The sequence below is a fragment of the Myiozetetes cayanensis genome, unplaced genomic scaffold (assembly GCF_022539395.1).
Source record: "Myiozetetes cayanensis isolate MyiCay16 unplaced genomic scaffold, myiCay2020 scf7, whole genome shotgun sequence".
Classification (NCBI taxonomy): Eukaryota; Metazoa; Chordata; class Aves; order Passeriformes; family Tyrannidae; genus Myiozetetes; species Myiozetetes cayanensis.
This window is the reverse complement of record NW_026087964.1, coordinates 39,041,432-39,185,610: the sequence shown is the minus strand read 5'-3', so window position 1 is coordinate 39,185,610 and position 144,179 is coordinate 39,041,432. Positions and strand designations below refer to the sequence as shown.

Genomic DNA, 144,179 nt, shown 5'->3' with positions numbered 1-144,179 from the left:
CTTTGTTCTCTCTGATGGCATTAAGTTCTACAGAACTTCTGTGAGACAAATGGGCTCTTCCAAGCTACCTTTGGCCTATGCAAAAAGGTCAAATGAAAGCTATTGCATGTGTCATTGCCTCTCACTTAGCAGCAAGGATGATGGGTTTATGTATGTGCTTAGTTTTTCAAATTAAAGTCCTTGCTATTTAAAAATACAAATGGTTGATCTGAGAGGCTCAGGTTTAGTTAAATCTAAAGTTAAAGAACAAACAAAGCATTACTCTTTGCAAGTTATTACTTGATTTTCTAAAACAAAACCTCTGTGAAAACTTACTGCCTCCAAAACAAAATGCTGGGGCAGACAGGGCTGGATATTACACTACCTACTTTGAACATTGTGCAATAAAGTATACTGCTATGGTGCTGTGGCAGAATTCTGTCCACATTTTATATTTTTTTTTTTTTACTGGCATAGACAAACTAGTATAAACTATATGAAATAACTCTCATGCTGTAGGCTTGGCAGACAATTTTCAGGCAATTTCTATTGATTGGTTTCACCTGTGGTATTACCACGTTTTTTAAATCTGCACCTTCTGAATACATAAAATACTGTGTGATAAACTGTTTTTATAAAGCCATTATCCTCAGTGAGAGCAGGGTTTTGCTTGATGTGTTTTCTTCATCCTGACAGGTATAACTTGCCTAATGTACTTGTTTACCTAAGGAGTAGTTTTCACTACTTTTCACTGTATGTTTTTGCGCTTTTTTAGCAAATTTCTAATATATAAATATAGATTTTTTTTTAGCATTATAGATCCACAGTTATATTGGGACATGTTCATCAGTTCTGCTTAGTCCACCTTACAAGCTGCTTTCTATAGGACATCTTTGGCAGTTTTTCTTGTAATTTACTTTTTGATCTTTTATCATTGGGAGAGATTTTAGCACATTGAGGTAAAAAAGTAACATTGCGTACCCCGCTTGCTGCTGTGAGATGTTGCCCAAATCATTCAAAGTGATTCAGCTGCTAAGTACGTCCCGTGACTCATACTTCTTAAAGAATCTTTCTCGAACAGCAGGGACAAAGACTGCTCTGAGGGGAATAAAATAATTAATATGTTTCAGTCAGATCCTGCCTTGCTGGAGTCCAGGGAAGCTGGAATGTCAGGACCACGTCTGAACCTCCCACTTGTCTATGTGCAGTCACGCAGTGATGTCCCCAGGGATCACCACACTTGGCACTCATGCTAGCAAAACTGAATTGTTAGCATGGTCAAGATGCAAAAATTGTTTCTCTGCTCTTAACATGATACCGAGGTGGGAAAGAGAGAGCTGTCCCCTCTTTCCCCTATCCATAGTTCATGAAAAGCTTTTTTCCTTCCCTGAACTACAACCATCCATATTCAAGAAATTCAGGATGTAACTTTAGAAAAATTGCTTTCATATAAAATAATAATGAATTTTTTAACATAGAGGAAACTTGGCTTCTTTTATCCTCACTCGAGAAAAATAAGCACAGCCATCTTGGCTGGCTGAAAAATTTCATGGAGATTTTTCTCAGAGAGAAAAGAAGTCACTACATTATTAATTATGGCATCATATGTTGTCATACAACATGTGAGCTTCCCAATAGACAGAATCATGAGACTGTAGGTATTATTTGTAAGATGCTAGCTAAGATTACATTATGTGGACAGCCTTTCTTATGCATGGTCTAATATACTATGTAAATCAAAGGATTATGGGTTTGACAAGTGGTTTTTCTGTGTCAGGATGTCTGTATGTTATATATATATATACACACAAGTAGAACAATTAATGGGGTTTTATCTTTTTTAAAGGGTATCCCTTGATCACTTACACAGACCTAAGTTAGGGGCAGTACAAATAATTGAAGTCTGAAGCAAAATTTCTCAGTGTGACAGTGCCACTTGATCTATGCTATTTTCTTTTTTTCTTTCCTTCTTGAATATCTGTAGAAAAAAACCCCAACACTGTCTTGCTAGAAGGAATAGGCAACAAAAGTGTTGGTAAGAGAAGGCAGACCAAGCTTCCATGAGACTGTACGATGGGATTTTGAAGCCATGACTTGAAACTACAATACTGCTTAGTATATAAACTAGAAATTTAGTTCTAATTTCAGTTAGAAAGTTAGAAGAGGTTCAGTAGCTTTCTGTGGTGCAGCTGAATCAGGTACATGTCATAATAAGTGTAGACACTGGATATAACCTCTGGCATTTAAAACTTAGACCTACCCACCTTCCAGATATTCACTGTTTTAGGCTACTTTGTGAAATTTTTGTGGGCAGACTTACTGCTTAGCTAAATCTGGGTCTCATTCGAGCTGCCTGCATCAATTCAGTTTCTGGGGATAAACATCAAATCTGAGGGTGAACTGTTTTCATTCCAAATGAGGAGTCTGTGTTTCTTTTGAGCTGGCTTGCTGTATATTTTCAAGGCAATATTTCAACACCTAACTAATTGTTTTTCTTTACTTTTCTTGCTGGCAATATTGTCAGGGTTTGGGGTTTCTTAAGCTCTTAAAACTGGTAAAAAGTGATTACTGAGGGGAAGTGTGAGTTATCAGTCAAGCCAGTGTTTTTTTAAGACACTGTTGTATACTGAAAATACAGAAGACTTCATGCTACAGCAGAGAATAAAAATAAAAGGAGTTGTTGCAAAAGGATTTAGGTGAGATTTTTCTTGGTTTGATTAATTTTTTAAAAAATTATCTTTTTGCTTGTTTTCCTTTCACTACAGCTTTGTAAAAAACCAAGAAAATTAGTTTTCTGTATGAATTCCCTCTGCTATTACATGCCCTGATGGCTGATTGGCATCAGTGAAGCCACCTGGATACTTGGAAAATGTTCCCCTGCTCTTGTAGATAGGTGGTAGAACTACCCGATGTAGTAATAGATGTCTTCTGTCTGACTTCATTTCCATGTGGATGTGATTGTTCACTTGTTTTGTATAGTTTTGGTTTTAGTGCAGATACTGATACAGAGGTCAGTGGGGAAAAAAGTAAATGCATTATTTCTTAAAAGAGTAGTGCAAAATATGGCAGAGCACTCCTGAAGTCTTTGCAGAAGGATGTTGGAAAAAAAAATCTTTTTAAAAAATTGACTTGCCTCTGAGCATCCCTTAGTGAGGGGGAAACTAAGTGGCTTCTGTGTTCTGCAGTTGTATTCCTCTGGGTATAAAATATAATGGTCAAGAGTGTGTACAGGGGAGTTTTTGCAGAATCAGCTCCAAGTGACTGAATTCTATTTAAAGATGTCAGTATTGGCATTGAGGATGTGATGAAATGCAAAAAGGAATTTTTCTTTTAAAAATAACTGTCATGATTTTTTTTTCCTTTTAGTTACATCTTCAAACCTAGCAGTGTCAGGGCTTTGTTTTTTGTTTTTTTTTTTTGATTGCTGCAAAATGTACATGAATTAATGCACCATGTCTTCCTCCTACAGAATTCTATCACCATTACATACTATTCACAATGCCTAGTATGGACAGATCATCTACAGTAGGTGTCCTCATCAAAGGTATCACCTTACAGAGCTTAGCTCATGTTTTAGGTCAGATTCTGAAGAATTAATCATATACCTAAGTCCTATCATCGGAAGTGCCTGAAGAAAATTGATTTTGATAATAGACTACTTTTTGGCGCAAAGAAGTGTCACCAAATCATATAGGGTCCTTTTCCTGTCTGGTCATTAGAAACAGTATACTGTTACTGCTTTATTTCAATGTGAATTTTCATCCATTATTGTCTTTCTGTCAGAAACATCTTGCATGCTGTTTTTCTCCCTCTTAGGAACAAAATGGTGACGCGTAGGACACCACAGATATATTTCTGAAACCTTCTGCAGATACTGACATTTTTATTTATAGGTGCTTGGCTGCTTTTCATCTTAATTCCTCTGAGACCTTTATGGCTGATAAATTTAAATCTTCCAGATTTTGTATGTATGTCTTTTTGTTGGAAACCTGTTTTGTAACCTGCTAAAGTTCCCTCAGTGGCCATTAGCTACTGATTAATGATGCCATTCAGGTACAACATTTAATTTATATAAAACCTTGAGGCATATACAGTGTTTTTAAAATAAATTAATATTTATGGTACTCTCAAGTGAAGATTTAAGCATGCAAGTTAGGACGCTGAGGATAAGAGATGATAAATGAACAAATGTATAGGAGAAATAAAATGTGAGACATGGCAGGCCAGTTGTGTTGGTGTGAACATATTCTATGTTGTGTTTAATACTAAGGCTTTAATATTTTATTCTAAATTTTCCTAATGAAAAATGGAGTAAGATATAGAAAAATATACATGTATTGTGACTTCCATCTGATGATACTAATTCCAAGTAAATGAATTTTGGCTCTAATTGTGATAACTGAGGAAAAGAAAAACTTTTCCTCTGAGCATCTTATGCTGCTGATTTTATTAGCATAGCATTGCTGCTTCTTGGAATACTTCCTTCATTTCATTTTGGAAGCTCGTCCTTCAGAGACATGCAGCTGCAAACATAAAATGCTTATTTTGCAAGTGCCTGGAACTTGCTGAATCATTCTGTCTTTGCCAAATAAGTATTTTTTGTATGTTTCTACTCTGAACTTGAGGAGGTAGTACATTTTGATAGCATTTGAGTTCTGAAATCAAGTTATGATACCTAGATGCATGAAAATTAATTCTTAAATTAGTTTGTTGCCATGATTTAGCTTAGAAGCTTCTGTGTCGTCTACGAGATGGATTGCCCATTGTGTTGTTTTACATGTTAGTGATTGTTATAAATGATGGTTAGGAACCACAAAATTTAAACTTTCTGTGTTAAACTTTCCAGTTCCATTTGTCTGTGTGCTCATGTTCAATCAGCCATGTGAAGTGTCTTATTTCAGATACATACAATTGTAGTCAGGCCTGTACTTTCCATGCTTATTTGGAGACTTTATTGAATAAATTATGTAGCATTCACTAAACATGGAGTTAATCTTTCTGTTATTCCTTCAGATTGAATCAGACTTGAGACCTTCTTTGATCATGTTATTCTTTAGAAGAGTTGTTGATAAAAATTATGGACAATATGCTGCCATTCCTCTTGATGGAAGCCATTTAGCTATTTAACCTAAATGTCACTTTGGGAAAAATGAGTTAAAATGACATAAGCAAAAAGGTGTTTTACAAACTCCAAAACTTGTGTATTCTGCTGCTTCATAATCTGCATTGCATTCACTTTAAAACGTCTTCTAACCCAATCTCTAATAAAATAATAGATCATTATATTAAGAAGAATATTTTTTATCTGTGGGTCACAATTTGTAGAGCTGCACAAAAAGGCCTGTTGTTCTTTACTAAAGTGCCAGTATTCTCTGTTTTGATGAAAATATACTTCTGCACAAGTAAGCTGTACATAATAATGCAGGGCTAGATGTCACTTCTTATATGAAAGATCTCAATGAGCACAAGTCCTCTTTGAAGTGGTAAATGTCCTGGCACAGAGTTGAAGAGATATCCTGCTTCCAGACACTAGATTTAAATTCAGAATGATCCATGTATGAAATAATAGGTCATAAAAACAGTGCAAGGACTTGTACTGGGCCATTTCTTTTCCCAAAGTGCAAACACTTGTATGTAAGAGTGAGAACTTTAAGTCATTGGAAATTGTAGCCTTTCCTGTACCCACCTGTCTGTCCATTTCTCCATTTCACTGTTCTCCAGGAAAACAAACAAACAAATAAACAAACAAACAAAAAACAACACCCCCCCAAAAAAAACCCCACCAAACAAAAACACACAAACACACACACACAAACAAACAAACAAAAAAACCCTAACCAGAAAAGACAATCACCCATTTTTTTTATTCTGGGGAAAAAAAAAAACAACCACACACACACACACATACACCAAAAAAAAAAAAAAAAAAAAAACCAAACCAAAAAAACCCCACCAAACTCAAACACCAAACCCAACATAAAATAAATACAGAAAAACAGAATAAACCCACTATCACCACCACCACCTCATTTCAGGCATCAGACATGGCCTATAAAAGGAGATTAGGTTAGTGAAAATATCTTACATAGTTTTTACTATGAACTATCTTAGTTCTTGAACATTTGGTATGCCTATTATCTAAACTGAACAGTGAAAATCACCTATAAGCCATTTCTCAGATTTTTACAAAGGAAAAAGTTAAATTGACAAAGATGTTTAAGGTATCCTACTTAGAGGACTATCTATGCCACTAATAACTGGCAGCATACCCAGAATAGCAGTGTTCTGGGATAGCTGCACTGTTTATTTTTCACAGTCACTGTGAAATGAGACTGAAGGAGACAAAAGAAAAAGGCTTTAAATGCATAAAGGTTAAAATATGTCTAGGATGCAAACGTGCTACCCTGATGAAAAAATAATGTCCAAATTAGCATTAAAACACCTTAAACCCATGGAACATTTCCAGGATCATTGAATCACCATTAGGAGATGATTGTCAAGCAATGATTTCTGTAAGTAATGAAATCTCTGAGAATACTGGTTTGTAGAGGGTAACCTTGTACTGGATGATGATGATGATTTGATTCAGTATAAATTTAGTGTAAGAATAAACAACAGTAGCCTGATAGTCAAGGGTCTCTCTTTCAAACTGACACATCAAGGCTGGCTCCATACTCCTATACAACCAGCAGTGCCTGGTGTGTTCCCAGGCACCAGACTCACCATCTATCCCATTAAGCTGCTACGGCAGTCCCTGGTGCATCGTTGCCTGGTGCCAACTAAGAATGCTCCCCTGCAGTTCCCAGGGACAGTTTAGGGATGTCCCAGCATTTTGTAAGTTCTCACAACATTTTGGTGTCTAGGAAAGGTTTACTGTAATAAACAGAGGATATTTCATGCTCATTAGCTTGAGTATCCAGGAATATTGGGGGGCATTTTGTTACGGTGTGGATGTCACCTGTGGGAACTAATTAAAGCTGCAGTTGTGAAGTCTTGAATTTGAAGGAGATCGCAAGATCTCTTGGGGCAAAGAAATTACACCTGGTAGAGATTTTTATTAAAAGCCTTTGCTCCAATCCCCACTGCTGGAATACTCACACTAGGAAAAGACATCTGAAATAGGTGATTACCAGAAACACATAAAGGAATGGGATTTGTTATCTGAAGAAGTTTTAAGAGGTCAGAAAGAGTAAAAACAGTTTAAGAAAAATTAACCTGCAGTAGATTTTCCAAAAGCTATTAAAGACCAATTTCTTTTCCCACATATGAATACTGAACATAAAGATGTGAAATTGTTCATTAATGACAGTTTAGTTGTAACTCATAAAGTCAATCTATATTTTGGTTCTGGTTTGACAAGGAAATCTGGTAAATAAATTACAGAAGGTTTCCTCCATAAAGCAAAGGAGCTGTGAGGGAAGCAGGAATGTGGATGAAGAAGATGGCATTACATGAGGAAATTTTGCACTGGAAGAGTAAGTCCAAAACTGTATTCTTCAATAATCAGTATTATGGTCAATTCTATTTTTATAGACAAATAATAATCCTGACACAAGGAGTGGAAAATGGCTGGTGAAATTAACTTGATGATTCAAAGGTAAGATAAAAATTAAACAGTGAAAGAAATGGATGTGCTTGCGGACTGGTAGTAAGTCTGAATAGCATAGAAAGAAAGGCACTTCAGGCAAGTAGAAGAAAATTTTCAGACAGCAGGAGATCAAAGGGAGGACCCATTGTTTTGCTTCCAACAACAGTATGTCTGATAGTGAATGCCCTGTGAAGACTGAAGATTGCACATACAGTGGGTTTTTCTGGGATGGTTGTATGGCCTCAAGCAGTTTGTGGATCAGGGACTCCCTGAGACATAGATGATATCTTTGCATTTCATATCCTTTCCTGCAGTTTATCTAATCACTTTGAACTCATCGCAACTTTGGCAACCATAATATCCTGTGACAGAAATTGTCATGGCTTAACTCAACATTGTGTAAAGAACCACCTTTTTTTTGCCTAAAGCCCATTAGCTGTTAATTTCCTTTGTTGCTTCCTCATTCTTATACTATGAAATGTAGTTAGAAGTTGCTCATTAATTCCTACTCTGAAGTGGGAGGCTTGTAATCTATCATATGGAGGAAATTTAAAAAAACCCAAGCTTCTTTCATGTAATGAAATGGAAGTTGATGTAGTATGTGACTGCTGTTAATAAATATGAGTGGGAGAAGAGCTTTCTCACAAAAAGGAGAAAAGCTGCTTAGTTATAATAAAAACATGCTGGCACCGAAACAGGTTGGGAGAATTGACAAGGCATGAATTTAGTGTGGATTGTGAACCTTTCTGGCTTCAGGGCAACAGATCCTCTTGGCAGTCAGGTCAGAAGGCTGTGCCCTACACAGACAATGCCTTGGCCAGTGTGGCTGTGGAACAGCCTTATTCACAGGAAACAATCTCTCAGAGGACCACTGGTTCCTCATTTACAGATGATCAAGCAAGTGTTCAAGCATTCAAATACATGCCTTTAGATCATTCCACTAGCAAAACCATGAAAATGCATTTTTATGTGTGGAAGTTAACTGGGATTCAGCAATCCAGGAGGTCCCTTTCCACTGAACACTCTTACATGGTCTGGCTGCAGAGATGCTCTGTTTTCTCATCCAGATTAATAGTAATGTGCAATCTCCTGGATTTAGGTGTCTATGTCAGCCATTTAGCAAAAAGACAAAAATATACATCATGCTCTTTTATACCCTAGCTCAGTGATTGGAAATGGCTTAAAAAAAAAAAAAAAAAGCTCAGAACCAAAAACAAAACAAAACAAACAAAACAAAACAAAACAAAAATTGATCCCCCCAAACACACTTGCTTTGAATATAGAGAACATTCCTTTCATCCCTTTTGTTGTCCAAAACAGTTTATGAAAAATCCTTTTTTCTGCAGGTGAAATTTTCATCACTAGTGATATGGTGTATTTTCAGAAATTAAACGTCTCCCAGAAAACCAACTCTTTTTCAAGAAACAACTAAACAGCCACTGAGTAAGATCAGTGAAGAAGGATTAGAAGGGTTGGTGACTAACACTGAAGCAAAGCCAGACCCACTCCTGCTTCAGTGGCTCTAAGGACAGGATGGAAAACTCTTGTGTAGGCAGCAAAAGAACAGGAAGCCAAATCTGCCTTTCTCATACAATTGTCTTGTACAGTCATGCTTCAGCTTTTCCCACCAGGGAAAAGTTCCATGGGAACTCGAGCAGCAGCATTAGGGGCACATATCCTGTCAAATTGGATTATTCTCTGTTTCACTCTGGGGCTCTGATCCTCTCATTGCCCAACCATGTACAAATGTGTTTGTTTCTGATTTCTGTGTACAAGAAGAGAGCTCCCTCTCCCTCTGTGTACAAGAAGAGAGAAAACCTAGACATTGTTCAAAAGGCAGCTTGGATCAGTTCATTCCTTACAGACAGTATAGGTTGAGTGTGACCAAACTCTGCTCGGTGTATGTGTTTAGGCTGCTCTGAAAGGTGGGGGTAAGTGTAGATCATGCTTGATTTCTAACACAAGCTGCCAAGATGGGATATGTGTGCACCAAAGTGCCAGAGTCATGCAGAAGGCATAATCTAATAAAGGGTTCCACAGGGTAGAGAGGAACATGATTCAAGTCTCCCATTATCTACATAAGGCAGCAAAACCATACTGCCATTTGCTGGTGATGGTAATCCGAGAAGACTCATGCTGAGAAGATGTAAATGATTACTGAGACTCAAGCTGGACAATTTGAAGGTCAGGTTAATTCAGATTTCCATGCTTTTTGCTTTGTCCTAAGACAGGTGTTGAAGTTTCCAGCAAAAGATGCTTAGAGAACCTGGGCAGCTCCTAGGAATGGGTGCTGAAAAGTGGTGAAGCTTTAAATCTTACTTGTAGAGAGCTTTCACAGATCTAGCTGAGAGGTTGGCTCGATAAGGTCTTTAAGACTACCTTGAGTTGACTGGATAAGTACAAATGAAGTAGGAATAACCTATGCCTTAGTACTGTGTCTGTGAGGATAACCTTGATAGGGTGTCACAATTTGGGTTTTTTTCTGTCCAAAGTGAATGCACTTGACGTGCCAAAGTATAAAACTTGAAGAATAGGAAAGAATTCTGAAGGAAATTATTTTGAGTGAAATATCCTGCGCCAAGACACGTGAGCTGATATTGCAGAAATTTTTAAGGTCTCTGATCATTAGTTTCTGATTTATTTTTTAAAAAGGAAAAGGGAAAATGTGTAAAAACCCAAGCTGCTCAACCTTGATTACTGGTATTTTATGCTAAATATGGTTGTTCCTGCCAAAAATATTAAGCTGGCAAAGAGAAGCTTAGATGTCTCATTAGACTATTGCCAAGAAAGACGTGATTTTGAAAGCACTGCAGGGCAGACCCAGAGGCTCTTGCTGCCAATCTGCTCTGTTATTCACTGCAGACTGAGCAGAATCAGTGCTGCTTTGAAGAAACAATGCTTCAGGCTACTCTGGATGTGCACTGAATAGATTTTAACAATGATTTTTTTTTTTTAATGTAATCACCTGTGGAACTTTCTTTTACTTTATGGTGCAGGCTGTACTAGATTTTAAGCATACTATAGGATTGAGAATATGGGTTTGTTTCTAAAACCATATGTAAGAAAAATTTTAGAATAGTGATTCTAATACATGAAGCAAAAAATGAAAACCTGAAATCCCATAGTACTCTACAAGAAGATGCACTAGTTTTTCTAGAGGAATAAGCCAGCTATTTTAGATTTAATGTTCATATCTGTCCTGAGGGCATGTTTAGTGAGAAGCATAAAATTATATCAAATGCATAGGCAAAAAGTATGCCCAGTGCATGTGTTTCATTTTGTTGTTTCATCAAGTCAGAATATTTTAGAAGTAGACCTGTGAATTATTTACATTGCTGACATTTAGCAAATTAATATGTATTTTAAGTTGCTTCCATAGTGGACTATGAATCAGTCAAGAGTGAAAGACAGAACAAAAAGTTCTAATGGGAGAGCATTTACTCAGCCAACCAAATAGAAATGAGCTTACCATTCCTAGAGTCAGAAAGAAAAAAAATTAACAAAACAACTCAACAACAAAACCCACACCCAAGCAACTACCACCACCACCAAACCTAAAGAAATAAAGTGCTTACTGAGATAAACAATGTGCTCCATCCACATTTCATGGAGTAGCTCACGAGACACATTTTAAAAGAGAAATTAGATTTGGCACTGATTTTAAAGTCCGAAACCAGAAAAAAACTGTCCTCTATATCTCTCAGTAGATCTCAAGCAAAAAGTAACTTTTGTTTTCTCACTTGCAGGAAACCATCTTTGGGGATTTCCATATTAGTCAATTCAGAATACTGCTTACAGAAACATCCAGTCTTGACCAAAAGAGCCCTTGTTGCAGAAACTTAGCACAGTCCTTTGTAATCTGTTTTGACAGCTTGTTAACTTCGTTTCAAAAATATAATCCTAAGAAATGCAATCTAATCCGTACTTGAGCACTCAAGTATCTCTTGGAGAACCTGAGTTGACTAGATTGAAAAGTCTGCTGTGGTGAGATATATTCCTTTCATACAGAACAAATGGATCATGACTTAATTGCCTCTTAAACTTCTTCACTTGAGGTGCCTTAGTCTTTCATTTAGTCTTTCATTTGACAGAAAAAGGTAATTTTCAAAGTCCATCTTGTATTTCCATTTTGTATTGTATCCAATATACATAACTTTGTCATCATTGTTTGCAAAACCGAGCATTGGATTTTGAGACAGATAATGCCATTTCTCCCTTCTTGTTCAATATTAATAAAAACAACCTCTGTTCTTAGATCTTCTTCAGGAGTTCATGTTCAGGTGATGAAACTCCAATGAACAAAGTTAATAATACATGTGGATGCCTCATATTTCTCCATATTTCTATACACAGGTGAAGAAAAGCAAAGAAACCTTGCTGTCCTCCATTTCTCCACTGTTTTCAACATCATTTTACTAAAAGTCTGTGGAAGACAGTGAGGTTGCATCAGTATGCTAATTCCATGTTCTCTATCTACCATTTGGAGACAGCCCTTTTAGTGGGCCTCATACATTTGGGTTCTCTGGAAAGGATGAGTGCACAAATTGAAGCTGTAATTACTTTGTATGAATGCTCATTACACACCATCCAAGTAAACTCTGGGAAGAATATTTTATAGGAGGAGAAGGATCCTGCAGGAGATGCACATACAGAGAAGATTGCTAATAAGCAATGGGAAATAGTATGGAAGTTTTGGAGTTTCTGATCACGATGAAGTCTGATTCCTATGCCAGAAAATGAACATTTTTTTATCCACTATTTAGGACTTAGATTAGGATGGTGACATGTCTGCTGACTGTAATGTCAGAAGCTGTAAGATAGGATTATTTGGGTGTGGTTCCTATGGCAATGTATTTTTTTGTGCAACATTGATTCTGTAGTCCTTATGATGACAAACTACTGGAAAGTTAGATGAATCCTACCTGGCCTATCCAATTTGCATTTCCCTCTCTGATAGTTCAGATTTTGAGATCCCAGACCTGAGATGTTACAATGACTACTGGAAGGAAAAAATAACTGAATAGGGAGCATGTCAAAGCAAAACGTCCTTAAAACACCTTAGTTCATTTTTTTGCAATTGGCATCATCTCAGCCCTTAATAAAAGTGCTGTTCTAAATCCTCCTCTGCAACATTACAGAGAAAACTGTACCTCTCAGAGTTGTGAATGCCAGCTGAAAAAGAGGAGTCATGTTTTCCTTGAGAACTTATTTTGGGATGTTAAGATGGTTAAGATTTGTGTAGACATACTGTACATGTGACAATTATCAAAGCCAGCAAAATTTGATTCTACCACCGTGTACTCACATTGGGGCAGCCAAAGCTGAGATACTTAGTTTAAATATCAGCCAGCTAAAGTCTACTAAGCAGCCAACTATATGTCTCTTCAGTAGTAGTCTAATTCATGTACTGTAATTAGGCTTGAATACAAAATATTGATTTAGTAGTAATTACATTTGTGTGAGCATTAAGATAATGTTTTGGGAAATCTGCCTAGATTCAGCATGAAGTTCCAGATAATGAAATGTTCACTCTATTGCTGTGTAGAAGAGCTTTTAAATAAAACTTAGTCTATACTCTAACTAATATAAATTTATTTGATCCTGTCCTCTGACTTTTTTTGGCTTAAGACACTCCACTAAAATTGAAATATCTTCCAGTGGTCGATTCTAGCTAAGTATAATACACCGGCTTTTTTAATGTATTCTGAGATCATTTAGGGAAAGGAAGTGTGAGACCTATAAAAAATAAGGCAGCATCTACAGAGCACTGATTTATAGCCATAACTCTCATTAGTTGCAGAACTAAATATGATGCAGATTTGTAACTGCTCCATTAGCCTTAAATATTGCACAGTCAACACATGCACTCTGAGAGAGCACAGAATCCTGTGATTCCTGGGTAACAGCTTATGTTCCTGTTTCACTGTTCTTGCAGTATTTTTAGAATTTTGCATCTCAAGAGGTGCATAAATACATGTTTTATGCATTTACATTTATACACACTAAGAAGCAGACTTATTTATCACATCTACAAGTATATGCAAGTAGTAAGTTCTCAGCATACACAAACATTTAGTCTTTTAATCTAAATGGCTGCTCAGTAAACTTTATTTCCAAGATCTATTACTGTAGAAAGGGGAACTAATTAGGAAATGTCAGATATCCAGAGCAATGGTTTAGTTAAAGATCATCATGGCAGTCAAATAACTCAGAACTGAAATAAAGAATATACAGTTAAATTGGACCTTCAATATGAATATTAATATTACCAGCCCAGGTGGCCTCCATGTAATTTATACCTTGAAATAGGTTTCATATCAGGGTAAATATTCTATGTCTTCTTGGGGAAATAAAATCATGTTTGATTTTTAATTTGAAACACAGTATCTGAACTTAGCCACTCATTTCAGACCAGGAACAGCTATTTAGCAGATTCCCTGCTCTCTGCTTGTTGAACTGCAGGGGAAGACGAATTCAGGAGGAGAAACATGAACAGATAGACAGATAGACAGATTAGATAGATAAATAGCCAGACAAATATGCAAATATATGCAAATATAAATAATCAGACAAACATGCAAATATATGCACCCATGTATATATGCATCTATCCATGTGTGTGAAATACATATGTATAATATGTGCATATATATATATATAAAAATACATAAAATAAACCTAGTGTATATAAACCACATTTGGATTCAAGGCAAGAAAGCAGATCTGAAGACAGGACTATCTGGATTGTCTGCTTCCTTGTCAGGGTGGAAAAATCCTGAGGACAAGGGAACTTCTCTGACCCAAGCTTTATAAAATCTAGTGACTGCTGATTCTGCTGCTCCCCATGACCCTTCAGTAAGAGAACAGGTGTAGATGAGCAACTGGTAGTGAAAATCAAGGCCTGGCTTTACCCTGTTACAAGTTGGGAAAGCTGGAAAGATGAAGCAAATGTACAGATGAAGCAAATAACTCACCTGGGAAACTCCTCTAACAAGACTTACAGGAAGTTTCTATTTTATTTATGATTTACCAGACAGGATCAATCTGAGAAACAATTAACTGGTACCACAGCTCTCTTATTCATACGGTAATATAGAATCTGTTGTGTCTAACAATGGCTAACGTCTACCAGTGAGTCTCCCATGCTGGACGGTGGTCAGGTCAAGAGCTCTCAGAGGAGGAAAAGTCTTCCTGTAGCCTTCAGCATACTTGAGCTGAGCTGCCCAGTCCCCATAAAAAGTTTCATTTTCAAGTCCATTTATTAGCATAATATTTAATACTTGAAGCATCAGGTTAATTATTTCTTTAAAATGAGAACTCTAGCTGCATACAATAGTTATGAATTATCTTGCATTATAGAAGATAGTTTTTACTGAAATAAATATCAAAAGTGCTAAGCATATTTCCAGAAATATGGAATATCACTTAGCTGGGATATCACATATTCAAATAAATATCTCTTTGGAGATTCATTCTGACTATATGTTCAAAACCAGTTATGTGAGTAATTTAAGTAAATAAATGACTTCATCTCAATAGGGAATATGTGTTTTAAGGATATTTCTGCATTTGAAAAGGTTCAAATAGCTCTGGTGAGAAACACATTAATTGCTTGCATTATGTCTCAGTGTGAACCTTCGCTTTATCATGAATACTGTCTTAGATCCTCCTGAACAGCAATAACGAAGAAGGTAGAATAAACTTTCTAAAATTCAGTTTGAGAAACCCCAAAGAACCCACATCCATGTATTCTCTGTGTGCCAGATTACGTTGTCCCTCTCCTCCTTTTGCCTTGATAGTCATGTTGCATGAAGAACAGCCATTTTGATTTCTTTACAGTGAGACATAATTAATTCTTCTACAGAAAAAGCATTGTCAATTTACCAGATTTGTTTTATAAAGGCCAGTGCTTAGAGGGTTGCTATTTAGCCTTATCGTTAACCCCAAAACACTAATAATGCCTACTTTGGGATTATGCTCTGGCAAGGTGCATGAGAGCACCCTAGCTGGTTCACAGATCCAGAGAAGGGGTTGTCAAGTCTGGAAAGGCAGATTTCAGAGGAGCTGTAGGGCAGGTGCTACTCATCTGCAAATAGGAGGACCTTCAGGTCATGTTCTCAGCTGATTTTCTGTGAGTGTTCATGTATAGTTATGTTTATGGGACAGAATTAGATGAGGAGGAAGCACCATGGATGGTCCATCATCTTCAGCATCAGACAGTCTGCTTGTTGTCTGAACTAAGCACCATAAGCTGAATGGCTCAGTCAGTGTCACTGCAGCCTGTTTCTGCTCTATGTGCACTTTCTCTGAACAGGCTATTCAGAAAATGAGAGAGGAAGAGGGGAGAATAAATTTTCTGTAAGAGAAAGATTGTATCATCAATTGAGAGTGGCTGAAGGCAAAACTTATAAAATACAATTTACCCCATAATCCACTTTTCAGACACATCTCAGAACATACTGAGGCACAACACTATTCTATTACAGCAACAACATTGCAATGTAAGAACTGGTAAAATACAGTGGGAGAGAAGAGCAAGGTAGGTGTTGTTAAAATCCCTGGCAGGGGATTGTCAGACACAATTCTAGCTGGGAAGAATAAATGAAGTATCCTTCCTGGAGTGTCAGTGCCACAAACAGGCAGACAGCAGTTAAAATCAGCTTTGGGACCTTGAGCATCCCATGGGTGCAATCTTGATGTGCTGAATATATCTGAATTTGACCGAGGTCTCCCTAGGCCATTAGCAAAGGAGCTCTTCTTGTCCTTGTTTGATAACTGCTGGCCTCTGTGGAGTGCAGCAGTTGTGTGGGAGCTGATCCTGCTCAGAGGTTGTCTGTTGTGCATCCCTTGAGCTGTTGGGGGATGAACTCCCCTTGGTGTTCAGCTGGTTCTGTCCCATGCAGCTCTCTGTGTCTGGAAAGGCACAAAACCAGTGGGCTGCCTCTTGCTTTTATGTTAAACTGTAGTGCAGGAGAGCACCAAAGCTGTCAGTGTACCCCAGCACCAAAGGAGGTGCTCCTGCCGCCTCACAGCACTCGCACCTGGTTTCTCCCAAGCACACCTCGATGGCATTAACTCCAGGGGAAATTGTCCTCACAGACACCCTTTCTTCATGGCTACAGATTCTGCATTTGGTGGAGTGTTTCCCTGCTGAGCTTTGAGCTGGGACTGCGTACAAGCCGAGCCCTTGCAATATCCCTAACTGCAGCCTCCATACAACAGGATGAAGCACTGAAAATATTATTTGCTCCAATAAGTCCCTTAGACGCACTACAAGATGGACTTGGTGATGTCTGTCTCATTGTTCCCTGCTTTTTACCTTGTCAACCCCCTTCCCTCTTCCCTAGCACTGGGGAGCAGCAAAGCTCAAAGCTGCCCAAAAGAACAAGTCTCTTTTTTTCTCTCTTGGCTTAATCTAGGGGTCACCATCCTCAGCCTGCCTGGGCATGCATCCACCAGCACTCTCAATCACGCTTTGCAGGTGATACCTTGGGGAGCCCAGTCCTTGCACTGACAGCCCACAGTTCACATCAGGCAGAGTCACAAAGAGAGCTAGCAGTGACTGTTAGGAAAGAATGAGCCCGAGGCTTCATTTACAGAGGAATTATGCACCAGTGTACTTTGTCAGAGGGTGTGATTTATTTTCCTTCTCTGTCTAAAGATAACAATGCATTCCTTCACGTGTACACAACTGTATCTGTACGTAGGTGCTTACATTGGTATAGTTTACACCTTGCTGTAATTAAGGTAGCAGAGTTTATGTTCCTTAATTAGTAGGAGAATGTCTCCAACTCTTGAGCCAACTGCAAGAAAGCACACACGTTGTTGGCCCAACTTCTTGTAGCTAACCCACGAGATTTTTAGTGTCCTTTCAGTGCTGATTAGGGAACAGAGACAAAGAGGAAGGACTGTTTCCCATGATTTTCATGAACAGGCTGGGCATTCTAAAGCATGCCACAAACAAAGAGAAAACTGTGCAGCAAAATATAAATAAGGTCTGGCTCAGAGTACATGCTGCTTGGTAAAACCAGGATAGAGCATGGATTGTGGGAGAGAGGGTTAAGGAAGGTGCTGCAGGCAGCGGCAGTGCCCAACCCTCTAGCTGGGAGGTTGCCAGAGAAAGAACCAGGCAGACAGAGCCGAGGGGTGAAAGGGAGTGGGAAGAAGGCTCAGTTAAGCTGACCCACATAGACTACTTTCCTTTGATATCAGCAGCCTATGGTGGCACCCAAAACCTCAATTTTTTTAAAATTATGACCCAAAATCCACCTCTGAGTCATTAGGAGCAGAAGGGAATTGTGCGTTTGTCCTCTGCTGAGCTGACAGCTCTTTACACCCAGGCAATTCTCAACAGCATCTCTTTTGATGAACAAGTACCCACTGTTCAGTCAGCAGAGGCAAAGGTGGGAGCACAGTCAACATGGGGTGATTAACACAGCTTCAGTTTGTGAACCAGAAAAACTGACAAAATATGTTATTTTCACCTTCTTGCATTTGACATTTTTGAGACTAGTTTTCCTTCTAAACCATTTTGTTACCTTGAAACTTAAGATGTAACTGTGTAGGCAACAGTAATGTTATTCATTTACTACTTTTTCTACTGCTGTAAAAGCCAGAAGAAAATGTCATTCTAAGTGGATGGTATTATAGTTTATATGCCCCATCATGCAACAAGCCTAATTCTTGCAGCAAGTGTTATGCATGAAGCAAATTAAAAGTGTTAGGGTCTCTGACTAATCACTAATCGAATAAAGCACAACAGCCTCGTGAGGAGCAGTGGCAGACTGAGGCACTTTGCAACCTTAGCAACCTTATTCAGTGCAAAGGGAGCATAGGGCTGCTCCTGAAACTGTGCAGGAGGAGGGTAGCACCCTTGTTGCTGGCTCGTCCTTTGGCTTGTGGGGGAAATATTTAAAAAATTTCCAGTTGCATATCTTCTATTTCACACTATTTACAGAGAAAGATTTCTCCCCTTAAAGGGTATGTTATTACAGAAACTTATGCCAAGTGGAATTTATACAGCATGTTACCAGGACATTTAATCTGTTGTGATGACAAAATAAACATATATAAAAGGCAATAATATATATTATTTAGAAAATTATGTGTGATCTGGTTTTATAAATTTTCTGTTCATCAACAAGTTCTTTAAAATCTTTTCCATCCCATTTAGAGCCAAAGTCAGGGAATATTGTCTCATGATCTCCAGCCAGATAGGATGAAATTATGTTTTTTCAGCTCACATAGAAGACGGAAACACATAAACAGATCCAGTTTACAGATTTTTACACAAAGATCTAAATTAGCAAGCCACTAATAGCAAATGAGGTGTATGGTATTAAATACCAGCACACAAACTAGTTTGATCGGTTTTTTTCTGGAACATTAAAATTTTCCAGGACAGGTTTTTTTCAGGAGGTAGGACATTTTGTCTCTCATTTTACAAATGTGGTGTGAAACGAAAAGAGGAAAAACAGTCCCCGCTCCCTCCTCCCCCAGCTCTCTGAGGAGGAGACTCATCATGGCACATACAAGAAAAAACAGCCACCCACACACTGGAGCCCTTCAAGCAGAAAGCACCTGACGGGAATTTAAAAGTAGGTTTTCAATGGTGAAGTTGGCAGAAATCTACATAAAAGCAGTTCTTCAAGGGAGGGTATTATGTGATATGAATTAGATGAATGTATTGAGTTCCTCCTTTTATTTATTTTTTTTTTCTAAACTGTGAAGTCTAAAATTAAATTGTTGTTACCCTGATCAAATATTTTCTTTGCAACAGCTCATACCTGAAGACAAGGAATAACCATAAAGAAAATATAGGGAAGTATAATATATTTTAATGAAAGAAAGTTTACCTATCATTCAAAATCTTGAAATTCTATTTTTAGAAATCTGAGCACTAGCTGCTTGAGTCTTCAAAACCCCACAACACACAGAGCCAGCAGTATGCCTAAAGCATTTAAAAATGAAATAGGTCAAATGAAACAGTGTGAAAATATAGACATAACAAGTCATTGATTTGATTTTAAGATCACTTTATAAGACTGATGTGTTTGCATTTTTTATTTTAGTGACAAAGCCTAATAACATTTTGATAAGAAGTATACATTTTTCCAAAAGGTTTTCAGTCTTCATAAAGGCATCTTTATGGCATTGCATTTCTTATCCTTAAGACTGTATGACTACATTAAATACATTTAACTCATGAGTCAGTTTTTTCTTCTGTAATGAAGGGAGAAAAAACCAGTTGATGTTGTTTAAGACCTCCTCTAAATTTTTCATTGCCTTTACATGTTTTATATAAGCTGAATTTAAGTAGCTTTCTCATTTTTTTCTTCCTATTTATTTTTAATTTGGAGCCAAACAATAACCTCTATATTTAGCTTGTTTTCTCTGCAGTGCAATGAAATTTTTAAATGGCTTACTGATTTGCAGGTTATTGATAACTCAGTCTGGTAGATAACCTCACACTGACTTCATTGCTGGACATGATCTGGATCTTCTGTATGACAGTGGCATAACCATGTGAGTCCTTCTTCTTAGAGTGATTATCCTGTGATTGACATCATTTGTAAGTAAAAATGTATGAAAACTGGACTTCTACGTTGCACCACCAGTTGTGGAAACTCTCATCAACAGCACCAGCTCAGCACATCTTCCTTGTGAAGTATCTAAGGACAGCTGAGACTTCTTTGGGTACCACCTCATGTGTGAATTAGCCCATAAATCACTGATGTTAACTCTGGAATTTGAAGTGCTGTGCTTATCTCCTGGGGCTAGACTTTCTGACATGCTGTACCTGTAACTGGCTGGTAGTAACTGCTGGTGTACTCAAATGTGATGGGACTTCTAAACCATTAAAAAGGAAATCATAGGTTGCTTGATTATTTAAATGGACAATAACAATTCAGTAACATCCTCATCCTGGCTTTCACAGAAAATCATTCTTTTTAACTACCATCTTTCTTTTATCTGTACTATGTGGCTTTCACAGATGAGGAACCCAGTAAGAAATGTATACATTTCTTGCTAAGGGAAACTGCATGTTCAGTCCTTGGTGATGCTTTTTGGTGTTACTACTGTGCAGAAACCTCTGCCTTTCACTGCAGGAAAGGCCCTGATGGCTTTACACATGAGAAACTCACTCAGTGATGTTAGGCAGGAAGTTTTTGTGGTTTGGCTGGCTGGAAGTTCTCGCAGCAGTATTGACTGATTAGCTTTTCACCTGCAGGTGAATGAAACGAATGTATGCATTAGTCAAAGCCTTTTCCTGTGCCACTCTATGCCAAATAGCAGCTCCTCACTTTTCATGTGCCAGTATGCTGCTGGAGTGAGTCCAAGGGAAAGCCATGAAGATGATCGGAGGGCTTGAGCCACTCTCCAGTGAAGGCAGGCTGAGAGAACTGGGGCTGTTCCACATGGAGAAAAAAAGGCTCTCCCTGGAGAGCCCTTACTGCAGCCTTCCAGCCTACAAGAGAGCCAGAGAGGCACTTTTAATCTGGGGGGATAGGGATGGGACAAGGGGGAATTACTTTAAACTGAAAGAGTGTAGGTTTATGTTAGATATTAGGAGGAAATCCTTTACTGTGAGTGTGCTGAGGAACTGGAACAGGTTGCCAGAAAAGCTGTGGATGTGGGATCAACCAGGGTACTCTGACTCATCTCTTTAGTCCTGATGGATGCTGGGATTCAGGCTTTTTCTTGCTAAAATAAAGGGAAAGTATGTTGAGAGGAGAGGGTGGTGGTGGAAGAAGATCATATCTTACGTCTTAACTACAAACCCCAGTCAATGCTGTCTCACAAATCAGTCTTAGAAGTTCCTTTCCTACACCAACTGCAAAACACTCAATGTGCACTTTGTTTCAAAGGAGAATTCAGAGAAACTGCTGTTAGCACAGCACTATGCAGCATGATATCTGCTGATATATTTAAATTCCTCTTCTTAGTTGTAATCCTTGAGTGTGTGTATTATCTTCACTTTTATTTCAAGTTTTTTAGTATGGTTCCCAAGTTATAATTGAACTTCAATGTCAAATGGAGAAATGGATAGTCACAAAGACACATCCGTATTGTTGCTCTGTATCTCTGAACAAAGATGAAAGACTCATTTTGAAAACCTCATTTGTAGGATTTGTAATCATGGTATTACCTGCAGTTTATATATCCAACTACCTCTTTTTGAAGATCCTGAAAATTAGTTTGTTGTAGCTCACTCATGGAATTAACTGCAGAAGGGTGGGGATGACTATAAAGGAGATCAATTCCTGAAAGTACCAGGCAATTTTCTTTGAAAGGTGCCTCTTAAAAGCACAGAAAATCAGTTAACAATACTTTTATTTCTGACCTGGACCTTTTTTTTATTGCACTGAGCACCAGATTAATGCCACCCTTGAAGTCATCACCCTTCTAGCACAATGCTACCCCACTAGCAGGCATTTAGTTTTGGCAATAACATCCTAAGTCCTGTTTCTTGAAAGTATGGCATTTCTCACTTCCAAAAAATACTACTGCCTGATGGAGTAGATTCTTGGAGGAAAGGTTAAAGAATTACATGAAATTTAATGAAAAGTAAGATAATTAGTCTTAATAATTATTTTAAATTATGGCTAGTGGAGTTTTTTAATATCATCTATGATGAATAGCTTGGAAGTTTAAATAGCAGTTAGAATATATGCAATCTAAATTTCTAATCTCATAAAACTCTAATCTTAGAAAACTTTCTACTAAGCTACGGAGCTGGATTTTTTTTCGCATTTTAAACCTCTTTCAGAAGTGAGTTATGGATCACACTGCAGCACATTAACTGTCCGAGTAAAATCTGGCAACCCACAGTCTGTTTTATGACCTCATAAAATGTCCTATCAATAAACACTACAAATATATAACTGATATCAGAAGTCTTAGCCTATAGAGAAACTCCAATATAGCCACAGAACAAGTCACAGAGTATTTGATTTCTTGTAGAGGGGTGTGAGGTGACTGGTGTTTGTTGAGTATAGGGCAAATTGCCAAGGAAAGGTTTGTTGTGTTTTGTTTTTTAATCTCTGCCTGCCATTATTCATTTCCTGGGATGAAAATTTCCGACACCTTATAAACTTCATACCTGTTTTTGTGCATTTGGTATTTTCACATCATGACAATTTAAATGATCTATTTATTTTGAGGGTTGCTACACTTTCCCCCTATTTTGGCAAGGTTATTAAGCAGAAGAAGATAGGGCCTTAAATTTTCTTAATTAGTCTGACTGCAGACCTGAGTATGGTATGAACACTACAAAGATATCTTTGATGCATGTTATGACATCATCAGGTTGTGTATTTTATTTCACTTGTACCATGTTTTGATATAGGTGAATTAAGGTAGCCACGACATGTAGCAGAGGGAATTTGGTACTTCACAGGTGGATTCAGTTTGTTTAAGACGATTCCTATGGGACTTATGATGTGGTCAGTCTTCTTTCAAATCCATGTAACTCTGGAAAGGGAACTAAAAAAAGTATTTCAGGTCTCATCAGTATTGAACTGAAAAGTCTGAATTTTCAGGAAATAATATCTCAGGTGAAAATACCCTTATTTAAACTAAATCTAAATAAAATATCTAGTGCCTGAGAAATGGAGGGGGGACACACACAATATAAGAGGAGATAGTTCTTTTGGGGAGAGGACAGATGCATTAGTGACACTGCCACTCCTCAGTATCAAAGTCCTTCGGAGAAGGTGAGATTAAAAAGCAGCTATAAAACTTGGCTAAAATTTTGTTGATAAAAAAGATAAAATTACACATAGTTTTTCAAAAGTTTTTTAGCAAACTTTTAAGAGAGAAACCCAAACAAAAATGCTTGTTTGATTTAGCAAGACAAATTCCATGGACTATTTCCCTGTGTGTACATATATAGAGGAATTTAAAATCTATTTATCTCAGGATTTACTAATAAGAAACCATGAAATTAGGCAAAGGCATAAAATGGAAAAAAGCACGATAAACCATGGGGTTTGATGAAACTAATGTCAAAATAAATGTAACCAGATGCAAGGCTGTCAAAGGTCTGTGCTGTCAAGAGAGTCAGCAGTGTAAGGCAGCGTGAGTCTGACTCATTTGGTTACACAAGTTGAAGAGGTGATGACTGGTTTGTTTAGAAACATTTCTTTACATCATGGCCATTCTCCCTCCAGCAGTAAATGTGGGAAGTGGAATTCTACCATGGATGCACTCAATCGGTGGATCTGGCCATGTACTGATAACCAATACCAATGGTTCCTCAGGAACCCTTGCCTTTCCTGCTTTTGCAGAAATTGTGAAATTCCTTTTTTTAACTTGTCTTGTCTTCTCCATTGGTAGGTCTTGATTTTGGGGTTTCCTAGCCCAGGGTGCAAAGCATCTCTGTGGAAATTCTCTCTTTGTGCTCTCGTGCTGATTTCTCCTGGTTTACATCTGTCAATGCATGCTTCAGGTTCACCACATTCTCAGCTAAACCTCTCCATGTTAGTTACATTCATATTTATAAAAGGTGTATATTTATAATATACCTTACTGTTGAACTGTTCAAAAAATCTCTTCTCTTCTCTGTTTTTCCCTCCCTGTAGAGGATCTTGATTTCTTCCTGGTGAATACTAAGAAACACAGTCTGGATGTTCCTATCCTTCGAGGTGTCTTCCATTCCCTGAACACCACTTCTTATGATGAAACTCTCATCTCTCATTTCTTTTTATTCTTTTGGCAGAACATGAACATCCCACACTAGCTGCTGATTTCTCATTTTAACTTTTCTTTCTTTTTTTTTTTTTTTTAATTTTCCTTAATCTCTTCCGACTCCTAGGTTCCTCTTACCCTCCCAATGCATTTCAATTGAAGAAGTGAGGAAAAGAGTCATGGGTATACCACAGGTACCATCTCTAAGCTTGTGTAAGAGTTTATCTATTCTCGTTTGGACATAGGGTGTTGCAAATCCAGTATCCATGTCTTGTAGTTTTTTGAAACTACTCTTGCCAAAGTCTTCCATGATCATTTTCTTGAAGATGCCTGGCATGTGTAAGAACTCTGCATCCTCTTCAGCCTGAAATAACTTTATCCTCAATTCCCTGGCCTTCTGCAGCTTTTCCTCCTGGGTCTGTTTGCAACCACTCCTTCAGCACGCATTACAGCAGTTGTCCCTCTTGACTGTTTTGTGGGGTCTCACACGGTTCTCTACTGGATCTTTTTGTCTTTGTAAAATTATTTCTTCTCCACTGCTCAATTCAGCTATTGCCTCTAGGAGCATGAATCACATATCTACCACTCCCATCTTGTAAGTGCAGCATCAACTCAAACTCACCCCTGTTATATCAGAGATTTGAATTTTTTTCAACCAAATCTTTCCTTATTACCACCTTCCTCAGTCATTATTTGTCAGTCAGGACTGCAGACAATTTGGCACTTTTCTATACCAGTGTGTGTCCTCACATGCAAATAACATATAAATTCTGTAGTAATCTCCCTAGATTAATGTCCACACTTCCAACTAAAACTATCCAGATAATTTTATTTTTTTGCAGCATCCTTTTCCTTTGTCTTTCAGAAATAAAATTTTGTGCTGCCCATACCTATTGAGAATTTGCAGAAAAACTTGATCACTCTGAGTGTAAAAAACTTGTATTCTCATTCAAGACCCCCGAATGGTCTAATCTCCTCTGGTTAGGTATCTATTGCCTTTCACTAAAGAGCTAGAACGTTTTCAGTTGTTCATATTTTAAGTTTTTGTGATATTTTCCTGCCTCTTCCATGCCATACCTCTCATGTGAAGGGGAAAAAGCACCTTGTTGCCATTAATCAAACTGTCTTATCACAATTCAAACATTGTGCTGCTTCTTGATGTATAGTGAAAATAACACACAAGTTATTTGACTGACGTATCTAGTTCACTGCCTCTTGAGATTGGCCCATGGTGTATTCTTTGTATTATGTCTCACCTTTTACCTACATGGCAGGCTGACTAGGAGAAATAGCAGTGTATTTCTGGTTTTGATGAACAGCTGCTCCTGCAGTTGGATCTTGGTCCACACCTAGAGTCTTTCGAGTATACACATAGAAGATCTGCCAAATAAAAGTGGTCTTTCAGAGTTTTTTATCTGTCATTCCCAGCAGTCTAGCTCACAGTGAAGGATTAAAATGGGTTTGTCCTTCAAGAATCTGCAGGGGTGTGACGTTTTGATCCATAGCATAAGGTATTCCACAACATTTCTCATCCTCCTGAAGCACCTTGAGAGCTTTAAACACAGGAAATACATATAACACAGAAATCTGTTACCATAAAATTTTAATGCAGTGTTCCGGGTTTAGGTAGTCAATTTGGATTCATACCAGGATGAATGTAGAATTTATTGGATAAATAAGTATACAGAATCAATTAGTTACTCCTAGCATACAATAATAATGGGTTTATTTCCAGCTGTCATGACACTTTCTCTGCATCATTAAGGTTTACACTAATTTTCATTCTCTTATCTATCAAATGTTCCTCAGACACATAACACAATCAAGTTACCTATTATTAAAAATTAACTCAAATTTTTTGCAGTATTGTTTTATTCATGAGTGACTCTTGAAAATCCTTGAAGATGACTAAGATCAGACATTTCAGGAAAGAACCATTTTACAAGGACTACAAGGACTTTTTTTTTTCTTTGTGTTTGACAGGGATACGCAAGAAAGAAGTTGCTCCCTTTTTTAACTAATGTACTCTTTCTGAGCCCACTCACTGACTGGTCTCACTTTAAAAATCAACACATTAACATTCTCTATTAAATTTCAGTTGGGTCATTTAAGAAGTGCATAGGAAGTAAGTGGTTTAACTTCAGAAGATAATCACACTTAGGAACCTTGGACAGAAGGCAGCATAAAAATGCAATATATTTGTTTAAAAAGCTAAAGGTTCTTTTAAAAATGTCAGTTAATGGATGTCTATCAGGCCATAGGAAGAAAAAGCAGACATTCTGACCAACAGAATAAGTACAGGGGAATAATAAATAAAAAAACCCTTCAGTAAAAATTAAATACTCTGAAAACAATAACACCAAATGGAGCTGTACAAGAAAATTAATAAATTGCTTTGTGAATTAGTTGGAGTTTCCACCCTTTAAAAGCATTAATAGTGTCTTTTCTTGTTATAAATATCTTATTTTTAAATGTAAAATTATACTAAAAGGGGATTGAGATCGGGCTCTCCTTATAGAGAAGATATGAACCATAATGACTTTCATTTTCTAAGAAAAACAAACAAACAAACAAATTAGCAACCATCCCCCCCAATAATCACTTCTAAAAGTGTTGGAAGAAGTTAATGAGAATCTCTTCAGGATTAATTTTTTATTGTTTGTGTTTGGCTATTCCTGATCTGGTTATTTTAACATACTGAAGTTTTTTTGACTTTTTGTATTATAACATCTCCTATTCAACCTATTACCATCTATTGAAATGCCAGCTTTGACTTTTATCCTATTAATTTTGTTAACATCTAATAGAAATACGAGACACAATTATTTTTGTGTTATTTTCAACACTGCGAAGTTCTCACAATTATTTTGAGTCCCCAAAACCTTAACTGGTGATTAACATGTTAATATCAAGGGATAAACTTCTCACACCTAGGAACTCATCAAGCATTTGATGTGTTTTTATGAAATATTTCTGAACAGTCTGGAACACGTTATTCTAAGGATTGATAGAGATGTGGGGTTTTTGTTTTTTGTTGTTTGTTTGCTTGCTTGTTTTTCTGGTAGGTGAGTTCATATGAACACATGAACTTTGAAACTAGTTGTAGCTGCTGAATTCCTTACACATGGACTGAAAAATACTGTGACAAAGATGTGCTGTGGGATGGTTTGTTTCTTTTAACCTCTCTTCTAACAGAGTTCTAATTTTGGAAACTTGATTAGTGCAGGTTAATATTGTGAAATTCTTCCAAAGAACTTCAGGGAATATCACAGTACAGGAGGTAGCAATTAGATCAGACTAAATGGAACACTCATTCTGGTAAGATACAGGGCCATTACATTTCAGAGGTAAGATATGATAATATAAAGGGACATAACTCACTATGAACAACAGGTTTTCTATGTATTCTAAAGCTAAATAGTTAGTTGATACTACAGAGGAAATAAAGGGGATTTTTTTTTTCCTTTAAATGCTTGTACTAATACATTTTTCATTGCAGTATTTCCTATATGTAAGATGGATCCCATTGAAAAAAAACACAAAAAACAAAACCCAAAACATTTTACCCCTTTCATCTTTTCTACTACATCTGCTCTCATGTTTTCTTTCACAAATACATTCATCTTCTTATAGTAATGTGCAGATAAAACATTTTAATTCTAGGATTTAAATTTCCAGGAAAGGAAATAAGAAAGTGAAGGGTGTGACCTCAGAATAAGGAAATGAATATTGAAGTATTTTGTTTTGTCTTGATAGATAAAAGAATGTGAAATATCAGAAACTGATACAGAAGAGACTTGATAGAACTCTATGAAAAAAGTGAAAAGAAAAAATAAAGAAAAAAAGAGGGAAGAAGAGTGTTAAGGCGCTATACAATCCTGTATAAAAAGAATGAATTTGCTCTATTACATTACATAAAGGACCATCTAGGTAAGTAATGTGTCTGGGACAGTGGCCATTTTCTGCAAGCGTCCTGAGAAGAGCCCTGAACATAGCTGCTTAGGTGTACCTTATCATTTATTAATTGAATTGTTTATCTTTAAATAGAAACTTACCGCATCTGTTAATTTTTCTCTCTCTTCATCTAGAATGTAATAAGTGGGATATCTTTTTTCCTTATGAACAACCTGACCTAAATACAAACGAAGATCAGTTACAAGTTATTCCAAAGCTGGGTTTTGAGCAAAATGGGATTAAGCTAAGAAACTGGGATTTCCAAACTAAACCATTCAGATTCTGTATAAACAGTCAGAAACACAGATTATATGTAGCCTTGAAGGGACCACATAATCACGATTTGAAACTGAGGTCTAAAGAGGAGAAGGAAGGAAACATTTGTCAGCAGTGACATTGCTGGGGAGTCAGCTGGGGGTGAAAATAAGCACTGGGTGCAGATATGTAAGTCTGAGGTGCAGTGGAAATGCAAAGTACTTTGCTGTACTAAGATCAATACACTTCTGAGCTTTCTTGTGGTGATGTGTGGTGGTGCCATAGCCAATTGACTGCTGTCCAGAGCCAGGGCATCACTTGTGCCAGAGACATTCAAGCCGCAGTTGGTGCTGGCAGCAGCAGCCTGGCAAGCTGTAATTCTGGAGCTATAAAACTTAATGACAGTGTCTAAAGGGGAAAAAAAAAAAAAAAAAGCCCAGGAAGACCTTGCAAATGTACTGATATCAAGCTCATTCATATAAATTTGCCTTAGTAGTACCGGGCCTTAATCCTGTAACAGAGAGAACTCAATATATTAAGTGAGGATCCTGCTTTCTACATTTTTGTTTCGGTGTGCTTTTCATTTTCTAGCTGGAAATTATAGTTCAGGAGTAATGAATTAGGCACAGTGGTGGGCCTAACTGCCTCTCTTGTATCTGAAGGCACAATAATTACATTCTCCATTCAGTTGTGGTTGAATGGGAAAAAGAAATCTTACAGACAGTTTGGGAGGCTGGGCACATGTTAGTGGAGGAGAAACTACAGGTTACCACTCCTGTAGTTCACACCTAAACAAAATGGAAATCTCAATATTCTGGGCTTAGATATAATTCTCATTTTGCACACTCAGATATCTCAAATAGGTAAACTCTTAAAATTTTCTCCTAAGAACTGGTGGGGACTTACATACTATAGTTATTTGAGGCGGGTTTAATTTTCTTTTTTTTAACTGAGCGAAGGTAGAGAACAAGGGAATTTTCATGAGCAGATTTTTTGCACATTATTTTTCCAGGATTAATTCTTGGTGACTCTGGAACTAAGAAAATTTTTAACCTTGGGGAAAGAATTTTCCATACTTTGGATTTGAAATATTTTCCTATCCTTTCTATTTTTTGTTGAGATGAAAGCAAGACAATTATTATTGGAGTCTTGGTTTCAGAAGTAAGCGTATATTTTATTTTTGTTGTATATCAGTGTGTATTGAGTGAGTTTCTACTCAGAGGTGGCCAACATCAAAGAATTACTTGTTGCTTTCTAAACTTCATACAAAATTTGAGTTCCTCAACATAATTTTTTTAAAAATACAGTATAAAAATTTAGAGGAAAGTATCATTTTTGAAAAGGAATCTAAAACTTTACCTTGACTGACTTTAATTTTTGTTCAGTGTAGTGTTAGACTGAAGTTTAAAAATAGAAGAATGAGTGATAAAAGTTCTTAATATAATTCCACCAGCTACTCTAAAGTCTATGTTTGCTTCTACCCTCTCATCTACACTAGGATAATTAATACATGTTTCTAATCACTCATTACTTCTGTTTCAAAAGAATAAAAGAGGTAGCACTTAAATAGGCACTGAGCTGCATGAAAGAAGCATTTTTTTGTAATTAGAAAGAGTAGAGGAAAAAAAGAATCTAATGACAAAAAATGAACATTACAGATTAACATTTTCAAGTGTCTGAATGACACGAAGAACAAGAGTACATTATACAAACTTGTTTCCTAGAACAGAAAATGGATTGAAGAAAATTGCTTAGAATTAATTGCTATCAAGTTGAGTTACAGGGGAAAATTAAAAGGGGCTTTATAGAACAGTCACTGAATGAGGTAGTACAATAAGACTCCTGAGTAACCATTTGTCTTAGGGTTAGTGTGATATAATGAGAGTTGGGTCATCTATTCATGAATAATATACATATATATTTACCCAAGAATGGTAAACATAATTAAACAAAACTTTTTATTGAGTTACCTGCAGAAAACAATTTGCTAAGTCCTGCAGAAAAAGTGTTGGCAGAAAGATCAGGTCTGTACATCAGAAGCAGCGCTGTTCCCTTGGGATCCTTCTCCCAGCTACATTGTTAACTCCTTGGATATGCTCTATGTCCACATCTTTTGCCAGAGTAGCTACATCACTGAACAATATGAGAAATTTGGTCAGCTAACAATCGAGAAAAGATAAGTATATTGCCAGTGAAGTCTTTACTGTGGTGTGGTTTCCTATGCTTGGGGATATGACTAAGCTAGGAAGATAATTATTCCTTATTTCTAGTGGGAGAGTCGCAGTGTGTGGTAGGAACAATATCAAGCTTAGGCTGCTGCACTGATGTAATGGTAAGTCATGAATATTTGACCTCATTAATAGTGAGATTTAACTATTCATCTAAGTCTATTTTGAGTGCAGAAAAAAATTAAAATTTATTTTTATCCTCAGTAGTCCAAAAGATTATGTAATTAATATATTCTCAACCGATACGCAGACCTGCAGGTTTTTTCAAACAGGTTCCAAACTCAGAGGAAGATAGAAAAAGAGGGAAAACCAGCAGCTCTTTCAGTTAAATGTCAAATGGACCTGGTTGCTGGCAGGTTCTTTTCCATGTCATCAAGAACCTTTGTTTCATAAGATGAGAAGTCTGGAACTAGAGTCCTAGTGCTGGTCCCCCTGTATCAAAGATTAGTAAAATCCAGAATTATATAATATACAAATTAAAGGATTCTGCATGTTTTACTAAGGAAAATGATGAGCTGAAGCCTAGGAGCTGGGATATTCACTAGATGCATGTTTTGCAACAGAAAATAAGGAGTTCCTTATTAGAGCATTCAGTGGTACACGAAGAAATAATTACAGAATCTGTCATTTGTTTTACGAGGACAAATGTTTGTTGTTTTAAAATGTGTGCTCTGTAAAAGGCATCCCACAATTAAATGCTCCCCCACTCATGTTTAGGGACCAAAACCATGAAAAGGCTCTCCCTGTGCAAACAACAACAATAGTTACCACATTGTGCGCATTTATTTTCAGATGAAAAACGTTGTTGTCTCTTTAGTTAGTAGTCTCTGCCAATTTGGCCTGATGGATTTACTGCACATCATTTACTGCTGCTGTCCAAATAATCTCTATTCATGCCAATAAAAGACAGTGTCAACAACTGTAATAATAACGCGCTTGTTTTTTCTCCACTCCAAAAGGAAGAGACATCCTGAGCTCAGAGGGACTCTGAAAGAAATAGTGTTAATGAATAGCCTTCCCAGCTGTACGCACTATGGCAAGCGAAAAACCTCCCCAAGTATTGCATAACCAAACACTGACATTGCTGTCTTCCCAAGCACACACCTTTGCTTGGTCTTGTTAACAGCAGGGCAATTGCACAGGATACAGGTTAGTACAGAATTGGCCTCAATATCTCCAGTGAAGCCAAAAGGTTTTATCCCCACAGACCAACCGACGCTGAAGAAACAAGGTAATTTTCATCTACTTCAGCTCTAGTTCATCTAACCCGATGGGAGTAAGTAGTTATGCAAACTTTGAAAAACAAGAGTAAAGGGAAAATTAACTCCTGTAACCCTGTCCTTCACTGATATTTTTGTGTTCCAGACTAGAATTTCTCTCCCTGAAATAATAATCCCTTTCTGTGTCCTTCACAAGGGCATTTCACATTTTCAGAGGAGACCAAATATTCTTTCATGCTTTCCTCAGCCCCAGACCTCCTGCAACAGAATCGGATTTGGCATCGGCCTCTGGTAGGCTCCCACACCATCTGGAGAAGAGACTTTCTGCAGAGTGAATGAAACAGCTGTAAGAGTGTTTTTAGGGCGGGAAATGAATAATGTGGCAATAGAGGATTTGCAGGCATTGGAGACTTTCTTCAAGTATCACGGCACTGATTTCACTCCCTATTGATCTAAGGCAACTCTGCTCGTTACACAGACTGCTTTTTATACCAGAGGGTGTTGGGATCACTGGACTTTTCATCTACTGCCAGAGGCTTTATGCAGGGGCCACTATATTTCCATGGTTTTATAAGATCTGCAAAGTATTACTGTTTAAAGCCTCCTTTACAATGGACACCCTAATCAAGATCTGAGCTTTGCTGAGTTGTATCATAGATTACATCATTTGCTTTGACAAATAAATCTCTTCAGAAGCGAAGATGAGTTTTTTCCAAAAGAATTATAGACACGGGAATTTTTTTCAATTAACAGGAGATTTAGTTATAAAAAATATCTTTTTACAAGCTGTTTCTGAGCTTTTATTATGAAGAAAGAAAAAGGTAGTATTTTGGTACCCAGTAAAACAAATAGTAAATTTCAATTTTTTGAAAAAACTCTTAACATTTCACTGAGATAAGAATTCCTGCTCCAGTTGTACTGGAGGTGAAATAAAAACATATAGATTGAGAGAAATCTGGATTTGCAGTTCTTATGGCTGCAACTTGGAAATCATTTTAATTTTAGACCATTTCTCCTGAGTCATGAAGAGGGATAACTAACTTCTTTTCATTGGTTTCTTGTTACTTTCACTCAAGAACAATTTGTCTTTAGGAACAGCCTTTATTTTTCAGTTATTTTCTAATTTATTTTCCAGCATATGTTTTTCTCTTTATTCTTTTCCTTTCTGAGAGGAAAAATAAAACTTTTTTTTTTTCTGAAAACCAATGAGATATATTTGTCAAAGAAAAAATTATGTCTCTGGAAATTGCAAATGAGGATATGCTAATGTTGCTACTTTTTGCAGAACTTTGTAATTTTGTCAGATGTGGATAAGGAATATTTTAGGAACTAAAGATTTATAGAAAGTGACTGAAGGAAACAGTACAAGTGAAACCAAACTAGCTACGAAAATTAGGTGAATAAAAATCCAGTGTTTGTTAATCTCTAAAAATAAACCTTATATTTACCATGACCTTTTTTTTTCGTGATATTTGGCTTCAGTGAAAATTATTCTTCTATCTATTTAGCTTTACAATTTTGTTGTAAACTTGGGAGTAAAATCAGATTATCCATAGGTACGTATAGTATATGATCATTGTCATAAATTTTGTTCTTAACATTTTCATAGGTTTTTTCAAAAAAAAAATAGAGTCATAGAACAGTTTGGGTGGGAAGGGACTTCTAAAGATCATCTAGTCCAACCCTCCAACCCCCCTGCAGGGACATCTTTCAGTAGATCACATCCAGTGATGGGGCAACCACAGCTTCTCTGGGCACCTTTTTCCACTGTCTCACCACCCTCATTGCAAATGATTCCTCTCTCAGTTTAAATCCATTCATCCGAGCCTATCTCTACATACCTGTGTAAAAAAGTCCCTTGCAGGCCTCCTCTAGGTACTGGAAGGCTACAGTAAGGTCTCTCCAGAGGGGTGCTCCTGCCCTCTGACCATTTTTGTGGCCTTCTCTGGATCTGCTCTGACAGGCCCATGTCTTTCTTGTACTGGATGCCCCAAAATTGGATGCAGAACTCCAGGTAGGGTCTAACAAAAGGAGAATCATCACATTTGATTTGCTGGCCTCACTTCCTTTTATGCAGACCAGGACACAGTTGATTTTCTGGACTCCATTGCATATTACCAGTTCATATCCCATTTTTCATCCATGAGTACCCCCCGAATCCTTCTCCAAAGAGCTTCTCTCAATCAGTTTATCCAGTAGTCAGCACTGATATTATGGATTGCCCCAACCCATGTGTAGGACCTTGCACTTGGCCTTGTTGAATAGTGCTGTCTTTTGTAGCTCTTTATCAGTGTCATTCACTTATATCATTCCTATGCCATTTTGGATACAGTGTTTTAAAAATGGCTCTCAAATTTAAGCATATTAAGTAGAGTTGTGCAACTCACTGTAAGAACTAGAGATGTTAAGAAGCCTTGAGACACTGTTGCCATAATGTATTGGAAAGTACAGCAGCTGAAGTGCTAAAATTAATAGTCACTGAACAGAACAAGAAACTTCTTACCAAGATTTTTTTTTCCCCACCAATTTATATCACAACATAATCACTAGTAATTTCTAGTTGATGGCTGGACTCAGTAAGCAAAAACCCATTTCAACAATATAATACTGAAACTGGACTTTTGTAACCTGTGAGTATTTTAATATCTCATATTAGAAAATTATTGTTACAACAATATGAATACTAACAATAAAAATGGTATTAGTTCTGATATGCACATGAATACAGTCTTCTGAATACTTAAATTATAAATATCTCAAGGTGACAAATAAAGCTGATTAATGGACCAAACACATGAAAGACCACAGGCTGCACATTAAAGCTTCAATAGTTCAAATGAAAAGGCAGACATTTTTAGCAGTGGAGATGAATAAAACCAAACTTTATTAGGATTCTCCATTTCTCCATTTCAGACTTCAAATGAAACCATGATGTCTTTACAAAGCTATGCAGTCCAGTAATAAATTTAGTGGTCATTTGACTGGGGTAGTTGAAGAAAAATCCCAGCACAGAGAGGAACCTCAGAAGACCATCTAGTTCATCTCCTTCCACAAGTTGTTTCTGTCCTACCTTGCAGGCCTTTCTAATACACTGAGGACCTTCATTAGTGAGCACTCCAGCAAAAAGGCATCTCTACTTTTCAGTTGTTTTCCTTTAGCACCTAATTTGTATCTTCTTTTATGGAATTAAAGGAAATTTGTTTTCTTTTATCCATGGTGGAAATTAGGCATTAGAAGGTCCTCTAATATTGTCTCACTCCCCCTTGCTCTCCTCTCCTTTAAGCTAAGCAACCCAAATTCTTTTAATATTTTCTCTGGCTCTTGAACATGGAGACATAGCCTTTGCAAGGGGTACAATTCTTTTGTTTGGGCTCCTTTCCTTCTGTACGGGAAAGGTGTCAGCTTTCCTCTTTGTCTTTTCAGCAGTTATGAGGTCTTTCTGAATTCAAAGTGTGGAGTCTGGAGGCTCCCACCTCTCACCAGCACCACCCTCCATGTCCCCTGGCACCTCACTGTCACCTCTGTGTGATACCAGCCATAGATCTGTCTAAAGATCAAATACATATGATAAATCTGAGCCTATTTTCTAAACCTTAACTATGAGAATTAGTGCAAGTGTAGAAGTATATATTTCTCACTTTAAGATCCCTTACTTAAAAAAAAAAAAGAAAGAAAGAAAGAAAGGAAAGAAAAAAAAAAGGTGATGTAAGAGTCCCCCAAGCAGTGAGAAGTAATTTCTGCACCCAGACTGAAATTCTGAGGTCACATGGGGTTTAACTTTGGGGGTTTTTGGTTTTGGCTTTGGTTGGTTTGTTTTTGCTTTTCTGATTAAATATGGCCTCTGTTTAATATTATCCCTTTACTGTGAGGAGTAAGAAAAATTCAAGTCGAATATAGAACCGTGATATTTTGTGGGAAAAGTAAATATTGGTAAATTCCGTTATGGTTCATGATTGAACGGCAAAGACATTAGATCACTGCAAATTTCACAGAATCCTTCAGCTTAATTATATGGTGGTTTTGAATGTAAATCTTCAATGAACTTTGCCTTCAACATAATTTGCTTTTTCAGCTATTGCATTCTGCCTATATATTTACAGGAAATTCCTTGAATGCTGCACATTAGCAATAAGTCAAGCAGGTTTTGTACTCTCCCTTGTTTATGCGTGATTCCATAGGTATCATTGTAAAGCAACACAGTCATTCATAATTTGTGTCCTATAAATCATAGGCTTTCCTCATTACACTGCCCATAATATGCTGATCCTCTTATGTTATTTACGTGATGCTGACAGCAGGAACTTACTTGAAATCAAGACGCCTTTAAATAGCAAACAAACTTCAAAGGGAGCAATGATGGTTACCCTATGGGTTTGCATTTGCAGCAGCAATATTTATAGTTGTTTTTTTCTTTGGATTAAAAAAACCATGCTTAGAATAATGGAAGAGATTTTAAATAGCCAACATATCTAAAAGTGCCACCTAACTTTGTGAATTTGAATTTTCTAGAAATGAATGAATACTGGTGATGATCTGTGAAATGCATAACATTCAGTAAATTCACCGTGGTGATACTGTGGAAGTAGACATATGTCACTAATCAATAACATAATGTAAGCCATGTAAACTTACAGGCAGTGTTACTGAGTGCTGTAGCACCTGTTCAGATACTGTTAAATACAACAATATTCAGATGTGTTGAAGTTTCTGGCTACAAATCTCTGTCATCTGCACTTGTTTTGAAGGAAAAATCAGAAATCGTATGCTAATCTTCACTATCCACACATTTCAGCTGCACTTCAGCTTCACCAAACCTCAGCAGAGTGTTTTACAGACAAAGCTTTTAGTGCTCTCTTCAGTTCTCCCTCACTGTGCTTCACTATGTTGGTCATTTTACTGGCTAAAATGTGCTTCTGGTAAGAATGTAATATTTTGATCAGAATACAAAAAGAGTGATTAGGGAGTGGAGATGTGACCTCTCAAATACATCTTCAATGCTGTGAAACTTTCTGAATAAAACTTTTTGATATACATCTCACATTTCAGATTTTAGACCCTTACACTCTCCTCTCCAAATATTCTTAAATACCTGTTTTGATTGGTTGGGTTACAGACTATTGAATTTGAAATTCATACTGAGGAAATAACTTCTATATAATCAATTGTGACAAATTAATATAATGAAATAACAAGTAATTCAAGAATATTTCTTTTTTCATTACTATCTGATGCATTTCTGAGTTTTCAATTTATCTTCTATAAGGGCATATATACTTCTACTTTTTCCAGGTAGAAGAGGACAGATGTTTTAATTCTTTGGGTTTTCTCTTTTTAAAAAATTTGCTCTACCTAATGGATGAAATATATCACACAATCTGTCATGTAAGTTCTCTTAAATTTCCCTTGCTTTTTCTAAATGAAGCTTCTCCTTGGCTGAACTTCTCCTCTAGCACCCTTTTATCTTCTGTATGAGATGGTTATCCAAGTAACAAGCTACAAACTGGAGTCTATCTAGATACAAGTAGGGAGCAGAACCAGTATTACGCTGAATTGGGCATATATAAGACATGAAACACACACAGATCGCCAACATCTGTCTTCTTTATTTCTAAAAGAAGGACTGTGGCTGATTCTGTTAAGTAACATGAGGAAAAAAAAAAGATGACTCCCATTCACTATCCAGCTTTGGAGTAAATTTCTATAATAATAGTGTACTGTGCACATTAAGCATGAGAATCAATCTAATTTAAATAGATTATCAAATTTCACAAAGAAGACTTATTAACTTGGAATTATATGTGTTACTAAATGATCAAGTACGTGGTATCCAGATGTAAAGTTCTCCACTATAACGTTAAAGTATAAAATCACCAGAGAATAAGAAATGAACATTTATTATAAGACTGTGTTACAGGGTTGAATAATTCCTTTTGAAAGGAACCTATGGATTTGTCAGTGATGTTTCATTTTAAATTAACTTTTATTTCTAAAAAAATCTGAAAAATAATAGGGCAAGAATCTTCTCCTACTCTACTCTCTGATATTATTACTAAAAACATCCCCAACACGATATTATAATGCAGTACATTGACCCTCTCTACTACAAACATACATAAATTCATATATATATGGGGTTTTGTCTTTCTTTCATATGGCCATAAATATACACTGAACATCTGGCAATCAAGCAACTGTAAAAACTTTGAGGAATGCAGCACAAAATCCACTTAGTAATATGCTGGTATCTAACTGGTATCAAGCTTCTTGTATTAGCCTGGCAGATTTGTTACTATGATTGTGCCTGCTTCTAGCTACAGCTTTCTGTATATAATTTAGGATGCGACTGTTTTCTTTTTTTATTTTTTTCCCCTAGAGCAGTTCCAAACACATTCAAAGTTTGAGCACACAGTTCTCCCTGATTTAATTAATGTTTCCTCTACAGCAGCTCACTTTCCTAATTTAATGTGACATGTGATTCAGTCAGAACAAAGTAGCTTTTTCATTTGCGTGTGTTCACCCAAGTCAGTCAAAAACAGTTGACAAACAAGTAAGTACTGGGTAGAACTGAGAGTATTTTATAAATTTACATAGAAGGAAAAGATAACTTTTTTATTAAATTGATGACTGTAGCAAATATTCATGCATGTAATCTATTCTGGTTTTTATTCATGTAAGGATGCCATTCCATAGGTAAATGCTTGATTTAAAGTGTAAGAAATTCATGGCACAAAATTTGATAATATTAAGCAATGATATACTGATATAATGCCAAATCATTGTTTTTATTTCTTCTGGGTGATAAAAGTGCATATCTAATCCATTAATGGAAAGCGAAAGGAAAGAAGAAAAGTGAAAATGTTAGATAATAAATGAACAAAAACTATTCCTGTCTTTTTGTTTCAGCCAAGGCTACAGTTTTGCTTTCAAAATGTAATGATATGGAGATAAGCAGAGAGAGTTGGTATTGGTTCTCCCAAGCACACCTCAAATGAGACACTGAGCAGAAAATCTTTGCCTCATTTGAGACTTTTACAGGAGCAGAGCTCATTGCTGAATGGGAAAACACACAAAAACCATGTTTTAATCTAAGAAAAAACAGCATCTTAATCCAGGATCAGGATCATTTTAGCCTTATATTTCCTAACTGGTCAGTCCTCAAATTCACCCGGTACCTTGCCTCACAGGTTCCATAAGTATGTTTTTAATGAGAAGATGGACTCATTTCTCAGTATAAAAGAGGGATAAGAGATAAAGGGTTGAAGTATGTCCTTTGACATAAAACTGTGGGATGTAAGTACTTTGGAAGGCCTATTATGGAACTCACAATAGCGCAGGTAATAATGGTTCAAGTTAAAAAAGGTCCTAAGTCCATTTTCTCATCAAAGCAAAGCTTATACAATGGTTGCTCCATCAATAGTAATGGATTCATGTAAGTCTCCAAAAGCCCTGGTTTTTGTATCACTGTGGAGAGACACAGATTATTATCATCTGCTTTTTACACTCACTCAGTGTGCAAAGCTGGTCACATGGTATTGAAGGTGCATTCAAATGTCTAAAATATAAAAGTCTCTTGTGTATGGAAGAGAAAGCTTTTCACACCACATTGCTTTACTTACAATAACAGTTTGCCCCACAAAGAGCTACTTAAAATGTATGTGAGCTATCATATACATTTTAAACATTATAAGAGGGAGTACTGTAATACTGCTATAAAATTCTGGTCCTACATAGCTTCCAGACATATGATTTTTCTGTTTATTTCATATTAGACACTCAGCCTTTGGAGAACCATTTTTAGTTTGACACTCTCAGTATTTACAGTACCTGATAATACTTACTCTTCTTGCTGTTGTGTTTACTATTCTCCATTGGCCCCTTATGCATATTTTTCCTAGGTCAGCTTTTGCCTGGGACTAGATTTTTTCATAATGTAGCCCTGGAGTACCAGTTATGATTATAACTCTCTAACAGTCTCTCATCTCAGACAAGAATTAAATAGAAAATCTGGAAATAGTTTGCTGTGGAACTTGGTGTCCAGTGTAGTATTTCATGTCACATCTGTAGTTTAAACTGTGCATTCACCTGTGGTTCAGAGAGCATATCCAAATCTCCTGACTATTTTAATTTTATCATATTAACACTATATTATAGTAAGACTATTTTTTTTTAATTACAGCATATACAGCACATAAATACTTTGTGGCTGAACTGGGTAGAATGAATTCCAAATAGTTATGACATTTTAGAGAAACTTTAAGTAACTTACATAACTCCTTGGTCAGCTTTTGCATTTAAATCAAGAAAGCAGGTACAGTTTTCTGAAACATCTGTTTCTGATAAAATTACGAAAGAGATTTGAGAATTATGATAGAGTCAAATACATATTAGCCTGAGTATGTAGTTCCATATCACAGTGACAAAGACAGCAAGCTAAAAAGTGCAGATCAGAGTTTCCTTGAAAATACATTTTTCTACTCAAAAAGCAGAAAGCCATAGTGATTTTGGGTGTTTGTGTTGCCATGGACACATTTATGGAGACAGAGATGTGGAGTCTAGAATTCTTATTTATATCAGCAACCACTTTGAACTTGTCTGTATGAATTCATTGAAGTCCAGAGGACTTTTATCAATACAGACAGATTTAGCTATCTACTACAGTCAAATATTCTGCTTCAAGTAATATTAATCTTAATTTTTCCCTTGCTAACACTACCCTTTGCAACAAGCCATAGTTTCAGCATTCACAGAGACAATCAATTCCCTCATCATGTATTAATCATGTCCTGTGTGCAAGGGCAACCTTGAAAAACATTTTATCCTCTGCTTTTATTGTGTACTTAAAAATTGTTTGTGTCTTAGAAAATGTTATATACAGATCACGTAGGCCTGTGTGATGGGTGATTCACACCTTCTTCTATATTCTCAAGAAAAGGTCAATGGATGGTTTGAGTTCTACTCTGCTTTATTATTTTCACTTAGTATGCCTGGGATTGCCATTATTGAGATGCTTTTCTTTGTGTTAGTAGAAGATGCAGTAAGCAGATGCTATTTATTACATAATAAATGACAATGCAAACCAATGATTCATTACATAATAAATTATATGATTTATCACCTACACCAAACTCTGAAGAAATCTTTTGGGATTTTAGTAATGACTACTATGTCCAGCTAATATGCTCTGCTTCACTCTTTTTTGCTTTACTACCCTGGAAATCAATATTCCTGTATTTATTGAAAAGTCTGCTCACTGTTCTGTCTTCCACTAAAAACAAAGATTTTCTTCAATGATACTTTATCTATGAGTTCAAATACTTATTGCTGCAATATAGACAGCATCTTGTCTTAACAGAGTTATATATTTCTTACATTATGATTCCTATCAGGGTACTGTCAGCACAAGAAGACACAAGTTATATATATAAAGCTCTGTTTCAAGGAGCTCAGAACGTGCATATTAGCTCCTTCCATGGGCCAAAGCAAAAGTATCTTTGGTACTAAAGAGTGCTCTGATCTGTGAAAAGGTATTTCTTGGTGTACAGTGACTTTTGGTACATATATATATATATATATATATATATATATAAAATTGCTTTTGTAGTAACTAGAAATAAAGCACAGCCTAATACAAATTCATAGATTCACAGAATATGCCAAGTTGGAATGGACACACAAGGATCATTGAATCCAACTCCTGGCCTGGTACAGGACAGTCCCAAGAATCAGACCTTGTACATGAGAGTGTTGTCCAAATGCTTCTTGAACTCTGTCAGACTTGGTGATGTGACCACTTCCCTGGGGAGCCTGTTGCAAAGCCCAAACACTCACTACATGAAGAAGCTTTTCCTAATGTCTAACCTAAACCTTCCCTGATACAGCTTCATGCCATTTCTTTGGATCCTGTCACTGGTCTCCAGAGAGAAGAGATCAGTGCCTGCCCCTCCACTTCCCCTCACAAGGAAGTTGTAGATTGCAATGAGGTCTCCCTTCAGTCTCCTCCAGGCTGAACAGGACAAGTGACCTCAGCTGCTCCTCATATGGTTTCCCTCGAGGTGTTGCCCTCCTTTGGACACTGTCTAATAACTTCATACCTTTCTTACATTGTGGTACCCCAAACTGCACACAGTATTCAAGGTGAGGCCTCACCAGTGCAGAGCAGAGCAGGACAATCCCCTCCCTCGACTGGCTGGCGATGCTTTGCCTGATGCTCCCCAGGACAAGGTTGGCCCTCCTGGCTGCCAGGGCACAGTGACTCATGTTCAACTTGCCATTGAACAGGACCCCCAGCTTCCTCTCCATAGCACTTCTCTCCAGCATTTCATTCTCCAGTCTGTCAGTATATCCAGGTTTGCTCCATCCCAGGTGTAGAATCCATCAATCTTCCTTTTTAAACTTCATATGGTCGGTATTTACCTAGGCCTTTAATTTGTCTGCGTCTCTCTTCAGGGCCTCCCTGCCTTTGAGGGAGTCAACAGCTCCTCCCAGTTTAGCATCATTGCCAAACTTAGCATATCTTTGGGTCCTGCAACCAAGTCATTTATGAAGACATTGAAGAGCCCTGGCCCTACAATGGAGCCCTGCGGAACCCCACTGGTGACCAGTCACTAGTCTGATGTTACCCATTCACTATGACCCTTTACAGCTGACCCATGAGCCAACTGCTCACCCATTGTATGATGTGTTTATCCAGCTGTGTGCTGGACATTTTGTCCAGAAGGATACTGTGAGAGACAGTACCTGGAAGCTGAAACTAGAAAAATTGATGATAATTGCCTTTGGAACCACTAATAAAATCATGCAGCAGGTTCTACAGTTAATACTTTAAGTCAAGACTGGGTTTTCACTGTTATGAAGTGTTAATTAAACAGGATTTGTTTAAAGAAAGATCTATGGCCTGCTGTTAGGCACAGGATCTACAAATTCCTTCTGGCTCAGAACTTCTGAAATGCATGCTGTAAAATAAGGTTTATTTTAAATCTAATCACACAGCGGTATTTGTTTGCTCTTTCTTGCTGTTACTCTTCTGTGCTTTCAGAAAATTCATAGGGGACAGCCTAATACCATTTTAGTCACAAAGCAATTTCCCTCCTGGTGGAAGGAAATGTCTTCTCTGAAACACAACAGAAACATAAAGGAAAGGAATTTTTTTTTTTTTTTTTTTAATGTTAACCAGTTCACAAAGCTTCAAGTCACTTTTATTATGGGGATGGAAACAAAGATACAGTCATATGGCTGAAGGCAGAGAACAAAATTCTACTCTCATTTTACACCAAGACAAAAGTAGAGTTACTATTTCAGAATCTACAGATTTTCTCCCGGTTTCCTACCCAAGGCTAAAGGCATGGTATAGACCATCATGAAATTTAAAAAAAAAATTAAAAATTTTTAGACATAGTCTTCAGGAATTATTTCACATGCATTCTTGTTTCCCAGCATCTTCCCCCCCACACCCAAACTTTCTAAAGAAATTATCCACAGATTTACAGAATCCTGAAATTCTTTTGTGACATGCAGTATATCGCACTGCCAGGTAACTCTAAATGTCAAAAGAAACCCATCTCTTTGCAGTGTCACTTACAGCTTTCATCATAATTTCTTTTGTTCTTCTGCTGGCATTTATTTCTTTCTGAAGAACTGTCAACAGTTCTGGAAGAAACGTTCTGCAGACTTTGAAAACCTCCAAACATCAGGTTGCTGTGTTTTCTACATCACATACAGCTGAAAGGATGGTGAATTTCCAGATGGCCGATTTTGTAATGACATCTGAGCTCAGATCCATCTATCTTGAAAGTCCAAACCACCAAGTAAAACTGCAAGGTGCAATAAACATAATGCACTGTAGCATTATGGGTCAATAGTCACCTGCATTTCAGGACCTGTGAAGGTTTTACTGTATTCTCTGATTAATTTATGTAACCTCTTCCCGCTCTTTAGTCAAGGATTCTAGTAGAGGAAATATGTATTAGTTGCTTCAAATCAATATCAATTTTTACAAAAATTTGTCAGTCTTCCTTTGTTTATTTATCCTATAGCTGTTGTCTTATTACTGTAGTTAAAGTTATGTTGCAAAAGGATTATGATATTTATGTATCTATCAATAACCATATGCAAATCACAATACACACTCTACAGTATATTTCAATATTTCAAGGCTGCCACCTCTGAATGTTCTGTTTCCTCAAACCTCACGACTGACTCACATAGAGGGTGCTGCAGATCAGGCTACAGCAGTTACAGTGTGTGCATCAGCACAGCTATTAATCCAAGTTTTTGCTGAACATTACATACTATATACAACTCACTGCAATTGTGATAGTCAGATAATTGGACTTCTAAGAGGACCTTTCTTTTTTCTGTTGGTATGTTGTTCAAAAAACTTAAATAACACCATAAACTTTCCCTTCCCCTGTGGTGCTTGACTTTTCTGTCTTATTTTAGCATTTTGAAGTTTTTTGCTCTTCTTCCTGTGTGATCCATTCACTGTTACCATGAAAACAAACGGTGAATATTCCATCCTCTAACACCAGACCTCCATTTGTGGCTCTTAAGGTTTCTTCTGACATCTGTAGTGGATTTGATCATGAAAACTTCTCTTACACAAATCCTCAGACACCTCTATTTCATTGTTCCTATGTGATGAAAGAGATTCACAATAAAAACCCTGAAAGAAGAATCAGTTGAACAACACAGGATCAATAACCCACCTTTATTAAGGTTTACCAAAATTCTCTCTGGACTTCTACCTGTCAGAAAAATAGCATCACATCAGAAATTTGGATAGGAGTTGCCAATCTAAATTAAGGGAAAAATAAAAGAAAAAAGAAAAGCAATTGAGAACAGATTTATATAAAAAGATTGACATATGATGAAGACACTACTCTGAAAATTAAAGAAGATGTGGGTGTTGTGTGGGAATAGAAAACCTTCATTTTGCAATTGGCACTGTAGTGAACTATGAATTCTTGGGCTTTATTTGCAGATAAGCTCTTAAATATCATCAGGCCTCTGAAAGTTTTGTCTCATCAGATAAATATATGGCAATCACTTTTTGCTTTACAGATGCTGAAATAGAACTTGGAAGGCTCTGATGCTTTTATGCTAGCAGTAATGTGTGAGCATCGCTGAGAATTAACTGCTACTATTTAATTAATTACCATTTATTTTTCAGAGAAATCCCTTGCAAAGTTATAGCTATGTGCAAATCTCTCTGACTGTGCTGCATTGCCTTTGTTAAAATAGAAAATATACACTTGGAATCAATATCTTGTAGTGAAACATACACAACAGTAAGATTTATCAAATTATACTTTTGGTTTTTTGAAGGCTTTAGAAAGATCTTTGGATTGGTTACAACCACATTCTTATATCACTATCCAGATGAAAGAAGTATAAAACACAATTTACTAACAATTAATAATTATAATTACTGCTGTTGGGCAGTGCTAACTTAGTCCATAAAGCTAGCATTTTATGTATAAATTGATACAAGACTATTATTGGTATTTAACAAAACATGAAAAAATAGAAAAAAATAAATCTTGAAAGCATATGTGGAGAAAAAAATAACAGATTTCAGAGAGTGTTCTGAGTTGGAAGGAACCCACAAGGATCATTGAGTCCTACTCTTAAGGGAATGGCCCATTTGTGGATTGAACCCATGGACCTCAGTGTTCTTAGAACCATGCTCTAAGCAACTGAGCTAATTAGGAGACCCTTTCCTGAAAAATTAACTCCAATACTAGTATTTTAGGAGGATTAACATGGATGACTTGTCCATACAATTGCACTTCAAAACACTAGTCACAAAAAAATATTTCCCAAAACATTCACTTAATCTTATGGCACAAAACACAGAGTGCTACATCTGGTTTACCTTGGGGACTGATCTGTAGGTGAATCCCCAGTACAAAATGTAATGAAAAATTTCACATATTCCAGAACACTTTTTATTTCTTCTCTGAGTTGTGGTTAAAGATACAAATGTTTCCATGTTAAACAAAAGGCCTAGAGAAATTAAATAAAGCATTTCAAACAGCACTGTGTTTGCTCATTTACTAAAAAATTTTAGTAAAGTTAGATAAATGATCCTAGAAAGAAACCGCATAATAAATGTAATAATTGAGATTTGGATTTGGATGTTTTTCAATATAGTTGAGGATAAATTAAATAACTGTCTGATTTTTGCTAAGCAAAACTTTTGTGGATACTATTAGCCTTTAATTTCTAGTAAACTGTTAGTTATAGGGCATTTAAAATGTGTCCATGGGAGATCTGTTTTCCTGGAGAGAGGGATTAGAGGGAAAATAAGGCAGGTTACTGTTGTGGATATGAAAATGGATGGGTTTGTAACACATCGTGACTGCAGGGCCATTCAGTGATCTGGAGTGGGTTTGGTTTGTCCCCCAAGTTAAAACATGCATGGATCCAAACATACCCTGTTCTGGTAATTTTCTGATTTGACAACTATTTGGAACCTGCAGACACTGGAAGATGTGGGATGCCTGACACAGCACTGGATTTTTGGAATTAGGAAGTTAAATGGGCAGCACATCTTCCATGTCACTGGTTCCCAGGATGGTCGCAGTGAATGCATTGTATGGGATAAGATATCCATCCACCCAGTTTAAAGGAAGTAAAATTTCTGTGAAGATCACTATAGCTCTATCTTTTTACTTTTTTCATATAACATCAAAAATGGAGAGCCAAAGGAAGGTGTTGCCTCCTTCCTCCTGCAGAACAAGTGCAGATATCTCAGTCAATGGCCTCTCCTCGGTAATAAATATTAGATATGAGTCTGAGAACATTAGGTTTGAGAAAGGTGCTTGGAAAGACAAAATATCTCAAAATTCTTACTAACACAGGCTCTATCAGAGCAAGGGTGGCTGCCTGTTCTCAGCCTTGAATCACACTCTGAGTCCTGTACCTACGCAGTGAAATTTTTTTGTCTAGGAATGGGTTGATATATTGTGACCCAACTCTTGCTCCAGTTACTACAGTTCTGTGCTATTGTTTTACCTGCATGACTGAATTGATTTTCACTGCATGCTTTATAGATGTTTTAATTTATATGTTGGTATAGAGGACAGTAGAATAGGAAAAAACATTGATCTATTGAATAAAATTCTTCCTGCCTCTGCTCCACCTTTCTAGACATTTTTGCATTTATCTCCAGGAAAAACATAGCAATCACTGTAGGTGCTCATTAGAAAAAAGTCATGGTTCATGAAAACTCTCCTATTGCTCTTTCTGCTCTAAAGAGGGCAAGTGAAAAGCTCTTTGAAATATTTCTTCAATGACTGGCTCAACAGACAACACCACTGAAGTTAAAATGTGTACCAAAAATCAAACTACAAGAGCTAAGACAAGAAAGTTTTGTGTAAAACTAACAGACCTTCATTGGTTTTTGTTTATGTTGCATCACTTTATTTTATTTTGCAACATGGTTTACGGAATATATTATGCTTGTAAATCTTTGGATCAATACTATTTTTAGCTTCGTTTATTTCTCTTTCATAAATCTGTGGTGATTTTGTAGCTTGTCTTTGTCACACAGCAGAATTTTAATTTCTAAATGTGCTTCCATTGGCACATAAATAATACCCATATATTTTACACCTTAGAAACTGAACTGAATAGAGAGAATTTTACTGAATGGATTTTGTGAAAGTGAATGTAGTGTTTGAAAACCATCAGTAGTTGATATGTGATACTCTTGTATCTCCTGCAACAGTTCATTTACCAGAAGGATAGATTGGTGGATTATAGCAGCAAATCCCAACGTGTGCTAAAACTTAGCTGAGAATTGAGAGAGCTACAATTTCTAAGGAGTTTTCTCCTTTACGGGGTGCTGAAGTATTGGTGGCACATTTGCAAATCCTCTGCATCCTGTTCCTGAAAAAGCACAAGATAGAATAAAAAATAAACTCAAGCTTCACAGTTGTATTTTAAAATGTAAAAATCATGGGTTATTGCCTTCTCTATTAATGAATAACATTAATAAGACTTTCAGCAGACAACATAATATTTCTCTTCTTCCTTTTACTCCCCAACACTTTAACAATTATTCTGCTTAGTAGAGACCTCACTGCCCTTTAGTAAATTGTTAAATCCCTGCAAAGCATATACAAAATAGTACTTTACACTCCATCTTTATTACTTATTACAAACTGTTCTGTTTGTGCGATACATAAAAGCAGGCAGGTTTTCTGACTAGGACTGGGTACACTTCTTTCATAAGTCTAAGTATGGTATAATCTGACAGGAATTTGGATGCCCTGGCAGGTAAAGCCCAGCAAATACTCTGTCTTGCTTGTGATGCCAGTGTCAAAGAGGGTGGGCTTCTTGTTTACCCGTCACTAGCTTGCCAGTACTCTTGGCAGCAACTTTTCTGTTTGGAAAAAATTCAGGGTTCTTTGGAAAGAAAATAATTAACACTGTTAGTACTGTTTCCTCATTCATTTCAGATGACGCTGCAGAAGTGATCATCAGTTTTCAGAAGAAATAGTTATTAAAGTAATATTTTAAAAGTACAATGAAATACAACATAATCTAAGCCAATTTTGCAAGTGTTTTCTCTTGAAGTTGAAAAGCAGAAAGCAAGTAGATTAATTAAGAGAAAGTATCTTATTTCTCACTTAAGGAGGCTATAAAGGGACAACTCTCGTTAGCTTGCTTTCAAAGTGACTGTGTTCACAACCATGCTAATTGCACAACAAATTACTTGAGGCCCTAAAAGTTAGTTCTCTCAAATAAGAAAAGAATCTATTTCAATGTTGTCTGAAGTGATTCTATCTGCTACTTAGCAGTATCGAGTTGACTAACTGAGATAATTCGGGGATGCTGAAATCACATGTAGCCTCTTTACCTTGTCAGTGAGGGAGCAACCTCAATCTCCATGGCTCAGCACCTGGCAATTTCAGTTCTGAGAGAGATCCACTTGCAGGTTGTATGTCCCAGTTAATGGCTGCCAGGTTTGTGTCAGTGAGAGACTACTGCATGTCAGCTCTGCAGTGCACTTCCTTCTACATTTCCCTGGTGCATCCTTCCAGAGGCTACTTGTGCCTGGGTCACCCCTGACTGTTCTGACTGAATCACTTGATGGGGTCTTCTCCCAAGCATTCAATATGAATACTCATTAGAATATATCCCTAAATCTGACAAGGTTTTCCAGTCAGTTTCTCTTTTTTTTTTTTTTTTTTGTCCCAGAAGTTCTTTAGAGTATTTAATTCCTTCTGTAAATGTTTTGGGTTTTTTGTTTTTGTTTTTGTTTTGTAAATTCAATGCCTCTAAAAAGCTTCCTTCTATTTCTATTTTGTTGCAAATGTTTTTCATTCTTTGAGCTGCAGTCAGTCTCCTAATGCTTGTCACTATGAATTTCTGTGTGGTTTTTTGGCCTATTATGCTTTCCTCTCTTTTCTTTTTCAAATCCAAATGGTATCATAATAGAGCTAACAACTTAATTTCTCTGTGTTCAGGCTTGGTAACATATAAAACTGAAATAACAAACAGACATTGACTTCCGTGAATGTGCATAATAAAACATCATCCAGAGAGATTGAATACGGAACAAAACAAAGCTGGTATTCACTGAAACATGAAGCCATCGTTACAGTCACCATTATAGGCCTATATTAAGAAAAATTACTGTAAATTAACATTTAAAGAGATGGAATTAGAGACCTAGGAAAAGCTGGTTTTGTTTTATCAGGAAGCAAAGCTTTCAGTTACTATATGACTGAGGCATCCTGAAAATACTGTGCTTTTTTTTCCTCTAGTCAATTGAAACCAGTCACAACATGCTGAGGTTGATGTTGTCCTGACTTATCACTAAGAAGTTTGCTCGATATAAAACCAGGGTCATATGTGATTTGAAACACTGAAGACAAAAGTCTGGGACATGCATATTTAGCCTGTTCTTTGGTACCAATCCTGCACTGCAGCCTGCCTGCTCAAATCATTGCATCCCCAACTTGCATCAGTTTCAAACAAGCTTTTTGCCTCTGTTGGAAGGATGTTTCCTACGTTAGTGTTTCCTAAAATGTTTACTTTGTAAACAGTCACTTTGCCACTTACAAACTGAATGTTGCTGCATTTTTGTTAGGACAATGATATGATGTTGGGCCTGAAGAAAAAAACTGTGCACAGTTGTGATTGTTAATAAGACTGACAGTTTGCAAATACTAAATAAAAAATCTTCTGTTCTGGGATGTTGTGATCTAACAGTTATTTATAATACTGTGATGAAGATGACAGAGGTTGCAAGATCATGTCTGTTTATTTACAACAATGAAGTTTAAAACCAAGCACTGCTTATTGTGATGCACAAGTTTAGTTATTTTATTTTGTCTCTCATCAATTGTGGTTGCTCTGCAGATTCTTTTTGAAGATCCTGTCACAGAAGCTGACCTTTACAAATGAACACGTAGCTGTGAGAGGTATTTCTGTCTTTCCCTAATTTACAGATTTCTTTAGCCCACGGGCAACAACAACAACAACAAAAAAAATTAAAATACTAAATTCAAGCATACTTCTTCAGCCCCTATTCATTCAGCTTGTGCTTTCTGCTGCCTTCACACTCTCTGAAGGCACAAGTGCTGAGACAAAGTATTCTTTGGGGGTTTGAATGTGCACGCTCACATGAAAAAGTACTGTAGTGTATAGGTGTATGCACACACAGCAACGTTTCTTTCTGGTAGCTTATGACAGTAATTTATCATTTTTCTTAGTCTGTAACTTATTACCAAATTCATTGGAAGAAAAACATACAAGAATTGCTCCTGCTTCTTGATAGTACAGGAAAATCAAGGCTAAAATGGTGTTTTTCATGAAAGCTTCAGTTTTAGCTATTTCCTTACGTTTTAACATGTCAGAGCCAGTTTTCATATGAATTAACAATCTCCAAATTTAAACTAAATGCAGAGCTTACTAAAAGCCATAAATTGAGAATTTATTCGAAAACCTGCCCTGAGAGTCTGATTTTGAACTTTAGGGCATGCTCGATGTCTCTATGGAGCGTATTTTGCTCAAATATGAGAAATTAAAGGGATTGACTTTTACCTTCTGTCTGTAAAATCTTATCAGCCAATTAAATTTATACTTTTTGATTTTTTAAAATTCTTTTCAAATTACTACCCACAATTTCATGTGCACAATAGATATAAATTATTATTAATGACAAAGGCTGTTTTGACTAAATGCAGTAAGAAAGACTAAATTTTAGTAAGAAAAAAATTTGGGATACTTCGTTGAAGTTATTGGTATGGGAACTGAAACCCCTGATCCCACATCTCACAGAAGCCATCCTAGTGAACATACTGACTTAATGTACTGTAATTTCTTGCCCAAGCTGAACTGAGTAAGTCTTTGCAATGTAAAAAAAAACAAACTAAAGCAGACCTGGATATTTGATGTGTGATTGAATACGCAGTGTTCAAGGCCAAGTTTTCTTTGTTTTCCAGAGGACTGGAAAACACAGACTTGAAGGTCGTCTGTATTAAAAAAATCGTGAGGCCATGCTTCCTGCAATACATACAGTGAGCTGTGTTGGGAGCAGACTGCAGGGAGACACAGCTGAAAACAGACGTGGCCATCAAATCTGCATGTTGTTCAGGTCTCCTATACAAAACCCTCAGTTATGCTAGCACATAACTTGTATCATAGTGGCATTTTCCCAACAGAACCTTAATGCAAGATCAGGAAGACACGATTATGTGTTGCTGCTTTATGTGGTAAGTGAATGTTATAGGACAAAAAAAAAATTTATGTGTTCTTATCCTAGGTCTTCATGTGTTGAATGTAAAGCTAATTGTGATCTGAACTAAACTCAAAAATAGCTTTATTTATAGTAATATTGACCTGGAAGAGAGGTGATGAACACTATAACATTTGTGGTGACAATACTGTCTTAAAACTATACGACTTTATAAAAAGCTTCTATTGAAATAGTCACTCAAAATGTCTTAAAGGAGATGCATGGGAAAGAACAGAAGGGTAAAACACAGGTGAAGGGAAGAAAAACAGATTAAATAATGAATGAAGATAAAGTTTAAATCAGGGGAAACTAATAAGCTGACACTTGTCCAAACCTGAAAAATACCAGTAATCTTCCATCATTTAGGAATGATAACTAGTCAGTTATTTTATTAAATAACATGTTAATGTGCAAGGAAGAGGCACTACATTTAGAATTTATATAATGAGACAACTTAAGTTTATACAATGAGACAGAATGTCCACTGAGGTCAAAAGCATAAATACTATGTTTGTTCCTTACCACAGGTGAATAAATCAGTTTAATACTAAAACTTATTATGTATTTTGTTCAAGGACATAATAACACCACAGAGGGGTTGATCAGCTGATAATTCACATTTTAATAGAGGTAATGGCTTTTATTTATTTATTTAAACTTTAGATTACTAAATTACCTGCTTTCTCTAACATAGCAAAGTTTAATGTACAAATCCCATGCAGATTAAAATTCAGTAAATATAGTATTGCTTTTCATTCTAAGAACAAAATAAAAAATTAGGTTAAGGAAAGGTCAGAGAACCAAAAATCTGCACAAACCAGAGGTTTCAGTAAAGAAGGTTTATGCATAAATAATGCATGTCTTTTTATACATGCTGCATCTGATATACAAAGACATTTTTTCCACTGAGTTAAAAATGAGCAAAGGTATCCTCAGAGGAAGATCAGCAAAATAAACTGTTCGGGAAGTATTTTCTATCATGCCTATTAGAGTTTTTGAAAGCTACTCTGTTAGAGAAAATTCTTTCTACTCAGTTTGCTCTGCAAGGATGCTTTAGTGGAGATGAAGTGGCCCTTGCTGAGGGATAGGCCTTTGAGGGTCCTTTGGCATCTGCCTGTCAAGCAGCTGTATAATCAAATTCATTATATCTCCATATTTCTCCACTCAGAGATAGTATCAGCTTGATCCATTTCCCAGGGGACATCATGGCTATTAGGGATATTTCAGCAAGGTCCTTCCAATGCTTCCTCTCAGGCACCAGCTGAAGTATGACCACACATGGCCTGTGAATGTACCACATGGCTCAGATTTTAGGAACCTGCTTGCCTCAAATGGTTCCTTCTCAGGTCCTTATAGCCCAAAGTTGAGGGATGTGTGAAGGGTGAATCCTTGTTCTTATCTCTGGTGGCCTTCAGGTTCTCCATACTCTTCCTCTGAGGCATACTGGATCAGTCTCAAATCACTTGCACCATGGTATCCTGTGGGCATTAAAAGTGAGGGCTTTATGTGAGACTAGAGCTGAACATACCCACACAATGAGTGGGAGGAGGAAGGCTGAGCCAGAAGGATGTGTGCCTTGTTGCACCAAAGGTCTACTTTTTCCAGTTTTTCTTGCCCATCCATCTCATTCTGAGGAATACTCATGTCCAAAAGAAATAACACGCTGAGCAAGAGCAACTTTGGGATGTGCCTGAGGTCAAGGGCTGTATCTGCTTGCAGAGTCTGCCGAGGGAAAAGTCTAGGTTCTCCTGAATCAAATGCTGGTCCTCCCAGCTCATGGATGATATGACCTTAAGCTTTAGTGCTAATCTGCTAAGCAGGTTTTAGTCATGTGGAAACCCCAGAATCAGTATTTGCCTGTGGAAATGCTGAATCAGAGGTCCAGGTACTAGAGTACACTACTTACAATGATACACATGCTGATTTACAAAAGGCAGAAGACCACGATCTGTGGGATGTTTTTTCCTGTTGCTGTGTTTACATGTGAAAACTTTTGTGTGTGTGTGTCCCACTGACACTCCTCTGCTCTAAGAAAGATCAGACAGGACAGATATTCTTACTGCTCTTCTTCCCCAGGTGCCTGGGTGCCCTCAAAGGCCAGACACTTTGGACATGCAGGCACTGTCACTCCAGTGGTGCCTCCAGCAATGTAGTGTAGTTGTATGAACTTTTTGGAAAAAGAAAAGGGTAGAACATGGACTTTGCAGGAAAAAAAGTCACTAATGAGTTACTCTAAGAAGGGGAAGATGTCTTTGCCCCCTGACACCTACAAAAGCTGTAAATATGTAGGAGCAGAAGGATTGAGAACATACAGAAGATTGCATGGTAGAGAATGAGTTCTGCCTGGTCTCTTTCAAGATCGTGGTCTGAATTATCAATATTATTATTTGCACTTGTATGAGTTTTGTATTTGTTCTTTCCAGTACATATGGTAAAGCTATTCCTTCAGAATTCCTGTGCTCCATAACCAAACTCAGGAGGAAGATTTGGACTTCTTCTATCTCGGGGGTCACTTTCTGTGTGCCAGGCAAAGTACCCTCTATGGGATGAATTAAGTATCAACTTCGTGCATGTAAGACAAACCTCAGGGAATTTATTTCTTCCCTTATCCAGTTTTTATTTGCCCAGGAAACAATCTATCCCAAAAACTTAAGTCACAGTAGAAACACACAGTCCTCTCTGCTGCTCAAACTGTGTAGTCCTCTTGCTTTCTAGACAATCAGTATGTTGAAGCAAAAATGATGTGTGCAGGGACTTTCTGGAGTTCTGAAACAGGAACAAAATTCAAGTTCAGCCATGGCAATGCATGGGTTTGAAGGACCACTGCTCAGGCTAATTGCTCTACCAAGTATTTTGTGGTTTTTTTCAAAACATTCATACAAGCTCTTTCACTAAAGACCAATAGTTATTTCAGCCTGATTCTATACGCAGTCCAGCTATTTCTGCATTTTGACCAATCTCCTTATATCACAGGTAGGTTTTTTAAATCATGAAGCCAGTCAGCTTATGACAAAGGCATTACCACACCACTATGAAGTGACTGACCTGAGTCTGCAAGCATAAATTTGAAACATCACTACAAGAACTTTCCAATCCCTTCCTTCTTTATTCATTCCTGAAATGGAGTGACTGGGCAAAGTAATAAACTCTGTGTTTTATTTGTCAGATTGATTTAACTATCTATTAATTTAACTATTATTTAGAAAAAAACCCCATTGTTTAGCCTAACCATGCTATTTTCGATGCATTACTTTTCAGTGTAAGGTCTTTTCAGTAATTAATCTTTCATAGTTTCTTGGAAATCAATTTTCTGTATCAAACTATTCTTTTCTTTAGTTGTGCATGAAACCCATTCAAAGTCTGTTAACCCATATTGACTGCTTCCATTAAATAATATTGAACAGTTCAAAGATTAACAAATGTTGACTTCCCTAAATTTTATGATCCCCCATGATTTCTGAAAATACACTACACGCAGCTAAAGTTTTACCTGAATGAAAATGGTTAGAACGTAACCCCCAACTGTTCCTGGGCTTGCCATGATGAAATAACTCATGTTCAAATAGAAAAAGGACTGTATCTGATGACCTTGTCTTTTAAGAACCCAAATAGGAAGAGGACTCCAGATGCTCTTAATATCAAAGGTCATATCTTGTTAAAACAAAAGTCTGCTGCATCTCATGTAGATCAAGCTAGCTAGGCAGTGACAAACACATAGGTTTATACTGAATCAAAATTGGTGTCTTATTTTCTAAAAAAAAAAATGGAAATGGACTAGTTGTTATAAGAAATTTAAGAACTGTTCATGTTACAGTGCAAACAGTTATAGCTAGAATGTGTGAGAACTCTGAGTCTTAACAGCAATTTTACTGTCTGAAAAACCACTGGAACCTTTCTCTCTTGCTCTTCCATCCTGTAAGGTGGAAGTGGTATTCAACCCACACTTACTCTAATAAGTGTTATGATAGAAAGTAAAAATATGTGAGGTATTTGCAAATGCTATTACAACTTAAGTACTGTTATGCATTATTACCATATGATTCATTAATCCTCTAATGGATAACTTGCTTCCCACTTGCACACTGTAACCTACTACAAGGATATATCATGACCAGATGACATTAATTTTTAAAGCTTTATCTTGAGTATTAAATCAAATAATTTATTGTAGACGCATCCTGTGAGTCACTAGCTCTCCTGGAAACATTTCTAGTTCAGCTGGAGCTCTGAAATAAAATTTCATTCATGTCACTGAACCAACCGGATAAGACTTCAACTCAGAACTAAGTGAAATTAACTCTATATTCTCAAAAACATTCTCATTTGACTTTGAACAATTACAACTGTACTCTAAAAGCATCTCAACTATCCAGTATATAAATAGAATCACTCATGCTTCTAATTTTGGTTTCTCAAAGACCCTTATGAAGCTCTGCATTATGGTTAAAGAATGTGAAGAGATAGCTGTAGACACTGCCTCTGGGGGAAAAAAGATAAATTTTAAAAACCGAGAACTTAACTTGAGGCTTTACATTTTTTACCATATTTTTACTACAGTTTCTTGATATACATGTTAAGAAGCATGCAAGAGTATGAAACTGTGGTACTAATATTATACATATGAAAAAGCCTCTCAGCCACTCAACTTCATGCATGTATTAAACCCTTTATTGAACATGATATATTTCAAGTTATTTTTCCATTTGATTTTTCTACTTTGATGCGTTTGTTACATTTTTCTGCTGTCGAATTTGTGGGTCACTTCTGTAAAGTGCTGAAGACACTGAATGGTCATTATAGTCAGTAAAAGCAGGGCCTGTGTTTGTCCTGTGGGACCAAGTCTTTGAGTATCAATAACCCAACCATCTGATTATAAAATGGGTAAATATTAATAATATTCATAAATCTCAACCCTTCAGAAAACTTGCTCTTAGCCTCTTTACATCCTCAGGTTGCAATCCTGTGTGGTTGCCAGGTGCTATATTCAGGGTGCAAAACTCCTCCAAACCTCAGGCTGTTGATCATAAATCTCATGATGCTTATCCTAACCTCAGGAAACTAATTAGGATAAATAGACATCTAAGCTAATATAATATGGGAGCTTCTTTACCAAGCATGCTCAGAGGACCTGTAACTTTTTTCTGTTCTATTCTCTCCTTGCTTCATGGGTTAAATTATGCATAAAATTATGCATAAAAGCCAGAACATATATACTTTGCAAATTCTGTTGAGAAGTCAACACATATTTTACTAAAGGGAAAGTAAAAATACTGATTGTGATTTCATCAGAAGGTTCCTAATGTTTGACTCCAGATCTAAAATGCAAATAGGTTGAGGAGTATTTGGGGGGAGAAAAATGATGTGTAGATGTAAAATATGACTGATCAAGGTTGCAGGTAGATCCACTAGGGAGAATAAATGATGTAACCCTGTTGCTAACATTTCAGTTCTTCACTGAAAATGTGAATCTTTAACAGTGAAAAACAAACAAACAAAAATAGCTTGTTGTTGGTGCAGGCTGACATGAAAGAAATTGCTCCTTTTCACTGCTAAAAGCATTTGCATCTCAGTGCACACAAACCATTCTGTTTTCCAATGCCCTCTAGTGCTAATTGAAGATTTTATTACTAACTGAATATGCAGGAAATGCCTCCCAGGAACCCAGAGTCCTGAAAAGAATGAAGTTTCTTGCTAACTTGTTACTTAGAGCAAGCATTTGGCCTTCATTAGTAAGAACATGTCCTCCTCAAGTTAGCTGAATTAATACTGCTTAGATTTAAAGATGACTCAGAAAGAGTGGGAGTAATTCCACACATTCAGATTAAAAATGTATTGATGGAGCAAAATTGTATGCTGTAGATAGAAATCCGTAGGAAAGATTTTGCGAAGACATGAAAATTAATATTAACACCTAACTTTTTTTACTGGCTCCTTATTCTTGTCTTTTCTGGCAATCTAATTTTCAAAATTGGTTTATTATGGCTAATATAAAAAAAATTACATCTGTTGAAATCACCTGTATTGGGTAACATAATCATCACAATAGGAAAAAATGAAAAAAACACATTTAACTTATGCAGGGTTTGTAGATGGGCAGGACAGATTGTATTGCTTGAATAGTTGCTACTCAAACCAATGACTTCTAGAAAACAAATTAATTCATTCTCATATTACTCTAAACCACAAGTGTCTCCCTATCCCCAAGAATAAACTAATCAGACTATACATTTTAATACCAAATACACAACATAATTTAGAAACTAGCAAGATATGGAACTGATCTTCTTTTTCAAGTTAAAAAATAAAAATTCTTATTAAAAATGCATCTTTGGGTTTGCAGTTTCAAAATGTTTCTGAAATACAGAGGGTACCTCAAAAGCTGAAAAGCAGAAAATGCATTTGTGAGGAAAGTTATGCAAAACAAATATAAGGAAATACATGGATGGAGGATAAAAGAATCACTGTTGGGGTGGTGAAAAATCCTAAGTGTCTTATTCACCAAGTGTGTGGGTGCACTAAGGCATGGAGAGCTTTTTTCAAAACTGCTGCTGAAAATCGTGGCAGCAGACTGAAGAACGAAGTGGTATTAGGTTACACTTTGCATTTTATATAACACTTCCAGGTTTTCAAACTACATGCAGTTATTGATGAATAAAGCTTCACAAACCCATTCTTGTAAATAGTTTAAGTATCCCCTTTGTATTGGAGAGGGAAAAAAAAAAGATGTGAAAAATGACATTACTTGAGTCACTGAATCTATCACAAAGTTGGAAACAATATAGGTCTCTTACCTCAGTTATGTGGGTAAAAGAAAAGGGTGATGTGTTTCCACAAGTCAACAGCTAGAAATGGACTTTTAAATTAATCTTAAAGAATTGTTATTTAAAAAGGCTGAATAGAAATATGTTTCTCTTCGCTATTGCTATGGTTTCACTACATTATTGTCTGTGAAATTTTCTTTTGCTGATGCAAATAACACTCCTGAGAAGCTCGTATTAGTGACTGTTTCCAGTCTTTACTGGGGTAAGTAAACCAGGGAGGGTTTTGTTTATTTAATTACTGCTGAGAGCTGAAGACTGCCAGTACTGGGTTTTCTGCTGGCACTGTGGTGTGCTCCTGGGCATGCTCACAGTGCTGCTCAAGTTGCAGTAGTACTTGATTGTTCAGAGTCTCTGACTGGACAATGTGCTATCACCGTTCATCAAGACTGTTGGCCTTTGAAAAGAGCTCTGCATAATAAGTACGTTCCTGGATTATTAAATTATTGTATTTTGCCATTCCGTTTGGTATAGGTATGAGATGTGCATATGACCTTAGATCACTTGAATAAGTCTTGAGTTCTTACCTGTTTAATCTTCTTTTCACTAAGCACAAGACTGCTGTGTCGTCATTTCTGTTCAAGAAAATGCATTCTGGTTTCAGAGCTTCATCCCTTAACAGCAAAAGCAAAAGACTACAACATTAATGGTCTCTGTCTTGCTGCTGAAAGTTATATGCATTGGTGGGAAATTGGACTGATCAATGTGATAATACAGATTTTAAAAAGCTTCTGTGCCCAAGTATTTAATTTAGCCTTCTGATGCCTGAACCCAACAGACTGTACCAATTTCCTTTGAATTTCTTACATTCTATTACTTCTATGTGACTTCAGCCTGCTTTCATGGAACAGTGAATTGATTTTGCTCTTCTAAAGAAGTAGTCTTAAATAGTGGCAGTCATCTTATCAAGCATTTTACATAAAGGTTTTTCAGACTTCGTTAATTTAAATTCACATTAGAGGCCTTCAGAGCATGTTCAGTAGTAATTTTTTTCAATTGCTTTTGCATTGTGTTTATTTCCCCTAAAAAATACCCTCAAGCAGAGCTGTGTTCCTGACACATTTCAAATTTCAACTCTTGGGCTTTGGCCTGTCTTCCCATATATATCCTGTTGGTTTTGCTGTTGCCTGTCACCTTGTGCTTAGGCCAAACTGAAGATAATGAAGTTCTAAATAAATCCTTGGCTCTGGGCTTTTAAGGGAAGAGGAGACGGGTTGTGATGTGCAGGAATGAGGAAAGAGGCTGGTTTGATCTGGCTTTCTCTTTTGCAGAGAGGACAGCGTAGCTTTTGAAAGTGTTGTCTTTTGGAATGTTGTCTTTTTAGTTTAACCTTCTATTTATTTGAACCAAATAGTCTTGATTTGGTATGGACCAGGTTTCTTGTACACAGAGCTGCATCTAAACAGGATTGTCAGAAGCAGAAATGAAGATAGAGACAACAATGTAATCTGGTGAAAGGTAGTAACGTAGCTTACAATGAAAAAAGTGTAATTTGTACAGTGTGGAAATTGCTTCAAACTTCTGAACAGGAAATGCTCAGACTTTTTTCTCTGTCACAAATAATTTTTAGGCAAATAATAAGCATGGACATTCTGGTAGAACAGTTCACTATTAAAAACTGCAGTTGAAAATGGAGCTATAATGGAAAAATTTCTGTTTGAAGTCCTAATATGGGTGAAGATAACAAAGTATTAAAGAGATGTTCATTTTCAGACAGCTTGTGAACAGAATTAGTATGCCTGGTCATTTTGGTACAAGTTCAATGCACTGATTACTAAAATGTTTTAACATGGCAGCCTAGTAAGTTGACTAAAAAGCACTGATTTCAATATAAAGCCACAATGCAGCAGCTCTTAAAAATTTAATTGTAATTTTTTCCCCATTTGATAATGATGTTATAGTGAATATATATTACGTCTTCCTGGAAATGCTCATGTAGTGCTGAAAAGTGAAGTATAGACTTATTCTGCATGACTGATATATATTATTTATAAAGTCTAGTTTAGAATATTCTGAACCTGAGGATTAAGCTATTTCTCTGCTTCTACATCTGTTGTTTATGGGCTACTGACCTTGAAAATATCATGTCATAAAAGACAACACAACACTTTATATAAGTTGATAGACAGACAAATAGATGGGTTTCTATTAATAGGCTGATTGCTGTGACTGAAAAATTTAGTTATGCAAATGAACAATCTTTTCCTCTGTGCTGAATAAATTATTAAGGAAGAAGAACAGAGACTGAGACATAAATTTTCAGGAGAGGTATAACTTAGTGTTTCCTGATCCTTGGTGTGACTCTGTCCTCCCGAAGCCATGTCCATCCCAGTCGTTGGCTGTGAGATTCTCAGACTGGCCTGTGCCCAGCTCTAGAAGTCAGGGGAGTTTCACTCCTGCTCCTTGCTTCTGAGAGGCTCAGTACCCTGGAAAGCCTCCTGAAGGGTTTCTTTAAAATGAAGCACCACAAATTCTATCCACTGTACATTTTGAGACAGCATTTAAAGTCGATGAGGAAAAATAATCTGGCAGTCTTAGTTAGTTAGGGGTTAAATGAATCAAAGCCAAGCCTGGCTTGCTGGGCTGCTGCTAGGCAACAAGTAACTTTCTGCATTCAGAAATTCCCCTCTAATTGATTCTTGACACCATTCCCCATTGGTTTGTATAAATAGAGAGCTGTTTCTGAGGGGTGGAAAAAAAGCTTGGGTGTGGGGAGCACCTGGCGCTGGCAGGTGGGGCAAACTTGCAGAGAGTCACTTTCCATCGAGGAAGGGTTTTACTCGCTTTAGGGGATGGCAGCCACTTAGAATTCATATTTAATAAAGCAATATCGAATTTATGGAGCAAAGAAATCTACATGAGCCACATGAAATACTGCAGTATATTGCCCTTGAATATTTGTCCACCAAACACATGCCTTTTGCATCCACTTGCTCCTTGCTTTTATGTAAGTGACTGACAAAGGAAAAGGAACTAGCCTTCTTTCCATGGTTTACATTTGGCAGGCTGGTATACTTAGTGTCAACAGGGTATCCCTCCATGTTGAAGCTTCAAAGGACACAGAGAGGGGAACTGGAGCAGGGATTTACATGGGTTAGAGATACAGGGAGAGTTAGGCTAATGGAAAGGAAGGCAAAGCTTGCCCAAAGGAGAAAAGCAAGCCCAGCAAGTGTTTGAGTCTTAAAATCCTCTTTTATTGATGGTTTACTTCTGGAATCTTTATTATACTGGCTCTATGCTTAACCCTGATAAGGTTTTACCCTCACCACCAGCTGCAAGACTCAGGCACTTTAAAGATTGCTTCATGAATTAAACTATTGTTCCTTATAAATAAATCTGATTTTTTTTATTTTTATTTCTCATACATTATTTATTTCCTAGCTCTGTCTTCTGCCGCTGCAGAGAAATGAAAGGCAGAGGAGGAGTACAGAAAGGAAGAACATGAAAATGAGATGTTTCAAGGATGATGGGAAGAACATGATTGTTTTTTGACAATGGTAAAAAATCCCTTTCGAGATATGGAGGTAATTGACAGATGCTATATGTCTATATCCAGCATGCACCTGCTAAAATCTGTGATATTTTTACTCTAGTTCCTTTCTGGCATGATAGAAAAACACGCATTATTATGTTTTTTCTATATGTTTTCATATTTTCTTATAGATATTGGGGGGTATTTCTTTCTTCTTTGGCATCCTCTGTGAAATGTTGTGTTGCAATAATGCTGATGTTGAGCTGCTCAGGTGATATGTCTCCCTAAGCAGTTGGAGGGTGGGGTGTGAAAGGATACTATTTTTCAGATGTATATCACTTCTGAAGCATATTGAATGATAACAGTCAACACTGGATTTTGTCATTCATTTCATTTGGCCAGTACCTTCCAAGAGGGTTTCATTTTTTTGTTCAGAAACTTGTATTTAATTGCTAATAACCACATTCATCCCCTCACTAGATGGTATAGAACTGTTGCTAGTGAGCACTACCACATTTTTTACAGTTTCACTTATAAATCAGTAGCTATTTCCTGCATATTTACATTGGAAAGACTGCATTAATATATTTTGACGTACTTTCTAAATATGCAGTTACTGCATTTTTTTATATCTAATTACCTCTCACTACTTTGCCTTCTTTCATTAACAGTGACAAAATCTATTTAAAGAGCAAATAAAAATTTCCTTTTTTATTAGTATTGTAGGTTGTCTGTCTAAGCTGCAGTATAGAAGAAACAGGAGATCTGACTAATGTACATTCATTTATAAGTAAGTGTATCCTGATACACTTACCCTTTTTAAAACAGAAAAGCATTATGAAAGTATTTAGGAAAATTTAAATCCTGACCTCTGTTGTTTGCAATTCCTTGTGGAACAGCAAAAGTGAAATGCATAACCCAAGAGAGCAATATGGAAATAAAAGAAAAATCAAAGTGACATATTTATTTCTTTTTCCTTTTAAATTACATTTAGTTCTCTTGATGCAAAATAGTTATGCTGCCATTTCATACAGGCTTCCAAGAACAGCTGAAAAAGCGCTACCAAAACCACTTCCTTTTTCAGATTTAGACTCAGTTTATCTCCAAAGTTATATAATAACATATATTTCATATAATCTAATTTATACCACCTAGTAATTAAAAAATGCCTACCAGCTGGATCAGTGTTCTTAACCGAACTTTTTGCACATATCAGCACTGCTAGATTGGGCCTGAGCTCTTCATTATTTCTAAATATTTAGGATTCACTGTACAGCACTTGCTTATCTGGATTGTAATGCAAATAACTTTTTGCAGAGACCACGTGACAAAAAGCCAGTGGGCTGCTGACTCCCTCATAGGAATTCTGAGAAACCCTTCAGGGAGATCCAAAGATTCATCTCTAGCGTAATTACAGGGATTCCTAAGAGAGTTCACATGTGAGACCAATTAGTCACAGAGTTTGCTTTCCCATTGCAATATTTTTCTGTCTCATCTCTGGAATTCTTTGCCACTTCTGCAATATCTTTTCAGTCTTTAGAACCTACTTTACAAACCACAACATGGAAATGAATTCAACATTAGGTAAAAGTAGTTAAAGCTTACACAGTAGATGAACACGAATATCAAAATCGCTCCCAAAGAGCCAAAGAACATCTACACATGCTTAAAAAAATATTTTAATCTTGGATAATCTTTGGCAAGACTAACTAAGGAGGACACAGCCATTGTTGCCAGTTTACCTTGTTTTACTAAAGAAAACATAAGGTAATTGGTCTATCAATTTTCTCTAATCATTCTGTATTGTGAAATATTGTTTCTGTTAAAGGAATAACTATTCATTTTATTGTTATTACTAAAATATTGGTGCACTACAGTAAAAATAAAAAGTTAAGTGATGATTTAAATGTACCAGGGAAGTTATTAGCTCTCCATCTGTAACAAAACTTATATAGTAATTAATTGTAATGATGACTTTGAGTAACCTCAGTTTAACGAAGGAATTGTGACCATCCGCATTTGGAATTCTTACAATCGATAATAATATCTACTGGGGTCTAACACCATTATTTATGACTGCTTTCTGGCAAAGCAGTTACTCAGTTTTCCAAGCCAAATTGCAATAAAAAATTCTGGCAGCAAACAAAGAAGTTCTTAAAAAAATATGTATGTGAAATAAATAAGATTTCAGTCTTTTAGGCATTATCAAAAAGAAAAGCTGAATCAAGTCTCACACTGTGATTTCTGTTAAAGTTTTTATGCTGTCACTTGGTCTTTTGGATTTTGGTCCTAAGGTAAAGAAGGTAAGGTGCTAATGTATAAACAGCCTCCCCCTACTTTAGACGAAGATAGTCTAAGCTAATAATTTTCTTAATTTCTACAACTTCTCATTTCATTGCTGTTGAAGAGGCTTTGTTTGATATATAAGACTACAGTCTATATTTTTGTGATCCCTCACCAATTTGCTGAAGAAGAGCAGGGACTTCACTTTCAAATTCAGCCTTACCTTGGTGCTATCAGTCTCAGAAGCATTACTGGTAGTGTCCTCAGGAGCACCCTCAGGCAGCTTCACCTCATGCCTTGTTGTGCTATCCATGAAGTACACGTTTCCTTGTGACCTGGCACTCCCCACACCAGGGAACAGTCAGGACAGGTATATCTGGGCCAGCTGTTCCCAAAAGACCCCCTATGAGGGTTTGACAACTGGGTAGGGAATATGGACTCAGGGTGAGGGGAGCATCCAAGATGTGAAGTCAGACCTGCCTTTGTGCCCTTTTCAGCTTAAGTCTGGAAGAATCAGGGAGGGCGTGCACTATGCTAGGTGCATTAATGGCTGCAGAATAACTTTCAGCAAACATACTAGCCCTGTGGGCAACCAGGTTTGCCCCTATCTCCTTCTTCCAATTTCCCTCATTCTGTCAAGCTCATGGTTGCCATCATCTGTCTATGAGACCCTTGCCAAAAGCCCAGAATCCTCACAGCTACACAGATGAAACTGAGTACAGTAAAGAAGGACTAGATAAATATTTTATGCTTGCTGCAATGTGATTTTTGAGCAAAAATAATTTCACAAAAGCAAGAGAAGAATGACTCAGCAACTGATTTTATAATAATTTTTGGAGATTTCACAAAACTATCTGTTATTGGCATGAGTATGATCATTTCAGTATCGTATCCAGCATAGTAAGGAGGTATTTGAGATAAAGTCCCTGGGTGTTTTAGAAATCTCAGGGACAGACAGAAGGATTCGCATAATAACAGATCAACCACTAAAGATTCCTGGAAATTTAGTGCATGTGGAGTACAGAAAAAATTTACCATAATATACTGTCAAACCAATACCTGTAATTTTCCAGGCTCCAGTAAAAGGAATGACACAGAACACATTGTGTAAGCCTAATCAAACTCCTCATGGACAGCAAGTTCCTTAGCCTGTCCACCCTTTTCTCAACTCTGTTATAATTTCCCTTGTCTGTTAAATAAGAAAGAACCCTTAAAGGAGTAATGTTGGTGGTCACTATAGAAAGCACACTAAGATGAGCAGAGAGTCTTAGAATAGATGGAGCTGTGCAAAACCGAAGGTGCTCACAGTAGGAAAAACAGGCACAACTAAGCGGAAGGAGGAAATTAGGCAGAAAGAGGAGCTTGCTCCTTGAAAGTTTAAAAATTGAGTTTCATTTTACCCAGGACGGTGATTGGCTAGTTTGGGGTGGGAGAGTTGTTTTTAAAAGTGTGAAATTCCATATTTGTAGCAGAATTTCCAGGCCATTAAGAAGTACTCATTAGTTGTGTTTCCTACCACTGTGTAATTGTAAGAAGTTATCAATCAAAATGTGTGGGAGATGAAATATCTTTGATGACAATGTCCCTTGCTAAAGAAAAAATTGCCTTTGCCTTGTCCACTAATCATCTGCCAAAATGTAGTTTGCATTGGAAATTTTTCATTTTTATGCTAATGCTAATTGACAGTAATGGAGATTTCAGCACTGGGACCTATATTAGCACCTCAGGAGAAATTCAGAATTGTCCGTCTTGGAGCTGGAAGAATGTACAAAGTATTATTTTTAAGGAACAAGGTTATGATTTGGCAATTTTTACATAGAAGTAAAACTACCCACATACAGTACAAAATTATCTAAAACTACATGGAATGCTGGAAATAAAATCAAACCTTAGTGCTTTAGTCTGCTCATTTCTACCATGCCTCATGAAGTCTGTAGAACTAGAATAATGTAGAACCATCTTGAAATATAATCACTATTGTATTAAGAAGTAAATACAATTAATAGTTTAGGAACAAATAAATTGGTTTAATAAAAAATAACTAAATGAAATTTTTTTCTCTGCATACCACTATGATGTAAGAAATATACTTGACATATAGACATAGAATATGCAGGGAGAATCACAAAATTAGGCCATCTTTTGTAGTGTTCACATTTTAGAAGGAAAAACATGTTGATAAGGTCAAAAAGCAAAGGAAAAAACGTTTAGATTCCTTCAAAAATTTTCCACTGCTTTTTCACATTTGAGATATTCAAAGTTAGGAATGTCAAATGCACATTTAATGCAATATCTTGTCTCTAACAACAGCCATAGTGATGTCTAAGGACAACAAAATTTCAAACATGTGCAATATGATGATTCACAAGCATGAAAGTGATTTGCTTTCACTGCTTAGGGGTCAGTATATTCAAAAACCCCATTTTGTTCCTTGAATAAAATTGTTAAAGAAAACAGGTACCTTTTACAGCTATACATGAAAATTTTATATAATTCACAGCTTACTGTTGACATTCTCTTTTATTTCCATTATTGATGTTGAGAACTATTGAACTAAGAAACCAAGCAACAGCAAATATCTTTGTAATACTGAATGATATCAATATCACAGTTATCTGCTTTCCATAAATCTTGCTTGATTTTAATATAAATCAAAAGGATGATAAGTGTTTGTACTGAACAGAAGCAAGGGATACTTCGTGAAATGCATTGCTGCTACCAACATAGTTTTTCTCTTATTTTAGGCTGCTCTGCTCAGTGCACATCATCTCTACTGGCATTTGTATCCAGATAGTACTCCTGCTGTTGGCCTGATACCCAGACAGGTTTGTGTGGATAGCCTGCACACAGGGAAAAAAAACCTTCAAACTCTAAAGGCAGCTATGGATCAAAAAGAACCTCTCTGTATAGGCAAACAAATCCCTAATTCACATTCACGTCATGCCATGTGCTCGGCTGGATCTTTTTGTGATTTGAAGAGATTTTAAGAGATTTCTCACATAATTTTCTTATTACTTTGATACTATAACTCTATCTAATATGTGTTTATAGGTCTTGTCTCCCTTTGCTCAGCAAAGCTCCACCAACCTGCTAAGTCTGCAGTGGTGCTAAATCAATAATAAATATCCCTTAGAGTGAATGGAAGCAGAACAAGGTCTGCATGTTTTAATAGCTGTTACTCTTTTCGATAAGAAAATAGTATATTTCTTCATTTTCTACAGTTTTTTCTTCCATACATTTCTTTGAACCTTTTTCTATGATAATTCAGAAAAAGAACAGGAAAAATCAACATTTATCCAACAGTGGCAAGTCTTTAAGTGTATGGAAACAAGTATGAAGAGCAAAAAACCTATGCAATAAGTGGGTTATGTCTGTCAAATAGACCACTTTGTCATCATTATGTGCCACTTAATAATTCCTGGGTTTTTCTAAAATATATGGCTACCCAAATTATTAATAAATATATCTACATATGGATATGTGAAATCTAGGCCCTGTGGCTCCTGAAAGGATGATTTCCATTTCAGTTGTCAAATCCTAATGCTAGCATTAGTCCTTCATTTTATGGTAACATTTTTTAAATTGTTCTGAAAAAAACAATGAATTAGTAGCACAATTTCCACTTTGAAAGCATTCAATCCTCTTCTTGGAAAAAGCTTCTTCAAGGACTATTACAATGCTTAAGTGAGCAGTAGTATAATAATTAACTATACAAACCTAGTCTACATTATAGAGTTAATCAGTGATTATGAAAATATAAAGAGTTCTGTTAGATATCCACCAAAACAATAAATAATAGTAAACCATGTAAAATACACACAATGTTCTTTTTTTAATTATGTGAAAGCATATCCTCATGGAAATATAAACACATCACAACACAAAGTGTGTGATCATCAGTATTTCATATATTATATTTTGGTTTATATAAAGTGGGAAAAAAGAATAATTTCACTATTATGAATTGCTTTCATGACAGATGCTGTTCTTTGGAAATTTTATAAACATCTCTTTTCTCTATTTGCATAGCTATAGGATTTCATAAATTTTGAGTGGTTGAGTAATATCGTGAAGGCTTTCTGAGATTTGTGAGCATACTAGAATTGACCTGAGTACTAGAACCTGCCAAAGCACAGTATACTCTATGCACAACAAATATTTGCTGAGGAAGGCTTCTACCAGAATAGGAAAATTGAGATGTCTTTGTGGTATATCAGTCTGGAGTCATACAGAAGTGACACTTGAAGGATGTAGAGGAGATGACTGATAGGAATAACAATTTTGGCAAGGTTGATGCAAAGGAAGTGCCAAATAGCACAGATTAACTCCCACCTCAAAACAAATCTAAAAAACTTAACTCTGAAATTTGTGGTTTTTTCCTGGTCTTATCTTCAGACTTCATTTATTCTGGAGAAGCCCCTTGATTCTCTCCTGTAATGATGAAGGATAATTGCAAATGATCTTGAGCCAGGTTGTATCTGTCCATTATAGGAGGCATCTAATTTTGGTTGGAAGGTAGAAAAAGGTGCATGTTTTCTTTGTAGAAAATTTTTCTCACACATACCCTCACAAAATGTAATAATTACTCTACATGGACAGTATGTACTCAGATATTATCACTGAGCAGAACACTCCTGAAGTGAGTGCCAATAATTTCATTTATCACCTGAGATAGTGTTCCTTTATGCACCTAAGATTTCCATAAAGCAGAGGTAGAATTTGATTTGCACAACTTTCAGCTGTAAAATAGACAAATATTTGATATTCTCAGGGGTAGTTTTCAAAGACACTACAATGCTTGTCTGTGGTCCTCTATAAAAAATTCTACAGGTACTCTAAATGCATACAGATATAAGCTTGTGTTTTAGCTCAGGGTATCCTGACTTATGCAGAAAATGTTTTTTATTTCTGAAAGGGAAAAATTTGGAAATAAGATCCATCCATTTCTCTTTTCCTATCCATCTTCTTTAGGGACCTTTCAGTCCAACTCTTTTCTTTTTTTTCCATCTCTTCCCACCTTTCTGTCTCCTCAATTTTGTCTTTCTTTTTTCCTTCCTAAAGGTATCATCTTTTCCTTCCATCCTCCCATCCATTCTTCACCTTCCTATCTCCCTTTCCTTTCACCCTTCTTTCCTCCCTTTTTCCATTTCAGTTTCCATTTATTTTCTCTCCTTGTATTTCTTCTTTCCTTGTCTCTGTTCTTTCTCTTTACCCACTGTTTTTCCTCTTCTTTACTTTTTCTTTCTTGTTATTATTTTTTTTTTTTTACCCACTGCTTTTCGTAGAGGAAAACAGAACCCGAGTCTCAGATAAAGTTAGCGTAATTGAATACTCTTCACTAGTCTCAGTATTACTTTTTTTTTTGGCAAAAGAAAGACTGCATCATTGTGGTCAGAGATCCTCTGCATTGTTTTAATACTGATGCTATTAAGATATCATGTCTGGCATTGCCTATGAAGGTATTTTCAGATATTTTTTAAGAGAAAAACAAACGGGATCTCGGAACTGAAAATCCTTCTCTTTCATGCTTGTACCTGAGATAAGAAACAGAGGACTAAGGCCTGTGCCAGTTCATGCATCTGTTCTTGTGGTTTTGCAGCCCAACCATATTCTGAAGACAGTCTCAGTCATGACATATGAAAGTTCTGCCAGCATGCATCTGGGCAAGTATTATTTAAATAAAACTTTCGTAAAACACCAGAGAGGCCAAAGAAAGTCATCAAGTACTAAGCAATTTTTTTAAAAAGAGTTAAGTACTCCATTAATTCTTTATTGCGTATTCCTGGGTGCCCAATTGGAAAAATGTTGTCAATAACTTTTCCTTAGGGAGACAGAAAATAAAATTGCTTGGTACTTACTGCATGGATTTTGAATCAAAGCCTATTTCCACCTGTAGAAGTCCTGCCTTCTCAGAGAAAGTAAAATTCAGGCTTTAACAAAAAAATGCAGGAACCAGCAGGAGCTGAAATCCTGCCTGCCACATTGCAGCTATTGTCCACCCACTGCCTATGAGACTTAAGTATCAGCAAGGTCCTCTATCAACAAGGTCCTCTATCAGCAAGGTCCCCAAAGTTGGGCTGGGATTCTGTTTTTGACCAAGATGGTGTCACGTGGAATCTCTATGAACATGAAAAATATATTGCTGCTGCTGCCCACACTTCCTACAGAAACCCAAGGGACAGTGTTTTGACAGCATGTCTTGACATCTGGTATACAATACAGAAAATTATCTTAAAAGACACATTAAAAAACACATTCAGAATCAAAATTATGAAAATTTCATAGAATGAAGTACACCTGCTCCTTTCCCAGTATTACATTATTGCTTTTCAAAATTAACTAAAAAAAATCACTAAAAATATTTTCATAAAACTAAATCCTTTTACTCCTCCTTAAATATTTTGACATTCCAAATACAGACCTTACTCGAAAAAATTTGAGTCGTATTTTTATGAAGAATGGATGATCTGGAACTTCCAAAGACCATCTAGGAGCTGGTTCAATCTTCACTGCAGTTTACAGCCATCCTGAGTCTGCTCTGGGTCACACACAGAACAGTTTATTTACTGGAGTAAATGTGCTCAAGCCACATCTGTCTTGCTAACTAACTATCTAACGCTGTGCAAAGGGATAAAAAACCCAGAGGCTTAATAAAAGGTGAATGGACAGAATGTAACCAGAGTGAAATCATAGCTAATAGAGTGCAAAACAGTCTCTGGATAAATTTTCTAGGTCAGTTTTTGTACCATAGTGTGACAAAGTCAAAGAGAAAAGGGTTTTTACGCCTATACAAAGGAAAATATGGAGTTATAGATATATAATTCTAGGTTATATATGTATATATTATGTATCATGGATATTCCATTTAGGTGAACTTCATTCTATAACCAATTATAGGGTTATCCAACTAATATAAGGATGACCTAAATTCATCACTCTGATTGTTTTCCACATCTAATGTAGTGACAAGAGCCTGTATTTTTTTTTTTTTAAATATTGCAGTTAGAGGGTGGAAAAAAAATCCAAGAGAAAAACTTGCATTTATGCAACTAATTTTTGTAAATAGTCAGCTTGCTGAAAGCATTGCTGCAACAATTACATAGTAGTAGTGCTTGAATCACTAACAATTCAAGTGTTAATGACACAGTTTCATCCAAACAAGATGGTGAAGTAATTTCAAGTGAGTCAGTGAACCACCTGCGTTAACTACCAGGGGAGTAGTCTACATGTGAAATACTTATAAAAGCTTTTGAACTATCTATCATCCCTAGTGCCTTCTGTGAGCATAAAGCAAAGTAAATGTCACATTTTGTCCCTTATGACTGCAAAATGGTTTTAAAGATAGGAATTCATTTAGTATAGCACATGCATTTAACATTATGAAGTTGTATTTTATTCCTTCAGATGTAGGAAGCCCATTTCAAAATCACATTCCTGTAAAAGACATACTGAATTTAATATGATGAAACTTGACTGTAGATGACAGAAGATATTGTATTTGCTTATTTATTTCGTTTTACAATTTGCAGGTCATTTATGGTCCAAACTAAAATAACAAATCCAGATTTCATCCAACCTCTGTTCAAATACCTTGAAACAGATTTTAAAACCATAGTATTTTTCCCCTCCATTTAGGCATTGATAAATACTGAATCTCAACTGGGCTTCTGGGAAACCCTCTAGTCATTCCCCCATGCCCCAAAGCTGGAACAGCTGTAACCCTGTGTTATTCCTGACAGATGTTTGTCTCTTAAAAACCCCAAGTGACGGCAAGTCTACAGCATCCCCAGGCACTCTGTTCTCATGTTATTCTACACTGCCTGTGGAGTTTTTCCTAAATGTCTAATCTAAGTGTCCCTTGCCAGAGTTTAAACCCATTATTTCTTATCCTACCCTCTATGGAGATAAAGAATAGCTTAATTACTCTCTTTTTCCTTTTAATTCTCCTTTAGATATCTGATGCTAGTTATCATACTCTTCTGTTGTTTTCATGGTCTGCTCAGGAAAGGCATTGTTATTTGGCATCATTACAAAATGAGGAGGAAACATTTTCTGGTAATATTTACGTAATTATTGTCAAGGGAATAGTCTTTCTACTGTATCAGTTTTCACTGATATTTGCAATGGGATTATGTTAGGATAAATGATAAAAATGTTTATTTTTGTAATTCAACAGGGATAAAATAACTAAATAAAATAGTCTAATGGGAACAACTTCAAGACAGGAGACCGTTTAATTAAATTTTTGGGCTGCAGCTGGCTAAGAGTTTCTCTTCCAGTAAAACAGTACTCCTTGTGTTACCTCAACTGCTGCATGTTTAACAGCATGCTAAAGGAAATTTGAAGGTTCAAAACAAAGTGCAAGGACTATGTTTTACATGTGAGCGTGTGGGATCATGTGAATGTGCAGGGGGGGATGTTCTGAAAATGCTTCTGAAGATGTTTACTCCCCCGAGTGTACAGTCATGTCAGGTCTTTGTGTCCCTGGGAAAGAGTAGTATCTACGAGGACAATATTTGTTTCTACTGACTGATTCTCTGGTAACTGGAGCAACTCTCATAGTCAAATCTCCTCTCATTTTGGCTTATGTGGGAATCTTATGTCTGCCACTTGGGATCTAAGGCCTCTCGTCTAGGATAGCATTGTCAGCAGTAGCCTTGGAATCTTGAGTGTATTTGCCTCTGTTCTGTGCTGTCATAACAGACCCTTTTTTGTTCCAGTATGTTACAGATGAGACTACAATGCAGAACTCCAAGGTGAAGCCAGAATTAATTTTTACATTGCAAATTTCTTGCTTCTTCTGCCACTGTATTGCTTAGAGGAGTCCCTTATGGTCACATCACGTGTACCTACATGACAGGTGTTGGATGTCAAAAGACCACTGTTACAAAGATGTCTGTGAGTTCATACTGTCTACAAGTTTCAAAAGTCTTTGCTTAACTTTTATATTTATATTTCTGAGATTTTTTGAGAGGACTTGTCAAGATTTCTCCTGATGTTTAGGTTTCTGAGCTCATTCTTCACATTTCTTGAAATTTAGAGCCAGCTAAAGAGCCATCTTTCTACAGGTTGAGTAAATGAGTCATAACAGCCTTACCTTGTCTAATTTATAATTGTTATTACTTAATGATCTTGAAAGTAGTAAAATTAAAATTATAATAAACACCATACAGAGATTAAAGTCAGATGCTCAATAAAGTGTTTTAGTAACTTTACATTACAGAATATAATGGTCCATATAATTCTTTCTGATACAAGCACTACAGAAGCATTTGTCTTTTAAAGCAATTTTTAGAAGAAATCTTACTTACAGATAATATTGTAAAGAGAAGCCAGACGATTAATTTTAAAACAGGACATGGATTGCTGGGATTTTAGAGAGATAATATAGAATTAAACAACAGAATCATACTTTAGATTCCTCTCTCCCCCTTTACTTTAAGGGTAATACATAAGCCACTATTAAGTCTATATGAGAATTATGTGCCTCAAAGAAGAATTCCAAAAACCTGCAAACAGCAGAAACCTGCAAGAAATATTGTGATAAATGGAGCCTCTTTGTGGCCTCTGACACTTCAGCTCTTAAACCTACAGGTATTCTGGCAATAGTTGAACTTCCTCAGAAGAGCACAAGACAAGTCATAAGTGACATAAACCACTGTTACCCAGAATTTGAAGCCAAGTAGACAGACCTTGACAGGCTTGAGAAGCCTGTGTGAACCTCATGAAGTTCAACAAGGTCAAGTGCAAGGGTCAGGGCAATTCCAAACACAAGTACAGGCTGGGCAGAGAATGGACTGAGAGAAACTCTGAGGAGAAAGATTTATGTGTCGGTGGACAAAACGGTGTGTCTTGGCAATGTGTGCTTGCAGCCCAGAAAACCAACCACATCCTGGGCTATGTTCAAAGCAATGTGGCCAACAGGTTGAGGGAAGTGATTCTGCCCCTCTATTTTGCTCTGGTCAGACCCCACCTGGAGGCCTGCACCCAGGTGTGGGGTCCTCAGCACGAGAAAGACATGAACCTGTTGGAACAAATCCAGAGGAGGGACATGAAGATGCTCAGCAGGTTGTTGTACTTCTCCTATGAAGACAGGCTGAAAAGCTGAGGCTGCTTAAGCCAGAAAAGAGAAATGATAGCAGCCTTCCAGCACATAAAGGGGACTCACAGGAACGCTGGAGAGAGACTTCTTGCAAGGGGAAGAAATGAAAGGACAAGGGTGAATGGTTATATGCTGAAAGAGGGCAGATTTAGATATGATAGTTGGAAAAAATTCTTTAGTGTGAGGGTGATGAGGCACTGGAACAGATTGCCCAGAGAAGCTGTGAATGCCCTGTCCCTAGAAATGTCCAAGTCTAGGCTGCATGCAGCTTTGAGCAGCCTGGTCTAGTGGAAGATTCCCTGTCCATTGCAGAGGGGTTGGAACTATATGATCTTTATGGTCCTTTCTAACCCAAGCCATGATTCTGATTCTCATATATTAACTTCTAATTTTAGCAAGGTTTTTGCATTTGCCCATTTTTCTCATGGAAAAATGTTGTTGCAGGATTCAGTGGCTACTATAGTAAAACAAAACATTGAATTGTATGATGATGTATAGGTTGTAATTCTCAGTTTACAACATTACTTAGTTGTTTTTAAGACACTTTCCATTGAGAGATCTGTATCAGCGTCTGTGATCCAGGAGCAATGTGTAACTGAGGAAGCATTGCATTCACATGGTTCTTGGATACTATCTCACTTTCCTAATGTAAATATCACACCTAAAATTATTTTCACCCATTTTCCACCTATTGCTCAGAATGCAAGTGGTTAGGGAAACTAGATTTCCATAAAGTCCCTGATAACTGCATTTGACTGTGTTGCTTTCTGTAAGGGTATAAATAGTATCCTAACAAGATTTTATGGCTAATCTTGCATGGTAATTTTGAAATTTATTTACCTCAACACAGTATGTTTGAAATTGTATTTAAAGATTCATGTGGTGTTTATTCAGTTCCAGTAACAATTTAGTTTTCCACACAGCAGCAAGTCGTACTCATAAAAATAAGACTCATTTTAAACTATTGCCAGTGCACCAAATAAAATTTATGAACTTGTGTGTTTATAGTATGAGTGTTACTTATTTCTCTTAACCAAACAAAATGAAAAGCACTTCCACTAATACATATAGTGCTTTGTTTAAAAAAAAATCTCAAAGAAGACATAAGACCTTCCTTGAGCCTCAACTTTATTGAAAAAAAAATAACAGTTTATCACCACAGTTTTATTTGATTGTAAGAAAAAAATGTTTGAAATGAGAAAGTCCAAGTTTTAGTGCTCTTATTTGCCTATTAGGCTGGCACTACACTAGACTAAGAGTCTATGTCCTCATTAGCAGCTTGTGTATTTTTCTGCCAGAAGTGTCATATTTTAAGGCAGCAACCTAACAGAAACAAATAGTCCATTAATCCACACTAAAATCGAAGGTCATTGCTCTCAGACTTTGAGATTCATTTGAGATCAATTGAAGTTGAAACATATATCTGAAACACAATTGTAAAAGCAAACTGCTGCACTGGGCTATAAAGTCCCATGACTCAGAACTTGATCTTTTCTGGTCTTCTGCTACAATTTTTTGGGTGCTGAAATCAGAAACTAAAGATTAAGTGTAGCTTACAGAAGACAACCTCCTTCTGCCCTAAGGAATGAAAAAATGATTGCATATACATAAAATGCCTGACTTTTCTTGAATATAGAGTTTTAAATTATTTAAAAGGAAAGAAAAAGAAAATGAGCATAATATTATATATAGCTATGCTGTTAGCTGAGTTAAAACATCTCAGTTCCTGGTTTCCTTGTAATAAAGCACCAGAAAGAGGAGATCAGTGCCTGCTGCTCCTCTTCCCATCACAAGGAAGTTGTAGACTGCAATGAGGTCTCCCTTCACCTCCTCTTCTCCAGGCTGAACACATCAAGTTACCTCAACCTCTCCTCACATGGCTTTCCCTCAATGCCCTTCACCATCTTCATTGCCCTCCTTTGGACACTTTCTAAGAGCTTAATATCTTTCTTGTACTGTAGCACCCAAAACTGCACACAATATTCAAGGTGAGGCCACATCAGTGCAGAACAGAGCAGGACAATCCCCTCCCTCAACTGACTGGTGATGATTTGCCTGATGGTCCCCAGGACATGGTTGGCCCTCCTGGCTGCCAGGGCACAATGACTCATGTTCAACTTGCCATTGGTCAGGATCCCCAGGTCCCTTTCCATGGAACTGCTTTCCATCATCTCATTCCCCAGTCTGTACAAACATCCAGGGTTGCCCCATTCCAGGTGCAGAATTCTCCCCTTTTCCTTCTTGAATTTCATATGGTTGGTGATTGCCTAGTCCTCTCATTTGATGAGGTCTCTCTGCAGGACCTCTCTGCCTTTGAGGGAGTCAACAGCTTCTCACAGTTTTATGTCATCTGCAAACTTGCTTAGTATCCCTTCCAGTCCCACATCCAAGTCATTTATGAAGATGTTGAAGAGCTTTATAGAATCTGTGGGTCAAATATCTGAGACCATATCCAGCACTTTTCTGTACCATTCTGTGCATATTTGGTACTCATATATACTGCCTGTTAACCAAAAAAGCTTTTTTTTAATGTGATGAGCCTCACTACTGTTGTATAATGAGGATCATACTTGATTAAAATATCTTTTTTGCAGCTACATACAGCATCTGTTTCTTCTGCTCTCTGTCTCAAAATTCTCATGGAATCTGCTGTAATTGTTCATCAGACCTCCCAAAGCTACATTTAATGTAAAACAGTTCCACTAAATATCACTCATCTATTGGAAATGAATCTATTATACAATCCATGTGCAATGCCTGGCTGAATCTGAAGTAATAACTCCTTCCATACACAACAACAAACTTGACTGTAATTAGTTTCTTTATATAATATACTGAATTTAACATCATATCATACTCATGCAACTGCTCAGGTTAATGGTAAAAAAAACCCAAATCTGAATTCATGTAGATAACTACTCACTGCGAAGAGCAGATGCCTTGAAATGAAAAGAGTCAGACTTTATTTTAAGTCAGTCTCCAAATTTATGGTCTTAGGCAAGTTATTAGTATCTACACCAAATTTTACAATATGTGAAAGAGGGATAATGATGCCCAATGATTTAATAAAAATGTTTTTTGTTTTTATTTTACTGGAAATATTATTGTTGCTGTTCTTCAAGGAATAAACCTATCCCATGGAACTGTGCAGGTACTTCGAAGAACAGGGAACATGAATGAGAAGTTTTTAAAGAGTCCTAACAGAAGGTAAGTTAAATCTTCAAATATTTCAATCCCATTTCTGGGAATTGAAGACAAAAAGTGCCTTCTCTATGCCCACCAAAGGCATAGGTACATGAAATACAGATATTTCCTCAAAAAGATCTTTAAATGAAGAGTGATATTGCACCATTTAAAATCCTTGATCACTGATAGAGAATTTTTTGGTTTGTTGGCTCCTGAGTTTCAGTGACGTCAAGTGAGCTACAACTTACCATAATTTGCAAGTACCATCCCCTGCGTAAGTGGAACTTATACAGAGAAAATACAAATATCCAGATCACTCCTGCCATTCCTCTAAAAAAAGAAAAAAAAAAAGGAAAAACAAATGAAAATTACATGAAAAATAGAATCATTAAATTTGTAACATCATGATATGACACTTTAAATGAAGTTGGAAGCAACTCACCATCATACCTCAGCACTGGACCTGCAGTAGCGTATCTGGGACATGAAGAATCTTAGCAAAATTAGTTTACTACAAACCCAGGTGGGTTTTTAACTTCTTTTCAATCTCTTTTCTACTAAAAGGTGAAAGGAAATAAAGAGCTATGCCTGAAAAATATATTTCTTCTTACTCATCACTAAGCTTCTGTGTGGTACATGTCTACATAGTCCTAGAGAACAAAAGGTAGTGGAATGCAGTGCCATAAGTGATAGAAGCTCTTTATGGCACAAATATGACTGAATAATCAAACTATGAACAGATTATAAAGAGCACCCAAAAGTCTTTATTTACCTAAAAAATTAATTTTTAAATATGTATCTGATACTGGACCTGACAAAGGAACGCTGATTACCCTTAAGAGTTTCATTTGGTTCCTTCACTTGTAATTTTTAAGCTGCTGTTTAAATATTTGTCCAGAGAAGAAAATATTTGATGATTATATTGAGTAAAGAATATGTGCAGTAAATATTGTGTAAAGTGTATAGATATTTTAGGTAAGCAAAAGAATAGAATTTCCAAGAAGCATACAGCACAATTAACAAAAAAATTAACAACAAAAAAATTACTGGTTCTGTAGGTCAAGTATACTTGATTTTTATTTTCTGTACAGAAATTATGCATCCATGCAGTCTTCCAGCCAGACATCATGGGGCAATTAATTCCAAATATAAGCAATTCAAACAGAGCAGGGTTTTTTTACTATTTTTAAAGTTTCTAACTTCCCTGTGAAAATTGCAGAATTTCATATCTTGCCAGCTAAGTATTACAATAATATATGGGAAATCACAAAATCTTTTAGTCTTTCCACTGTATGTTTAGTTTCTCCCACCATTTTGAGAAACATCTGCATTAGTGATATTAAAAGCATACTTCTATAAAATTGTCTGTTTATTCTGTTTCCACGTTCTGATTATTATCAAAAGCAAGAGAATCGTAGAAAATATCTTCAGCCTTAAGGTTAGAGCACTGATAAAACTGATGTGTATCAAAGCCTATGAGACTCTTCTCATTTATTTCAGCAGACTCTGTTTGAAGAACTGTATCCAGAAGGATCTATGTATCTCTGAGTGACAATCCTTGTCACAACAAGGTTACAGCAGATAACTGACTGCAATTCTCATTTGCAATGAGTAAGGGAGGGAAGATTAGTCATTCTGGCTTTTACCATCCATCTTTTTAGAAGATACTAGTAGAAAGAAGTGTTATCATGAACATACAAAACCCACATGCGTTATTGCAGCTGCACAGAAAATATCAGTATTAAATTCCCTTGCACTTCTACCATGAGGTAATCAGTCTCAATAAAAATGATCTTCATGCAGCTACATTGTAGGAAAGGACATTTTTTCAGTAGTTAATTGACATTTAATTCTTAGTTTTGCAAGTAATTTTATGGAAAACAAGCTGTTTTGTGAGTGGGGGAGCTAGTGGAGCTGCATTTCCAACAGATTTGTGACTTATCACTTTCCTCCCATTTAAAAGAAATAAATATCTCGGGTCACCTTCTGATGCTTGTCGTCACCTTTTCTAAACTTCATCCCAGGATCCTCTGCTTCCTCTCCTGTTCCTTATATATCTTTCCCTGAGCTGTGCTGAGATTGGGTTAGAAATATTCACAGTGGGTAGGCATGAGGCTCTTAATCAGCTGGCTGATACTGAGTGAAAATGACTTTTCTTTTCTTTCCTGTTTCTCCGTAGATCAGGAGCAGGATCCTGCTGAGACCTCACCCCCTTTGTCAGATTTGACTCAAAATGGCTAATATATAAAAAAATTATTAGAGAGAGACAGACATATGATCATAGAAGGTGAATCATATCTCATTCTTCCCCTTTCCACCCCAAAACCAGAGAATGAATGTCAACCACAAAAGGCATCTCTGTGTTGGCTCACAATAACTTAGATCAGTGAAACAAACACCGTGCTAGACAAACAGGCTGCAAAGCTCTTGCAAAGCTTGTGCCCTTCAGCACAGCAATATTTTAGCTGACATGTACGACAGTTGCACACACACTGCTGTATCTCCAAAGCTAATCTTGGTAAATTTGACTTGTACTGGAAGACAGGGAGTATTTTTTCTTTGAAACTAGACCCTATAAAGAACAGTGCAGAGTCATTCCAGTGTGTGGGCACCACAAGGATTACCATCAAACACAAGCAACTGAGTGAGGACTGATCCCTCTTGAGCAGGGTCTTCCTCACAGTTTGCTGTATAGGCGTAATAAATTGCGTCTGTTACCAAGAATTTGCTAGTACAAAGTAAGAATTAGAAATTTCCAGTTTCCTTTTATTTTCTCTAGTAAAGGAAATACATTCATATTTTTTGGCAATCCTCCTTCCCTAAAAGGCTAACATGAGAACTTAAGGCAGTATTCAAGATAACCATTCAGTAAAGGGCATGGAAAGTATTCTCATCTGAAGTTCAGCCACACAAATTCACTGCTTTACATTTTTGAAGCTCACCTATGAATCTCCCAAGCCAGAAAGTTAAAAACCCTGTCATAAGTATCCCAGATAATGTTCAGTCAAATCTAAAATGCAGTAGCTTCAATCAAACAGCAAGTGAAGCATAGTGACTCAGACTTAGACTGGCTTTCTCTCACAACAATAAATAATAAAAAATCCCAGTATAATAGGGAGATGTTTTATTTCTGAGAATCTTGATCAACCGCTTGGGAAGTGATGTGATCATGCCCCTTCCCTGACACATTCATGTCCCTTCCCTGTCACAGACATTCTGTAGGACATTATACAGATAACAAACAAGCCTGAATTTTCCGAGGTATTATTAGCATTTCTTTGTTTTAAACGAGTTTTGCAAGTGTAAATCTATTAAAGATGACTGGTGCACCTGCAGATCAGGATTGAGAACCAGGTGCAGCCATATGCAGAGACAGAATAATGAGAGACATAAAGTTTTTACCTCCCTAGGATCTTATCTGTCAATGGTGGCTGTCACTGGATGCCATCGGTTGCGGTAGAAGTTGACTGACAGCTGAATGAGGTGACATTCAGGTAGGGAACTTGAAAAACTAATCTAGCTATTTTTGAGGTAAAAGTTTCTGGCCTGATGTGTTTTACTGCAGATTCTGAAAAATAGTTTTGACAAAGTTTCACTTTTTTTTCCTGGAGGTGGGAGGAAAGCTCAGGACAAATGTGCAGGGAGAAGGATTGATCTTCCCATCAGCACTGGCAGGCACCAAAATGCACTAATTGCCCTGAGCAGTCTCACCTGAGATCCCCACCCACTGTCCATAGGCTGCAGGCACCATTTAAGCTCAGGACTGCTGCCCTTTCCCTTTCTGAGACATGGTGAATGTGTGCTTGGCTTTAGTTCTATCTCCTTCCCGGATGGATTTTGGGACCACTGTGTACCTTTGTCCTCTGTGCTGCTCCTGGCTGAACTGAGAGCATCCACTTACTGTGCCTGAGGTTGTCAATGGACCTGTGTGTTGGCACTCAGCTTGGATGCTGCATGCCCTGATAAGCAAAAGCCCAGCTCGTGCCAAGGTTGCCTTCAGTGCCCAGCTCTTCTGCTCCCAGCCCCATAGAGCAGCCCTGTTCCCTCCTACGTATGCTCAGCAGGTGTTTTACAGGAGAGAGAGACTACGAGCTTCCTTATGAGAGATTTCAGCCTCACTGCTTTGAAGCAATCCTAGCATAAAGTCTTCTCAGTTTGCTTTTTTCTGAAAAAATCAAATTCCTTAATTTCAAGGAACTAGTTTCCAAGTAGGTTACTTTGGGTTTTTTATTGTAAGCTTAAATGGTGACTCTATGCAACACTAAAGTAGCAAATGTAAAAATATGTGTGGAATTCTTCACTTCCAAAGATGATAAAGAACTTGACAAGTTCTGATAATTTTATGCAATTGAGTCTCCTACCCCTTTCAAACTTTCAGGGTAGTTGTATAACAAAACTGCTTAAAATGCATTAATGGTAACTTTACCAGCTGCACTTAGTCTTTCTCACCACCTATTTTGCAGCTGTTACTAACTTGTGTCAGTGTTGTTTTCATCAGCAGTGTATCAAATCAAAGTTTTAGGGGATGGCCTGCAGAGTAAATCAAATAACACTTTTTTCTTCATATCTATCAGATATTAGGAAACTTTCTCATTATCCTAGAAAGAGTAATACAATCGAAAAATCTATAAATACTTTTATGCATTTTTATATCAAGCAGATACATTGCCTTCTCTTTCAGCAACCAAATCTTCTGCAGAACTAATTTATTGAACTGTTTGCAAATCAACAATTTTTTCTGTCTCATGACCTGTAAAAACATTAAAGGGTCCAAGTTCAGAACAGACAGTAACTACATTGATTGTTGTCCACCAAGACCTCCATGTCCTTCTCCACAGAGCTGCTTTCTAGCAGGTCATCTCCCAGTCTGTACTGGTGCCTGGGGTTATTCTTCCCCAGGTGCAGGATTCTGCATTTGCCTTTGCTGAACTTTAGACAGTTCTTTTCCACCCACCTCTCTAACCTGTTAAGGCCCTTTAGAAGGATATTGTAGCAAGATGGTGGTTGGTCTCTTCTCCCAAGCAACAAGAAATAGGACAAGAGAAAATGGTCTTAAGTTGTGCCAAGGAAGGTTTGGACTCAATAACAGAAAAATATTTTTCCCTGAAAGGTTTGTCAAGTACTGAAACCAGCTTCCCAGATAAGTGGTGGAGTCACCATCACTAAGTATTTTAAAGATATGTTGATGTGGTACTTGATTTAGTGGTGGACTTGTGATCTTAAAAGTCTTCTCCAACCTAAATGACTATAATTCTAAACTTGTAGCCCAGGACAGAATGCAGTACTCTTCCAAATGCCAAAAACAAACAAACAAACAAAAAGACCGTGTCAAGTGCTCGGTCAGTTATAGAAATTATAAACAAAGCCCTGTTGTAGGTATCTATAGAATTACTGATTTTCTGGACATCTTACGAGCAATGTCAGTGGAGAGTCTAGTTTTCAATCAGAGGAACCACACTCATAGTATGGACCCTTTGTCCTTCTGCACTACCCCACACATACCCAGAGAGCATAGCCTGCCAGTGTTTCCTGAAATATGGAACATTAGGAAGTGCAAGAAGAAAGAAAGGCAGGTCCCACATAGCTGCTGGCTCATGTCATCCTCTAGAGTTAGAAGATTCTTATGTCCATGTCTAAGATGATGTAAAGATTTACCCTCATACTCAGAGCTCAGCCCATGAAACTGATCTCCAGAATTGGCTTGATTTGGTTTTCCCCTCTGAGGCTTCAAATTACAAAATCTTGGAATTTAAACCTTTTAAAATATTAATTTGAACAAAGCCATAAAGCTTCAGATAGGGGTGGATGGATTTTTCTCCCTATGGAATTACAGTGCAAATAACACACAGAACTCTCTTTCAAGCTACTTGTGAGAAAGTCACCTTTGGGCTGAGATCAAGCCAAGAATAACTTCAGAGGCAGCAATGGACAAACTGAGACCCCAGACCATACTGGGAAAAGGTTTTAGTTAGCACATTTTGTTACAAGGTGTATGCTGTTGGAGAAATAGATGTATAAAATCTCAGTTTTGAGACATTTGGGAGGTGCAGATGGAAAAGAACATTTCACAAAGGCCATAAATCATACTTTTCATCATCTTTTATTTATGTATTATATTCTCTACACATACTTATTCAGTGTAAGGTAAAGTTATAAAATTTCAGTTTTATGCCAAAATAGCCATCCACAGCCACCACTGGTGAATTGATATTAGCAATTGTAATGGGATTGAAGAGTAATTGTGTGCAGGATTTTCAATATTTAAAAGGATAGATATGCACAATCTAATTACCTGCACTGCATAAGAGACATTCTTCTTCAAATGAATCATGAAATTAGTATTAAGATTTGTATGTTGTGCGCTGCTTTATATCAAAAAGTATTAAAGCAAATTTTTCTAAAGAAACATTGGATATGGTCTTCTGTATGTGGCCAGGGGACAGAGCTCTCCAAATTAATTTATCATACTTCTATGCAGAACAGTAATTCTTAAAAAATATTAAGAAAGGTACATAGATCACGATTTGAAATTAGTCTGAACTTCAAGAAAGGGTACTACCTCTTCAGGGGGTAACAAATGCCATCTTAATCAAAACTAGAAAAATTCTCCACTGCTTTTAAGCAACTGTGGATGTAACAGAAAATGTAGGAGATAATGTGAGTCCTGTTAGAGAATTGGTTAAACTACCCAGCTCTCTGACTCAACCAGGCAGCAATTAGGATGTGTAGCAAAGAGGATCTGTAAATTGTGTACTCTCGTCTGCTCAAGTGGTAATCATATTCCAGCTGGGTACAGACAAAGTGCAGAATCATGTTTCAAATTCCAAGGGGAAAAAATAATTTAAAACACCTCCTTAGTTACTTCTAACATTTGCTTTTGTCATAGCTGTCTGCTGGTCTTATATCTCATTCTTAGTTGGTCCATACATTATATATGAAGCCTGAGTGTTCACTAGGAGGCTTTGGGTTCCAGAAGGCAATAGGTGGCTAAATGTCAAGTAAATGCTTCAGGAAAAACCTAGAATTTCAGTGGTGCACTGTCTTGAGGACTCTGCCAAGTTACAGACCTGTCAAGATAAAGCTTGAGGGTACCTCCCACCTCTACTATGACTTATGAAAGTTAGTCCAAAAGACAAACATTCTTCAAAGAATTCAGCCCAAAACCACCCCAAGAATTATTCCAGTTTCAGCAGCAGCTGCTAAGAAGCATCTCACTGAAGTATCTGCAAAATATTGTCATAGATTTGGTCTTAGAATCAAGTTTTATTTTTAGAATAGATTAGTCTATTTTTTCCCTACAGTGTTCAATTCTGATATATGCTGTCTTTTTCATTAACTTGGATCAATGAAATATATGTTTTGGGCAACAGCATACTGGAGGTGGAGTCATTTGCTTGGAAAGCGGCCAATGCTTACAAAAGAAAACCTTTATCTTTCTACATTTAAACTGATGAATGCTAATGCAGCACTTCTACTGTGTGAAACAGCTTACTCATTACTTTTCCTTTTGGTTCTGGAAGTGTTTGATAGTGAAGTCTACATGAGGTCAGTCTCATAATTATAGCTGTCACCACTGTCTTTCCCATTTTCTGGATATTTTAGATCATAATATGCAAAGCTAAAAGAATCTCAAAGGCTAAAATCTACTGAATGCACTTAGTGCACTGAATGGAAAAGCACTTAGTATTTACAAAATATTAAGGTTTCTGACAGTAAAAACAAACATTCCTGGCTAAAGGTATCAAAATAACTGAATCATAGAAGAACAGATCAGATTTCTGTGGCTGAGCCCTAACAAAAATGTGACAAGCAGCTGATACCTCCAGTTAACAATAAAATAGGAAAAAAAACATATCTCTTAGCATAGAAAATATGGAAAAAATCCTGTAACTTTTGTCTCAGAATATTTATGAATTCTTAATCTAAATAGAGTTATGTTTCAGATTAAAATAGCTTGCCATTCATTACTACTATTAGCTATCTTATGTTAGTAGTGAGACAATCATATAGCAAATAAAAATGAAAAACATCTCCCCCAAAGATTAGTCCTGACTGATATCAGAAATGTGAATAGACACAGGTGATCAGGGGGAGTTTTCTACTGGGAAACTTGTCAGGTTTTCTTTTAGTAGACATGATATTCTTGTTTTTAAATACTTGTATAAAAATATAAATGATCTTGGTATTTATAACAAGAAAGTATCCCCTCTGTGGTGACTTTTACCTAATTGTCTTTACTAACAGACCAGTCTGAACATTGCTTCCTGTAACTTTTAACCTCTGATCTTGACTAATCAGCTCTAAACAAAATCACTTAGAGCTGAATGGATGATTTACCTGGATGTTTTTACTATGCTAACACAAGCCTGCCAGGAAAGTCCTGCTGAAAATTTCTAGTAGTTGTCTGGCTGCTGTAGACTGGAAAGGAAGTAGTTTATTTAAATTTTTAAAGTGAACACTGCTGAATGACAAAAGTTACAGGTAGGCCAACATTTCTGCACCGAAGGTAAAGAAATGACTAGACTGCTAGCAGAAGGGTGAAAATCATATTTGAAGTAGAAAGAAGTCCTAAATCAACACAAGTAAAGCAGATGAATGGCACATGACATGAGGACTGTGCATAGCAGTAATTTGCTTTTATTAGGCAAGCTCTCCTCCAGCCACAGACTTGGGAGCTAAATGCAAGTCAGTAATTTCCAGACTGGAGATGTACATATTTGTCAGAACTCTTGAGAGCAGTGAGCTTGAGTGATGGGGTCAAAACTGTGCTACAAGATAAATACACTTGTACTTGCAGTACGTGAGAAGCAGTATTGTTGAGAGCTTGACACTATATCACTAGTATTTAGGTGCAAATCTCTGGCATACGGGTTTAGACAAGTTTCAGTGAAATTTTGCCAGACTAATCTACTACAACTTCCATATGAATATAGGCCAGAATGTTTAGGTATTGATAGATATTAAAGGTATGTTCTCTAGAATGGACACTGTAATAAATCTTTTAAAACATCTTGTGGACATTTAATTAATTATCCAGTGTCTAGAAATAGCTTGAGTATCCCATGATTAAAACAGGAAAGTGAGGTGAGGCTGTAAATAAAATACAATAATATCTAATGGCTTCATCTTGTGTTCTTTGAAGCTAATGACAAAGCTTCTAACTTGTGTACAGGGTTAGCTTTTTTTTTAAATCATAGAAAACAACAGAAAAATTTTTCTAGTATTTTAGTTAATGTCAGCTCACTTGTAAGGTAAAGATATAGTAGTCAACAGACATCATTTTGCCATTTTAAAGGGGTGTGAGATTTTGTTGAAGATTGTTATTGTAAGGTTATATCATCTTTTAAACATTACAGATGATAAAGGTCTTTTAAAATTATAGTCTTAACTACTTCAGGCCAGCCACATCATTTAACATGGTGCTCCTTTCTCATTTGACGCATCATTTTTGCTTTTTTCTGAGGAAGCACATTGTAATTTGAATATATCAATCTTTCAATATATGTAAAAATTATAGACAGGGAAGACTTTCACGTTTTAATTCAATACACTTTAAGCAGTGTTCGTTTGAAAAGCAGACTTCAGGGAATACCAGGAAGCTACAAACACTTTAATGAAAAACATTCATATTGGATTAGCATTTTTCTTGGTGCATGTATATTGATATTAGAAGTATTACCACCATAAACTTCAATTGATGTGTGCATATTTTATTATTAACAGGAAAATATTGATGTGGTTATTTGTACTTGGGATAATAAAATAGACAGCATAGGGAAGCCAAGGTAAGTTGTGACTTGGGATTTGTGTTAATGTTATATTTATGCAATTCACTCCCAGACTTTATTTATACAAACAGTTACAAAAGGAAGGAAATATGAACTGAATAGACGTACTTAAGATGATTGTGGAGCAAAAGCACAAATATAGTAGGCACTTTTGTCTATGGTTTCTGATGAACAAACTATCACTTTTATAGTCTCTTTGAACAAATCATGCTTTCATTCTTGTTAACACTACTGAATTTAATATAATTCTTGTTTATATAAGCTAAAACAAACATGTTTTAAATAATGAAAGCAATAACCATCATTCAGGATTTACCTGACAAAAAAAATAAAAATAAACTCTTGCTTCAAATGTAGGAAAAATACTATCTGTTCTTCATTGCTGTGCCACTGTATCTGCTTTGCAATTTTTGTAAAAATGCTTTCAGATACAATGTGCTCACCAGTTCTTGAACTGGGCTTTTTACTGCACTTTCCTTGTCTAATACTAGATGAGGTATTTCACATTCTGTTTCACTTTGTTGCCATGGAAAATGGCTTTCCCTTAGGAAGAGGAAGACTTCCTAAAGTACTTAAGAAGCATGCTTAAAAAACCTTCTTGGTCTTGTGGAAGATCTAAAAAGTCAATCATTTTCTTATTCCAGTGAAGGCAAATTGCTAACCTTCACAAGCAAACAAATAAACTAATTTGTTTGTCTAAAATGCTTGACAATATTAATTATTGCTTTAGTATTGACCTAAGGAAGCAAGTGACTGAGTGAAAGAAAAATTAGTGTTGCAGAGAAGCTTCAGCTGCAGTGGTTCTTTTGGTTTTAAACTAATAGTTTTCAGAAACTGTTCTTCCAATGTCTAGGGAAAAATCAACACAGGCACCCTGATCTGTAATGTACAGTGTATAAAAAAAAAAGGTGATATCAAGAACTATGAGGGCATTGATAATGTTAAAATTTTATCCTTCAGATCACAGCCATGAATTTGACAGAAATTCGTTTTAATAAATAAAAGTAAGTTGCCTCCTTTATGTCTTGCAAGGTATTGTGCTTTCCCAGTTTCTACATAACAGATGTGCATAGCATTAAGTATTCATATTTGACACTCTTTAAAGCTAAAGGAGTAAATGTGCATGAAAAACGAACTACCTTTCTACATTTCCTCCCACTTAGACACAGATCTTCAAGTCTGGAAGTTCAGATACACAGTAGGAATAAGAAAGATGACATCTGCAATGCAGCTACTTCCACAGCTGGATTCTGTAGAGAGCTCAGAAGCTTCATAGCTACCAATCCTGTGCTTCTTAACAGCTACTTTTCTCTGAAAATATTTTTTTGAACTTTTTTCACATAGGGAAGCAAGTGGAGTCTTAAGGAAAACAAGGGGTAAGAAGGTAACAAAAGGTCAGGAATCTGCTCTTTAAACACTGACCAGCTCAGTTCAGTCCTCTAACAGAAGGGTGAGCAGACCCATCAGGTACACTGAAGTATCTGTGTTTTGACAAGAATTTGCATCTAATACAAGTTACCAGAAGAAAGGAATCAGAATTTTAAAGTTGAGGCATGGCTAAGACATCCTCAGGAAGGCATTTCTGAGGGGTGTGAATTAAAAGCAGGTAATCACAGTGGTGATGGCAGCTTGGTATTGCAGAGGACTATTTCAAATTATTATTGCGTGGAATGCTTACTAAAACACAGTTGTTTAACCTTGTAAGTATGTAGGTGTAAATACATAAAAAGGACCAAGAAAATGGCAAGGGGTGTGTGCGTGGGTGTGGCTCAGGACATGATGGGAAGGTGGGACTACTATCAGCAGTCAAAAGACTGCATTTAATTTTTAATCTGTCTGAACTGCAGTAAAGAGGTCACATTTGGCAAAGAAGATGTGTGATAAAGGTTTTTTTCTTAAGTTGGACAGATCAGTGGGTGCTGTGGTAAGAGATCAAAAGGCTTTTTTCTCCTTTCTCTTTAATACAGGAAAAATCCATACAAAATACATCAAAAGAAGAGTGTGGCTGGGTAGTATATGAAAAACAATCTCAAAGTGTACCACACAAGAGGGACAACTGTGTGTTAGTCTTTGTCATCACCCAGAGAGATTTCAGCTGTCATCAGTCATAGAAAGGTGTGTCTGCCTTCCCTGATTAGAGATTGAAAAATAAATAAATAAATTTAGGTGAACCCAGAGTAACCATTTCAAGTAGTCAGTTTAGTGTGGTTAAATGTGATCAGTTGTTGTAAACCCCACAGAATACCTCACATGATTTATTTTTTTCAGGTTTTTGAAGTGCCAGTTAAATGTAGGTCAAGGTATGCCCCTCTATTTAGTCCTAGTAAAGGAAGACTATTTTTATTTATTATTTCATATACCTTTAAACTCCCTCCAGAAAGCAAAATACATGCTAATAATTTAATTAGTTAAGGCAAGGAGAAAAACCACAAACCAAAACCCAAAACCAACAGAACAGAAATCAAACAAATCAGAATTCCAGTCTTTCACTTCATTAATATTGAGATATTAAAGCATAACCAGTGCACACTGAGTCAGTGTTTAGGGAAGCCCAAACATTACAGTTCTCAATTGGCTTTAGCCTGTTGTCATAAAAAATGGTAATAAAAAGTACTCTTGCAAAGTGAAAAGTTAGATATAGGTCTTTAAGTTCTGTAATTGACTGTAAATTTTCCTCAAATTTGCATTGACATCTCATAAAAGTTTCACAAAACTTCTTTTGAACTATGTAATATCTGATGACACACCAGGGCTTATTACTTTATTCAAGAGAACTAGTCAGGTTAACTTTAGAACAGTCTATCTAAGATGCTAAATTAGATGCTTTTCCAAGTGGAATTTCAGAGTAACATCTCTTGATTCCAACAGAACATGTTTCAGGAGTGTAGACAAAGTCAGATTTGAGTGGACAGATTGACTTCTTTGCTTCAGGAAGAATATCAGGTTGGACTAGCAATCACTATTTCTAGTCAAGAAAAATCTTCAAGGGAATAGTTATTATTTGTTTTAATAGGTGCAGGCCTAACTTTTGTGTTCTTTACAGTCTCAAGTTCACAGTATCCTTAAAAGCTTCAGTAGAATTACTGCACATTTATATCTGCTGCAGCTGAAGAATATATGGCTGATTTTCCATATATAGTGGAATTCTTATGTTGAATTGGTATCATAGCAAATGTAAGGAGTTGGACTGAACATTCACTGGTTCAAGTGCTCTGAATGTGTCTCTGAGACCAAGACAACTAACCAGCTACAGCCACTGATTACATTATGGCTGAAACTCTCCCTGCCTTCAGTGATGCATTTAAACAAGACTTTTGCTATGTAGATCAAAGGAATCTTTCCCTGTTAAATTATTTCTGATAAATATTTTAAATTATATATTTAGCTGGTCACAGAACCCCAGAATATTCTGAGTTGGAATGGACCCATAAGGATCATTAAGTCCAAATCCTATGTAAATGGTTCATATGGGGATCAAACCCATGACCTTGGTGTTATCAGCACCATGTTCTAACCAACCGGTCTGTCTCAGGGTCACTGGTTTTATTTTCAGTTCATAGATTAGTTTGAAATGATTATCTTTGCTGTACATAAAGTGTTTTAATTAATTCAAGCAATTGTTTATGAAAACACATGTTGCTCTCTGCCATCCTAGTTTGCTTCAGCTGTTTCTTATTTGGCACATTGGCTATACACAATTTAGTATTCAACTGGTAGCTTCATTGTGAGGCCATTCTCTGCTTCTGAGCCCTCCGAGAGCTTTTGAGCTGAGCAGGAATGTTTTTTGGTGCACATTCCCTTCCTCAGTTCCTGCTGCAAAAACAAAAAAGTTGCATGTAAGCACTTGCTGGAGAAAACTTTTGTTTGTGTTGCACTGACACAATTGGACTTCTTTTTGTTTCTCTTCAGGTTTTATCTAATTTTGAACTTCTATGGTTCTCCACTCTACCTACAGCCTCATTTACCTGACTTGTGCATTTTGTGTTCAGATGATGGTTTGATGAATATCCAAATTCAGATGATTTACATTTGATTACAAGAGACAGGTAGTTCTAGGCTTTCTTCAAAAGGAAATCAAAGAGTGAAAAATAACTCCGAGAAGTTTGAAAGAAGGAGCAAACTTGGAAGAAGGAGAGATTACTCTGAGAGTGTGAGATTTGCTTAATACCTTGTTTAGCAGTTTTTGCTATCTTTTTTTGTAAAGATTATTTTAAATTAATTTCTTCTAATAGAAAATAAAACTGCAGTGCTGGAAAAGATGCATGCACATTTTAATTAAAACATTAGACATGGCTGAATAATTTAAGAGGTTTTGAGAGTGAAGAACATAACTCTCTCTCTCATACATGTAGAAGGAGAGATATGAGCTTCAAGAATCACTTCATATGAAATCCCAAGTGCCTACTTAAGCTCTGAATAGTGACAAATATATATATAATACCTATATGTTTGTCATCCAGTGAGTTCTACTTTTAGAATTTAATCTCTCATTCTTAATCCCCCTTATTTTTTTCTAAGTGTTATAGTTAATTTCCTGACACATTGAACAACTTTTTCTTTGAGAAGAGCAGTTTTATCATTGCCCTGTGAATTGCATTTTGTATGGTAAATCTAGGAAAAAATATTTTCCATTATAATATCTTCAGTGTTGCTCCCTGCCCTGTGAGAACTAGTCATATTCTGCTTAAATCAAAACAGCTAAGTGGTCGCCATCATGAATCCTGGGAGATGCAGAAAGTCAAGCTGTCCTTGCAGAGGATCTGTTCCTTCGTACCTCGCTTCTTCTGCTGGTGATAGTTTGGTCAGTGACCAGGTGTTTGGGGTCTTATTTTGTTGTTTAATCATAATAACACCTTTGATGAGGCCTTACAGTATGTTAGTTGCAAGGAGTAAGTCTAGAGATACTGAAGAATTCCCATATGTGCATGAATGCATACACTGTGATCCAAGTCAAAGAACCACATAAATTATCTTGGAGTGAAAAAGCATCAGACTGTGACTGTATCACCCTTTCTATGGAAGATGTGAAGCCCACTCAGTAAACACCCACTACTGACACTTAGAAAGCAGGGGATCATCATAATGAGAGTTCAGGTCAGCCAGGGTTGCTTGCAGACATGCTCTGAACAAGAATTTCATTGCCTGCTTTCAAATACAATTAGGAGGTACTTTGGTATTACTGACACTCAACACAGGAAATAGCAGGACAGAATTCTGAAAAAAAAAACCAAAACTTACTAGTATTTTTTCAGTAGAAAGGCAGCTATGAAGTGTAGAGAAAAAAAAAAAATTCAAGTGCATTAACTATTTCCTCCTGTAACGGACCTGTACCCAAAAGGTAGTCAGGATACCTGATATAAAGTTAGAAGTGTTAGGAATGTAGAACCCCCACAAGAAAACAAACAAACAACAACAACAACAAAAAACACCACACAGGAATGGTTTTATCCATAGGAAATGCAGGAAACAGGGGTGTGTTGTTACTGAGGAGCTATAGTCAGTAACATGTTCAGGAATCAAGGTATTGGTACACTTTCTGGGTCCGCAACCACTCTGAGTTTACAGAGGCTGTTTTTCTCCCTGTAGAAATGATGGCCCTTACTTCTGTTACATCATGAGTAACAAACAAAAGTGTTTAGACCCGGAATGCTAGGTTTGATTTTATTTTGTGGGTGTCCATTTTTACCTCTGCTACCTATCCTTTTCTCCAAATTTTATCGGCTCCCTGTCTACCTTCCTCTCAGGAGAACATGTCAGCCATTAACAACTGTTTCAGCATTGATTGCTCTGTCCTTACTTTTCATCTGCATGGTGAAGTATATACATTCTTCCTAAACAACAGTACACCTCTAATGGGAGAGTGCAGAATATATCTCCGTGATTCAATCTGTAAGTAATTCTTGTTCTTGATGTTAGTTGTTCCTAATGCTGATTCTTCTGATAACTCAGCCTAGAGAGCAGGATGATCACTTGCTTTTGATTTCAGGGATAATTCACTGTACTATTAAATAAACATTTGATTGCATTGACCGTGCCTGTAAAATAATCTACTGACACAACTATTTTCTGAAAGTATTTGAATTGCAAATCCATACAGATCAGAATTTGAAATATCTTCCTTTTTCCACTTAGATGATTGACTTTTCTTAACCATTTTCTTCATTTCATTCTAAAATGAGCAACCTATTGTTCTGTCCAAAATATGAGAACTGTATTTTTGGGCACTATAGACAGATTTCAACATATGCATACTCACAGATAACTTTAAGAATGGGACTCTATCTAAATACCTAATCTTATCCTTGGGGAATACTGAAGGAAAAAGCATTCTGCAAGACTAACCTGCAATTTCTGAATAGATGATTTTACTCTATTTTTTAAAATAAAAGACATAAAAAAGTTTAATTATCTAGCTGTGTGTTTAAAGCATTTTTTCTTTTTTAATAATTTATAATTGTAGTTTTTATCTTGTTTTAGTGATTAGAGAGATATTATGCCAATAGGAATTACTTTCATTTGTAACATTTATAGCAAAGGACCTGAGTGATTATTCAGGGCAACTTAAGGTGATTCAGTATTTAAATCTGGGTAAAAAAATGTACAGTAGTATTCGTTGTTTTAAGGCCCAGTGATTGGCCTAAAAAAAGCTATACAAAAATGACAATGACAACATCTGGTCCAAGTCCTGGTCCAACTTCCACTGGAATTAATGAGGTTTATGTCAATTTTAACAGTGAAAGAGCTCTGTTTATCCAGTTTCGTAAACTAACTTTGTTTTCTAGGATCACTGAGTTTGATTCTTTTCCTTTGCATCCCATCTGGCATTGACTAAAGAGGACACCAAGGTATAAATGACCTAATAGGCAGTAAATGATTAACAACATTGTTTTCCTACAAAGAAATTCACAGCTCCCTGAAGAGGATACAAGTCCTTTGAATTACAGAGAACTCTGACAAATTACAACTCAGCTCTAGTTTCACTTAAACCGGATTTTTCCTCTATCTTAAATGCAAAATGATCCAGAGCTTAAAAGTATGAACTGTAAATGTTGTTGTCTGGATGTGATTGCTTCTAACTGTTCTTTTAACCAGCTCATGTCACAGACAAAAACAATTAGCAATAAAGTTAGTTTAATAGGCTGATTTCCATTTTCCAAACAAAGGATTAGTGCATCTTGTTCAGCATTTCAGTTTTATCATCCAGTTTTAGCCCTGTGATCTTAGTCATTTGTTCCATTAATCTGCCTAGGGATAGGTATAGGAAAATGTAAAGGAGGATCGAGTTGTGTTGTAGTTGGAAGCCCTAGTTAACAGGCTTGGAAAAAGATCCAAACTCATTTTCTCTGTCTCTGGATTTAAGGTAGAAAATTGTTATGACCATTTTCCACAACTGCTTCAATTTCTATTAACAATTAAGCCCTAAACTATCCTCAAATATGGCTGTGTAAGTCTTATGGGTATAACTGGGAGAGTCATTTATGTTAATGAATCTTCATTCGAAATGAAGTACATGCTGTCTGGAGATGCTGATATCCATTATCCAGAATTATTAGATACATCTGTGACTTGAAGACATTCCTAAGCTTAAGTTTAGTATTTTTAAATAGGTCTGAATGGGTTTTTGCTTGTTCGTTTTAACAAATGAGCCTTGTGTGTTCTCAAGTGCATTTACATTTTATTTGGCTGATGCAAAAGTGAAATATGGTTTCTCTAGAAGATTCACTGACAGCAAGCAGGGCATATGGTTAGCAGGGAAATGGAGCATTCACTAGTCAGATGCTTGGATGACCTGCATAATAGGTAGCTCACTGAGCATATGAATCATATCAGAAAAAATAACTGATAAATACTATAGCACTACGAAGGAAAATTCCAAATCTATTCAAATCAATAATAAATCCTACATAAAATGTAAGTTGCAGGATTCAGTAGCATATAAGTCACTTCACAGATCTTGATGCACAATTGGAAATCAAGGATTGCTTCAACAAAGTCTGTGTATATAAGAAAAACATTTTCAAGCAGTCAGAGGATTAAAATGCAAATGATAAATTTTCCATATATAATTATCCACACTGTTTTTTGGAGTTGGAAATGTTCACACATAACCTAAACCTAAAAACTTATGACAGAGTTCAACAATTCCTGTTAGCTTTGTCTTACATGAACACTTCCTTTTTTCCCCCTTTTAAAAATCACCCACCAAAAATCTCAGGTTTACAGAAATTTGATTAGTTTATATCTACATATTTTGCCATTAGAAAAAAAAGTAGATCTTTCCATTTGTTCTAAAGAATTTCTGGTGGTTTTCAAGTTATATACCTCCAAATATTTTCATTGTGAAAAAAAATCATATCTGACTCTATGGGCTATACAAATAACATATACAATATATATAAATAATTTATACTGTAATGTAAATAACTTATAACACTATCTGATATATCAATACAGGCTTGGGGATGAATAGACTGAGAACAGCCCTACCGAGAAGGACGTGGGGGTGCTGGTGGATGAGAGGCTGGACAGGAGCCGGCAATGTGCACTTGCAGCCCAGAAAGCCACTCATATCCTGCATCAAAAGCAGCATCTTCATCAGGTTAAGGGAGGTAATCCTGCCCTTCTACACTGCTCTCATAAGACTCTTCCTAGGATGCTGTATCCAGCTCTGGAGTCCCCAACAGAGGAAGGACATGAACCTGTTCAGGTGAGTTGAGAGGATGGTCACCAAGTCAATTAGCAGGATAGAGCAGTTCTCCTGTGAGGAAAGGCTAAGAGAATTGAGGCTGTTCAGCCTGAAAAAGAGGAAGCTTTGGGGTGACCTAATTGTGGCTTTCAAGCACCTGAAAGGAGCCTACCTACAAGAAAGGTGGAGAGGGACTTTGTAAAAAGCATGTAGTGACAGGACAAGGAGGAATAACTTGAAACTGAAAGAGAGTAGGTTTAGATTAGATATTAGGAATAAAATTCTTTATTAAGAATTTGGAAAAGGTTGTGAATGCCTGTCCCTGGGAATGTTTAAGGTCGGGTTGGATGGAGCTCTGAGCAACCTGGTCTAGTGGAAGTTGACCCAACCCACTATAAAGGGTTTGAAATTAGATGATCTTTAAGGTTCCTTCCAACCCAGGCCACTCTCTGATTCTATTGTTACCCATCTCTGAGCTGAAGAAGAAAAGGCAGCTTATGCATAATATTCAATTCACAAGCCAATAAAAAAGATGTAGGGCAAGTTCTTTTTCATTTACAAAAAGTGCTCTGGGAGCTTTACAGTCCAGGCAGGTCCGGTGCCCTGGCACGTTTAAGCCTCCAGAAAGTCATTACACTTCACAGTCTACTCTCTGTGTCATGGTCTATTCTGCTGTGATACCTTGGGCTTGTGGGAGCAGAAGGTAATGCTTTCAAAACCATTGGTGAACACTTTTCAGAAGAGGCTGTTAAAACACTGAAGGTAAGTTTCATATTAAACACAAAAGCAAAAGGGTGAAATACTCAGGTGTACTGAATAGTAGCAAAGCCAATATGAAAAAGAATGTATTTTTTTAAATATCTATTTGCTTTTCACAAATAATCTTTAATCTTACTTCATAAAAACGGTAGTCTTTAATAGCTAAAGTAAGACTGGCTACATGCTACAAAGAACCTGTTAGAAAATCTAATCTGCTCTTTCAATCAGGTCTTTCAATCAAGTTCAGGACTTTTAAAGCATCCAAATCAAGGTATAACTAAAATTGTCATAAATTATCTATGTTAGTAGCTCATGTAAGATTCCTATTAAAGCTTTCACTTAAATAGAGATTGAACTAAGAACTGAAGTACAGCACATTCATGCAGAAAACCCCATGTGTACTGAGTACTTACGCAAAACAAATGAATATCAATTTCCTGTTTAATGTTTTGTTACCAGTAGCTGAAGCCATCAAAGAATGCATGGTGAGCAATAAAGGGCATAATATTACACATCTGAATAGCAACATCAATCTTGAAGAACGATGAACATCAGCAACCATATCTTTATGTATAGATTTCAGCTCTAATATATAATAATTCAGTGACTGGAAGTCAGAAGCTGAGACGGAGAAAGTATGCAGCATAACAGCAGATTGACAACCATGACTTCTAGGATTTTTTTACAACAAAATCCTCAGTCTCAAAGTTCACTGAGACAATTCTTTTTTCCAAATGCTTTATACCCTGAGAAAGATTTTTTTGAATTCTTTGTTGACTCTGAGGTAGAGATAGGTTTCACTTGCTGCACAAATGCCATACTAAATGTTTGATTACACACACATAAAAATAAAAATAATAATAATTAAAAACAAACAAACAAAAAACACCAATAATTAGACCAGAAAGCATTTTGCAACCAGTCTCTTATCTTCTTATCTCAGAGGCCAGCTCTAATAGTGACTGTGTACCCTGGAGCCACTGGTAGTCCTATAGGTGGGTTCACAGGATGGGTCTGAGTATTTGGCAGCTTGATCCTTAGACTTGAATGGGTTTTTTATAGCCTTTATATGGAAAAACCTAAATTTTATGCCAAAGATCAGTGCTTCTAAGAGAGCAGAGCCTTCTTTGCTCTATTTCTCCAAAACATATCTCCCTTATATGGCTAAATTCATATCAGCCAGTCACCTCAAGAAGATAACAGAGACCACCACAATGCGGACACCTTTTCATCACTAAATAGGTCCATGTCCTCAGCTTAAGCCAAAAAACCCCAGTCTGGTTGGGGTGATCCCAGAAATAGAAGTTTAGCAAACCTAACCTGTCAAGCTAAAAGAGTGAGCCAAACTCACGTCACAGCAATAATCCTTTTCAGGTGCTGCTGGTTAAACTGTCAGGCATACTGATTTTGCTGACATTTTCTCAACATCTCAGCTGAGACTGCTTTTTCAGCCAATGCCATTTATTACCCAGTTAAAACCTGAATGCTGTAATCAAGAAAAAGGAACATCTTTTTTTTTTAATCAGAGGTGAAGCTTGTTTCTTGTCATGTCATTAATTATCAGCACAGGTTTCACAGAGCATCTTGCATGACAATGGCCTTAATCATTAATTTCAAAGCCAAACATTAAAAAGTCACAAATTCTAAGTCATATGTGGATGGTCTGAGTGCATTTTCTGAACCTTACTTAAGCTATCACAAAGGACTAAAAGGATTTTCAGAAGCTAAAATAAATTTTCCTTTTCCTACTTGTGCCAGGTTTATATTCCCAGGAGTGAAGAAGTCCTGGTGATGAAGGCAGAATGCTAATGGGCTTCTTCTAGGTAGCATGGACTGTAGCCTGGGTATATTAGTTTGTTTAGAGATGCTATTTGGCAGAAAAATTTCTGAAAGATGTTGAGAAAATAGGAAGAAAAGAAGTGATAACTTCTGATTAGTAATTCCCTGTTAACCAGTACATTCTCAGAGAATTAGAGTAAGTGCTGGCAGCATCTCTTTGTATCACTTGACTTCCATGCCTTTAGGAAGTGAAATGTAAATATTAATTCAAAATCCTCAGTGATGTATCATGGATCATATGTACCAGACAGGACTTACATATTGGTAAATTCCCCTGACAGTGCTGTTTTTCTTATTTACCAGCCAAAGTGGCTGCTTGACACTGACTTTTATTAAAACACTATATAAAAACTTTAAGTATGTTCCTTCACCTAGTCCTCCTGCATCAAACACTTATTTTATAAAGATGCATAGTTTTAAAAGAGAAGCTTTTCAAGTGCAATGTGGTCATCTGCTACAGATAAATTAGGGAAAAAAAATCAGGAGCATAGGACACCCCTCTAAAGGTTCTGACCTGGTTCCCCCCAAAAAGAAAAAAAAAAACAAAGAAGACAGTGACTTTATTTTCCACCCAGCACAAACCTAAGTCTACTGCCTTCTCTCTGCATTCACTGGTGTTTGGATGCTTTATCATTACCATAGTCAAACACCATTAGTCAGTGACATGTTGGGGACCTACACCATAAACAAGGGGAAAGGTGTTCATGAGACTATCTCCCTTCAAATAACACATCTGTACATATAGATGTGCTACTCATTGCCAAGGCACACTTAGCTTAATTTTTATTTTTATATAATCAGATATTAATCCTTTTTTTGGCTCTTGAAAGAACGTAAGCTGACACTTTTATTCTATGACTCTGACTTTTAATCTATGACTCTGAGACATAACCATATCTCACACAGCACGGAAAGTGCAACAGGAAAACACAGACATAAAGTATTTTAGACCTAAATACTTATTTTCCAATTTTTTTTTTTCTTGGCTGATTGGATCACTTCTCATTACTCTTGTGACAGTGTTTCATTACAATTTGGTCTGAGAAATTAAAAACTTATGTAATTTCCATATGTCTTGTACATTTGTATGTGTCTGTTATTTGCATGCTAGCACATATTAATATACTGCTGTTGTTAGTCAAAATTATCAGAAAACTGTTTTGAAACATGGGATTCTCTCATTAAAATATTATGGTGCTATCTTAAAGCAGATGTAATTTATGGCAAGAATATGGAGATTAGAGGGTTGATGTGAACTAATCTATTTCATATAAGCAGATTAACTAGCAGAGAAAGAAACTGAAAATACATGCAGCATTGACATCAAAACACTAAAAATATTAATATTCTAATTTCTCCTTTTAAGTAATAACTCTTCTGATGCTTTAACATGTAGAACCTTCTTTTGGGTGGCAAGGTTTGGGAGGGGGAAAAGACTACAGGGGTGACTTCTGTGTGAAGCTGCCAGAAGCTTCCCCCGTGTCTGACAGAACCAATGCCAGCTGGCTCCAAGATGGACCTGTCACTCATCAAGGCCGAGCTCATCAATAATGGCAGTATTGCCTCTGGAATAACAGATTTAAGACTAAAAAAAAAACAAAGCCAAAAACACTGGGCAGCTGTAGCCAAAAAGAGGAGTGAGAATATGTGAGAGAAACCTCCCTGCAGACACCAAGGTCACTGAAGGAGGAGCAGGAGGTGGTGCTCCAGGTGCCAGAGCTGAGATTCCCCTGCAACCAGTGGTGAACACCATGGTGAGGGCAGGCTGTCCCCCTGCAGCCCATGGAGGTCCACAGTGAAGCAGAGATCCACCTCAAGCCTATAAAGCAGCTGGATGTCCAAAGGAGGCTGTGACCTTGTGGGAAGCCTATGCTGAAGCAGACTCCTGGCACCTGTGGACCCATGGAGAGAGAAGGCCACACTGAAGAAGGTTTTCTGGCAGAACTGTGACCCTGTGGAAGGGACTGATGCTGGAGCAGTTCATGAAGAACTGTAGCCCATGGAAAGGACTCACATTGGAGATGTTCATGAAGGACAGTCTCCTGCAAGAGGGACTTAGGCAGGAGCAGAGGAGGAGTGTGTGGAGTCCTCCCCATGAGGAGAAAGGAGCAGCAGAGACAACGTGTAATGGACTCACTGTAGTCGCCATTCTCCATGCCCCCATGCTGCTATGCAGTGAAGTTAAAGAAATTCAGGAGTGAAGTTGAGCCCAGGAAGAAGGGAGGGATGGGGTGAGATGTTTTAAGATTTAATATTTATTTTCTCATTACCCTACTCTGATTTTATTGGTAATAATTTAAACTAATTTCCCCAAGTTGAGTCTGTTTTGCCCATGGTGGTAATTGCTGAATGACCTCTCCCTGCCCTTATCTTGACCCAAAAGCCTTTGGTTGTACTTTGTCTCCCCATGCAGCAGAGGAGTGACAGAACAGCTTTGGTGGGCACCTGATGTCCAGTCAGGGTCAACCCTCCACAAACCTTATGCCAATAGCAGCCGGCACGGGTGACTCTAATGTTTATCAGCTGATGGGGCTCTCAACAGAAAATTTAGTAGCAGACTTTTGTGTGTATTTGTATGTTTGCATGTATGCACAGATAATGCAATGGAACTCAACATTTGGTTGTGATATTCTGGAAAACAGGAAACAAACAGATCCTTAATCTATAAAACATTTCATGATTTTTTTTGCCAGGCAAACTTCTTTCCGTGAGCTTCTTTCCTGAGCTATCATGTGCCAGTCTTTATTAGCTTAGGGATGGTCAGTGAAAATTCCCAAAAAGGGGCACAAGTATGTCTGATGCCTGAAATGTTTTAGTACTGGGGTGAGTCAGGGGGTGGAGAACTTATTTTTAATGTAGGAAATAGTTCGATGTTACAAATTGTTAAACACTGTGACAAATTTGTAGAAAGTTTGTTGTTACTTCTGTCTTATTACACTACCCATGGAGGTCGGGACAGACAGACAAAAAATTTAATGATGTTCATAACGTCTGGGAGGGGATGGAGCTCACTGTGTAAGTAAGTAACTCTCTGTGCAAGAACTGCCCCTGGCTTCAGGGATCTTACCTGTTCACTTCAACGTAAGCATGTATAAAGCCATAAAACTTCATTAGCATTTTCCTGTTTCTCTGGTTTTTTCCTCTATAATATGAGCAACATTCATGTCAAAGGCTAGGCACGCTTCCATGAGGTGGATGTACTCTCAGTACGAGAAAAAAATGATTATATAATGGAAATTGAATATTTACTATACTGATAATTACCAGCATCAGAACACGTTTGACCAAGCATTTGCAGCAAATTAATTAAACTATTCTCATCTGTATTGAAACATATGCTCCTATACTCTTTTTTTTTTTTTCTTTTATCTCCTCACCTTCATTAGCCATGCAGGAGGAGCGAAAAGGGTTAAAACCTAACACCATTCCCTTTGGGCAACAGAGAAACCATGTAGCTAAAGAAAATCACAATTAATAATGCTTTGAGATTTCCAGATTGCCTGCAAATGCATTTTACTACAGAGCCTGTCAAAAATCTCAAGAATTTCAGTACCCATAAGCTGGGCAGGCAAGAGGAGGGCAGATTAACGATCAGAGGACTTTGTGTGTGGCAGCTTGATGTGAGGTTTTTTTGATGTTTATTGTGTCTTTTTGAAGCTCCTCTGTCAAGCATTTTGGAGAATGCTAAAATAAGCTGTGAGGAGGTGGGCTAGTGGTGAAGGAACAAATAGCAAGGAGATGTGCATGAAAAAGAAAAATGGAGATCTTTGTCATATATCACACAAAGTGCTAGAAAAAGGGTGTAAAAATGGGTTGCAAAAGTTGCTAATTTTAAATATTCTACTTCTGGTGGATTTTCCAATAGCAAGTTTGTGGTTTTTTTAATGAATTCTTACATAACTTTACATATTTTTAAGTGGATTTACTGCAAGTGTATTTTTTTCAAGCTTTCCCTTAAACATGTTTATTTGTATGTAAGAAATATAAGAATTTCTTAGAAAGTGAATAAAAATTATGAGACACTTTAGTAATATTCTACATTTTTCCAAAAATTGTAAATATGGAATCAGAAGTAGAAAACCCTCTAATCTCTGTAACTCCTTGACATAAAGTGGACATTGAACATCATTATTTATTGTCTATATCATAGTTTAGTCCCTTACAACATTAGAAGAAATTTAATTTATTACTGACTCATTCAAGCTTTTAGGCTGTTCTTTTGTATTCTTTAGAGAAAGATGCTACCAAACACACATAAATCAAATTACTGTGAGTTCTTTTAGATACTTTTGCATTTTGCTGAACGCAGAAAATAAATTACTGGAAACACTCTATGCTAATGCGTACCTATATAAAGCAACAGTATCACAGATCTAGTCTTTATTATTGGCATAAGCATTTAGTTCTTAAGTATTCAAACTTCAACGTTGAAAAAGCTTGCAAAAAATTACATTTACATAGAAAGGTGAAGTGGCATAAGTGTCTTCCTTTGTCTGACAGTACTATGATGTGTGAGGTGCGTGGTTAGACTGCTATGGTTTATGCCTAACATGTATTTAGCCTGATTAGCAAATGAGGTCAGCAATTAGATAGCTGAAGAGAATCAGTGCATGAGCTCAGCTATGTCATAAAGGTTATACGAAAAAAAGCACAAGCTAAAATCTTTGCATTAGCCTTAAATTGCAGTAGTGCAATGCCTGGAAAAAAAAAAAAAAACCTGCTACAAAACTTCCTCAGAGAGGACAGAAAAGCCATTTGATCAATGGCTTTGATCATTACAGCGGCTGATCAGCAGGGTAAAGATATGGGAAATTACATATTCATTGCACATGTCCCACACACATCTGCTAAACTGAGCTCCATTTGGCAGGTGAGGTTGGCAGGGACTGGTGGGTGCTCTGGTCTCTCTTGGAGGAGTCACCACAGGCTGCCTGCTTGGCACTAGCAGAACCTGTCCAAACAGATAGCACAGACCTGATCACCACAGCTGCTTGGGTTTTTAATTCTCATTTTTCATGATAGTGTACAATTTCTCTGGCTCCTCCAACACCTGCAAAGTAAGCAGGGTACATGGTCTAAACCCCTTGAACCACCCATGAGCCCTCATCTTCAGTAATCCTGGAAATACTTCATAGTGTTCTATAATCCAGTTTCTTGACAAGAATTACAAGGAGAGGAACATAATATAAAGGGAAAAAGAGAAGCTGTCTTTAATGAGCACATGGCTCTCTGTCATAACAAATTACCCTGTGATGCTCATGATTAATTGTGCTGCCACTTGTTGTACGGCAGCACGGTAATGCAAGCCAAATAGGCGCAGTGCAAGACTGTCTGCAAAATTATAAGCTTTTTAAATGTAATATTTATAACTGTCTGCCAGCTGTGACAATCCTTTAACATATATGTGATCTTGCCTGCAGTGTCCTGAATTGAAATGGATCATAAAAGTCCTGGCTCGGTGCAGGGCCAATGAACCTGTGCAAGCTGATGAGCCAGAAGGGACTACAAATTAAAACGAATTTGTGCCTGTCTCTCTTGAGCTAGTTGTGATATTACTGTATTCCACTCTTCCTCTTTTTAAGATATTCTGTCACCATGCTTTTCCATGTATGTCATATTCTTTTATTCTTTGCTCTAATTAAGATATTTTTCTCTCTTAGTAGAGAGTACTCTCAGTACTCTCATATTTTGCACCTGTTTCCAGATTACTGATGTGGTACTATTAAAACTGAGTTACAACAGCACCACAGAAGCTCCAGTCCAAAGAGGATGCAAATTCTTTCCTGAAATCAAAGTATCACTTATATGTGAAGATTACAGATCAGCTTCAGGTACTCTGCTTCTTGAATTTATGGCATAATCACTCTGCATCAAGTAATAAACTACTGAGATATATAATAAGAAAATCATATAATCTGAACAAAAATATTTATAAAATACCACATTGTGATGCCTATTTATAGCTTATCATCTGCTGCTTTTGATTATGTTGTTTTTCATTATTTTTCAAGGGAAATTTCTCAACTTTTTCAGAGATTTTTTTTTCAGAGGTAAATCTAAACATCAAGTCCATCATGGCAAATTATGTTTCTGGAATGTTATTAGGAATCCAGATAGCCTTTGAAGATTTGGGCTTTGATATTTACTGATCTTTGCTCTCCCTGGGGTCGTACCAGGGAAGGACAATCCAGACAAACTGTACTTTTGAGAAATCCTCTTTCTAACCTTAAGGGAGGTTATAACCTCAGGCTCTGGAGCAGATACAAATATATTTGCTCCCCAACCGCAGATTAACTGCACAACCACCGAGCATTTTTTCTGCTCTCTGGAAGAACAGGTCAGTAACGGAGTGGTGTGGGTTTCTCTCAGCGCTGTACACACTGCACAGCTATGCTGGGAGTCACTCCATCTGCTTTTACACGACTGTGTCTGCAGACGTAGGCGGGTAATTGTCTACTTAGCAGAAGAATATGGTGTTCCCATTGAAATGATCACTGAGTAAATTGCAAAAAAATCAGGACAAAGTGGTTTACAGAGTTATATAGCATAGCAAACTAGGATTGGATTACCTGGGCAGGAGAGACCACGGACCATGGTCTATCTAAAAGAGATTCAACTGAAATTCTTCTGCCAGTAAAAATGATATAAAGGACTGTTTTTCTGCTGAAGTAAGTTATCAGAAAAATCTATGTATAAAGAGAGGTTTAGAATAATTTTTACAGCTCCAAAGTTCCTCTGCGATAAAAAGGTATGGGTTTTCAGAAGAAACACTGAAGCTCTGCTTCTAGAAGGAAATGCATTATTTAGCTTATTAATGGAGGATATAAAAGCACAAAACAAAATAAGCAAAGAGAAAATTTAGGACAAAGAGTTGTAAAAATAGCGACCTACGTCCTTTCCTGGATCTTTTTTGTTCCTCAGTTATCTGGAGGAACCACTAGTAAAATTACAGTAGCAAAATATTCAGCAATAACAGATGGAGACATGAAAGAATGTCTCCAGAATTGTCTGTGACATTACTTAACTTCTTTAATACTTGAAAATGAAAATTCCTACTTTCTGGAAGCTTGAATTCTACTCCTTTTTTAATTTTTTTTTTTCATGATGAGTTCATGAATTATTTGGTTATATATGGATTATCTGTTTTATTTATGGATCATGACATTTATATCTTTGGAAATGCACTAAGATTGACCCCAGTCCATATTGGCTTTTTTCTGCAGCTCTGACCTGTGAAAGAAAAATTGTTAACTCTGGATACATGATATACTGGGTAAGTTAGAAAATAATCTACTGATACCAGTGTTCCATTAACAAGGGCAAGAATGAAATATGTGTTTAGTAAATCCAAGCCCATTTTTAGGCTGAAGCTCAGTGTAACCCCCTCTATATTACTTCCAAGGCAAAAACGTAACAGCTCAGTATTATGAACATAGCAGCACACCTTTTATTTAATGAAAATGAAACAGAAAAAAGTAATTCTGTCCTTCTAATTAACAATGAAGAAGCAAGCAACATTTTTATAAAAGTATCCATTATCTTGGCCACAGCTTGCAATCCAGAACTAGGACTCTCAGATTCACTTGCCCTAAAAGATTTTAAGTGAATATCTGTCTTCTTGGAAATTTGTCTTACCCCTTGGCCAAAGGCTACTCTGAGACTTGAGGGGTACTGCTTTTCTCACCTGATGAAAATGTAGCACTGCAAGAAATTCAGGTGTCTCTGGCAGGAAAACGACATCAAACTGTTGGCTGGCTATTTATTTGAAAGAAGAGGACTGTTAGGCTCCAGGAGCTAGGCTTAATCATTCATTTCATGCAAGTTACTCTTCCTTCCTAAATGCTAAAGCAGTGTTTCAGAGCAAAGTCTGTATCTAGGACCCAGAAGAAAGCTGCAGGCTGCTGTACTGCTGTTTCTGTTTTGATCTGTAAACCCTGACTTCTGTCCTGCACTGGGGGCAGGAAACGAAATATTCACAACCACATCAAAACCGAAATGCCTCTGGATATCCAGGGAAGGAGGTTGCAAGAGCACATCAGGAAGAGAGGCATCTGTGGAGTCTGGGTGTTGCAAGGGTAGTTGGTAGTTGACTGGGAGGATTTTGAAGGTGTGGCCAAATCTAGTATAAGGTTTATAAGCACTTTTGGATCTCTGTGAGTTTCCTCTGACTTAATTTTAACCTGGCCATGTTTTTAATATGCTTTTTAGACAAGCTAAGAGACCTTGCAAATAGATGTGACATAATTCAGAGGGTATTTTTTATCAGTCTTTTCTAAAAAATCCTATTGAATAATATCTTACTTGGATCTCCCTGGACCAGTATTGAAGTACTTGACCAAATTTATTAACATCCATTTACCATTAAACATCCTTACTCCAAGATCAACTAGACCCCAAGCTACAAATGACCACACTTCACCAAAATATTTTATATTCTCCTACACAACTCCTATACACATTTTCATTAAAAAGTAAAGTTTGTGTCACTCTTGGGCTATCTTCAAGGACCAAAACCTGTCACTTTTGCTCAGGTTAGTGATGCCTCACTCTGCAAAAAGTCGCATTAATTTTGAGTGCTTCCTCTGCTCAGGCCTCTCTTCAGCTTCAAAATCAGAGTCTTTCGGCGACCTCCTTGATGCTGACAGCAATTAAATCTGAGAAGTTCTGCCAATAATTCTTCACTCCTCAAAGTGTGCTGACTTCACTGTGAGGTGGGATGTACTGTCAGGCTGTGCACAGCCCAGAGCAGCAGACAGCCCTTCTGGCAGTCCTCCCGTGCCTCTCTTCCTCAGGTTGAGTTACTGTTTTCTTATCTTGCATGTAAAAATTAGTTTCTTCATGTGATATACCGTGTTCAGACACCACAATGATGAACACAAAGGAAACCCATTATGGAAAAAAATGCATATGTGAGTAGAACAGCAGCTGTTGCCAGACCCTCTATCTGAGTCTAGATTTTGATACTGCTTGAGGGAAGCAACCCTTTATGCAATGCCAAGCTGTAGGTTATGTAAAGCAGATGCAGTAAAACTCGACACTAAGCAAAGCATAACTTTGACCCTGTTCCAAATTGATTATTAAGCACCATGGTAATTTTCCCTATAGCACCAAAGTCTGAATCAATCCTAACACGGACATCATTTACCCTAGTGTGACTCTATTGATTTAACACAATTTTGCATCAATTGGGGCAGAAAAGGGTCATGAAATTAGCTGTAAGTGACTTGGTAGTGTATAACCCACTCTTAAACACTAAGTATAAATGACTAATTTGTTACTGGTTAAGCAAACTTCACTCCTTTTTAAAATAAAAGAAATTTCAGTGGTATTTAGTATATCTCAAAAGAAGGTTATTCTTTACGCAGATACCCAGAGATGGCTTTAGTTTGCAGTGAATATGGCTAATACATCTGTTCCTGTTAGAGAAATATGGGGCTCATTGGAGTTCAAAAGCAAGAGAAACTAAATGCTATTTAATGCTACAATATAAATGTACTGCATTTGGAACAGCTCCCAAGGTACTGTGTTATTGTGCTGTCTTCTGATTCATACCTAATCTGAAGAAAGAAAAATACAAGGATGAGCCCTGACATCTTTCTGCTTATTTATAATTATCTACTGTCAAATTCCTTGTGATTGTATTGATTAAAGTTTTCTTTAAGTTTTGCCTGTAGCTGAAACACAGTTCTCATTTATAGAAGTTGACTTTAATCTGTCATTTTTTTGTGTTGCAAGCATATATTTAATGTTTATAAGAATGAAATGGAATTCTATTACAATGCAATCATTGGCGGAGCTATTAAAAACTGCATTTTCTCTCAGCATTTTCCTGATATTGCTGAATTTGGGCTCTCTGAACACAAGAGAGTTTTCCTTGTGAACTAATTTTTCACACTTTTTTAAAAAACAAGACTGTGCAGATGCACATATATACAATTGTACATGTACACAATTTCTATGATTTTAAAAATTTATGTCAGTGTTTTCTAATGCACTTGCTTCCTACAGAATCTGCAACCCCTTCACTTGCCTGCTCTGAGCATCCTCAGGAGCGGTCCTGCCAGAGCACAGCCCAGCCTCACAGAAAAGCCTCTGTTTTGCTGATTCGGTTTGAGTCTCTTTGCTTTATCTTCCATACATTTCAGATTAATACATTAAATGGGAACCATGCTAATAAGCATCAGGGAAATAGGCAATTCTGTGAAATCGAAGGGTTGCTATTTCCTTTTGACTGAGAAATATGCTGCACTCCAATCCTCCTGGTTCTGATCAAGACACCATAGCTCAGTTTGTCATTTCCAAGATGTATTGCTGCAGACATTCACTTCCCACTGGCAAGAGGAAGAGAAGGGATCCCATAAACTCTGCATGCGCGCCCTGTCTGCCAAATCCCTTTTAAGACTTTCTTGTTCAATCTGTGGATTCTTTAACAGGCTATGCCTAAAATACCTCCTACTTTTCCAGCAGGTTTCTCCTATCAGTCAATATGATCATTAAGAAAAGTGAACATTTATTATTTTAAACTATTTCTCTTTAATTCATAAGTATTCTTTGAAATTAAAACCTAAAAACACAAAGTATGTTAATAATAGCATTGTAAGTGCTACTCTTCTGTCCTTCAACATCTTTTCTGCAAATAACGAGAACAGGGAATAAATTTGCTTCATTTCATAAACCTGAACTTTCAAGAAGTTACAGTCCCCATGTTTCTTTCACCAAATTAGAGTTAATTTCTTAAATTCACTATGCCAACACATATCTTCTTCATTTTCCAGCTTTCTAATATTTCAAATCCAAACCTGCACTGTTAGGTGCCTATTTACATTTTAATTCTGAGACCTACAAAAATAAGTCAAATGTTTACAAGTCAACAATTCTGCTATTAAATTTCCAGCCATCACACTTTCTATTAAAATTATGGAACTGCCATCAGTTAACCAATATACATATATATTTCACATACAGAATACCTCTGTCTCTAATATCATCTATCTTTTGCATTATTGGAAAAAAATTATCTGTATTTTTTTTCCTAAGTATAAGTAAGCCTTTCTGTGTTTACCTAAGATTGTCTAATTATACATAAGAACTGTATGTACCTTAAACAGCTTTCTAGCTTGTGACTTTTAATAGAGAAACCCATTCCCAAGGCTATTTTACTTTCACATCAGATTTCTGTTTCTCCTGGAATGGAAGAGGGGGAGCAGGGTGGAACATTTTTGTCTCTCACTTCATAAGTTCTATGTATTTTGTCTCTGAAAAGAAAACTTTGACAAAACAGTTACAAGGAAAGAAAAGTTTTGAAACTGGGTCAAGGAGCAAAGAGAAGAAAGGTCTAGGACTTTTCTGCAAATGCCTGAGCTCTCCTTTCGAGTAGGCAGGGCTAAAGGGATCCTGGAAGGATATCAGTGTCCTCATGCCAAGGATTGCTGTTGTCAATAATAAGTGATCAGAAAATGATGTACCATAAAGACCTTTACTTTCTCCTGCCCATTCCTTTCATGTGAATTTCCTAGAAAAAGACCACATAATTCCCTGAATACTGAATTCAGTGATGAAGTCCTGCATTATTCAGTTCCATGCTTCCTTCCTCATTCTCTGTGGCAGAAAAGAAATTAAAGCAAGAAAGGGTATGGGCTGAAATAATCAAGTGGAAAGGCCATAGATATGTTTTTGACTGAAAAAACCCACTGAACACTGACAATCCTTAACAATGCGTCAAGAAATTTAATCATGAACTTAGCTGCCAAAATGTCATCACCACCACTTAATACCTTAGCTACTTCATCATACTTTGCCACTTGAATAATTTGTGCCTTCCTAGTCTTTCACTTGTTTAGTCCTTTGATGCATATTGCACTGCATATTTTAACTTTCCTAGTCAAAATAACTTCACAATTCTCCAAACCCTTCTACACTATTTGAGCCCATTTCCATCTTCTGATTTTTTTTCTGTCTAACTTTCCTGATGCAAGTCATATAAATTAGTTCTTAAATTTTCAAGGTACATTTCTGATGAGTGGATTTTTAAAGGTCCTAACTATTCCTTTTTGTTTCCAAGACTGCAATTCTGGTTTTTTTTTCATGATACTATTTTGTCGTGGGAATGTCATACATAATTGTGCTTTTCATGCACTTTTCCATATACATTTACTGCTTAAAGAATGGTTAAAAATAGTAAAATAATGAAATTGCTAACTCTACTGGTCTCCAGGCAGACTTGTGCCTCCAGTAAAAGAAAGGAAGGATATTCACTCAAAGGCAAAATGCTGGATTACAAAGCTCAGAGAGAAAAACATTGTTTTAAATATTGCTTGGTAAGGAAAGAAAGAAGGAAGAATGTTCACGTGTGCTGTTACACTTTGGTTGAACAATGTTAACAAACATGCATATTCCAACAGCCCTCCATAACAGAGAAACAGTATTTAAACCTACAATTAATCCAAGAGTAATGAACCACATAGCACTTAAGTCTGTTCTTGGTAGGTATTAGCAGCTGTTCATAGCCAGTGTCAAATTGTATCAGTAAAAATCAAATTCTTGTTCAAAATAATTTAACCAGGATGTAAATAAGCCTCTAAAACTTTTTAAGTAACAATGTTGATGAAAAAAAAAAAATCTTTAAAAGTGTCAGTAATTTTTTTTTTAATCAAAAAGTCATGCTGTACAGACAAGCAAAATGTCAGCTATACAGTCTAAACATGGGTTTGGCATCATAAAACAGCTTGAACCAATTAAAAGATGAAAGGTAACTCTTTGCCACTACATTGTAGAGGCACTCTTAATTGTTTAACTGGAGATGGGAAAAAAGAAATGTTTTCAACTCAATCAGTTCTCTCACCTTTGAGATTTACACAAGGCACCTTCCAAATATAACAGATTAAACTGTGAGATGATAGTTATTGTTAAAGAACTGGAACGATGGTTGAAAATTTAACCTGTGTTTTGTCCAGTTAGGGTCCATCTTTTTTTTTTTTAAGTTTAACTTCCTCTTAAATTCACCAATGTCCAGTGTGAAAAGATGTAAGACATGCAATTCAGTTTTGTGTTAATGTATTATCTTGCTCTTAATACAATCACTAAGACTTTGTTCCTTAGCTATTCTTTTAGATAGATGTTGTGCAGGGGTTTTTTTCTAAGGTATTAGTGTTCCATAGAGGTTCATGCTGAAAGGGTGTTCTGCATTTTAATATTGTTAAATCACATTCAGAAAATAGCACAAGTATCAACTTAATAAGAGAGCAACATTTTGTATTGGTTGGGTCAGCTGCCATTGTTATTACATTTTTGGCAAGGCTTGAAAATTTTTATGTTTTTTATTGATCTCCTTTCTGGTTTAAGTTGCAGTTCAATAGCTGAATTACTAACCTAGTTATTTCGTTATAACAAGTGATAAATGATACTGCTTTTAGACCTCTGGTGCCCTATTTCAGATTCTAGGACCCTAGCACAGATTGAGTCAGTACTGGTTCAAGCTAAAGGCTATTCCCTCTTCATGAGGGACGTATCAGCCCCTTCAAATGCAGAGTCACAGAATGGACATACATGCCTCTTGTCTTTGCCAACAAAGGTCAGAAGGCAAGTATTAGCATTCAAGAAAATTCAGAAGTTTGGAAGCAGCCTGGAGGATATGTCTAGCAACTTGAGGTTCAAAATCCTACCTCCATCTGTCTCCTGCCAAAGCACAGTAAAATATGCCTATGCTCCTTATGCTACCACCTAGAAATGTCAAAATAGTCACCTTTTGCATGAATCAGAAAGAATCATTTCCGAAAACAAGCAATGTGATCCTCTGGTTTTCTCCTGTGAACAAAGTTCTGTACCATAAGAAAAATATGTAAATTTTATAAATCTAGTCACCTTACAGAATAGCTAAAAACTGCTTAAATTTCAAGTGGAGATAACCTATTGACAATGTCTTTAACAGTCAAGGCCCAGCTGTACCATTGTTTGAACATAAACCCTGATGCATAAATAAGTCTTAGACCTGAAACATTATCATTGCACCTAATTTTTCTGATGTAGTACTGTTTTCTCTGCAAATGTGTGCAAGACTTGATTCTGTTTTTTACTCTGAACAATTCTAGGTTCCTTTAAATGTTGCAAGAATTTTATGTCATTTTCCTCCTCTTCCTTCCTATGTAAGATCCGAGGAGGAAATGAATGAACAGAATGGATGAAGACACCTTTTTAGCAATATAACTGAGTCCAAAGATAATGAAAGGGCTCTTAGGCCCATCCACTCATTTTTAGCATTATGGCAATAACATGGCATTGACCAGTGATGACCTTCCTGCTGCCTCTACTGATGATCTAATGTCACCACCTTGTAATTACATACACTGAAGACAACAACATCCAGAGTTTTCCCAACTCTGTCAGGTAAGTCAGAAAAAACAGTAAAAATCAACCCTTTAACAGTTTTATGCAGTCATAAAAACCATAATAGCTACAGGACACAGATACTTGCAGACAAAGCTACTCATATTTTGCTTTCAAGTGCTAAAGAGCTTAGTAGAACTAGCTAGCTCTTCTGTAATTTCTGTGCCCAGCAAAATAATTTCTTAAGCAGTTGAGTAAACCTATAGCTGAAAGGTATCCCATTTTTCTGACTAAGGCAATAACCAGTGACAGAAGTATACCTTTATTTCTTTTCTCCAGGTCTTATCTCTCTGCCCCTTCTTGTGCCCTAAACCATGCACTGTTTTGCTTATTTTTAACAGCTACTTACAGTATGCCTATTTTTTAAACAAAGGTATGAACACAATCATTTTTGTCTGACCTACAAAGATCATGGGAGACAATAACCATTCAGTTCATGAATGCATCCTTTTCAACAGTACAATTTACCACTTGCATCATTTAAAAATAAATACAGTTGCCACATACCCACATATGAAAATCAGAGTGGAATACCCAGATGGAACCACATATGCTGACATTTTCCTGCATCATCATCAAATCAATCTTAGTTAAGCATGCAAACTAAAGACCCTTATCTTCAACAAGGATTATGTTGTACTTAATGTCTACAAACATGAAATAAACAATTGATTGCCTGTCAAGAATCTGAGCTCCTGTAATCTCTTTTTTAAAGTAAAATCAGTCCAAATGAGAATAAGCACCTCAGTCAGAATACACAGCTATTATTCTGCACTGTTTTGGTTGACTGCCTAATTTCCATGAGACCTTTAATTAACGTATTGTAGGTCCCATCCTCTCAATACACATTGAACAGAATTTTTCAACCCTTTTGACACCCTAATGGTCTGCAGCTGGATTTATGGAAGGAAAATTTTATCTCCACTGTAGACCATACTCAAAGAATACTTTTTCTTAGCCTTGTTTTCGGGTTGGTCCACAGCAAGTTGCAAATGTAGCATAGAGTTACTCAAGTAAATGTTAATTTTCCAAGAATCAGAACCTTGAGCCACATATTGCTTACCTATATTTTGCCTACTGCATGGACCAAAGCCATGAAGAATCTATCAATTCTGCATTGCAGACTGCCATGTAGGAAAGGGAGAGCCAATACAATGAGCAAATGGAATCAGTTTAGGATTTGATAAAGCAGTTAGAATACAGCTGCCATTATGCCTACCTGTTCTGTATTGGAACAGGAATCTTACAACTAGTCATCCCAGAATCACCTATCCTTTTTACAGCCACCAAATTTGTGAATGGCTAAGAGTCTCAGCATAGGCCACATGTTGGACAGCTGAGGAAAGAAAGGGTCATTATGGGATTGAACTGGAAGGATCTGTCCACTTTGGAATACAGCATTTGTCACAGTGGCCTTGGTGCGTCATCTCATTCCACAGTTATAGATCTGTGCAGTCCTTCATATGGCCATACAATGTCACCTGGAATTGTGGCAGCACAATGTTGGGTACTACTGGCTTGTCAAAACTTGAACTCTCTAAATGCCATACAGACATTCTGACCCCACACGTGGCCTGAGGTGATATTTACCTGGATGAAACATCTAATTTAAAATCAAAATTAATCTACATCAAAAAAGTTTAGAGAGGAAGGAAGTTATTTCTTTTGACATAGGTATGCTCAGATTTTCTTCTGCAAGGCCATTTTCCTGTTAGATCAGCCCAACAGTGAAGAATAGTAAAAAAGTGGAAGGCATCTCATTGATATGATTCCGTGGGTCACCTACACACCCATGAAACTATCATATAATGCTGTACATGAAATTCAACATAAAAAGTGAAACAATTTAGACTGAAATATATTTTATGCCTTTTTCCACATAAGTAATTTACCTGGATGGTACCAAGTAATCAGTTTGAAAGCTTATGAAGATGAAGCTTGATGAATGGCTGAGAATGGAAATGGTGCTTTTTTCCTGAGCCCATTCTTTCTTTAAAATTCCTCAGATTGTTTCAAACTGCTAAGGTTCTGATTGAAATAAATCACATGTGTATTTAAAGTGTGTCCTTCACTGCTATAGCAATCATTGGACTTTCAAGCCTTGATCAGTATAAGAAATTAGGCATGTAGAAGAAGAGTTAGCTTAAATTTAAGAAGAAATCCTGTATTTCCATCAGATAGTTTTTCCCTGTGCATCTGCCAAGCTGATTTTGTCTTTTGAGGAAGGAATAGCTCAATGCTTAATTATCATTTAGGATTAGTATTAAGAACTGAAGCTGAGTACTGTATTTCCAAAGTGTTTGGAAGCCTGCCAGTTCACTTTTAACAAACACCACCAAGAAATATGACAATATATCGTTGTTTTTACATCAATACCCCACAGGATCAGCAATCCCTGTCCATAGGAGTTGCTGCTTAGAAAACCTTCCTTGGCATGTGGCTTATCCAGTTTCTTTGTCTGGGTAGGTTCAAATCCATATAATCTCTGAATTGTAAAGTCCTAAACACCCAGCTAGTTATAAATGGGGATTATTTACCATTTTTTATAGCATTAGGTAAAATAAAATCAGTCATGTTCATGTTCCTCTGGACTCAGAGAAGGAAGAAATATGATCCCATGGTTCAAGACTGAGAGCACTAGCCTGACATGGGGAGTTCTAACTTTATTCTCTGCTCTGAGAACTACTTATAGGCCATTTATCCAAGTGTTACATAAAGAAAGAAGAACTGTATTCACACATCAGTACACCCTTGAAAAGAAACTTACATATCTGTGAAGAAATGCTGCCATTTCATATCCTTTCTGATAAGAACATTCACCAAATTTTTATCTTCATTCGAAAAGTTATCATTTTATTCTTCTCTTTTCAGTATGTAGTGTAAGTTCTATGTCTTGTGAGACTGTTCTCTCTAGAGTAATCCAGAGAAAAGAAGGAAAAAGATTCAGAGATTCGCTGACCAAAAGCTAAATGTGAACCTTTTTATGTACCACAGATTTTGGCAATGTATGTGTTTGTCAGTTGTCCCATGGCTGCCTTTCTTTGAGATCCCACATGTCTAAACATTGAAGAGACTATTGACTGAGATAATGATGTACAGAGAACATTCTACTCCATGCCTACAGATTGTCTCAGCATTTCAACACATCCTCTTTCATCAAGGTTCTACTGAGGTTTTTATCATTGTAACAGCAAACTACAAATAGAAATTCCCAGATGGCAGATGGTCTATGTATTTTTACAGGAAAAGCATTTCATTTTGAAACCTATGCCATGACAGAATAAAACAACAAATTTATTAAAGGAATAATATAATTGGTGACAAAATTAAAGGTTTGTTAAGCATAACTTGTCTCCACCTCCTTCAATGAAAATTATGCTGCCAGCTGAATTGATACCAACACTCAGATGAATTAGCCACTCAAAAATATATCCAAACTAATATAAATCAAATTATCTTTGGGCCATGACTTTCTTCCTCTAGAAAAATCATTAAAGGGAATAAAAGAGATGATTACATGGCTGTAGACACATCATCAGAAACATGCCTTGCAGTTTATTTGCAAAGTTCTAAATCAATTCCAGTAACAGAATTGAAAGTCTAAGTGCTGATAACATTAAATTGAATAAATTGAAACCACACAAACCCAAACCTACTAGAGAGAACACAAAGTAAAGGTAACACTTGGTAGTATAAAAATACCATCTTACTATGTATTGTGTGGGGAAAATTGGCTCCAGGGTGCATTTTTTTTATTCTTCCTGTGGCAAAATATAGGGGCAATTTCACAATTCCAGAGAAAGAAAATTATCTTTGCAGAATTTAGAGGCAAGGAAAGGAAGTATTCAGTTCTAATGGATACAGAACCAAAGATCAATTGAATGTATTGGTCAATCTTGAATGTCCAGGAAATCTAATTATTGGTTCTCCCATATATGCTTGCTATTAACCACATCAAGAAGCAAAAACCATTGAGATCACTGTACCTTCAATTTTTTTTTTTTTTTTCATTTTGGTCCTATTTTTCAGTGATGGCAGAATGAGGGTAATACTAAATAGATTTATGGTACAAGAGATTGCTTCTCAGCTTTCTGTTATCAAAATGATTCCCCTTGAATTAATCCAGCTCTGGTTGATGTTCAGAAATCATTGTTTAACTCGGGGTAAGAAAGTTCACAGGTTAATAATAGCTCTCCATCTGGATTTTGTCTTTCACTGTTACACTAAAAAAATACTACAGTGCTCCAGTGATTCTCCTTTTCACCATTTAAGCAGGACTTGACTGATGGAGCTACCCAGTGAACTCTGAGCATATTTCTGACACTTGTAGGTATTTCATCTACTTACTCAACAGTGATTGTTAATTAACTAACTGTAAATTTATCAACAGAAACTCAAGTGCCTGAGTTCTTTCCAGCTGTATGAATAGCAGCAGAATTTCTGCTTAGTGACTTTTTAGTATTTTATTTCCTGAAATCTATTTACCATTCTATTTTCCTTTAATTTAAAGGCCTTTATCTAAAGAATCAAGAAGGGAAAAATCACCCTTTGAATTCCATAACAAAAAAAAACAAAACAAAAAGTGTTTGACTGTTCCTAATTGTTTTTACATGATTTAAAAATAAAACTACTGTAATAAAATTGAATTAGGAAAGATCTCAACAGAGAGAGCTAAACATATCTAAAATTGTTCAGGAGCTGTGGCTTTCTGAAAGGATTACTTTCTCACATTCATACCAGTCTGCCATAGAGATTATGAATTTTTACCTTCTTTATGCTACTGCTGTACTTAATGATCTGAATATTATACTAAGATGGGACATTAAAAATTCTTTGTGTTTTATGAATTGCTTATCAATATAATGTGATGTGATGTTAGGAGTTTTAACAGAATAAATATAGCACTTCTTTCATGGGGGATTGTTCTCCCACTATTCTATGTGCAGTTTTAGTTATTCATAATAATAGAATATCTTTAAAAATCCTTTACTACATCTAAGTGAAAATGTGTTAGAATCATGGTCAAAGGAATGGTAAAAATGTACTCATAAAACACATATATGGCAACACCTTAATTTTAATTGCTTGTTAGTTTTATAGCTCTGAGTTAATAAGAGCTCAGTAGTAGGGACTTTTGTGGTGCTGAATAAAAAATGATATCACCTAGATAACTGTTCATATAAATTAGCAGGAGTAAATTCTGAATATTTAACAGGCAGTTGAAATTGAGTTGTTTGAAAAAGACGTGACTCTGAGACCAAAAAAGCCACATTATTGGTTGCCTGGCCTACTGAAGTAATTTTGGGTAGTTTTGCCCAGTGCTGTATGTTTCTGCCACTCTTGCTATAAGATAATGTGACTGAAATCCCAGTGCAAATATTCTAATCTCTCAAATGACAACAGTATCCAATTCTTCAGAGTTTATTAAATCCTACTACTTATTTATACTAATGTGCAAGTGTTATATTTGTGATGATGCACTAAGTAAGTACAGAACAAGCATGACATTGCAATTAAGAACTTAACCACCTACTTCATCCACAGATGCTGAAAGGCGGGCATCTTATTCTCAAACTGATTTTCACTTGAAAAGAAGGAATGGAAGAACATCCAAGCCTGGTGAGTAATGCCAGTTGCACTCTTTGGGAGTAGGAGGTTGTTAGGGGAAATGAACTAAAAAGAAGGAGAGGCAGGAAGTGGAATAAAGGCACAGAAGAGAAGCAAAGATTAGAAGGATCAGAGTAAAATAAAGTTGAAGTTGGCAGAAACTACAGTGAAGAATTTTACTGGTACAAAAATCACATCACCACAGGCAGGAGCAATGAATTCAAGGATAAGTTTCCCATGTCAAAATCTAGGTGAACAATTTACTTATTTCTTTCTGACTGGCTCCACAGTGCAACCTTCTAGTGAAACTACAGGAAAGATGGATGGATCCCCTTGTGATTTGTGTTATACTGCCTTGGGCAGGACTGTTATTACATCATGTGCAAGACAGGACATGGAGTCTCATTTGTGTAACTAAAAGAGACAGTTAATATGTATTTACATTTATGCTTTAAAAGGAAACATCTTTAAATACACACTTTGTGTATTTGCAAAGAAATAGAACACTGTGAATGTTACAAAACAAATATAAATAGCCACTTAAAAGGACAAGCTTCAAACTATACTAAAAATGACTATATACAACAGATTTGTTTAGCGGTGTTCTCCATTGTTCCAAATGCCAAACAGGGACAGTAAACACCTATGTTGTTGCCTCTTTTAAAATATGCTGATTTATGTCAGTCTTGTTATTAACCCTAATGAGCTACCTTGGGGCTTAATCTGAAATTTCATCTCAAAGAATCCCATACAATGTTATGAGTGTTTGAAAACAGGAGTGTGTCATGGAAGTTCCTTTCAGCCTCACAGAATCTCCCACTACAGGTTTACCATTCCAAACATATGGAAGTTAAGAGTAAACACAAGCAGCAACATAGGCTATTACAAACAAAATATGGCATAGGGCATATTTTCATTCTTAAAAGTAGTACTGATTTCAGAGTAACATACACCCACAAAGCGAACCTAACCCTCTCCATTTTTCTCAGCTTTTCAAACTGTAAAAAATCTATTTCAGTATTCAATGTAGAGTAGGAAAAAAAATTAAAAATGGCCCTGTCCTGTTCAGATATTTTTTGAAAGCACATTTTTGGTAGTTACCAACTAGGATGCACTTCAGTGCTTACTAGTAGTTATCATGCTTACTGCTAAAACCAGCTTGTAAACAACCTCAAAATACATTGGTTACATATTCCTAATTTTAAGTTTGAAGGCACAGTGTTTCAGAATTTACAGCAACCTCTTTCCTTGATCTGTCAGAAAGCTCAGAATACTGGATGGCTTCCTCAGAAAACACTCTAGGGTGAATACACCGCAGCTTTAGGAATAACATCAAATTCAGGTAGCAGTAATAAAATACCTTTAATCTCTAAATTTTTTTGTGTCCTTCATTTCCCAGCATAAGACTGGTGATTCAGAGCACGTGCACCTCAAGATGGATTGACAAAAAGTGGTCTGCCTGTCTAGTTGGCAAAAATATTTTACTTTCAGAAGTTGTTACTATAGGACAAAAAAAATAGCTATCCAGCAATTATGCATCAAAAGTGCCTGTCATATGTCCTTAGACTTGCTGTCTCCCACCAGTAAAATGCCAAAGGGTTGATTATATTCTAGCTGATAGTGCTCTTACACCCAGTGCCTACACTCCTTGTTGTAGCGTAGCACATGATCGTCTCACTCTTCTCCCTCACAGGTGGAGTCTTATGTGTGGCAATAACCAAATACACTTAAAAAAACCAGATTTCTTCAAAATATAGGTAAAACTTCTTAACAGGAGCATTCAATGCCATCATACCTACATGACTGAATATTAACTCATGATGAAAAGGACATAGGCATTTATTGCAAACATTCTGAAACAAATTTGCAAAAGTAAAGACCAAAAGAAACTAGAGGCATATTCAAATGTATTTAAAGCTCCAAAAATAAAAATTGTGTGGATTTCAGAAACTGGAAAGCTAAAGATGTACAAGTCCTATAAATGTTATTTCAGATGTGTGCAGCAGCCATTTTATTTCCTTTAAAAATATACATGGCTCCACCATGAATTTTAAGTGTCTACCAAAACCTGTTCTCCATCTGTTGAGACTAAGAATGGACAAAACACACAGAGATAAAACACTGCATGATTCCACCTCCGTTAAAATGCATTCATGTACATATAGGTGTATGGACATGAACAGTACCTCATAAGTAAATAGAACTACAAAAAGAAGAGTTTAGCTAAGGGTAATATTTTTCACCTATGGTTTTCATTTTATGGCTGGCTGCATTTTTTAAATGTCCTTTTGGCTTGTTCTCAATTGCTTTCCCTATGAATCCAATAAAATCATTGACATTAACTGAACATATAAAAGTGTTGTTATTATTATTACTAATGAGTTATAAGCAGTTTTATTTTACAGAAATGATTTAACAAGAATGGATTAGGGTTTTTGTATCATGTGACTGCTATTAATAGAGATGTTTTAGGTAGCTGAAGCAGATAGGAAGGCAGAAAAGCAAACATACAGATTAATTAAGATTTTTAGCCAGCATTCAAAGAAACTTCCCTTCACAGGTACAGTAAGCAGATTATATTACAGTCACTAACTCTATTCTCAGGAATCATTTCAGTGGCATAAATGATTTAATATATACCCAGTCTACTTAACAAATGAGCTACCATGAGCTACCATGATATCCTAAAATGACAGTCTGCCCCTCTGTCAGCCAGTGTCCTAGCTTATCCTTGTGAACCTATTTCTTAATCAGGAGGCTCCATGGGCCCTCATTTTCCTCTCTGGGCCTGATCCTGACTACTGGATAGACTTCCCAGCTTGACCTTGGACCCACCTCTTCTCCACCCCTGATGCTCTGGGCTGGGGCTGCTCTGGTTGCCCTCTGTGCTGGTGGCCTCTACAGAGAGCACCCACTGCACTTTGCCACATCAGGACACCTCCATGGCCTTCAGATACCTCCTCCTGCCCTGATGAAGAGTCTCAGACTGCCCAACTTGATTGACACCCATGACAATCGTGCACTGGCCTGGTAGTCACTGTAATGTGCATCTTCCCAGTCTCTATCCCAGTAGGGTTGCTTTCTTGCCAGCCTGATTGACAGGCAGGGAGATCGGATGGGCCATGTAGCCAAAGATAGAGTCTAGGGCTGACAGCTCTGAAATGGCTCCATTTGACGATGCAGCAACTCGGACATGTTTGTCAGTAACTCAGAATGCAAGCAGAAAGGGCAGAAATTCCTCAAAGCAATATTTGAAGAAATTTTAAAGAAATGTCCTGTTCTGCAAAGATGCTTTGGTAAAAATTGGATCGCCTTTAAAAAAAACCCCAAACCTGTCTCTATGCATATTCTGAATGTGCTGAGTCTGGAAATAAAAATAGCTGTTTGATGTTTTGTGTTCTCATTTGCCCTGCAACATCACAGATAGAAGACTGAACTAAATTTTCCTCCTTTTTGTGCATCTTCAAGAGGATTTTTCCTACACCTAATCACTTAGATCTGCTGTCAGAGCATGGCTGAATAACAGAGTTTGTTGCACAGCTGTCACTGATGCTCTAATTTGGCTTCTACTAATGGTGAGGATGAACAAGATGGAAAGGAGTCAGCTTGACTCTTAGAACTCACACTGGGTTACTAAGGCTAAACGTTGTAGGAGGAAAATTATGTATAGCAGCTTTGATCCAATTAAGAGCTTATCCCCATGGTCAACATTAAGCATATGCAGAACTTCTCTGTCTTGTAACTTTGCATGTGTGATATATCAATTGGAAAGGGAAGAAAAGCATACAGATGTTATCCATTTTCTGGATAATAGCATTTAAAAAATAAATGTACTCACAGGAAACACAAAGAAGTTAAACTGCTCATTAATCCAGTTGCCTATTTGTTTGGAATTATCTTTTCATTATTATCTTATACATCAGCTTTGAAAAATTTCCATCTCTTCTGTCTAAAAGGGACATCAAGCAATTTCAGCCCTCCATATAGGTCTACTTTGGGTTGTTTTTTTGAATTCAACACAGAAACCACTACATGGTTCCTCAAAGGTTACCCCAAACACTAGTTTGTATTTTTGATTTTCAAAGCACTGACCTGATTTTGGGAGTCTAAAAATTATAAAGTTGGGTAAAATAGCATCTTCTCAATTATATTATAGACTTTTCCCTTCAAGTGTTGCTAATTTACCACACAAATGCTGGTTTTAAAACACTTTCTCCTTCCACTGATGGAATTTTTTCAAAGCCATTACATAAGAACATCAAATATTCCTCACAACCAACCAGGAGGGAAAAGTGAGCACTGACAAGATGCTGACTCTGGTTCTAGCACCTTGCTGACAACTGTCTTCTCTATGCATTTGGCAGGATATACCAAAAAGCCAGGTGACATCAGCAATAATATTTTAGATTGAATGAAGTAATCGAGACATATCCCAGGCTTTAAGAGATAATGTGGATACTCTTAGAATGTAGTAGAAATAAATCAGTGGTGACAGCTGCAAAGGACATTCATTTCTCTAGGTAATTTTTCATTTCTTCTATAATTACCTAAGCAGACCACAGACTAACCATCCAGCTGAGTATTTCTTTTCCTTCTCAAAATGCTTGGCATGAGACAGGAGCAGTTAGTGTGATGGAAACATGGGACTCAGAAAGATGGTCCAGCATCACTTTATCTGAAGCTTAGTTAGTTAATAGTCTGTGTTATGTCGTAATGCTATGCAGTAATTGATTCTTAACCACAGAAACCTACTTCTTGTGCAATGTCTAGTGATTCCACTGCCTGGGTCTGGAGCTCCACAGTATTGCAGAAGTGCTGAGAGATTTATGTTGGAGGTGTAGGGCAATCTGAGCTTTCTTAAATTTGTCTGCCCTGGTTTCAAAGCAGCCCTGTAGTAGCTGGCAGAAATTTGCAGTAATTTAAGATCATTCTCTTGAGCATTCTCTTCAACAGTCTTAAATCTAGGATGTCACTTTTCACACACTCTAGACAATCTCTTATGTTCCGTAGCATGACCCAGATGCTCCTTGTACAGCTTTATTTGAATGAAAGTATAATATTTTAAAGATGCTGTTTATTTAAATATTTTTTAGAAAAAATAAAAATGTTTAGTTAGTGATTTGCAAACACCTCCCCCCCTCCCCTAACTAAAAAGTACCTAAGAAGCCATTGCAAGGAAATCTATGTGATTCAACAAATGTTTTAAATGGACAATTTAACATTAGAGTAAAAAGTCATTTTGGGAGGCATTCTTTAGTCTTGCTCTATGATTTATAGTGAGATACCACCAGTAATTGTAAGGAATATTAACTATAAGGAACTTAATTATTAGTAGAAGGACATGAGTGCTGGGTTTTTCAGTTATTCAAATCAGAAACTGATTACTCCCAAATTTTCTGAGGAATTTACTCCAGTGCTAAGGACATTTGTACAATATACAAACTGAAAAAAACCCCTCACTGTCTTCCAAGATGTAATCTTCCCCTTTTACAAATGCCATCTCTATTTCTAATATGGTTGCATTGTTTCTTCTCAGCAGCAATGCCATGATAAATGTACTGAAATACAACTTTCTGATGGGGAGAAAAAAAGAAATTTTTTGGACACAGTTGTGGTTTTGTCAAATAAAAGTGTCACAGAGAAGCTGTGTGAGAAATGCTGATTAATTCTTTTAAACAGCTGAAATGACAGATTGAATCATTATAGTTGTCAAGTTATACTAAAAAAGTAAGATATTAATACTACTTCCTAATTTGTTCTAAGGACTAAGATAAGAAACAAAAGCTGAAGAACTTGATTTCACGGGGGCATTCTATTTGGAGGCAAACATGTAGTTATAAATCATAATTTTCCAAGCAACAGAGCTCAGAAAACTGTTCTCTTACAAAAAAAGAACATCAGTTTATGTAAGTGAAATTGCTGCTATCTCATTTTGAGGTTTCTTTCATGTCCAGGTGACATATATGTCTTAAGAAATGCATTTCCAATACACAGAAAAAAATAAACTTACTACATGTACATTCAAAGAATCATTATAATTGGTTGGAGTCAAAAGCTATGTAGTGAGAGCCTGAAGAGTTTGATCAGCTCCACTCACTCTCCTGACTTCACTTTGGTCTGCCTACATACAGACCCAAAATAACTGAGGATTGGTAGGAGCTGGTCTGAAGACATGTACATTTATTAGGGCAGATGAGGAAAACTGCATTAAATGAAACACTTCAAAAAATTTGTCAAGTTTCTACTTAAAGTGAATTTGATAATAGATTTCTACTATGGTCCCAACTCCTTTTGCAACCAATGTAGTTACTAAGGCTATTACTAGAATGAATGGATTATTACCAATACTAGAATTTTATAAGACATTGCTTAACTTCAAGCAGTCTCCTAAATGTCTTACTCATTCTCGATCAGGAGGATTTAGGAGTACACACTCAGAATCAGTTTCTTTGCTTTTTTAAGGTTTTTAAGGTTCCCTTCTACTTTGTTTTCAGTTCTACATGTGGTTCTAGAACAGCATATTTCATAAAGAATCAGCTTTACATGGCTCTTTTAGTTTTAATAGGAAGTTTTGCTCTAGCTCAGTTAATGATTCCTTGTGCTTAACATTTTGCTAGAAACACTCAACAAAATTCCTTAAGCATAAATGACATCACATGTAAGTTAGTATACCTAAATGCAAATTTAGTTTGTGTATGTAACAAGATGAACATCTATAGCCATAGTTTGTTGTAACAGTAACAGTAGTCTGATTTCTGTTTGGTTTTATTATAGCAACATTTAAAAGTCTAGGCACATCTATACATTTATGCAGTTTATTTAAATGTAGTTCAGCAACTGTAGGGAATGCTCTTAGTAAATGAAATCTAAAGCTCACATCTAAGCTTTGATTTGAATTTTATGATGAATTTTGACTCCTCAAAGACATGAATTTTTGCAAGTTTCCCATAGAAGGAAGAACTGACAGTACGTGAGAAGAGCCTTCCACTGTATTAACTACATGAATCTGATGTTAGGGTGACAAATCCCTGGTAGAAATATTTTCGAAGAGCCATTGGGAATATCCCAATTCAAGGAGAGATGTGTTTTTGATAGGTATAAGTAAAATATTGACTTCAATGAAAAGCAAAATATAAATCTATATCAATAGGTTGGTTTGCAACAGCACAGGTAGACTAACATCTTTTGAAGCATCAAGGTAAATTAATTGATGCATACACCTTTCTTAAGTGCTTTGGCTTTCATGCTTGGCATCTTCTTCCTATCGTTACAGTATAATAGCAATGAGAGACTGCTGCATATATCAGAATGATAAGTGGCCTCAGTATGTTCATTTAAATGCCCTGTTTCCTAAGTCTGTTACATAAAACCGTTTTTCCCCCTTTTTCTGAAGATCAAAAAGAAATTCATGTTGTATCACATCAAAAGAGACTGGTGAACTTGGAGTTTTCCCATAATTGCAAAGTATACAAGCTGTAATCTTATTAAATAATTCATATCCAAGACAGTGATAATCACAATGTGAAATGACCTAGTATCTATTATTCACAATCCTGATTGTATCTTAGTAAGTATTGTTTGCTTACTGAAAACTTACTTACTTATTTATTGAAGATAATCCTGAATGTAATCTGTGGGAGGTTTTCTCTGTAATACTGTATTTTTCCTATCTATCATTTCAGCTCTTGGAGGCTTTCTAGATTTTAGTCCATGTACTTTTGAATCATATGCACATTCATTATTACCATACAGGAAACAGTACTGGAAGTACCCCAGACCATTTTGGTATATTTCAGTGCTGGAGCAGCAAGTCAAGGCTATTTCTTGCCAAAAATCCACAACCCTTCAATGTTCGTCACAAAAATACAGTTAAATTGGCATTTTTCAGAAGGAGAGACAGGACATAGTGGCTTTTTTCCTCCATTTGTTACCTTCATTGCAGTGTTTAGACAGAAGACTTGTAGGCCAGACCCACTCAGTGTGTTCTTGAAGACGTCTTCTATCCTTAACAAGGATATGAAAATCCATTAACCTCTCTTCCTGAAGGAATTAGCTGATGAAAATTATGCTTCTTCAAGTGCAGGAATTTTTTCTTTCATTCAGAAGCTTTGTTGAGTGGAGAAAAAATATGACGCATGTAGGATCTTTTATTAGAAAGCTGCCCACGTGATGCATTTGTTGTGGCACTAAGAGGCAGCTGCCAGAGACTGGTTTTTCTTACTGAAAGAAGTTTTTGAAAATTATATGTATATGTGTAGCTTTTAAGTATACCAAACATGTACTTAGGATAGTGAAACATCCTCAAACTCTTACAGTAAGTCATAGGTTGCAAAATGTTATTCTAAAGGAACAAAAGAACAGAAATAGGTAAATGTAAATTTACCTAAATTAAAATAAGCTTGCCTATCCCTAAATTTTTGAGGACAGAGAGAGAAGGTGATTTTTTGTATTGCAGTATAAAATTGAAAAGATGATTGTCATGGGTACATTCATCTGGCAGTATAATATCGAGGCAAATCTTCCACAGCAAACTTGTTGGCATATTTATTACATCTATAGCAAATTCCAGAAACAATAATCATCCATGGTTCTCTTCACTGTGTAATGTTGACAAAAGCAAATGAGGCTGGTAACCAGAGTTTTTCCATTCCCTTTGTGAGCACATTTTTAAACAGACTGCAGTGACAGGAGGTGTTCCCCATTCTTCTCCTTCCCCTCTGAATTCACACTAGGGGCCCACCAACATCCTTTGTATTTAAATAACACAACTGAAGATTTCACTCCTGATTGAAACCCCAACATAATTTCCTTTGCCTTTTCAGCAGTCACTGCACTGACAGCATAAAAGAAAATCAGAAATTTGAAAGTCCATTTTGTTTCTTCATCCAGATCATTGCTGTTTATTCAGCATAGTCAATGTTCTGCTGTTCATGTGGATGGATAAACAGGAATGGCCCATGGCAATGTATGAGAGCTACAAATAGGATCAAGACATATTTTTATGATTGTTGGGCTCATATCATTTTCACGGTACAGATTTGAGAGGCTGTTTTATCTGCTTAGCACTGTGTGCTCTGGACATTGATTTTTACATTGAAGCATTCGGAAATGCAGTTTAACCAACCTTTGGGCATTTATCATTGACAACCACTTGTGTGAGAGGCAACTTATTGATCTGTTAATTGAACAATCATTGTCCCATTTTTATCACTTGTGTCCTGTTAGTACCACTTGTACTTTGCGACCCAAAAACCTTTTTTTAAGATCTCACAATCTGCAAAGACAACAAAAGTCTCACAAACAAAACAACAGTAAAAAAAGCTGTAGAAATACATGAATACTTTTCAACAGAAGCTTTATACATTACATAAACTGACCTAGAAACACTGCAAAAGCCATTGCTTTAAGTATGAAATCCCTGCTGTAAAAGAATCATCAAAAGGACATAAATGATGATGAGACTTGCCTTCCTGGCCTTTTCTATAGAGGTGAGTTTCACTTCAGGACCAGTGCAATGATGGTCTATAGACTTTGACACCAACACTTAAAAATGATAGCCAGGTCTGGCTTAATGCTGATATTGCTAACCTATATGTCCCTTAAAGTTCTGAAAGGTTTTTGTATCTGGATTGTTTGTTTGGATTATGGAAGAATAATCAGTATTTTCATTTTACTCCACTTCTTTTCTCTTGCTCTACCTGCCTCTCCAGTGAACTATTTAATACAATTTTCCCTTTGAAAAGGGAGGGCAAGATAGTGTCTGCTTGTGATCACTTATTTGCAAACTGGGAAGATCACAATCAGCCTCTGACACCTCTCTCCATCCCTATCTGAGGAATGAGCAACTGGTTTTGACTGTTAACTGAAGCTGATGGAAAGCTTTATGGTTCCTTAAATGCTCTCAAAATCTTCTGAACTGAAAATGCCAACGTAATGCATAATTCATGCCAGTGAACTTCCAGGTTCCCTGATTTCTACACTGTAATTCAGTTCTCTCAGAACTAGAGATTTTAAACACTTTCTTATGCTACTCCCCTCTTCTCACCATTTTCTTCTGCTTAAAATACCAAAATGTGAAGAGACAGTTGATACTAGAAGGAGGAGTCATACTGGATTCAAAGCAGACAAATGTAAAAGAAATGTCTGCATATATGCACATTTGATCCAGGTTATTGGTAAGGATGAAAATCAGCTTAGTTCCATACATTTATATCAGGATTTACAGGTAGGTTAAACAAGGAAATGTACCACTCTCCCTATCTCTACTCTGTCATTACAGGTACATCAAGGATTTGCGCTAAGCAAAGAATGTTAGAATTTTTAATCACTAAAGTCATAGATGGTACCAGAAAGTATAGTCTTACTGACTGTATCACAGAATAGACAGATGTGATCTGTCTATTAGTTTTGGAGAAGGGAGTTTTACTAAAGAAACAGAGAGTAGAAGTGAGGCAGTATGGACAACAGAACTTTCCCTCTGTACTCCATTTCTATTTGAAGCTAATTCAAGAAAATCCCACACCAATCTGGGGGAATTAATCATTGATATCAAGCTGAACATCCAGAAGGACAAAATTGCTGTATGCCATTCTGAACACATGCAGTCCAAGACAGGGAGACATAACACAAGGGTACTACTTAGTGAACAAAACTTACTAAATGCATCAGAGTTAGTATGAAACATGGAGGGTTTTTTTCAGTTTTACAGTTTATGGTTTTGTGCTTTTGTCCCTGGTCATCAGTGACAACTGCGGGAATACATCCCTCTCTGAATCTGTCTTTGGAGAGGCATCTCTTTTTCATAAGTGTTACACCTGAAAGCTGGGGTCCCCAGACTGTTCCTCAGTGAAGGCTTTAAGATAGGCAAAATAAATATACATTCCTCTACAGGCCTAATAAGAAATAAGTCAGGATTTTGAGAAACATATTCATTAGACTATCTAAGAATCACATTGATTTCAATGAGATGGGATTAGGCTCTAGATAGATATGGTTTGGGGAAAAATTCTATATAAGCAGACATGGTTATTTGCATTATTTGAAGTACAATAACAGAAACCCACCAAATTCAGAAAATCTGTTTATTAAAATTGAACAAATGGAGCCCAGGAAAAGACAAATAGGCTAACTCATTAAATACACTAACAAAGAAAGAGTGACACTAGTCTTATATAGTATCAGTATATACAATTGTTTTCAAAAAATTTGAATGAAGGCATTTTATATTCAGAACTAAAACCTTAGACAATCCTGTTTATCTTCTAAAATACAACTGAGATGAATGTTTGAACTGCAACATGAGACTATTTACATTGTAAGTATTCAACTGCCCCCATGTCAATATAGAGAGAATTAAATCTACAGATTTCCACTAGCACTGAAATGCTTTTCTTTATGACATTGGAAATGAGAACTGCAAATTATTCTTCATCAAACTCAGTTTACAGTCTGTGAACAAATTCTACAAGCAACTCAGATAACTGAGGTCTAACTGAAAATGAAGTCACTAAAAAATCTTCAGTTCTTTTTATTGCACAGGGAAGTGGGAAACTCAAGCTCCACAGAAGACTGCAAAAATGAGTCACTCCAGCTGGAGTATATTACATTCCTAATTAAAGAGCACATACAGTACTGCATGATTTTAGTGCTCTTAAACAATCTCACTGGCCATAAACATTATGCTAATGTCTCTTGTGGGGAAAACCACTTCTGACAGTGACAGTATGTGTTTGGGTGGATAGCAACAACACCACTCTGAGAAGTTTCTTTTCCTACAGATAATTCCATTTCTTTGGTTTCCAGAGAAATCCAAAGCATCTGCTGAGATACTCCTAGATATGAATGAAGAAGTGAAATAATATTGTGCAGAATAAGGTCATTCGCCTATGTGAACTTGAAAGTAACGACTCTGAACTGCACGCTTCCTTTGATTTAAATGCTTAATAGCAGAACTAGGTGATGTTTAGAGAATCCAAAGAAGAATAGTATATTTTCTATCAACTGAGATTACGTATGCACACACATACACAGACACCCTGAAGCATGTGTGGAACACTTCAGCTATTGCTTTTATTTTCTCTTTTATTTTTTCAAGGCCAGTCACTGAACTGAAGTTGCTGAGTTTTTTAGCATCCATCTAATTTTCCAACCCCCATGCGTATTTTTGAGCAATATGAAAGAATTGAAGCTATCACTCCTGATGGCTAGTAAAACACCCATTCTTACAAAACCCAAAACAAATGTGTTTTTTTTTTAGATACGTATAAAGCAAGTACTCATTTAAAGTTTTCAGCTTACTCTTGTCAGTCCTGGTATGTTATCCTGTTGTTAATGTTTGATTTTGTTGTTGTTGTTCTTAGTACCCTTTGATTGACTGTAGAATAGCCCATTGATTCTTATTTGTAGAAAAGCACTTCTTACTGAAAAAACTTCACTTTCCCAGTGCTTCTCAGGTTCTTTCTAACTCTGAACAGACTCATTAATTTGGAATGTGAATAATTTGCAATACGTAGGATGTATCTGTTCTTGAACAGTACAAAAAGCAGAAAATTCAGGAAATATACTTGCTGAACCTGAGTGCATCAAATAACAGACCATAATTGTGGTTTTGAACTGATAGAAGTTACTGACTGAAGCAAATGAATACCAGATTCAAATAGGACCCCTAATTAAAGATACCTGCAGTGCTGTGTCGGTGTCATGTCAGTCAAATAGATTCCTGTGTAATCAGGCGGAAAATTTTGCCAAGCACCTATGTTAACAAAGAGAGGCACTATATTGTTAAACAAGTTCCATAACTCCATGACAATCCCATATATTAATTTTTTTGCTGAATTGGGAAAAAAAGCAACAACACAGAATTCGAAAAAAAAAAATTACTTAAAAGGGAATAAGAATGCAGGTGTTTCCCCAGCCAGAATCAATTGTTAAATACAGACCTGAGCTCTCCCTTGGACAACAAGACATGTCCTTCCTTTATGTTCCCTCCAACTGCAGCCTGGACATAAAAATATTTCCCTAATAAGTGAGGTATACACTTGAGTCTTATCACAAAGCAATCAATCCAACTACTAGTACTACTTTGGGGGCAAAGATCTTAGCTCTTTGGTTGTGATACAAGAGGAGTTACCATCATCATGAGAGGTTCAGCCAAACAGACTTCCCCTATGTGAGCAGGAGTCGATAATTTTCCTTCTTTATTTGAAGTAAGATTATGAAAATTTGGGGCACAGATCACCTAAGCTTGGTTATGCTCCATCCTTCCAGGTGAAAATGTTCCAAATGACATAAATATATCTGAATTACAGCAGGAATTTGTATGACATACACCCAATAATTAATAGTATGCCAATAACCAAGTTCAGTTATAACGTCAGTCTTTTCCCCCTTTTTCCCAATGAAAAATTAATTTATGCAAACTAGAATAATTGCAGGAAATGAAAACAAAAAATATCTGTCCTTCCATAGTCCACTGACTAGAATATGATCCTAGAAGGCCATGAAAAGCACCAGGACACATAAAAATCTCTCTTTAAAATTATTTCCACAGTGATATATACTACTTTGAGTTTTATCTTCTTACTAGAGACTATATTTCAGAAAAAATTTGTCATTCACTTAATTTCTTTTAAATGTACAATGATATGCATCAGCAGTAACAGTAAAATTGATTTACTTGTTCAACCAAATTCAGCACTTGGAGAGTGATGAATATCCTCTTTTTGCCTGGTTTCAGTTACAGTTTTCACCTTTTGCCAAATGATAAAATGTATCTGATTTCAAGCCAAATTTTGTGAGTAAAATGAATTTAGACTTACCTGTCATGCTATCACTTCTCCAGTAAAAAAACTCTTTCATGTTGTGTCTTGCAGGAGAATTGATTTCTTATGAAGTGTTCTGCTGTACACAGGGCCTTAAAACCACCATTTAATATCAAGAATTTCTATAAACACAATTCAACATGTAATTCAAAATGTAAGCATACTAACAAAAACAATTGCCCTTGTCCTTACGGAGGACTTCAGCTTGCCAAAAATCAACTGGGAGCACCACACAACTAGTACAATCCAGGACAGAGGATTCCTAAAATCCTGGATAACAACTTTATGGAACAGGCCCTAAGGAAGCTGACTGGGAAAAATGCCCTCCTTGATCAATAGAGTGGCTCTCGTAAGTGAAGTGGAGATTGGTGGCTTCTTGGCCACAGTGACCATGAGGTGATGGAGTTTAGGATCTCTGTTGACGGGCAGAAAAGTGCCAGTGAAACCTCAGGTCTGGACATGAGGAGAGCAGACTTCAGGCTGCAGAGGTAATTAATAATTAAAGTCCCTTGGAAAAATGTTTTTACAAGTGCTGGGGTCCATCAGTGCTGGTCACTTTTCAAACCACCTCCTGCGGGCACAGGAGTAGGCAATTCCCAAATGCCAAAAGTCAAGTAGGAAAGACGGAAAGCTGTCTTGTCTCAGCAGGGATCTTCTCTTGGAAATAAGGCAAAAAAGGAAGGTGTGTGCTGAGTTGAAGCAAGGTCAAGTGACATGGGAAGAATACAGAGAATCTGCTTGCCAGTGCAGGGAGAAAATTCATGTAGCCAAAGCTCAGCTGGAGTTGAAGCTCAACAGAAATATGGCAGACAATAAAAAGAGGTTTTTCAAATATAATAAGGGTTATGGACAGTATAGAAATATCCTTGTCCCATTACAGGATGGGATGGTCACTACACAATCAGGGCCAGAGACAAGGCAGAGGTATTTAACACTTTCTTTGCCTTTTTCTTCAATAGGGATGAAGGACCAAGGAGGACTCAGTGCCCTGAACTGGAGGACCACGACTGCAAGAATGATCAGCTCCCAACTGACCCTGAAATTCTGCAGGATCTGCTGCTCCAGCTGGATCCCTACAAATATATGGGGCCTGTTGGGGTTCATTCCAGAATCCTCAAAGAGCTGGCTGATGTTATCCCAAAGCATCTCTTGATTATTTTTGAGAAGTTTTGGGAATCTGAAGAGGTCCCAGCTGACTGGCAGCTAGAGAACATTGTCCTGATTTTCAAGAAGGGCAAGGAGGAACCTGGAGACTACAATCCTGCCAGTCTCACTTCAGTGCCTGATAAGTTATGGAGAAGATTATTCTGGGAGTTATTGAAAAACAACTAAAGACAACACTGTCATCAGTCACAGACGGCACGGCTTCATGAGAGAACTGCTTATCAAACCTGACTTCCTTTTATGACAGAGTATACCCACCTACTTGATCAAGGGAAAACAGCTGATGTAATCTTTTTGGGTTTCAGTAAAGCTTTCAATTCTGTCTCTCACAGGATCCTTCTGGACAAACTGTCCAGCACAGCTGGATAAACACATCATGTTGTGAGTGGGCACTTGGCTCATGAGTCAGCACAGAGGGTAATAGCAAATGAGGGAACATCACACTGGTGACCTGTCATTAGTGGGGTTCCACAGGGCTCCATCTTGGGCCCTGCGCTCTTCAACATCTTCATAAATGACTGGGATGCAGGAATGGAAGGTATACTAAGCAAATCTGCAGATGGCAGAAAACTAGGAGGAACTGTTACTTTCCTCAGGGGCAGAGAGGTCCTGCAGAGAGACCTTGACAAATTAGAGGACTGGCCAATCACCAACCATACAAACTTCAACAAGAGAAAGTTGTGGATTCTACATCTGCATGGGACAACCCCAGATACATGTACAGACTGGGGAATGAGGTGCTGAGAAAAGGAAGCTGGGGATCCTGGTCAATGGCAAGTTAAATATGAGTCAGCAGTGCCCTGGTATCCAGGAGGGCCAACCATGTCCTAGGGGGCATCAGGCAAAGCATCACCAACGAGGTCGAGGGAGGAGATTGTCCCACTCTGCTCTGCACTGGTGTGGCCTCACCTTGAATATTGTGTGCAGTTTTAGTTGCCATAATATTCGTCTATTAGAGAGCATCCAAAGGAGGGAAACAAAGATGGTGAAGGGCTTTGAGGAGAAGCCATGTGAAGAGCAGCTGATGTCACTTGATGTGTTCAGCCTGGAGAAGAGGAGACTGAAGCAAGACCTCATTGCAGTTACAACTTCCTTGTGCTGGGAAGAGGAGGAACAGACACTGATCTTTTCTCTGTGGTGAGCAGGGACAGGACCTGAGGAAATGGCCTGAAATTGTGTCAGGGGAGGTTTAGGTTGGATATTAAGAAACTGTTTTTCACCCAGAGGGTGGTTGGGCACTGGGACAGGCTCCCCAGGTAAGCAATAACAGCACGAAGCCTGGCAAAGTTCAAGAAGTGTTTGGATAATACTCTCAGGCACACAGTGTGACCTTGGGGATGGTCCCGTGCAGGGCTAAGGGTTGTACTGGATGATCTTTGTGGGTCCCTTCCAACTCAGCTTATTCTGTGATTCTGTGAAAACACATGAATATATTTTGTTCTACAAGTTTATTCTTAAGTTTGAAAAGTCTAGGGCTCAGAAGTAGGGTACCACATGTAACCCTAATTAGCCATTTAAGCAATGCAAAAGTAATTTCCTGCAAGATCATGACTATATTTACCCATTAGACAGCTTAATCAGGGCAGAAAGTAGACCTGCTCTAAGGATGAATCAAAGATGTGTGATGAAGGAGCCTTGTTACAAGACTTAATTGCAGATTTTGGAAAGAAGAAAGTCATAAAACATGAATACAAAAGATAGTCTCATACTGTCTCATACTACGGCAAACTTACTCTGGGGAACTGGATCCCTTTGTTTTCTTTTGAGTATCTAGAGTCCTCCATACAGATCAGTTCCCAGAAGTTTTGATCAGGTTAGCAGATGTAGAGTTAGCGGATTTGTCTTCCAGACAACATCGAGTCATCTTTTGCATTTCACATACATATAGATCCAGTTTCTATTCCTTAGGGCCTGCCTCTGTGTCATGGAGTTAATGTAATCCTTGTTTTCATACACAAGGATCCCACAATAAATTAACTGCAGTACTGCAGTAATGTAGAATAGCACCTGAATAAATTTCCAGTTCTTTCTTTCACGGAGTGTTTGAGTAATGTGCAGTCAACAAGGTATGACACCACACACTGTACAACATGCACAAAGTATCGAATTAAGGTTTTTAGGGCAACATTTATTATGACATTTCCTATATTGTGAATTCTGGTCTCTGCAACCCTAATGTTCTTTTAATATTGTTTTTCAAGATAATGTTTTTATAAAAATGCAATCTAAGTACCTATCCATATAATAACATTTTGTTATTTTGCCAATGTCAAAGTCAAAAGAAATACTGGGATTCCTGAAGCAAGTAGCTAGTGATTTTTTGAGTGGAATATATATATAGCTCTTAAACTAAAGAAGAAACTTTACACTCATAAAAAATTTCATTAAGTCTTCATGGAAACATGAATACAGATTGTGGAAAAGAAAAAGAATATCACTAATATCACCCTCAGATTTTAGAAATATGATTATGTGTTCTATTGCCTATAGGTTTTATAACTTATTCATTCATCCCATGATGTTCTCTTTATCTGCATCAGGCTCATATATGAATACATATATTTTTTCCATGACTATCATAATGCATTAATTGATTTCAATCAGAACAAAGTTTAAAATATTTACATACAACTCTAGTAGAAAATTTTACTTGTAGTCCTCTCTCAATAGAGCTATGCCAGGGGATATTGTGTTTATGATAAAAAATGAAGGGATGAAACAGATTGTGCATTTCTTGCAGAAGCATTAACATAAAGGAAAGGTAATAACTTTCAAGTATTCTGGCTGGTTCATCAACAGCTGCACTTAATTTGCCCTTCCGCTAATTTGCAGTGCTTAAAAACCTACCAAATGACACTTCTAATCGACAGCATACCCTGTGATTATAAAATGATTAAACTGTATGATCTCTCACTGCCTCGTAAATACTTTCATCACCTTTTCCAACAGAAATTAGTCAGAATTCTTTCTTATGCATGTATATTGTGTGGTTTTATTGAGTTAAATTTCAACTTCTAAACTTTCAACTGCAATTGTCAATTTATTATCATTATCTAAGCAGTACAGCAGTTATTTCTGTTAATGTTTCTATATTTACTAAAGCAGATAGTGTGAATGAGGTTGGCCTAAAAAGAGCAAATAGAGGTGCCTATTTTATTAGCAAATGCTTTTTGAAATTCTGTACCAGGGCAATAGTACTCCTAGATTTTCCATTGCTTGTTCACTGAACTTGAGGCAAGCTATTACAAGTGAAAGCAACCAGAGGCATCTCTCTTAAAACCAGCTGAGACAGAGTCATTTCAGACAGTTATTTGAATGCCAGACTCATTTGGATAGCTTTCACCTTATTCAGAGAAGATTAAGTCTAGCCCCTTGGTGACCTTTTCTGACAAGTATCATAGAACAGTTGAGTTTGGAGCAGACCTCTGGAGATCATCTAGTTCAACCTGCCTGCTCAGACCAGGGTCAGCTGGAGTCCACTCAGACTTTTAATGTCTCCAAGGAGGGAGATTCCTTGTGCCAGTGCTCATAGTAAAAAAAGTTTTATTATGTTTAAGTGGAATTTCAAGTGGATCTCAATGGAGTGTGATGGGTCTCAATACTTTTGAGAACAAAAAATGCCTCAGGCCACGTGTCTGTTGCTTAACTCAGGAAAGCCTGTAGCTATGTCGTTTGCTTTAGACTTACTGGGTTTTTATTAATGGAAATTTAACAGAAGATGAACTTTTCAAAAATCTCAATAGATGTCCACTCCTATCTTTAGGTATATAGCACATTCAAAGGAATTCAGCTTTTATCAGTCTTTAAAACAGGATGATCTCCCTTTATGTGGTGCAGTGTAACATTCACACTCATGTTAATTTGTTGCAGATTGATTTAGTATGTAGCTGAATGATATAAGTATACATCTCCTGTATCCTTAATTCATGGAATTCAAGCATTTAAATCAAGAAGACATATTCCAGAAGAAAGTTTCATTCTTGAATATGGTTTTTGGAATATCACTTTTGTAATGCAAATATGAGAATAAGCAGACTGAAGGTCAGGTTCTGAATGTAATTTTGGTCACTAAAAATAAATCATGAAGAATATTAATTTGAAGCAAAGGATGCTGATTTCTGATTTAATTTTAAAATTCCGTAAGGGTCATATTCTGTAATATTTGTCTTTCATTTCAAAGAAAATGAACAAAAAATATCACTTTGCAAAAATAATTTTGAAAACAGGTGGGTTTTTTCCTTTCTTCTCTGCTGCTCTTTCTGCAATTGTTTTACTTTGTATATGTGTGCTTTTCCATTATACGGAAGGTATTCCAGTTTACAAAACATAATCCAGCCAGGAAACAAACTTATTTACTCACAACCAATGACAACTTGTAAAACATTTCAAATAACTAAAGGTTTTAGTGAACTTTCAGGAAGAACATGGGTAAAGGGTTTTGTAATTACTGTCAAATTCTAAGCAACTGTAATCTATACTACAAAACCTTCTACAGAAGGGAAGACAGAATACGCAGACAATTCACAGTAACTCCAACTGAATTTTAGATTTGGGTGTGCCCTATCTGCCTTCCTTTCTACACAAGTGCTATCAAAATAGAGGTCACAAGTATTTGCATTGTAAAGGAGTGCCTGAACCATTTTTAGAGTGGCAAAATACAGAACAACTGGAACAAGGCTTTCTATATCCCAGCCTTTCTACCTCTGTCTTCCCTTGTTACCCCTCAAGGGTCCATCTAGACAGAGGTGATTGATTACTGTATGCTGCTTGTTTGGTTATTCACTGGGCATAAAAAAATTAATTCCCTCTGCCCTCCACCATAAGTCTTCTGAAATTGTAAAAGAAAATATTTCACTTTATGTGCTAATACTCGTGGGATTTTTTTTCTAGTTAAAAAATGTCATTTTAGAGCTGTTTTTTGCAATAACTCGGTCAAAAATGTCACAATAAGACTGTACAAGATACTACAGTTATTGTGGAAAGACTGATTTTCTTACTTGAAACTTATCAGCAGAAATACTTCAATCAGTTTAGCAGATCTGTACTCTTACAGTCTCTCTTAAATGTCAGTGTAAGTTTCCTGAAGAACGAATCATAGTGTCACAGAATGAAGAGTTTTAAAGTGAGTCTGTGGAGAGAGAAGTACTGGTGAAACTTGAAGGAGAAGTCCAGTGCATCAAAGATTGCCTGCAGACTGAAAAGTAAAAATGCCAGGCAGATCCTTTGAATTGGGTATAAAATACAAATATCACCACATTTTACTCCTTTTTTCCATTGAAACCACAACTGAGTGCAAAGCATAGACAAGAGATGTTATAAATGCCATGGAGTTCCCAGGATCAGTTCATATTATCCCCCGCATGAATCTGAGAGGCAATGGCTAAGCAGTGGTCTATTTTCCCTAGATTGCTCTGCAAACCACACTGGATATAGAAAACTGTAGCCTGTTTTCAGATGCAAAGTCACCTCTTTCTTGTTTGAATACATTAGCACAAGAGATTTTCCTCCCTGGGCCTCCACACTAGCAGAGTTTGTTCAATGTGACTTTAATTTACACACTGACTGTACACTTCAATTTACACACTGAGAGCCTTGATTGTGGTCATGAAGTAATGAAAAATGTAAAACTCTCCTTAAGCAGAAGATCTGGAAAGCAACATTGTGTTTCCTTGGAAAGAAATGGTGGGCATAAACGGGGGAGGGGGGGACAGAAGTGGAATGAGTAGACTGGACAGATTGGTTCAAATCTTGGATTTTCTACATTTTGTACCATTTCACTATAGAAAGCTTTGTGTTACTTACACAGAACAAGGCCTAGCCTCTAGAAAGAGAACTGAAATTGTAAGTGAAAGTTGAATTTCAAATATGAAAATCATAATGGTAAACCGAAAGCTCTGATCTTAGGATAGCATGGAAGAAGTGCTCTACCCTTAGCAGGTCTCTGCTTTTTCAGGATTCTCTAGTACTTGTTCAAACAGGGAAAATAGAAATAAATCTAAAATATCTGTTCTGGTGTTTTAATTCTTTTGGATATCCCAGGGGACATCTTATGCCAGCTTTATGACAGTCATTTGGCACAGCAGTAAACTCTCATTGGTTTCTGAATAAAACATGTGCCTATTCTGTAGTTCTCAAACAGTTCACATTATGTCAAGTACTTCACATTTAATGGAGAATGTTAACTACACTCTGCCTGCTTGCCAGGGCTTCAGCTAGTTAAGATTTTAATTAAATTTTTAGAATCTATTTATTTATTTATATTCCAACTGAAGTGACCCTGTATAAATTCCCTTTTCTGAAAACAACATTGTTATGGGCCTGTAGGCGGCTGAGGAAAATAGGGTGAGTGCCTTGTAATAACACAACACAGGAAAAACCAGCACTCAGGGCTGAATGGAGAGAAGAGTCAGACAGATGGGAAGGAGAAGTGGGGACAGGAACAAAAACATCTCGATTTTCTTTTTAATACTGTACCCATAGATACTAGGTCTGTAGCCAAATATTCAAGTTTCACAATATCTATCCTAATTATAAAATAACAAGAAGAAGATTTTTTTTCATTGTACATTATTCTAAATGCAAAGCAAAATGTCTCTCAAGGTCTCTTGACCTTTAGCAATACCTCAGACATTCAGTTCTTTCATAACAAGAGTTACTGGGCATCATTAATGGAATTATGGAAGCCCACAGCATGATCTGACATGAATGCAAATGACTGAGTCAACGCACAGAAGAGACAAGATTTAGGATGTTTAATTCATTCCTATAGACTCCTTATGTTTTTAAAGCCTTTGCACAGTGTACTCCACACAAAGGTGTATGACACTGGATGTGGTTTGTGTTAATTTTTTTGATTTCTTTGAAGGAGGAATTGCAGGTGGAGAGGAAGAGAGCAAAAGGTCCTTTCTTGGACAAAGAGAAGGGGCACTTGACTAATGCTGGCAGCAGTAGAATACAGAGGACAGAAGTTGTGAAGGCTGCTTGGAGTAAAGGCAGTGAAAGTGGGGGTCATGTAAACTGATGTCATCCAGCAAACAGGCATCTCAGGTAAAGGAAACATCTGAACCATTAGACTTTCTCAGTGACTCACAGCAATGCAATGCAAATTCATTAAATAATCAAATGGCAGCAAAAGGATGAAGTGCTAATTAAGGACATGACATTCAAAAGTTAGTTCTGAATTAAGTTTTGTTTGTATATTTTCTTCTTAAAAAATAGACACATATATATAGTCATGTGAGCTGAGTGCAATGGTTATGGAATTGTCTTTGGAGAGGATCTGATTTCTCCATTCTGCAGGCTGGAAGGTCATTGCCTAGATTGCTGTCATTTTCTGAAGTTTATTTTGTCCCTAGACATGCACAATCATGCTCAGACTTTTTCACACTGTACTCAAATCCTCTTCCATAGCAATGTGGTTGGACTCTGGTGGAGTCAGTTTCTTCTCCACTTCTGTGTTTATATTGTGCAGCATCGCTATGATCTGAGAGTATCTGAAAACTTGGACAGGGCCTCATTCCCCTCATTACTTACTCTACACATAAGTTATAAATCCCTCTCAGACATACAGAAGACTTAGACAAAGATAGTGGAAAAGAGTTAATGCAAGTAAATAAGTGTTCTAGTATTCAGTGAATCATTAAATTAGTCACATTGTACAGAGTGAATTAGATTATTTATGCTGCTATGTATTAAGAGTAACCTTAGTAAGAATAAAGCCTATTTTAATACTGATCCTAAATAAAGTATAAAAACATTTTTCCTCAGCTCATGTATCACTGCTAGTTCAGGATGGAACACAAGATTTTCTTGTTATGGATTATTTTGAGGTTGAATATTTTCTCTCTATTTCAACAAGTAAAAGGAGGCTTTTACTTGCATGTGATTTTAATTCTCATCTGATATTTCCTGCAAAAGAAAACATCAATACAGAATACAAAACACCCATATAGACAAAAAAAATGAGGTTACCCAGAACAGGACGCATCCTGGACTTTGAAGTATCAGTCTGAAAGGAGAAAGATGGGGTTTCAGTCTGTTGCCCTGAATGAAGCAGGTCCCCAGACTTAAGCCTCAGGCCTAAGTATGATAGAAAGAATTAGGAATTGTTTATTCTCTGGGAAGTCTCCTCCCGGTCCATTCTTACCTTTTCTTACAGAAGTTCCATCCTTTATCTGCGACATAGTCCTAAGGGGAAGATTTTCAGTTGTTGTTTTTATCACTTGTTTAGGTTAAATTGAAGCAAAAATTAAACCCAAGCAAAAGCCTCATTTTGTTCCTTTTCCATTACTACTGACAACAAGCCTGCACAATCAAGTCCCCATAGAGCTACAGATAAAGATCAAAATAGATTGCTTCCTGCTTGAAGTAAGTGGAACCAGGCAAAGAGTTGTAACTCAGTCATAATTCCCTTCTTGACCAACTCTCTGGGTATTAGAGCAGCGTCTAACCCACTTTCAGGACATATAAATTCACCACATCACTGTTAATAATTGCTATGGGCCTTTGTGATTTCTTCTGTCATTTTATAAATATGAACAAACCCACCGTGCTCTGATCACTGAATCAGCATTTATAACTTTGATGATATTTCCAGTATAATATGTATCGTAGCCTCTTGGTACTGCTTCAATCCTACACCGTGGAGCCATATTTCTCTTTCCTTGCTGTGCATGTATAAAATACTGGAGAGGGAGTTGGCTTTCAGTATGAACAAAGGTTATTTGGACACTGAAAGGCACTTTCTGAAAGAAGTTTATTTGAAACATTCTTTAAAAGGAGGAGTGGTACCAATAAAATGAGGGTTGTTAGTAAAGCTCAAGAGATGTAAACCTAAAGCTATGCCCTTGAATGTTTCCAGTTTCACAAAAAAATCACCTCCAGGATGTTTTAGAAAGTAACACTAGTCTAAATTTTGTGGTTTTCTTCAATAAGTATTCAGATTGAAGACTGCTCCAAAATAGATGTTTCCTAATAGAATGGTGTCAGTAAATTACTAGAGGGCCCACTGGCTACTACTTCTTTTGTCAGTGATACTCTTTTTCACAGTAATTAAAAAAATTTTTAAAAAATTATATTAATACATTTATGTCTAATTTTGTAAGAGACTCCTGGAAAATGAGAAAGGAAGGAGAAGGGACTGGTGCTGTTCAAATGCCATGATCCAAATTGATATATCCCATTACAATGTAATACACCATAATATATGTGAATAATTAACAATTCAACTGTTTTTATAGAATGAATGTCTCAAAAAACAGTCCCTCACAAATGACTTACAGGTCGTTGTTAAATTAGCTACCTCAATGTTAACTCTTCCTACAAAGTCTTGCTAAATAAGAAAGGAAATTCTTTACTGTGTTATGAAAAGAGGTGTCAAATAAAAGCTGTGCCTCTGTACACAACACTAGCAAAAGTCAGAAAAGCTAGAATGAATTTCTGGAATGGCCCCAGGAAAACAAGTAACCATTGAGAAAATGCAGAAGAGAAGCCTGTAATTATTAAGTGAATATAAAACAAACCTATGATGTCAGGCTGATCAGGTTTAACTATTCTGTTTGTTTAAGAGGCTGAAATGTGACTCAATCACAGTACACAGTTCTTTGCACATGAAGAAAACATTATAAGAAAGACTTAACAAAACTCAATGGCTACAGAAAATAACAGAGAAATCCAGCCTGGAAATAAAGCTGAAGTATATATAAGCATGTATTAGAACAGTCTACTCTGGGGTGTCATAAACTCAGTTGTATGGCACCTTCCAGACAAGATGGCATACCTAACTAAAAGACATGCATACAAAAAACTTGTACAGTGCTCCCCAAATCTGAAATACGTTACTGCATGAGTATCTGTACTTACCATTTAAGGTATGTTTATATGTTTATATTTCAGAAACTGTTTCAACTTATCAATTCCTCTAAGAGAGAAGGATTCATCAAAGCATAAATATCAGTTGGTTAACAGAAGAACATTAATTTTTCCCCATTTTGAGATTTCTCTTTAAACTATCTAAAAATAAGAACCCTCAGCAGTACAGTATACTTTCACTACCTAGACAGATAGAACACATAAACTGTATGAAAAAGTATTACTGATATTGCAGAAAAGGAAGAATTCTTTTATAAAATTGCCTAGAGGGTTGGTCATGTTGTTATCATTCTTCTGCTCTTCAGTGAACAAACTGCTCTAACTCCCAGAATTAGCATCTTTGGAAGACAGTTGCTCCTCAGGTAATGATCAAAACTGCCTGACAACAATGATTACCATTTAATCTCCAGCCACATATTGTTTCAGATCCCTCGCACTGTTGTCTAAAGGAAAATTCTGTGTGCATTATGCAGTCCAGCAATTCACTATTTTCCCAGCACTGAGGTTTCTGCAGCTGCAAGACTTTAGTTTTTCCTCAGTCCTGGACCCTCACCTGTTATACTTCTGTCATTTTGCAGTCAATAAGCAAAACTCTTTTCTTTTTCTTTCCCCTAATTTTTTGAAGTAATTTCTCAGAACATTAACAGACAGAGAAACAGTCTGAATGGAGATAGATGGAGATGTATAGGCTTAGACTCTGCCTCCAGACAAAAGGACCTGGTGTTTGGGAGCAGGTAGAG

General features: G+C 36.7%; 2 long non-coding RNA genes across 2 annotated transcripts; one reads left to right on the top strand and one right to left on the bottom strand.

Moving 5' to 3' along the window:
- Positions 1-52,343: 52,343 nt before the first annotated feature.
- Positions 52,344-141,885, bottom strand: LOC126652100 (uncharacterized). Its single transcript, XR_007631873.1, has 3 exons — positions 141,716-141,885; positions 141,541-141,577; positions 52,344-53,141 (listed from the first exon to the last, which is right to left on the bottom strand). It is a non-coding gene; the product is annotated as an uncharacterized LOC126652100 (long non-coding RNA).
- On the top strand, positions 61,864-69,958 carry LOC126652101 (uncharacterized). Its single transcript, XR_007631874.1, has 3 exons — positions 61,864-61,978; positions 66,981-67,061; positions 69,836-69,958. It is a non-coding gene; the product is annotated as an uncharacterized LOC126652101 (long non-coding RNA).
- Positions 141,886-144,179: the final 2,294 nt, after the last annotated feature.